This window comes from Hirundo rustica, chromosome 5 (genome assembly GCF_015227805.2).
Source record: "Hirundo rustica isolate bHirRus1 chromosome 5, bHirRus1.pri.v3, whole genome shotgun sequence".
Taxonomy (NCBI): Eukaryota; Metazoa; Chordata; class Aves; order Passeriformes; family Hirundinidae; genus Hirundo; species Hirundo rustica.
Window position 1 is genome coordinate 39,274,636 of NC_053454.1, and position 144,179 is coordinate 39,418,814.

The 144,179-nt window shown below is 41.1% G+C and overlaps 2 long non-coding RNA genes across 5 annotated transcripts; one reads left to right on the forward strand and one right to left on the reverse strand.

The window, feature by feature from the left end:
- Positions 1 to 307: 307 nt before the first annotated feature.
- LOC120752957 (uncharacterized) lies at positions 308 to 90,682 on the forward strand. 4 transcript variants are annotated; one of them, XR_005700894.1, is made up of 5 exons: positions 314 to 447; positions 89,064 to 89,154; positions 89,364 to 89,491; positions 89,752 to 89,803; positions 90,128 to 90,682. It is a non-coding gene; the product is annotated as an uncharacterized LOC120752957 (long non-coding RNA). The 4 variants fall into 4 exon arrangements; XR_005700896.2 differs by lacking the exon at positions 89,064 to 89,154 and having other exon boundaries at positions 308 to 447; positions 89,364 to 89,547; XR_009207863.1 differs by lacking the exon at positions 90,128 to 90,682 and having other exon boundaries at positions 89,364 to 89,547; positions 89,752 to 89,820.
- Positions 90,108 to 92,030, reverse strand: LOC131378560 (uncharacterized). The gene is made up of 3 exons (XR_009207864.1): positions 91,894 to 92,030; positions 91,171 to 91,290; positions 90,108 to 90,324 (listed from the first exon to the last, which is right to left on the reverse strand). It is a non-coding gene; the product is annotated as an uncharacterized LOC131378560 (long non-coding RNA).
- Positions 92,031 to 144,179: the final 52,149 nt, after the last annotated feature.

Below are 144,179 nucleotides of genomic sequence, written 5' to 3' on the forward strand. Positions count from 1 at the left end.
GTTTTAGTTAAGTAAAAAAGCGCCCCCTCCCCAAGGAGAAAATGCTATAGGTTTTTAGCTATTTAGCTAGGAAACATGAAAATCATAGTCTGAAGAAACATTTCTAGGTCTGAGATTTTTGACACTTGTCTCAAGTCATACCATAGTCAGTGAAAAAAAGTAAGCTTTGTGATTTTAAACTTGGGGCCAGTTTGAAACTTTAGGCTTTGGTGAGCTTTGGGTTCCCAGGTGTTTTGATGTTGGTAAGGACTATACAATCACCACCAGTATCAAACCTCTTGGGGTAATCAGATCTAGTGAGCTTCACCTGTGAAATGCAGACCTTGCTCACACAAGCAGAGGGTAGGAGCTGGGGAAAAGGCTTTGAAGACCTCCAAAAAAAGAATATTGGATAGGTGCTTTGGCTATAGAGGAATAACCTGGATGTTCCACTTTAAAGTAAAACAGGTATGTGCTTCTTGTGGTCGTCTACTACTTGCTGGCTGCATTAGGAAAGGAATTAAACCTTCTTTGTTACCATAGGTTAGTGGGAAAATTGTGTTTTGCTGTGTTTGATGTGAAATGGGGCAGCAGTAGCCTGTCTTGCCTTTGCTTCAGCCTTCAGTGGGGCATTTGGGGGTGGCTCTGCAAATAAGTCTGGAGCTGTGCTGTGGTGCCATGGCAGCTGCCCACGGCATGTGAGATATAGGGAATTGCTTAGTTGGGGTGGATGTGAAGAGACTGCAGATGTTTTGGGGAGTTATTTTCTCCTGTACCCACAGTCCCTGTGCAGGGTAGGTGTGGGACTGTACACCTCCTTATGCCCTGAACTCCACCTTTGTCTAGGAGGGCTATGTGGGTAGACCCCTCCTCTTTTTTGGCAGCATCCATGGGTTACTGTAGCTTTTGGCTTTACCCCAAAGTAAGCACAAAAAAATGCTCCAGCATCCCAAGCAAATCTGCAGCATATGACTGGCCTGAAACCTCATCAGAAAAACATTGTTTTCTTTGTGCCAGTCCAGTCTGGGCCACTCTAAGTATGCTGCTGTCTTTTATGGCCAAGTCCTCATACCTGACCTTTGGGAAGAAATGTGCCTGGCAAAAAACAACAACAACAACAACCAAACAAAAAACCCCTTAAGGAGTGCTTTTGAACAAGGTGAAGGGTATTTTTACTTTGTGCTGCTAGTGGTGATTTAAGCACAGATTAAAGGGGTGGGAAAAAGCTCCTTGTAGTCTTTAAATAAAGATACACACTGGGAGGTTTAGTAGGAAAATTTTTGCAGATGGTGATGGGGAGAATGGCAGCCAAACCATTACAGAGAGCTGCAGGTTTCCTCCAGGCTACCAGCACATGCAAGCATGAGTATTTCAGCTGCTAAAATATATTGCCTTTAATTCTTCTTTTCTATGAAAGTTTTAACTGAATGGGAAAGAATTATGTTCCTGTATCTATGTGATCAAACATCCTCTTATCTGAGCTACATCTACACCCGAAGTGCTTATGGGACAGGTGACTAGGATGTGCTTTCAAACTGACTGCCAGCAAGTCTTTTGTGCTAGACATCCAAACACCACTGAAGTGACAAAATGTTCCAGACGAGTCGTAATTATGTGCACATGTGCTACAAAGGATGCTAATATCAGAGCAGTTCAATCTGTGAAATATGTTGGCATGTGAATGCTTAGCATCTTTCTGAGAGACTCGTTTCTATAATGCTGTGTGTTGTACCATAAAGTTTTCATGCACTGGAAAGTTTTTTTTTTTTTTTAAAAAAAACAACCCGAGAATTAATTGCTTGGCTTGAAATATAGTGGAATAACTCAAGAGAACTAGGCTTTTAAAAGTGACATAAATCAATGGGAGCCCTAACTTGGGATTTTCTGCAAGCAAGAAGCAATCAATGTGCTTGGAAGGGTTCTTTACAAAAAGCACCTTACTTCAAATTCCTGTAACAGCATCCATGGCAAAACTAGTGGTTTCTTAAATTTTCTTTTCTTATTCCTTATACCACACTCTTCACTGAAGGTCTATAGTGCGGGCATCCCCAGAAGGATTACCTGATGATTATTCTGTTTTATGGGTTGTGGAGGGCAAGTTTAAAGCAGCAAATGCTTATCTAATTAACAGTGGCTTTCAGGGGAAAAAAAAACTGCACTGGATTGTTTTGTGCTTGCCAGTCTGGCAGCGTAAGGCATGGTTTCATTTCACATGAGTTGCTGGCTGGGAGTATGGTACTGGAGGCTTCTGCAACCAGAGTGCAAGGACTCCCTGGTCCCTGCCAACAGAAATGCTAGTTTGCACTACTTCAGCAGAGTCTAGATAGGGCATCAGGTGGCTTGGGGCAAAACTTCCCCAAATGGCTGCTGAACATTAACTGGCCTTTGTGACACCTACTAGTTCTGTTCCCCAAGCTGTGCAGCAGACACTGGCTTTTCTGCTTAGAAGTGGGGTGGGTTGAGTGACCTGAGCATGTTTGCCCCAAAATGGTGCAGAGTGGTTGTCTCTCTTGTGTGTGTCACGTAAGGAATGTTGAGGAATACAGTGACTTCATGGAGTGGCTTATAGAAGGAAGTACTTTGGAATGTGTCTGGATACAATTCTTTGGCAGCTTGAACCTCTTCTTGCATCTTGATGTCTGCTTAAAGAAGTCTCCAGTGATTGAAGCCCCCAAAGATGCTCAGTTCTGTGACAAATCTCACAGAGTGGCTACAAATTTTTTTTTTCTCCCTGCTGTTCTTTCTAATCGCAGGATGATAGTTTTTATCCTGAGTTGTGCTTTTATCCTACAAGGCATTTTGATGTTGTAATGGGGAGCATTGTGTGTAAGCAAGGCTGGTAAAACCCCAGTTTATGAGCCTATGAACAGAGGGGCTAAATGCTTTTTCTAGAAAATGAAACCCTCCAGTTCCAGGATGCTTTTCCCCTCTTCCCTTGATTTGTAAGTGCAGGGAGCACTGGCAATCTAAGCACACATTCTCAGCTTTGAGCAGCGCAGGCAAATCCTATATGGACAAGATAAAATTAAATGTGTGCTGTCATGGCTGGACAGTAAGAACAGCACATGCAGCACATCATCCCTCCTGCGCTGCCTGATGAAGTCTGTGTGCAGTCATTACCGGTACCAGGGAGCTGGGCTGCTCAGCATTGCTGCAATTTGTAAATGGCTTCATTTAGATGTCACCAATGAACTAATTTATGGAAGCTGTAATTAGTGGTGATGGGACTGCAGGTGGAAAACAGTAAGTGGTGACATTACTTAGTGACTTCATGAGGGATTTTCAATGTCCAGCAGTCGGCTGCTGCAAGTAAGGGAAGAATGACAACAAATGAGGGAAAACAAAACAGCAACAACCAAAAAATAAAAAAGGGCAAGCAACACCAAAACACACAAACAAATGGAAATACATCTGGGAGGATGGATGCAAAATTAAAATCACCTGAGTGATGAATAACCAGGTTTTAGGTGGTTACTTTCCAAGCAGAGAGGCACGTTGCAGCCATATACATTCTGTCACAAATGTACTGAGTCAAATAACTTCCTAGTGATGCTATGTTTGTTATTTCCTTGAGGATGCTGGTTAATCTCTGGGAAAGTGGGCTCTGTGGGAAGGTGTGTGTCTCCTAATCTAAAGCATTGCAGTGTAAATGGCCTGTCCTGAGCACCTCTAATGAAAGAAGTTATGTGTGTGAAGCAGGGGACACAGATTAGCTTGACTTTAAAAGCAGGGTTTAAAATGATTGTTTGCTCCACCAGGAGATACCTACCCTCTCCTACCTGCAACTTTTGAGTGCTGTGTTTCCTTGCTGTATGATGCTCCCTGGGAGATTATAGGAAAATTCTCAAGTATAGTGAAAAATGAGGAGGAGAAAGTTAATTGCTGTGCTATCTGATCCTCACTGGGGGTGTATTTGTAAGGGACATAATTACTTGTATGTGGGTGCCAAGTTAGATCCCTGCAGAAGACATTGTGTTGTGGTTGTTGCACCATTCCTGTTAGAAGCTATTGGATCTAGTCCTTGCTTGTGCTGCAGCATAAGGAGGGGAAAAGAAACCCCGAAAACAAAGGGGAAGAAAATAGAGCAGAATTGCTCCCAGTGGGGAGTTTTTCAGTTTTCTAAGGTTGTGTAAAATGAGTTTCTGCCTTGTGAATTGAGTTTCCTGTGACCCCCATAGAAATGTGAAAGAAATAGCTCTGTGTAGTGAGATAAGCAAGCTGTGAGGGCATGAGAGGGAAGCTGCCCAAAGGCAGCATTCTGGGCTGCTGGTGTGACTTGTCTCCTTATGCCTGCTGCAAGAGCAATGTGGTGAGCATCAATTCTGTGCACACAGCAGCAGTGGGAAGAGGCAGTCTATAAAAAGTGATTCTGTAGTTGCTGTGGGTTTTTTTCTGTGCTCTCTTGTGCTAGTGGCCTCTAACAAACTCTTGCAATATCCACAGTGTGGGGATGCATGAGAGATTGAGCAAATGAACACTAATAATGTGCTCTTTGCACTTAGTGAAATAAAAGGAGTGCTTGAAGCAGAGTAAGACAAGTACCTTGAGGGGTTTGAGGCAGAGGTGGTTTTTCACATGAAGGCCACCCACCGTGAAATTTCCATCGCAAGTAGCTCTTGGCCACTTTCATAAGCTCCTTTCCCTGTGTGAAAGGAGGGAATTGCAACTCAAGTCTGGTGGGAAACTCACATGGGGCAGGCTGGAAGGAGGGAGGGAAGGAACCAAGCACAACAAGTGTTCTTTTATCTGGGAGAATGGAACTACCTCAGATACAGAAGGTTTACTTTCTGGAGGTGCTTTCTGCTCTTTGGGCCTGCATTGTTTGGCAGTGCTAGTGACTTTTGCTTTGCCAGCTGGAGCCAGTATCTCTCTAGTGCTTGCTCCATTCGTTACCCCACTAGCAAGGTGATGCATCTATGGATTGGGCCGCGTTACATTGTTCTTCTGGCACTGAGGGGATGAAAAAGCAAAATGCACACCTTGAGGTACTTTCATTGTGACTCCAAAGCTTGAGAAGCACATCTGTAGCCTCCCTACTGCTGAGCTTGGATGAAGGAAGGTGATTTCTAAGTTGGCTCTGCAGTCTCAAGCTTGATAATTTCCCCCTTTCTTGCATGCTAAATCAGCAATTTTTTGTCATGATGCTCCATTCCCTGGACTTGTGATTGATACTGAAATTGCTTTCCGGTTCAATTAAAGAACTACCTTTTAAGTAAAAATGGTAGGAAGAAAGAAATGAAATAACTGTATCAGTCTTTTCTTGTTAATTAGGGGAACTTTCTGAGCTACCACCAAAGTTTAAAATGCTGTGAATAAAGGAAACTCTATTTCTGCATATCTTTTGCCCTAACTGCAGACTGAAAATAATTGAATACTTTTTAATTAAATATTGAAATGCAGCTTTCTGATTCTTTAAATCGAATTTCATACTTATTTTTCCTATGCAAATATGAATTGTCACATTTTTGATGAGTTAAAAATTAGATCACCATTCATCTAAAATGCTACTCTACCACAAAAACTAAACCAAGAAAACACATTTTGCTTCATATTTTCCCTAGTAAAAGCATTTTTACTTGTGTTTTGTAGAAATAATTAAATAACTGTAACAGAAGTCCTTAATGAGTTGTTGTTAGTCCCTTTGATTCAAGGCTGAACATTGGGCTTTTAACACAGTGAGGTTACCCAGAATGGGAAAATCAGACTTAACAAGGAGTTGATACAATTTAATCATGTACTAACTAATAATGAGTCAGTGTTTGTGCAGCCTAGGCAGTCTGAGAACTGCAAATTCTTCCAAATGAAAAATGAAGCTGGACTCGGGGGTAGCCAGAAAATGGAGCAAAGCAGGATGTGCTGACCAAAGGAGCGATGCTGATATCTCAAAAACCCTTGTCGACAGAGGAAAGGGAGCAGTATTGGTGGTTTGCAACCTGGCATTGCCATGCCAGTGCCCTGTCAGAGAGTGAGAGAGAGCCCAGCACAGGCATAATCAGTTTAGTATTCCCCTTGGGTTGTTATAAACAAAATCAATATGTACTAATGACTGCAGCAATAAATTTCATCATGCTTCATGTGGTAACATTCTGCACTTACCCAGTTGTTGGTTTGACAGAGAGCAATAGAGTTTACCCTTTTAAAGTTGTAAATTACTATAAAAATGCTGAGCTTCATGATAAAATACATTCATGGATGATTTTAAGCTTAGAAAATATTGTAATACTTTCACTAAGCATACTATTAATATAAATAAATAGTATTTATTGCATGGTTTCCTAGCTGCAGCTGAGTGAAGAAACATGGCATGCATGTTTATCATGCCACTTGTGGTTTCATAATGTTTATCTAAAATTGATTCTCAAAGAAGCTCTCTGAGAAGCTTATTTTTTCCTCATATTTGTCCAAAGAAAAATCTTCCCTTAACAGATTTCTAGCAAGTAAAATCTTATTTTTTTAAAGTGCTGTTTAGTTTAGGAGATGCTTTTCTATTTAGACTTTTCTTCTTGCCTGCATTTTTTTTTTTTTCTTTGCTTGCTGGCAAATAAGCACTTGGAAGTTGGATTAAATGTTTCAGCCCCAAATGAAACATTGCGGATTTTTGCTCATAATATATTCCAAGCTTCAACACTCAATGCTTTTTTCTGAATACAAATAGAGCACTGAAATTACAGGAGTGTTCCACAATGCAGAAATACAGATTTACTTTTGTCTACAGGCCTGCTACCATATCTTTTTCTCTCTTAAAATTTGGAGCTTGTAGGGCAATGGAAAATCCAGGTGCTTTGAATTATACACTTAAATCAGTCCACCGGAGAAATCCTGAGTGTCAATTTTGGATAGCCCTCAACTGATATGCAGTCACCTTCAGGAGCTCCACTAACTGTACACTCCGTTGGCCCTTGAAAGCAACTGCTACACCACAGGCCTCGATAATGTTTTCAGAAAGGATCTAGATGAAGCACGTGAGAAACAAAAGATAACACTTCATTATTTAAGCGTCGTCATCTGGTTGCACTTGTATATCCAGACAGGACTCTGAGATGTGTGGTGCTATCTGCGCCATCCTCAGGGAGGGGCAGATCCATCTGAGTGAACAGGATTAGCTTCTGCATTAGTTTAGGAAGTTTTCCTAAAACTCACCCACTGCGCTCCTAACACAACTCTCTCTGAGTTGTCTGCATGTGAATGATCTGAATAGTCCAGGCTTCCTGTCTCTGAGGGCAAATGACATCTACTCCCCAAGTCTGCTTTTCCACGATGATTTCTCATTGATCTGGAAATAAAGCAAGCTGCCAGAAGCCACAGTCTGAGTGTGTTATAGCTGAGAATAAATCAAACCTGCCATAGTATTGGCAAAGATCAAGCCTGCCCTGCTGACTTAGATTCTGTGCAGTATGGTTGCACAGCATTTGGTCAAAGAAAGCTGTAATAAGTGCAGATTAATTCTTTGGCAGCTGCACCTCTGTGCAGGGAAGGGAGGAAGTCTGGACTTGCTGCTGGGCTTCACAGCCAGCTGTTGCTAGAGTTTGGCTCCACAAAGCCAGACCTGCGCTACCCAAACACAGCGGTTTGCTGTAGTAGAGGAATCCTTTCTGTGTTTCCTCCCAATACCTGGTAAAAAGAAATACCAGTCTACAGCTGCACTGCCGGTGTCCCACACTGACAGAACCTCTAAGGGCTCAGCAGTGAACCTTTTGGATTTGAACCTCTCCATCCTGGAGAAGAGCAGTCATCAGGCTGCAGCAGAGCAGAGCCAGCAGCATCACATATAAGGAAGGGGCCGCTCAATGCAGACTCTGCAGACTGCTGAAGTCTGACACCTGTGTTACAGTACATTGCTCTGAGTTTTTTCAAGTTAAACTCACTGATATATGCAGAAGGCCAAGCATGTAGACACAAAAAAAGTCTGTTTTGTCTTATAGTGTCCTGGGTCTGAAATAATTAATAACTTGGGTGATATACCACAATCCAATGTCCCAGAAGAGTGGCAGTTCATCAGTACCACTCATCTTGCCCCCCTTCTCCTCCTTATTTCTTTTGGGTGCTCTACACAGGGTATGGCTTGAGAGATGCTGCTATCCCTGATCTATTTCCAGTGCTACCTAGTGGAATTCTAGGAAGATTGTAGGGCTTGCCCCATGAGTTCATTGCTGTATTGGACAGAGGTGGCAGATGTACATTCTCCAGGATGATCTCTGTATTTTTCACGTTCCCGCTTTTCTTTTGTAAAGTTACAATTATTGCAGTTGAAAGAGCTATGTATCTGTACAGAGGGAAAAAATGTTGAAAACATTGCTGTCCTGAAAGGACATATTACAGTGACCCTGCACCATACACTTAATGACAAATCCCTCCAGTGCTGCAGCTTCTGAGATTGGGAACATACAGGCAGAAAGGGTGCAATGAGTGTAACTGTATAAACATGAGATTTACATAAATCCAGGCTCTGCTCTAACCCTTTCTCCTTGTCTGGGGCTGCACTGCAGTGATGGACTTTCTTCTTTGTATTGGTCTGGGGTACCAGGGCAGAAAGGTGTTGGGGGTGCCTGTCCTTGCCATAGTTTCCCATGCCATCCTTTTCTGGGGGCATGAGCTCAGCCTCAAAGAAGGGAGGCAAATGAGCAGCATGAGTGCAGTTGCCTTTTTCTTAGAGGGCAAAGGCTGCTTCTTCCCAAAATACATACCCTGCTTTCATCACTGTACTCCTAAGCCCTGAGTGGCAAATGCTGTAAGGTGCTATTAATGATAGATGAATCTTCTTTGAGGTAGGGCTGGATGTCTGTCATTTCTCTTTTTGGGGGATGGAGGCATTGTCTGTCCTGTGATTTACACCAGACAATGTGCGCTGACATCTCAGCACTGCCCTTCAGCTGAGCTTTGCTGTTCCACACACAAACAGATCAGATGCAGCAAGATGCATATTTTTACTTTTTGCAGCTCTGTGGGCAAGCTGTCCATTTTCCATGTGACCTGAGGCTCAGGCAGATGAAGGGAGTCAAATACTGCCCAGTGTGGTGGCAGAGAAGCACCCTTTGCCTGAGCACAGCAGCTGTCTGGGTCAGACTGGTGCAGTCAGGGTTCTTGGATGGGCCATGAAGCTCCTCACCTTCTGCAGGTCTGCAGCTGAGGGATTTCCTAAGCCACAGCATAGCTGTCCTTCCTAACTTGAGAAAGGTTTTTCAGTTCATTAATTTCTCAGATTCCCAGAAAGGTTTTGGCAGTTATAGTATCCCATGGCTCAGCTGCACAGCTCAACCATACATCTTGTGAAAAAGTATCTCTTTTGGTCTGCTCTTGAGCTTAATGGGTTTTTTTTATTTCATTTGATAACCTTGAGGTTTTGCATCAGAAAATTATGAGCAGTCATTCCCTACACTCTGCCATGCTGTTTGTGACTTTTATAGGCTTTTACCATATTATATTTTCCATGCTGGAGTCCTATTCTTTTTACGTCCCTCTCTGCATAAAAGAAATTTCATTCCCTTAACTCCTTTTGCTTCCCTTCTTTATACCATGTCCAGATCTACTGTAATTTTTTGGCAGGTGAGGTGGGTTCTACTTGCAGTGTTCAAGGCACCCTGGGTTTATATGGTATTACCAGGATGTCTCCTGTTTCATTCTCTGGCACTGTCAAACTGGGAGGACTGTGGGATTAAATAAAATGGTGCTGCAGGGTGTTAATGAGCTGGCCCCAATCCCAGGCTGTTACTTTCAGTGTCCTCTGCTGCAAGGTATGTTTTCTTGTATCAGAGTCCTGCTATTTTGGAATACCCAACTGTGGGGCAGACCTGCCTGGGAGCTCAGCAGATTTCCTGGCATCATGTTTTGGAATGAGCAAAAAAAGGTTTCTCTACTTTTCACATGTAAAATTAGGATGAGCAGTGATTTCCTGCTATGCCAGGGGATTGAGTGGAGAAAAGAGCTGCTGTAAGTGCATAAAACAGAAACATGATCTGTCCTGCCACTTTGTCCCTGCTGTCAGGGCCTGAGCAGTATTTCCCTGGGAGGCAGGGAGCAGCTTGCATCTTTGCTCTTGCCCTCTACCTCCCAAACTCACCACCCAGCAGCTGCAGCAATTCCAAGCCAAATTGCCATCTTCCACCCTGCTTCTTCAGCTAAAAATGTCCTTTGCTGTGCAGTGTCAGCCCTGCTATATTTCATGTTGAAAAGCTACATTGGGAAGGGACGGGACGGGATCAGACAGCACATTACATTTCTAGTTTGTCAACTGTCTCAACGCTGTCTACAAAAATTAGTGTTATATCATAACTTGTCTGTGTAGCATGACATACCACAAAACAATAAATTGCATTTGAGTTAGGACATGAAGCTGCTATCAATGCCTATGTTAATTTTCCATGCTTTATTAAAAACATAATAACAATGCATGCTATTTATACAGGATGTATTCAGAGATTTATCTCCCTGGTTGCATATTGAGTTAGAACAGTAACATTAGAGACACACAGTAGAAATGCTAATACATTAATCTATCTTAGAGCCAGGATTATATCGCAAAAGGAATTACTTTTGTGATCTCTTCATAGATCCATTTTCAGGGCTATCCTTCACCAGCTCATTGACAATCACAGTCACCTACACAGATTTGTGTTTGTTTCACTTTTCTTGTTATTCTCTTTGCTATAAACAATGGGACACTGGAAATTTGAATGCTTAACAGAATCTGGGAAAATAGCTTGTTCTACTGATTTAATCCTTACTTTTGGGAGTTACTCAGCCAATAGTCCATGTTTCTTCCTCCTCTGTTACAATAATCCTGATGGCGACATCATAGGGCATTGCAAAGGCCACATTCCCCTGCTATGGCTGTCATTCACGGAATACATATGATAGAACAAAAACTTTTTGAACAGAGGTTGGAGTAATTGGCCTCTCATATTTGAATAGTTACATTATCTGCGATCTCAAAAAAGAAACTGAACTTCTTTTAAGGAGTGATGTTGTGAAATGACTTAGAGGAACTTCTGCTCTGTGCCTTTTGGGCTGGTTGTAAATAGGCTGCAGTGTAAGCACCTTAACACTGCCTCTTGTCTGTTATGTTGCTAGAAAATCAGGAGATGGTTCCCACTGTGCTACTCTTGATGTAGGGAGTAACATATTGACAAAGTGCTTTGGAGTGTGCTGCATGAGCCCTACTTCTGGGTTGCGGTTTTTGCACCGTAACCTAGGACTGCAAGTGAAATTTGGTTCTTTGATGAAAAACAGTGAGAGAAATCACCACGTGTTTTCCCCCTCCAGAGAACACAGCGTTCTCCGAAAATTAGTCTGAGATCAGGGAAATCTCTACAGCTGCTATTTGGTTACCATATGGGTAAAAAATTTTGTTTACTCTTCTTCCAAGACAGACTCAAATTGCTCATTTCCATCACTGAAGCACCAGTCCTCAGAAAATTGGCTTTTCTTTAGTACTGGCTGAAATCTGTGAAAGTGGCCTTCTCTTTGGTTCTACTTTGCCCCTGGGGAGATCTGAGCACGTGGACTGGACTGAGAGACAGAAAAATCTCCTAGGCTTTCCTGCATATATATTTACAGCCTTTCCTGTCATTTTCTGGATGCCTTAGCTGTCCTGAATATAAAAATGTTGAGACAATGACTGTTCTTCCTGATGTTTACCCACTGCTGATAGCAGTGGTGCTCAGCTGCTTTCCACTGAGCCCCCCATAGCAAAATTAATATGATTTTAAATGAGAACTTCTCTCTCTCTCTCTCTTTTTTTTTTTTTTTCCCCTACTTTACACAATTAAATGCTGGCAGTGTGAAAGAATCTGATAGAAGCAGGAGATGAATGATTTGACTTTGAAGCTCTGTGGCATTTTTTTGATTCAGTAATTTCAATGCAGTTTTGAATGTTAAGAGAAATGTATGATTTGATTAGACATCAGTAGTATTTTTCTTTCTCTATTTATTTTCCAGACTAACCTAATTAAACCAGAGTAATAGTATGGAATATTTCAGAATCTCCTCTTCAAAACAGAAATATTTACTAAGAAAATGTTCTTGATCATCTTGTGTATTCTGTCCTAAGTCACTTAATATTTCAGGCATATTTCACCTGCAAAAACTTTTGCTTTCAGTGAAATACAGTAGGAATGTAAAAATTTACTAAGTAATTAGCAAATACTGTGTGTGCTGGAAAGATTAGTATGTGCCGTAGATGTAAAGACAGTTGAAGCTCATCTTTTCTTTTAAGAAAGAGAATTACTTAAAAGGATTAATCCTCATTTGACATTCTTGAGATGCAAATGTATATGTTAGACATGATTCTAGTTAGATTCATGTGTGGGTGGGCTGGCCCTGGCTGGTTGCCAGATGCCAAACAAAGCTGCTCTATCACTCCTCTTGTCAGCTGGACAGGGACGAGAAAATATGTTGAAAAGTTCCTGGGTTGAGGTAAGATTGAGGAAGAGATGGCTCAGCAATTACCATCATGAGCAAAACAGGCTTGATGTGGGGAAAATTGATTAAATTTATAACCAATCAAATCAAAGTAGGATGCAGAGAAATAAAAATTAAACCTTAAAACACCTTCCTCCCACCCATCCCGTCTTCCCGGCCTCAATTTCACTCCTGGTTTTCTCTAGCTTCTCCTGCTCTGGCATGAGGGAACAGGAATGAAGTCTGTGATCAGATCATTACATGTTGTGATTCTAAAACAGCCTTCTAAAAAAACCTGAACAAATATTCTAACAGTTCACAAATTCCTGCAATTTTTCAGTCCTTCAGAGATGCCTGTCTCATTTCCATAGTAGTGCTGTTTAGGTGTTACAGAATAACACCGCACAGAGCAAGTCATGTTTTCACTGGTGCTGCTCTTACTCCTGGGTCTTGATGAAGCCGGTCCCTGCACCACTGACTGTGTCTGCTCTGCAAATGCACAGCCTTCTTTCTGGTGATGCTGTTGGGTGAGTTCAGGTACTCTGTTTGGTCAGTCAAGTGAGACATGTTTGTTGCTTGCACAGGGGCAGGCTGGAACTGAAGGATGGAAAAGCAGCTGCTGGTGCTGTCTTGTACAGTTTTGAGCTCCATTTACCTGAGCTCTTTGAGCTTGCAGTGCCCACAGAGGCTTTCAGCAAGGCTTGGGACTCAACTGTGTTGCAATTTCTTTTATGGTGTTATGGAGGAGTGGCAGTAGATGGGTACCAGCAGCACATGAAGAGATGGAGAAAAGGATATGAAGCCTTCAGAGTGCTTTCCCCAGGTAGTGGACCTCAATGAGGAAGGGTACACATCATTGCAGTTACTTCAGCAGTGCTGTGGTGTTATTTATCTAAGTGTTTGACATTGCAGGAGACTTCAAACTGAGAGCTGACTCCCTGTGGTCCTATGATTTTTAGATTTTGCTCTCTGCCTCAAGCTGATCCTTTGGAAAAGTTATAGGTTAAAATTATTCAACCCTTTCTAGAATCATGGCTGAGGAAAAAAGGAAGTCTATTTTCTTCCCCTTTGCTGGACCCAAATACATTATGGGAATTTTCATTTAAAAAAAGTAAATTCAGGGAGAAGCTTTGTCCTCTGTGTCTGTCATTTCATCTCTTCTTAGCCAGACAAGACAGCCTTAAGGTGAGAGTAAAAATTTCTCATAATCATTACCAGGTTTTCTTTTCATGTTATGCAGTGCCAGTCTCTGTACAAGAATTTTGGGCTCAGGGCTTGCATGAGAGGAGCTGAAAATGAGCACCTAGAAATGTGAAAGGGCCCTTCTGCATTAAATATCCTTAGTACAGCAAGGAGCAGTGGGCAGAGGTGTGTTTTTGAAGTGGGACAGCTTGGGGTAAGCACGTGGAGTAAGCCACGTTCTTCTCCCCACATATCGGTGTTTTGGGACCCAGTCACTGTTGTTTGACATCACTCGTGCTCATCTCCAAACTCTGTCACGTGTTTCTGAGCAGCAGCCACTCTTTAGGTGCCTTCTCCAGCCACACTAAGCGGTGGAGCTGCAGCTGGCCGTACATGCAAAGCCACCTGAGGCAAGCCTAGTACATTGTGACTGCAACGGCTCTTGGGCTTCCTCATGGGTTAATTCACGGCTTCACGTGTTTGTCTCTGTATTGACACAACTTGCAAGGCAGATGACTGCAGCTGACCTGCCAGCTTGAACGTGCAGGAGGCGGTGAGGCTGCATCCTGCCATCATCACAGCCTGGGACCGCACAAGCGCGCTGCCCAAGCTGCGCCTTGGGGTAGTCAGATGAGATGATGTCTGTAAGCCAAGCAGCACATGTTGATGATCCTTGGGGGATTTTCCCACTGTGATTTCTCTCTTTGTCTTGAAAAAAACATGGCTTCAGTCACATATGTCTCTAAGTGTTCAAGAATGATCAGAACATTCTTTTGGAAGACTTGTCAACCATGTATCTCCATAAATTACTGCTTGTCATCACTCATCTCTTCTGGCTAAACATCTCAGATTTTTCAAAGGTACATGCTTGACTAAAATCGGTTTGCACTTTAAATGGTCCTTATTTTAACTTAAATATCATCAGGCTGAGGTAGATTTCTTTAGTGTGCATGAAATAGTGATCAAGCTGTCAAGTAGCTCATCCCAGACACCCCAAAGAGATGGTGCTTCTGGCTGAGGGTTTATCTCACCTGTGTTGGTTCAAGTTAGTGTTTTATTTCTTTTGTGTCAGAGAAATTTGTTGATCAAAAATGCTGATTCATCTTTGTCTTTGTTTTTCCTCATGCTTCAGATGACTTCTCGTTCAATGCAAAGGGAATTTTTAGTTTAGCTGGAGAGAACCAGGGAAAATTACGGATTGATTTATCCCTGCATTGGACAGTACTGGTAGAATAAGGCTGAGTTTTCAGTGCTAACCCATTATTTTTGGATGACTGAATCAGCACATTAAGAGAGGCCTGATCCTTATCATAGGTCCCCCTAAACTTCGGAATTAGCATTCATATTTGAGGATGCTATAATTGCTAATCCGTGTATTGATCAGGAATCTGCTTCTGAAATTGGGTGTCAGCCAGACAATTTTTGTTACTTTGAGCAGATGAAAGATGCTGAAAATGTTGCTTGTAGACTGCGGGCCCTGTTAGTATTGGTGAATAAGTTAAATTGTAACACAGTTTAGAGAGAAATCTTTTGGATTTTTGCTTAACCAGAAGTAGATTGATCTCCTTTAAAGTTTTATATTTTTATTTATACCTCTTCAGGCAACAAAGGCCGAAGTGCAATGCCACGTAGTCTAAGGAAGCAAGAATGAGGCAGGGCAAGGAAGCAAGCAAATTGATTGACTCTGCTGTCTCTCCGTGTGATCTTCTGAAATGTTGTCTGTTTGAACCTTTGGATTGTGTAAGAGCATAAAAGCCTCAGGCTCAGAGTTTATTTAGGATGGGTTTCTGATACAGGCATAAGCAACCTGCAGATCACACAAATCAAGTACATGTATTTCTGAAGAGACTTAGGATGAGTCTAAATAATGTACGCAAGATGTGTGATTAAATCTGAAGACAAGATTGGTAAAACTTAGGTCTACAGTGGTATATCTGTGACAGCAATTAGAGGACTGTGTACTTGGCAGCCACAAGATAAATGGATAGTTTACCATACTTAAGGGACCTATGAGAATAATGTTTATTTTTTGAGGTTTCAGCAGTGCCTGATGCTCATCAGTAGGAAAACCTCATTGTTAAAATGAGGACACTGTTTGAGGCTACTTGTTCTGACCTTTTGAGTTGGCATGAATAAAAGCCAGGTTAATGAAATGTGTTGCTCTTGTAGCAAGTTAGGAAAAAAACCCCCTTGTCTGCTGCTCAGAAAGACAGTAAATGCCACAGATATTTATGCAGAGCTTTGGTGTAGCTCCATGGTCACGTGAGCTCTCTGTACGTAAGATACTGGGGAAAAGAAGTCACTGCTTGGATCTAGTGGAGCAAACAGCTCCTGATGTCTCAAGGTGACAGATAAAATTGTCATAATGATTGCGACTTGCTTGACACAATCTGTTTAGCATTCTTGCCCTTATTGCTCACCAGTTTCAAATCCACAATCCTGAAGAGCAATCAGGAAAACTGCATTTGACATGGCTTGTGGAAGAAAGGCATAAATCCCCCAGCACCAAGCACTTATGTGTGTGTTATGCTGACCACCAAGCACCCATTCACTGAGGAGCACCCAGAAAAATTGGCTGCCAATGAAAATCCTGGAGCTGGGACTGAACTGATAGGGCTGTTGGGTCCCTGTTTGTGTTTTCTGCGCTCATGCCTGTGTAACATAACAAACTCTTCCAAGCAGTAATTTTTGAGCTCAAAATATTAACGTAAAGTGGGTATAAAATTGGCTAGGGACTTCAGTGTCAGCACTTAACAAAGGAAACTATTTCTTGCTAAGAATGGCTGTTGTTTGTTGTATTACTTGCTCTGTGGTAGTGCTGAGGTGTTGGCTCTGCAGCTGTGCGAGCAGCTGGATGTCGTTGTGGAAGGCAGCGGGAGGTGCCTCCCTCAGAGCTCGCAGGCTGTGTCTGCGAGGCAGCGGGGTGCTGGGCAGCCCGTGTCTCGGTGTTGTGCCAATTGTGTGCAAACCATGGCCAGCGAGCCATTTATCACTGCTGTGCAAGCCAAAGTCTTCGCTGTTGCTGCAAGCACCGCCTGCTGCTATGGGACTTGGGGGAGGTTGCCTTGCTGCTACACCTCTTTGCTCCTCCTGTTGCTTGTAGGGATAAAATCCCTTTGGAGGAGCTAGAACTCCCAGCAGGGAGCAGGACAGCTAGGATGCAACACCGGCTGTCTTCAGGGTGACGTATTGGGATCCAGCTTTTAGTCCATAGCAAGAACTCCCTGTGCTTTAGGACGGGGTGGTTTCTGGATGGGAACTGGAATTGAAAAGATCTTCCTTGTCAGGCTCTCCAGCCCAGAAACTAAAACTGGCTTTGTCGTTAATAGATATACTGCTGTATGGGGTGGAAGGAAAATTATAGGGGAATTTCATACTTTGCTTGTGCTTCCCCACATCCCTCCTAAACACTGGGAACAGAAATGCTGTGGCAAGGCCCATTTTAAAAGCAAATCTGGTTGTTTCCTTTTTAGTCTCACTTTCCCTGGAGTAAAGTAAGATACATTTCTTTGGCTCAATGGTATTGTCCTGGGGCACCACTCCTGGCCTGCAGCTGCTGTCCAAAAAAGAAAGTTCCTCCATAGTTCCATTCTTGTCTCTGTTGGTCCCCACAGGAAAGTTTTGGCTCCACCACAGCATCTTGAATGACACTGGGTGCCCAGGCAGTGGCACAGAATCTATCCTTGTGTCTCTCTCCAGACTTAGCTGCTTGGAAGGATTGCGGAATGAATGAAAGCCTGTAGATAAAATTTCATAGTGGGTGACTTCTTTTCAGGGCCATTAGTGAGACTGAAAAATCAGACTTTATGATATAAAGCAATCTTTCACCTGAACTCAGGACAGCTACTCTAGTTCCACAATATGTTATTTAAAGCCTGTTTTATAATAGAATTTGGTATTGCAGTATGTATAATTTATAATATATTAAAATCCATTTCATAATATATTTTAATCTCTGATGATGAATAGCTGGGACAGTCTTGCAAGTTCTGTAATATCACTATGGCAACATCCTTTAAAAAAAGAAAAGTAGGACAATTGAGAGATACCAAGGACTGGTCAAGAAAAGAATAATGACACTTGTCAATTTGCATTTTTTCCTATAGTTTATTTTCTTCTTGGAAATGGCATCTATTCTGATTTTTTTTTGCATGTGTTTTCAGGAAATCTCTTGCAATGTTTCTGAAGTCTTGCATTTCCTTTAACCTTTGAGGGCTCAACTCTGCAAAGATTTGTTTTCTGTCTCAGTGCTAAATGACTTAGCCCATCTATGAAGAAGAGCAGAGCTCAGCAGCTATTGGTGGACTGGAAATATATCTTCCATCGGATTTCCAATGTTTCTCAAAAATCAAAATAGTACTTTGAGTCTAACCTAACATGCTTAATTTAGAAAAATGGGAGTTGTCTTCTGTACTAAATGGAAAAAAATCAGGGTGCTTGCTTTGAAGGCTTACATTTTAACTAAACCTCTAAATAGCAATTATTCTTTTCCTGAACAGTACTCAGCAAAGCATTCATTAGCAAAGCAAGAAGAAATCTCAATTTGCCTGCCTTTCCAAGCAGCAGTGGTGCATCTCTAAAAATGTCACTGCAGTGTCTCAAGTGATAGGGATCAAAAAGCCTGGAGATCTGTGGACAACTATTTGTTTATCAGGTGACACAGGGCTCATTCATGGAAGTCTGATTTTTGTCATTTACTCTAAATCAGGCAGTCTCTTCCTGAAGAGCAGACTTTTGAAAGTCCCACATCTGAGGGCCCAAACACCAGCAGTGCACTGCATAGCCTTTTGAGATGTTTCTGTTGCTGGGTGTTATTCTTAGTCTCATGCTTTCAAGCATGGGAAAGATACTTTTTGAGGATGAAAGTTTATTGCTATAGTGGTTTGTTTTCTGAGTGGCTCTCCTGTCAAATGCTCCAGGCATGAGCTCCCTGTCCATGGGGAACACATTAGTGGGAATTGAGCAATGTAGGAAGTCCCGTTCCCTTTGCATTTCCTACTTGGTTTTCTTAAATACCTCAGGCTGCTGCTATTTCAATCAATTCAACAAATAATTCTACTCCCTCCATCCTTTGTGATTCTCAGCACTGGTTTTCTTCAGCCTCCAAACTCTTCTTTTCCGGGTCTACCCCTTGCCATCAAAGGTTTTAAAACTCCCTTGCCCTTCTCCACTTTTTACAGAACACTCTGACTTGTCCTTCCCCTTCGTGACCTGAAGTTTCTCCAGCGCTTTTCTGCACCCAGCCATATTTTGAACTGGTGGCAGGTCATGCAAACCAAAGGCAGGTATTTAACAGCCCTAGTTATGTCAGCTGATATGAGGCTGAAGGTAAGAATACACCTAAAATGTCTGGGGACATCTGGGCCTTCATTTTTTCCCCTGTTCACCCCAAAGCAGAACACAGATGTTGACCTTTACCTTACTAATCCACCTGCTTACTCAGGCTTTTGCTCGAGGGGTGACAGCAAGTGAATTTCTGCCTATAGGGCAAATTCCAGGATGTATCCGTTACTGTGCCATTGACATTTGCCAGCTGATTCTTATGTTTTCAGAGTAATTTTGTTCATGTGCCCAGGGAAATTAGCAGTGAACTGTTACTGCAGTTTAAAAAGCATTTCTGGAATAAATTTCCTTTTAACTTTTCCTGTTTAAATCATTGCTTGCATAAAGCTACTGATTAGAGAAGAGCTGGAATCCTCATGAGAAATAGGAATAGTGAACTTGATGAGTTTTTACTCTGACTCTTTCTTATTGGTTCCGCAGTTACAGAAAGGCTTTTGCCATGGGCACCTCATCCGTGGCATGGATTGCAATCTACAAATAATGCTAGGATTTAATTTTTACATTATCACTGCTCTTGCAACATACCTTGTAAGTGTGCAGATCAAGTCCTCTAACTAGATAGCTAAACAGTGAAGGAAAAACTTCTATAATGATGAGAGTGGTGGCATAAAGATACAGCTTTACATTAGGTCTGGTGTTCACACTGCAGCTCTTGTCTGTTACCTAGAAGAAAATACAACTTATACAAATCATGAGAGTGTATGAAAATGGACACATTGAGTTTCTTAGCAAATAAGATGATAAGGCAGGAATCTTTCTGATTTGGATAACGCTGTTAGGGCTGATGGGCTTTCTTGGGGTTTCCTCTCTTCTAACACATATTGCATTTGAGAATGAAAACCAGGTGAGAGCAGTATCACATAAACCTATTTTCCTGTTCTTTATGGAAGATGAGTACTTTCTTATCCCAGAACCACTGGGCCCATTCATAACTGAAACCTTTAAAGTTTATGAACTGTGAAATTAGGTGGCTAATAGACAAGTGAATCATTAGGCTGGATGCATTCAGAGACCTCCTTGTTCCTGTTTCTTGTATCTCCCTGTAGACAAACACATTTACTTCAGAATAGAAGAAAAACAACATCAAAAACTACTCATGACACTGAGGGTCCTGCCTAATTGCAGGAGAATGGGATTTTTGCCAGGGCACAGTGAATGCCTACTGTGTCTGTCAATTTATTTTCTCAGGGTATCACGCCTTGTGCCACACTGGATCATTCACAGGCATGTAGGATTTTTTTTTACTGGCTTCTTGGTTTGATTGTTTTTTAGTTTTGGTGGGGGTTTTGTTTGCTTTTTTTTGGGGGGGGGAGGTTGGTTGTTGGGGTTTTTTTGAGGGGGTGGTTTTGGGTTTTTGTTTTTGGTTTTTTTTTTTTTAGGTGGTGGGGAAATTTGTTTGTTTCTTTGAGTGTTTCGTTTGCTTTGGGGGGTTGGGTTTTTTTTGCAATATGTAGGTGAAAACCTTTGTAGCCTCTGTCTGCTGGAGATCTTTTTATGTCTTTTGTTATACCAGTCTCTCCTGTGCGAAGAGGTCTAAACAAGTAAAGAGACAGGAGCAGATCAGGTACTTCTGCCACAGGAGTATTCTGATAATAAAATCCTCCCAGCTGTTTGGAGAAGCTCCAGCATTCCCTGTGAGTAAGAAATGTATGACACAGTTCCAGGAACAAAACTCAAACCAACCCAATCAATAGCATTTCATTTGTTTACTGCAGTGAAATCTCCACAAGTGATTTTGGAGTGGAGAGGGGACTTTACACTGGAGTTTTGCACATGTCCTGGCTTTTAGATTTTACATAGAATGTGATTCAGGAGCACTGAAGTGGTCCTCATCTTTATCAGAACTCCCCTCCAACTTAGTTTCACCAGTTATTTATTGTGACATGTGGAATAAGAGTTGTAGCCAGGCTGTATATGTTAGTTAATTAAAAGGAACATCTGCTTAATATAATGCATTATGTAAATGGTATTTCCTTTGTATACCAGGCTGCATGAAATAATCTATTGGCTACTGACCCAGCTTCCTGCATGCCTATCAGATAACCCACAAAAAACATAAGATCTGAGATCATGCTTGTCCCTCCAGGAAACATGTAGAATAAATACTGTAAGCTTACACAAAAGCCGGTGAGTCCAAAAGAGAAGAAGGGGATCTACATATTCCCGAAGTACAAACTTAAGTGGTAACAGATGAATCCAGAATGTGATTATAAACCCCAGAGCTGATTCGTAAACTTCTCAGGCTGCAATCTCTAGAGTCTGAGGGCAAAACTGTCTGCAATAGGCTTGTTCTCATGTCTCTATAGCAGGAATAAGTTCAGTTCCTTTTATACTTTGGGAATATGGATGAAGATACTGATGTTGTTGAGTGTTCTGAATGCTTAATAGCAGTGAAATCAAAATAACACTGTTGAAAGGTGAAACCATTAATGAATTAGATAATTTTTTCTGGTTTCATGCAGGTAGAGCAGTCTCATTCAACCTGCCACATTTTGTAGGCCTTGTTTGCATAAGAAGTATTTCAGTACTTGGTGGGTGGTGTTTGTTTTGTGGTTGTTTGTTTGGGGGGTTTTTTTGTTTGTTTTTTGTTTGTTTGTTTTTTTACAGATCTAAATTACATGTGGGACTTTGCATGAGGAAGAGATGGACCTACTGTCAGTAGTCCAGGGGGTTTTTGGCTGTTGATTTGCCTGTTCCTTGCTGGAAGTTTTTGCCAGAGGTCTTGTGTTGTTGGGTAAATGTTAGGGGCAGGAGGGGTGTTGGGTGCTTTCTGTTCTGCATTGGTACTTTGGTGCACAGGTTGCAAGCTGAGTAGAGGATGGTCTGCAGGGCTCTGGAACTTCAGTACTTGACTCATGTTGGTTATAAGTTGAAACATTGGTGGACCTCACTATACTGATTCCTAACCCACCTTCATCATGTCCCTTCCCAGGTTTTCCCTTTGCTTTAGCTGCCAAAATGGAGATGTGCTAGAGCTAGACATAGCTAGAGGCAAGCCATGCTGACATTGTGAGAGCTTTTGGAATGCATAAGAGAGGTCAAGACTACAGAGGAGTTTATTTGCAAGCCTCTCTGTCTAAATGGCTGATATAATTATTTTCTGTGTTTATCCCACTTTATTCAACACACAGCTCAGAAGAGAAGCCAAGCCATTTTAGATGGCTTTGTTGCCTCAGACATGGGAGCACAGGATGTTACCTCAGTAGGCTGGGCTGTGTTTGCTGTTCTGATGCTGGAAACACCATCTTTGTTCTCAGGACACAACATTTCCAACTGCCTGACTTTGGGATTCCACTTTAATCCTATGTGCTAATGTGCTGGTTTACTGTATTAATGCAGATTAGCTGAAAATAACTTGGCACATCAGGATTTTCTGTTCTCCTTACACTTCATAATCTCTTTGCTTTGGGTGATGCTTATTACATACTGAAATAATGGATTTAGTGCTTTCACGACCTCTGTGACATGTTCTTTTTGTGATTCCACTCAGAGCTGCTCTTGCTTAGCAAACCCTCCAGCCAGAAATCAGTCCAACAAAGTTACCCTGGGCACTCTGGCAGTCATTTTGAGGACTCTCTTGGGTTGAGTCCCACTGCAGATCTGCAAACAAAACAGGCATTTGAACTTATTAATTCTGGCTTATTAATTTCTTTCATTGCAGCTGCAATCAAGCAAGAGCCTAGTTCAGCCCTCTCACTGGGTTCCTTCTCATCTACCTTGTTTAGGATGCGGCATAAGATGTTTGGAGGCTCACCGGGCAAGGTTGATAGAGAGCCTTCTTGGCTGAAAGATCATTTAAGACTACCTTAGAGGGGCTGTCAGGGGGATTCTATAAGCAGAGAACATATGGGGAAGATGGCCTGTATTTATTTTTGTTGCTAACAGACTGCTTCTACTGCATCCATATGTGTTCATATTGAGCTTTGTGTATCTCAGTAATCTCTGTAATCTTCTGGCCAGATGTTTGATGGTATTGGGAGGCTGGAGGTGTTAAAACTTCAGAAGTCTACACAGACTCCACTTGCTTAAATGCTATGTGTTAACAGATTTCTGGGGCCTTTCTTATGGTCACCATCTGCACTCTTTCCAGCTCTTTGAGTCTGCTAATGCTGCTGCTTGCTCCCATCTTTTGTTTTCCTTCCCTTGACTCCCTCCTTTCTGTATCTTCCCAAGGATGTGTTTCTCACAGCCTCCATTATCTTTTCCCCTTCTGCAGAGGGGATCTGAAGTTTCTCACAGCCACAACAGACACTTTTGTTATTTTTGGCAGTTTTGACTGCCTTATGTTTTGGGTGGCAGAACCTCTGTGGGAGCCTTGAGTCCTGGTTTAGGGCAAATTTGGGAGGAAACCTCCAAACACGGTCCCTCTGGGAAGCAAACCCAAATGGCCCCTCCCCCAGTTGGTCCAGGAAAAAAAAAGAAATCTCCTTAGAGAAAAATAGAAAAAAACTATTTCTTTAACAAAGTGCCCACAAGCACAAAAAATTAATAATATGAAACAATAAAATCTCGTGTTGCTCTGAGGTGAGATGGTAAACTCAGAAAGTCCTTGTAGGTGTAGCTCAGTCTCTTATCAGCCCCTCTGGGAACTGGAAAATGCCGTCCTGTGCCCCAGTGGGCTGCTGCTGTGAGATCCCAGTGCTCTTCTCTGGGTTTTTTAATCCAGGACAGGTATAAACAGTCCCAAGAAAAAGGGGGAAAAAAACAGTCCAGGGAACTTCTCTGCTTTAGCTAGCTAAAACTGACTAAAAGCAAAGGAGATCTGTCCCACAGTCTGTCTGTGCTGCAGACAGCACAGTCCGGGAGCCAGAATGTGGAGGAGTGAGGGCAGTTTCTGAAAACAAACTGGGTACTACTTCTTCCCTCTCTTCACTCTTGGAACCAGTCTTAGAGGTGCTGAACTTAATATACAGGACAAACAGAACAGAGATTGGGGATATAAGCAACATAAAGTCACCCTAGGGCACCTTGCTGGGCAGTTGGGGACGGTAAGCGTTGCTGCTGTGCCCTGTGGTGTGCCTGGCTGGTGTCCAGGCCCCTTTTCCCTAAAGAGCTGCTGCTTGTGCTGGTTTAACTCGGAGCAATTCTCTCAGCTCTTTGCAAAAATTCCAGTCTTTCAGAATGGAAGCTGGACATGTGTTTTTAATACAGAGCAGGAACAAAGAGGAAGTAGTCAGCCTTACTAAGGGCAATTAATTTTGCTGCTGACAGTGAGCCCATGCTCCCTATTCTAACTTTCTCTTCTTTGAAGGTGACTTTTACAAATGGATGGAGATTGTCAAAGCCTGTAGCTTCAGGTACTATGCCACCTTTAATATTGAAGTGAAATGAGTCTCCACCATCTGTCATTGCCAGGAAAATGACAACATTACCATTGCTTCTGTCTTCATAGAATTAAAACATGACATCAGAGGCCATCTACGTTTTCTCTCTGATTTTTGTGTGAGGATTTTCCCCTCCTTTTTCAGTTTGCTCCTGTTTGGAATATAGTGAGGGCTACTGTCTTCCATGTGATTTTTTATCAGGGAACAGTGCTCTTCAGCAGACTCATTAAAATAATGCATGGCCTCAGATGATTAATTATCTCTGAAACTTTCTTGCTGTCCAGCAGAAGGGAAGCTTTCTTACATGGGGTATGGAAAAGAGGCGTAGTCTTATAATGATACTCCTTCTATGATAGCCTTTAAGACATCTGACAGAAAAATAGTATGTTCATACCATCAAACCCAGATAAAATTATTTGTGTCATTTAGGTTTGTGGCATGATCAGTTTGACAATTGTGAGTGGATGGATTTTGGATTGGGAGGACAACAATAATTTATCAGGTGGATGGGAGTTGCAGTGGAGTTTGGGAGGCACGTTTTAAAGGTGAATGAGAGAATTAGAATGACATCTCTTCTGGAGACCATCAAGATTGAGGGGGAAAGAACTTAGGTTCACCAAGCCCTCTAAGCTGTCAAAGAATTGCATGTCCTGTTTAATCCATCTCTTTTGATGACAGGTTGCATATGGAGAACTGATTGCAATGTGCTTCCTTTGTCCAGATTCTCATTCCTTAAAAGCTAGCTTCAAACAGTATTTGTAATAGCAAAGAGTTCCACTTTTGCAAAAATCAAAAAGTGCAAGTCTATGAAGTAAATCTATTTTGCTTAAGGGAGTTTGTCTTGCCTTATATAATCTGGGTCAGAATTCTAGATACATTTGGTGGTCCTGGCAGCATCTGGCCATTTGGGAGCTCAGGTCTCATTTAGACACAGATATTAGTGCTTCACACTTCTGGTTCTTTGGACTTGTCTGGGGTTAGTGCTACTGTTGAGCAGTTGTAAAAGCTCAGCTGTTTTGTTACCTAACAAAATGAGTATTCAGTCAGGAACTATACGGGGGCTGGTGCTCAGGTATGTTGTGTGATACCCAGAGTAATTAAAATCAGGACTTGTCTTCAAATAGCCATTAGTATTAGAGAATCACATTCAGATGGCACAGCAGGATGTCTGTATACCAAGTACTTTGGGAAATCCTAGGCTGAATTTCAGGGGTTTTTTTGCCTTTTAGTTTGCTTGACTATTTTGTTGGAGATGAGGTCCTTTGAACTTGTTTAGGGTAAATCTGTGACATATGAGATGAAGTCCATTTTGCTGTGGAAACTGAAGGAAAAAAAGAACAAATCCCTGTAGGTCACAGCTCTTGAAAATCCATTTTTTTGTATGTGTACAGGTGCCTTAGTAGAGGTGATCCCCAATCTCTACCTGATGTCTGTATGTGCTGTTTTAATTCAAATAACAACAGGTGCCTGTTTATAGGTTGCATTATAAGTACCTGGAATTACTCACCTGGATAACGTTAGAGATCTAAGCCATAAGGAAGTGTATGTAAGACCAGGGACCTAAGGTTTGATGGGTGCTTATGAACTGTAAGGAACATCTGCTCTGAGTGGGCAGCAATTGCTTTTCTATATTGAATATTGAAGTGGGTTATCACACCGTGGAATAGGTTTCTTTCTTCCTTTCATCTCCATGGTATTTTTTTCTTCATGTTGTGATTTCATAAAGCTTGAATAGTCACGATGAAAGAACAGTAGGTAAATGCATACAGAAACAATTTAGCTTTCTATGGTGTCAGATGCTGTTATAAGAAATAAAGTTTTACAGGTTTCTACTTAAAATCATAACCAACCAAAGAACTCTGGCCTGACAAATGAGCAGCTGCATAAGGTTCTCTGTCAGAAATGTCATTCAGCTGTCCTCTCGGATAAACATGGCCTGCTTGACATGCTGATGTGGCCAGCATGAAGAATTCAGACTTTTTCAGATAGTAACTTCTAATGCTAATTTATTCTTAAGAACAGTAAGTTCCTGGGCATCATGATGGCAAGGAATGCTTTTAAGATGTGGCCCAAGAATAAAGGATGTCCCTCAAAGCAAGTTTCCTCCTCTGACCCTTGGAAGAGTCAGAGTTGGTGATTATAACTTACACTTTATTTTAAAAATCCTGAAACTTTTAAAAACCACCTCTGGAGGCTCCAGAGCTAGGGAGGGGGAAGTGCAGGATCCAGTACAGGACTGGGAAGAAAGACATTTCACTTGACAGTTTACAATTCTTCTCTTGATGGCCAGGAGCCATATGCAGGTCCACAGTGTCAATACCCACCTTGTGTGCCCTGCCACCTTTATTGGAGGTCAGTCAAACACAATAGGTTCAAACTCGTCTTCTGGATGGTCTGCCTCCATTGGTCCCTTGCCACCTTTCCCATGACAACTGACACATTTAGGCTCTGTGGCCCACCCTCTGATGTTTGAGAACACCTGGTGCACTGATCCTGCTTGTCCTTCCCTGCACGAAGTCTGCTCCAGGTCTTCTCGGCACCCCAGGACCAAGAGAGTGAGTTGTAGGGCAGCCTGAAATAAGCTTGCAGGAGAGTGAGACAGAAAACATTTCTCTGGATCAGGGGTGACAAGTTTCTGTGTTTCTGGAAGAATTTGGTGAGAAATACCCAACTGTTCTTCCAGAAGAGAGGGTGTATGGGGAACTGACTAAAGCAAGGAGAATGAAGCACTTAGCTTGACAACTGCATTTAGTTCCCATTCTGCATAGTCCCAAGAGCAAAGATAAAAAACCATTGTTTTTTCAAGACACTGCTGACAGCTCTTGCCAGGAAGGACTGGATTGACTTTTTACTGGCACCTTAGCATTTTTGATCAATAGCTTCACAAATGGGAGGGAATTAATACTCTGCCAACTAAGCCTTCTTCTTTGCTTTTTTTTTTTTTTTTAAATGCTGTATTTTTAACCTTTTTTTTCTTATTAAGAAAAAGAGTAGTATAAATGATCAAGGATTAAAGAAACTTTCTCAGTCCAAAAATGTGGATTTGTCAGTTCAAAACCGGTTTCCTTTGAGAACATAAACTCTGGATTAAAGCTTCACCCCAGACATAATTAAAAGCCTAAATCCCATATATAGCATTAGAGGTACAATGGAACTGGAAGAGGATTGCTTATTACAGCCCGTAGGGATTTCAATTATGGCATTGGAGACTGATAGCCATCCCATTTTGCCATGATCCCTCTTAGGGCAGACACCAAACCACAAAGCATTGTGTTACAGCTCTTTGTTGTCAGGGTTTTACGCAGATACCAACTTGCACAGAGCATCTGTGAATTCACGTTTTGACCCTGCCAGACAGATGCTCATGAGGATGCACCTGCAATAAAGCCCAAAAGACATCCCCATCTGCCACAGAGCCATTACTCCTGTCTGTAGATCAGGTCCAGTGCATGCATTTAGAGGAGGAAAACCACACCAGGCTCATGACAGCCGCTCGAGTGGGGTCAAATTACTCCTCATTTCCCAGAACAGGCCAGCAAGGAAACCTAATTCCCAATGAGGTGTTGCTGGTGGCTAGTGCCTTGAAGTCAAGGAAAAACTGCTTCCTTTCTGTTTGCTTTCTTAAAGACCTTGGGAGTTCACTGGGTGTGATTTGTGAGGACAGGTCTCCTGTGATTTGCAGTTATGTGTACCAGAGACACAGCTACCTCCAGATTATAGTATTCATATTAAAACAATAGACGCTTTAGCTATGTATTGTGCATGGCTGTATATTGATAAAGGTCCACCAGCAGCCACTCCTGTATCACACAGGGTCCAGTTTTAGGGCAAAAATAGAAATGGACCCCAAGAACTGGGATCCACTAGTATATTTACTACCTAAAGTGGCAAGACACCTTTTGTATAAACGGAAAAAAAAAAACCCAAAAAACAAAAAAACACACCCCCCCAAAAAACAAACAAAAAAAAAACCAACTGCAACCAAAAAAACCACCAGCAAAACAGAAAAACCTGGTGAAAACGGCAAGCCCTTGGTAAATGCTTTCCCCTGCTTTATCATTGTCTCTTTGAGAAGTTATTTTTACCTATTCCCTTCTGAGTGGACTCAGGCCCTGACCCCTCCTACCTTTGTCCTGCTGCAGTAATTACAGCTATTCTGCAATTGCCTTCCTGGGCTAATTATCAGTGAAAGCCAGGTGGCATCCCCTCTAAGGGCAACAGGCAGGCTTTGACCAACTTGATTTTTATTTACTAGACATGGAAATAGATAATTGCACAAAATACAGAAGCATGTCATTCACTGATACCAAGCAATTTTTAAAAAAATCAAACGTGTGTTTTGTGTCATGTTGATAGCACACATCACTGTAGTGTGTGAACATGGGTGTTCTAAAATGGATTTTTCTGGTTTAAGTCTGGTTTTGTTAACTGCATTGTTCAGAATTTTATGGTTTTGTGTGTCTGTAGGTATTGGATTTTCAGGGCAGCTTGACTTCAATGATTATACTTGACCACATTATCAAGGAACTTATATTCTCTATTTTACAGCAAGTAAATTTACCTCGTTGGAAAAGCTGATTTGGGTACAATAGAAATAGTCATTTGAGAAAATTTTAGCATTTTTCTTTTTTTATATGTTGCTTAAAGCAATCAGATGCCCAGACATTTCTGGAAGAACTTTAGTCCCTTTGAAGCCGGATTTTATCTACATGAAAACTGCTCTGCATCAGCTTGAACTGATTCAGAAGAGACTCTGCTTTGCTAAAAGAGACAGGGCACTAGTCCAGCAAGGCTGGGACAGAATGGCTGACAGGATGGCACTCTGTGCCAGTATATCTGAAATACATCTGTGCCCATGCAGTTATCTGGAGCTACTGCTGCCTTCTGCTTTCTGTGATTTTAATATGGCCAATCAGGGGGCTTGAAATAAAAGCTGAATATGTGTGCACTCAAACTGTGTTCTCAAACATAGAAATCAATCATATTAAAAAAGGGCCCTGTCCTCTCTCTGTTTCTGTTATTTATTGCTTCTTGTGCCCTTAGTTCCCTGAAATACTGAAAGTATACACCAAACCCATAGCCTTTCATGAACTAACAGAAATGGAAACACATTGTGTAGCAAGCAAGTACATTACTACAGCAGGTGAGGGCACACTTAAGGAATGGCATTTTGGGCCACTGTTGCATTATTATACTGAGATTTTCACTAATTTGAGATTTTCATGGAGAAAATTGCTGAAATTTCGAAGTCATAATAGTGATATAAAGAGTCTGAAATATTTGGAACCATCAAAACTGCTTTTCTCCTGAAGAATTACAGCTGAAAGCTCTAGTTACTAGTGTCTGGCAACTGTTGTGCAAAGTGGACCCCATAGGCACTAGGTCTGTGTTTCAGCACTCGTGTTACAAGGCAGAAGAGCTTCCTTTGGACTGGCTCTGTCTCACCGTCACTCAAGCACTGTGTATCAGTGGCAGCCCTGCATCCCGCTTGGCTCTTGGACACAAAGTGACTTTTCAGTGCTGGCCATCTTGGGTCTATAAATGTCCTTGGGAACCTGCCATTTCAAATGATTGTAGGAAAAGGTCAGACTGACCAAATCATCTGACTCTTCATCTCATCTTTCTTCTGTGTTTATCGAGTCATTTGAAGCTATCTATCTACTTAGCTGTCACTACATTGACTGTTTGCTATTAAGGATCATTAATACTGTAGGGGCCATGCACTGTCTGTGTAGCCCAGCAAACTATAAAAGACAAAACAGGTTCCTCACAAGTCATGCACTCTGGAGGGAAAAAACCAAAAGGCTCCTGTTGAAGCTGTAATTTAAAGTCAAGGACTGGAAGCTGCAGTACCAAAGCACTTGTGTGGCTGTTGCGGGCACAATCTAAGTCACACTCAAAAAGGACTTTCAAGTCAAAAGTGTAAATTCTGCAGAGCCAGATTTGACTATGATTTCTGTAAAATTTTTGGAAATATAGATAGACCTGAAAGTGGGATTGCAGTTTTATAGTCCTTTTTCTGCTCCCTTAGAAATAAGAAATACTGCAGCCCATTGAATCTGGTGGACTTGCTGGACTCCAGCTACTGCATACTGCTGCTGGATAGGTATCCTGAGCCCAATGGGCTACTCTGATGCTCTCATAGATGAAGAAACCTTACTGTCCCAAAAAAGGGTGGCAGAAGTCACCACTGTCCCTCTGGCTTCCAAGAAGGCAGCTCTGTCCTTCAGGCAGGAAGTCAAGGACTGCGGGAAGTGTTGACTGTTTGGGCTGTAATTAAAAGAAAGGTACTTACAAGAACCTATTCATAACCTTTATGATCTCCCCCAGGATCATTTAACTGACTAATTTGGACAGCCTAGACAACAAATGAGGATTGGTCTCCTCTCTTTCTACGACTCTGTAAACATAATCCTTGATTGATTGGCCTCTAATACATCAGACCTAAATGAAAAATTAATTAGATTGGCTGCAACCCTGAAGTGAGCACTTTACCACTTTGTTGTTTTGTACATTTGATCCTTTCTTCTTTGATTTATGGGCAAAGGAGAAAGGGGAGAGAAAAAAGAGGAGGAAAAAGAGTTCTTGCTGTCCCTTTAAGTCAGATGGGTTTATTGAAAACTGAGATTTGCTTGGCCAAGAAGCAAAATGAGCAGCAGTTCCCTACTGGCACATACCATACAGGTAGGAAGGTCCAAAGGGAGCTGCTTCTCTCCCAAAAAGTATGCTTTTAATGAAAACCCCCACACTGGTTTTGGCAACCTAGATTTTCCCTGTCTGTGTCCATGATTCTAGCATCCTAGTTTGCACGGCCCTTCCCTGCAGTGAATTTTTTTCTCCCTACAATAATGGGGCCATAATTTGGATCTACCTTTGGAAAGGCCAATAAAAATATGTTTTGTTGGAGACAGTAAGGATGGCCATTGCTGATTTTCACAAGAAGTGCCGGAGGCTTGTGAGAGCCAGCCAATGTGATATTGGTTTGTCTTGGGAAAATCTTCCGACTTTGTGGAATACTGCCACATCAAAACACTAGCTAAACACATGACAGTTGCTGTGTTTCACAATCTCAAAGGGTGAAGCATACCTCACGGTGAAAAATAAACCAAATGCTTTCTAGGTTTATAAAGTATTGTAGCATTCAGAGCAGAGTTAGATGATGCAAAATAAATTTTAGAAAAACCCAACAACACAGTGAAGACTGGAAACAAAAAATCTGAGCTTAACACATCCAGGGGTGAACAGCAAGGGCAAGTGAAGAGCACGTTGTTAATCACAGCCGAATTTTTGCCAAAGCCTGAGGCCCAGAAAGGCAGCTGAAAAGTAGCAGTATATTAAACACAAACCAGTCTCATGGCCAGGAGGAAATAATGTGACTCTAAAGTGACGCACAGTTGAAATAAGAAACTTTTATGTTATTTAAAGAGTTATTAAAGTGAGAGCAGAAATTAAACTGAATTCCAGAGGGCAGTTATATGGGCAGATAGATAGAAAATTTTCCTTAGTGTGGCTTCATCCTGAAAAGGAAAACATTTTGGCCAGGTTTGAAATATATATATATATATATATAAAAAAAAAATAACAGAAAGAAAACTCCAATTTAAAAGAAAATATTTTTATATAAACAGTGGCCAATTGCAATAAAGCTTTTATAAAAGCAGTAAAAGCAAAATTAAGAAAAAAAAAATTAAAGTATCAAGTGCACATGGTGTTTCAAGGCTTTGATGCTTCCAGAGAGTGCTTCATCAGCTGTCCAGACACAAGAGATCAATAAATAGGACACCTGTGCTGGAGTCTTGACCTCCTGCTCAGAAAATGCTTTCTTTACAAGCCATCTTTTCTGCTTTCTTTGTCCCTCTTTCCTTTCTTGATTTGACCAGATCCAGCCCCAAAGCACTACCTTGAAAACTAGTCTGTGTGGTTTTGAGGTAGAAACTGCGTTGTGTGTCTGTGTGCATGTTTTGCTATGCAACGTTTTTAGAATATAATTTTAAAAAGGCTTGGTTATTCTGTTTTCACCTGATTGGAGAGGGAAGCAACAGAATTCAGATTTTTTTTCATTTCCAGGTCAAAACCTCTAGGATTAAGTCAGGCAGAGGGAGGACTTCTGCCAGGATTCCAACAGTCCAACACTGATTAATTAGAAGACTAGTGCCAGCTCGAGGGGCTCTACCTCACATCTTGTAATGAAACCTTTCAAAGGAGCTCTATATTTTTAACTGCCACAAAAGCAAATTTACAGCCATGGTGCTTTTTCACTAAATGAATGCTCAAGTTTATCTCCAGCTGGTGCAGGGTGCAAGCCAGGCTTGCTTTCAAGACAAGCTGGAAAAAGCTCAGACTTCAAGCCGTGGTGACGTGCGTGGGGCAGATCTGCAACTGCAGGAAGAGAGGCTGCTTTAGCATGCCCAGTTTGAGGGAGCGTGCATCCAGTAATTTGGGAAGTGTTCATGTGGTGGCTTGGATGATAAAGCCTGAGATTCCTAGTCCTAAAAGGAATTTTCCTGTGGGTGCAGACACATGGTGCTGTGTTTCACGTGTAACGTATATCCTTGCCAAGTGTCAACTAGTTTGGTCATCTCTGAAAAGGATTTCTGCTCCTGTTACCCTAGTGAGATTCTTCCTTCCACTCTGGTGAGAAAAACCAAAATGTGGCACAATCAGACTCCTGTCCCAACTCCAGTGGGACAGGAGTTCACCTGGGAACTTTTTTTGCCCTACAATGCTCTGGTGAGTTTCTTGGGACCATTTACAGGTTTTCTATGGGCTTCTCCACTTTATTATCCTAACTGTGATCTTAGACAGTTGTGAATGAGACCAAACTGGGAAAAGGTGGCTGTGTTGCCCAAAGCTGTTTTTGTGCTTGACAAAGATGATACTTTACCTAAAATGGTAAAATATGAATATGCTCCATGTGACCATAAGACCAAAAAAAGCACAGGCATGGACATTACTGTGTATTTTCTCACTACAGATTTCAGATTCATATCTCCTTGACTTTTATAAAAAAATCTAATATTTCCAAGGAAACAGTATCTCTGAGAGATTAATTATAGCAGGTTCTGTTCTGGACAAGAAAGGCCTGCCTGTGGTAAGAATATCAAATCCACAGCCTGACTGGATCAGGAAAGCAAAACCTTCACAGCACTTTGGGCACTAGAGGTTTGGTGGCTGTGGACCTGCGCTTATGGCTGCTGCTTTGTTGGGTGAGATTTTTCCGAGGAACTTATGAGCCATGTGTCTGTCTATGGCATCTGGCCACTGAACACCATTATTAAATTGTGCCGAAAAGCCCTTTGTGTTCTCTGTGGCTGCAGTAATGATTCTGAAATTTGGCCGTATCACAAGCAAGCAAAGGTAATAGCAGACCTCCTTCTTCTTATCAGGGCAATGAGGCTGGTGAGGGGCTCGGAGCACAAGCCATATGAAGATCGACTGAGGGAACTGGGGTTGTTTAGCCTGGAGAAAAGGAGACTCAGAGGTGACCTTATCGCTCTCTACAACTTCCTGAAGGGTGGCTGTGGTCAGCTGGGGGTTGGTCTCTTTCTTCAGGCAACAATGGACAGAACTAGAGGACACAGTCTCAAGCTGCGACAACGGAGATACAGGCTGGATATTAGGAAAAAATTTTTCACTGAAAGAGTGATAAAGTACTGGAATGGCTTACCTGGGGAAGTGGTGGAGTCACTATCCCTAGAAATGTTTAAAAAAAGACTGGATGTGGCACTTGGTGTCATGGTCTAGTTGAGGTGTTAGAGATGGGTTGGACTCGATGATCTTGAAGGTCTCTTCCAACCTAAAAATTCTGTGATTCTGTGATATGTAAACCATTATGCATCTCTGGTCAGCTTTTCTCCTAAGATCTTCATCACTTTCTGACCCAACCTTTCAGACTTCCTTTTACATTAAATTAGTGATATCTCAGTTGTTTGGAGCATGATGTTTATAACGTGGAAGTCATGGGTTTGGTCCCCACATGGGTTACTCATTTAGATTTTGACTCTATGATCCTTGTGGGTCCCTTCCAACTCAAAATATTCTCTGATGTAATTTTGGTGATTTTTTTTTTTTTTTTTCCTATGAAAATTCTATGAAATGGGAGATATTTATTGGAGCAGAACAGAGAGCCTAACTAACGTTATCCTTGACTCCTGCCCCCCTGTTGCAGATTTTGACTGCTGCGGTGCTGTCTGAGACAGGAAGACCTGCTGCTAAAAAACTCACTGAGTGAATAGCTTTAAACTTTCAGTGAAAACCACTGACATTTTAATTTTCTGCAGATGCTTATTTTCTTTAAGCTTTCATTTTCTGCAGAATGTTTTGGGGGAAAATGTTTTACATAATCTCTTTTTCTGCTTTTGGATGCTTGACCCTGTCTCTGGAGCAAATACAGGTAGGGAGAAGAAATTGTGGTGCAACTTTTAAATACATACATTTAAGAATCTACCACCAAGTCTTCTTTTAAAAGTTTTGGATACTGTAAATGAAGCCATTAGTTTTTGAAAAGGATTAAAATGAAAAATCTTTGAAGTCAGAAAATTGTCCTGGTGAGTTAGCTCTGTGAGAAAGGAATGCATTGGATTTTTTTGTTTTTTCTTTTTTTTCCCTCTCCTTACAAATAGGAAAATGATATGTTGTAACTTTATCCTGATCAGATCAGTGTCTGAAAACTCAGGGTGAAATATTATCCCTCTTAAAGTCAGTGTCAAAGTCCCTGCTGATTTCAGTAGACTTATGATAAATCCTTGCGGAAAATGACAGGTCGCATTACGAGATTCTCAACTTTTTTTTTTCCCCTAAGTAATATATCTCATGAGCCATACACCTGGTGCTTTCTGTCTTCTCAAAAAACACACCTTTCCATGAGGAAACCAGATATGGTGATCCTTTATGACTTGTACTTGAAAATACTTCTATAATTTTTAGTGTAACTGTTACACAGTATGAGGTGTGGGAACAATTTCCTCACTTCCATCTCAGAAATATGTTGGCATCAGGAATGTTTGTTCAAGTAATAATAATCAAAGGGCTGGTTATTCTGCAGGTATTCCTGTTGATGTTATTAATTCCATTTCTGAGCTGGTGTTTTATTTCTTGCTGGATAGAGCAGATGAAGTTGCTGCTTCAGACTTAGAAAGGTCAGATGGAACAGTCCATAGATTCGGGTTAGAGGCACAAATGAGACAGGGTCACGTTAGTGGTGACAGCCTTCAAGAGGAACTTTATTCTTACCTATTAGCTCCAACACAAGCAAATTATGACTGCCTCTCTGCCTTCTGTGCAGGGTGATATGGTACCCCAAAGACAGAGGGGAAAATACTAGTAGACTGCCATTTCAGAGGGTCTTCAGAGGAGCTCAGCATCAGTCAGTCACCAACGTAAGGACCAGTACTAAGATGCGTAAGCTTCAAAATGGGGACTGAGTTCATTTAGGAACCCTTCTCTGATTCTTGTTTTGACCTGGTTTAGAAATCTGTCCCTTTAACTGCAAATTTTTTTTGACTTGCACATTGATCTGATTATTTCAAGCCTGTAAATAGCTTCTGTGATGCAGCTCAGTTACATTACTTGTTCCAGGTTTCCATTTTGCTTCTATCTGAGTTTATTTTATTATGGGGAATTATATAGCCCAGAGGATTTTTCTTCATATCAAAGTTGCCAGCATGTTCCTTGTAAAACATCGTCTGTATGTGATGGAAGTAGGCTCAGCCTGTAAGGGAAATATTCTGAAGCAATATCAGCATTACAAATCTCTCATTGGTCTGGAATTCTGTAGGACCCAATGGTGAAAACATCCTCATGAATAGTTTACACTGAATTTACCAAATTCTCAATATCAATGAAGCTGCTGTAATGTAATATGCCTAAGAGTTTGCTGGATGGGATTTTAGGCTTTTATTTGGCATAGCCCTTGAGCATGTGCTTAAAATTAGGAAGAGGTTTGTGTTGAAGGTGAAGCACGTACTTTTTGTTGCCAAACCAGGATGCTTTTCAGTGGCTTTCCTGTTTCAGAGGCCTCTTTCCCTATTAAGGCCAGGTAGCTGGGCTTTTCTGCCTGGTGGAGCCTGCCTAAATTTAATAAGGCTCCTGGCAATTGGGACTTGAACCTCAAGTTGTAAAAATGTTAATCGCAGCTTGGAATTTGCAAATAACAACTGATGACAGTTATGGGAATGGAGTAAATAACCAGTGAGTTACTACTGGCTCATTTCATCAGTTTCAGGTCACTTTGTGCAGTGCTAATGGCTGACTTCGACAAGCTGTTTCTGGTCAGTGCCCCATATGCTGCTTAAAAATGGATTTTGGGTTTCCATCCTGATTTTCCTCAACCTGTTAGTGGATTTGGGCTATTTGGGACCTTATTGTTAAAGATAATTTCTTTAAAATTCAAGAACTGGAAGAGTTTAATTAGCAGCCTGACCCGCCAGTCAGATACCCCATGCTTTTTGCAGACTATTCATGTATATGCACCCTTAACTTTCTTGCTTTTACTTGAAAATAAGGAGCTGGGGGTGCCAGTCTTGTAAAATGAAGTAATTTTGCTTCTAAAGAAGCCAATAATGAGGGGAGGGAAAGTAATCACTGAGGGACTGCGAAGGCTTAACCTACAAAACATCCTGCTTCATTTTGATATCTTACCTGTTTTTAAAATGCTTAAATAATATCCCAAGTAATTTTCAGACAGGAATTTTCAAGTTGTAAAAAGTCAATTGCCTTGACCTACTGTTGCTCTTGTTCATTACCAACAATTCTTAGAGGAACCTCGCTTAGATTATTTTTTAAATTGTTGCCAAAATGCCAAGAAATGAATATCTTGCTGAGTTATTTCATACCCTGATCACTCGCCCTGTTCTGATAACTTCTGTTCTGGTTCAGAGCAACTATCCTGTGTTACATGTGAAGAAATTTGATTTTTATTTCTGGAAGTGGAAGACATCTTGGGTTATACAACCCTTTGAGGGAAGTGCACAGAAATGGAGAGCAGTTCCCTTGAGGGATGGCTAGCCGATGGTTTCTCTCCAGCAGGCCTCTTTGTGGACCATCTGCTGGAATAAGATGCCATCAGTAAACCAGCCCTGTTTTGTCACCTGTTTTTATTCGAGAGGTTGCAGCCTTCCATCAGATAGTGCTCGGTGTATCCCACATTCTTGATCCCACTTTTTTAAGACTGGATTTTTTTTTAAAGTAGTTCAGCCATTTTGCTGGACGTGGCATCTGACTCTTGTCCCATGTGACAGCCAGAGGAGATCTGACACACCCAGGAGAGGAAATGGAAGCGCTGGGCTGGCCCTGTGCCTTGGTTTGGTGAGCTTTTCTATGGGTCTGCTGTGTTGAGCGCATGGCAGCTTGCACAGATTCAGTGCAGCACCAGTGCCAGGAGTTTGGGGAACCCAAAATATGGGTGAGGAGAAGGCAGCCAGTGCAAGCTGGGTACCAGCCCACTGACTTACCTAGAAGTACTAACAGATGAAAATAAATGCAAATCCTGATTGTAATCACTGACCTGATATGTCATGTTTACTTAGTGGATAAGAAGAGGAGAATATAGCACTAAGGACAACAGCAATACAGTCATTGAGTACTTCAGCTTGAGAGATTTTTCCAGTGGTAATTAACATATTTAACTTATTTCTAAAGATTTACAAACATTAAATGCCACTAAGCATTCCATGCCGTGAATGTCAAAGAAGCTGATGTAACTTTGGGAGCATATATTTCATCCATCATAGCACTCCTGTCACTTAAATGGCACTCAATCCACTTAAAATTGCAGTGATTATGGAAGAACATCAAGTTTCATCAGCAGTGATTATGCTGTGATTATCACACACATACTTCTCAGGGCTTCTTCTGCTTTTATGCAGCTGCCAGTTTGCAAATACATATTGGGGAAGAGTCTTTGGGGTTCTGTAGGTAAACCTGGTGTTTCCATTCCATCAGTCAGTCTTTTCAGCATGTTAATTTGCACTTTGGGCAGAGAAATTTAACTCTAAAGACTGATTTGGAACAGGAAAGAAGTTAAAGTTTCAGTGAAGACCTTCTCCACCTACAGAGGACTATACTGGTTAAACTAAACATAGGGAGATTTTGATCAGCCACTTTTGCCTGACTTCCTCTCATCAATGTACTGAGACCCTTTAGAGGTAGTGAACCACCTTTTCCAGTCAAGAAGAGGGAGACCTAATTAATCTTCTCTTTGTAAAAAAGTAGAGGGGAATCTCTTCATCCCCTTGTTTACAACTCATATGCCTGAGTTAAACAAAAATTTTAGTCTGTGTATTTCCTCAGGAATAAAGTAGCAGAGACAGATGAAAATGGAAAGCCCAATCCAGACCTAAGTTGCTGTCAGTGGAAAAAATTCTGCTGGTGCCACAGATTTTTAAACATTACGAGAAAGCATAGGAACTGGGGGAGAGGACAGGAAAAACTGTTCAATGTTACTAAAATGTATTTCCCATTAAGTTGGTAATAAAGCTAAAGCACAGGAGAAAATATGTTGGTGGGGGTTTTTTTTGTTTGTTTGTTTGCTTGTTTTTTAATATTGCTGTAGCTTTAGGAGCCAAATTTCCAAAAGGACTTAGCTTCTTGCAGTGCCTTCTGAGAAGTGAAGCTCTTCTGAAAGTATGAATTTCATACAACATTTGTGTCTGACATACTCCCTTCCATCTGCCTCTGTCTTTTTGTGTTTGCCTTCTACACAGTAGCAAACACTTTGAGTAGCAGGAATTCTCTCTCAAAGAGTGGGAAGTACGGAAAAGCAACTCCACATTTGCAAAAGGAAACCATTCGCTTTTAATCCCACCACTGCACACAGAGCCTAGGAATCAGGTACACAATATTTTGTCTGCTTGCTTACTAAGCTCTCCCTAGTTTTTTTCCCATTATATTTGAGGAGCACGGGTCAGTTCTGTGATTTGCAACCTAGTTGCTTGAAGGATTCCATTGGCACCAGTCTGGGTTTTCTGAGCGGACTTTGCCACTTGGTCCAGCCCTGTAGGGGACAAGAGTCCGTGTCAGCTGTCAAATAAGTGAATTTATGAGGTGGCAATCCACGTGTGATGAGCACTGGCTGATCTGCCTTGCTTTGATTATTTTTGCTATCCAATATCTCCAGGTGCTCGCAAACAACCTGTGCACCCCAACCGAACCAATAAAGCCTTTCAAAATTTAAATCTCTCTATATACCCGCATGTTTACTTAAGTACAGCAGGCTAACTTTTCTAGAAAAGATATTTTCTGAGAAAGTATTTATTTGAACTGACACTTGATATATTGAGGGAAGACAAAAATAGGGGTTTATTCTCTAGTATGCTGATTCTACTGATCCTGAAAATACCACTGTTGTATTCATTGCTGTTTATGTTTACATGAGGTTGTAGATATTAATAGCTGTTGTTCACATATGTTCATATTTAGACCATATCCTTGAAAGAAATGCATTTCCTTTCTTTAATGGAAAGAAGAAAAAGTCTGCTCAGGGAGGCAGATTTTCCAATACATTCTTGGACTGCTGGAGATGTATGCACTGAGGCAGGTAGTAAATCCCTCTTAGTATTGATCCTGGGTTTAACTGGTGAGTGGCTGAGCGGTTTTGACCTTGAGAAATGGCAAACATGGAAATGATGTGTCACAAAATCCTAACTTACACCGTGGAGAAAAGCAGATTTCTCCTAGCCATCCCTGGGACTCAGCACTCCTAGGTAGCTCTGCTCTCTATACAACAATGTAGTACCTATATGAACCTTTGTGCTGGTCACAGTATTTCAAACAAAGCCAGGAAATGGGGACTGTGTTGTAGCTTAACATCCACATCTACTGCTGTACTCTTAGATGAATATTATTGAAATGCATATGAGTGTATGTGCAGAAATGGAAAGACCTGAGCCTTCCCTCTCACCAGACATCCTGTGCTATCTTCTGCCTCCTTGCATTTTAGAGTTAGTCCCCCTCTGCTCTTTTCTCTGTGCTATTATTGAAATGAATAAGTACTCCTAGGTATTTTTTGTTTTGCTGCTTACCTTTTATCATGCCTTTTCAATACTTGGGAAATGGACAGTGTTATAAGAATTAAGTAATCCTGTGGCTTAATAGTTTTTAATGGTGGAAATTTCAGAACATTGCAAGTTACTGCAACTAATTTTCCTCTTTTAAGCTTGAAAACACAAAGGTGAGAGAGTGAAAACCTGTGCTTCCCCTTCTCCTCTTGGCATTCCTGATTCTATCCAGATTCAATTCTATGAAAAGGAAACAACCCCAAATTTCTGATGTTGATAGTATGTTTTTTTTCATTAGTAATCAGAAAATCTGACCATCCTGTCAAAAGTGACATTTTCTTGGATAGCAATGGATTTACTTATTTTGAAAGTCAATTTTTCATGAAGAAGGTTTGTTGAGTTGGACCATTTCTTTACAGTTTCTCTAAAGACTTGGTCATGAGGAAACTGACAAAATGTCTGGGGGAAATTTCATAAATAACAAGAAATGAAGCAACTCCTCTGCAATGAAGCAGGAAATGAATGCTGGCATCCAAAGTTTCTGCTGTGCTAGATATCCTAGGAGGATTATTACTGGTTTATCCCCCATAAGTTGGAAAGCAAAACAAACCTCTCCCAAGAGATCAAGTTCAAAACACTAGGTTTAAGTTTTGTTGTTAGCTGTCTGTCTTGTTTTGGGTTTATTTTAAATTCTGTTTAGGCAGACAGTGCTAGAGGACTTGTTGTGCTCTGCAATGGAAAGAAGCAATTTTTGCTGTGAAAGCCTACCCAAACTACCATAAAAATGGTGATTAGAACTTCAAAACTTCTCCATTGAGTAGTTGTGCATTCTATTGAGAAATGAGGAAACTCCAATCATATTCTCCATCTTTGGCAGGATGACCTTATGAGTTTTTCAATTTGCTTATCCTAAGAGATTACCTTTTTCAGCCTGAAAGTCTTGTTGGCCATCCTTTCTGATGGTCAGAGGGTGCTGGCAGCAGAAGTGTCATCTTTTGTTAAACCAGCAAATATAGTTGAAAAATAATGTTATGTTTCAGGTAACAGCTCTTTGCACAGTTAGAGGAAAGGATTTCTGAAAGCTGAAAGGATTTTCTGGAAGTCCACTTAGATGTGTACAAGTTAAAGTATGTTTGAAAGATAATATTACACAATAGACTGGTGTCTACAGTAAAGCAGGAACATTAGCAAAGTGATAGACAGGTGTCTTTATCTTCTGGAGAAAAGCAAGAAGTCCTTTATTTCCTTGTGAAACAAAAGAATGTTCGAAATGGCAGAGATGATACTGTTTTATAAGATTAATATTGTATTGAGTTTTCCAGTTCCTGGTACAGCTCTCAGTCTTGTTCTTATGCTTGCTCTTGGATGGCATTTTGCATGACTCCCAGGTGGCCCAGAATTGGCAGAGCAGCAATGGGGTGATGTTTTTGCGTGCCTTCCCCCATTAGCAGTGTGTTCCTTATCTTTGAATGGTTATGTAATCCATTTCTAGTGCAGGTTGCCTCAGCCATAATTATATCAAGATGGTTATAGTAGCATGAGGGAGTGCCTTCTTACTGATACTTTCCATTTCTTGGCTTAAATATCCAAGTTTATATACACGAGAAAGTATTTCTCTGTCTTGAGGAGCATTAGTTTTAAACTGGCAATCATTACTGGTTTTAAAAAAGTTTGGAGAAAATCATGTTACAATTTCACTGTATTTCAGTAATCTGAAGCAGTGCTGATGGTTCCAATATTTTAAAGAAAATGAGGTGCTGCAATAGCAAAAAGAAGATGTATTTCTTGCTTTCCCAAGCTGCATATATTCACTCCCCATTTACTCCTACTGCAAGGGTCCGCTTCCTCTCCAGTTCGCAACTATCATGCTTTCAGACTAAATTTATTTACAGTGGAGACAGATCTAGACATGCTTATGTTAACACTGGTTTAAGTTGCCCCCTTTGGACATTTCTGAGGAAGGAGGAGAAGCTGTGTGCCCTCTCAGCCTTTTTTTTTTTTTTTTTTTGGCTATGCAAAATGTGGCAAGTTATTTTGGTTTCTTGTCTTAAATTGGGCTGACCACTAGCCTTATTTAAGTAGCTCTAGTCCATATGTTATTCTGTCTTGGCCACAAGAGATTGCAGTGGTACTTGAGCTTCATCCTTCTTCCTAGACTGTGCCCATCTCATGGGTGTCCTGTCCATCATTCACTGTCACCTCCACAGGTTTGACTTTCTAACAGCACCCTCAGACAGGTGATTCAAGATCATTTTATGATCTGCCTGTCCTCCCAAGGCTTTTTCTGCCATCGTTTCACACAGTGAAATCACTGAAGATGATTCAGTCACCAGTGATCCCAAATTACTGCCCAGAAACCTGCTCAGCTCCATCCCCTGGGCCTTTTCACAGCTAATTTTGGCTGCAAGATGTGCCAGCTTAGCCATAGGATGGCTGCTCATTCCAGCATCATATCATCAGCAAATCACATTGGTACAGTCCAGAAGTCATGTAGGGACTATTAATTTAAATAATAAAGAAAATTATTCCCCTGGCCAATTTTTACCTTCCAGACTGGTTCACCCTTCCCCAGTGCAATCTGTTACCTCTTAGTTGGTTTCATAACTGCTTTTAGTCCTTCTGATAATCCAAATTTTCTCAATTTTGAGTATTTCCCCTGTGATATTATAACCAATGCTTTATTTGAAGTTTGAATAGTCTCCAATCTCGTGTGCCCTTTATCTAGAAAATGAGTTATCTTTTTAGAGGAAGGTACCAGCTAAGTCTCGTATGATCTCTTTGGTAATCTCATGCTACAACTTTTTCCTCTTTATGTGTTTGTCTGCCTTATATTGTTCTTTCCTTCAAAAGTTGTGCCTTTGCTGTCAAATTAATGTTTTGTAATTGCCTTCAACTCACACTTTTCCTCACTTCCATGCTCAGTAGATTGGTATTTTTTCACTCTGTGACACTACTGTGTGTTGCCAGATTTAATAAAAATCCTTTCTATCAGCTTAGTGCTCTCATGAGAATTGTTAAAAAAAAATAAAAAGGCAGTGAAGGTAGAGGGCAGGCTCATAGTGGAACAGGAGATAGAGCCAAAAGAGGTCAAGGAAGTGGATTTACACTCCCTGAGCTTAGAAAAAACCCAATCCCTCCTTTCTGTATCTACTACCATTTGAGGATATCTTCCTTGCTCTTTCAAAGTCCTTAGGTGAAGACCAGTTGATTCAGAATGTTCTCATTTTTGAGACCAAAAGGGCATAGATTCACTAGGAATGGATATGAAGTGTGTCCATTTCTGGGGGAGAAAAAACAGTACCTGTCCTGCCAAAAACCAAGGTGTCTTTGCACCGTGGTGGATCCTATTGCACATTTGGGCAAGAACACCCTCAGGAGTGCAGCCAGGCTGTCCCCAGGCCGGCCCTGTCTTGCAGCTGGCCAAGTGTTGTGTTTCACACTGGGCAAGTGTGAAACTCCTTGCAGCCAGGTTGGCAAGGTTTGGAGGGACACAGCCTTCTACACCCCAAATATTTCCTGCCCTTAAGGAGTACTTTGTACTGGAAATTACACTTTTGGGAACAGTCCTGTGATCTTTTCCTTTTTTGTTTGTTGATGATCTGGGGAGGAGCTGCTGGGCACTTCCTTAGTTTTTTGCCACGGTTTGGCTGTTGTCTTGAGAGGGCAGGGCTCTGTTGTACTCAGTACTGTATAAATACATCAAGGCAATTCCTGCTCTGAGGAATTTCTAGTCTAAGGGGTGATATTGGGAGAAAGGATTTATGGATAGGGCTCAGAAATGGAGTGTAGAAAGTATTTTGCAATGGTGACCTGCATGGGGCAGAAGTGAAAACATAGCTCAGTAACCATTACTTCCAGTTCTGTATCTCGGTTTATCTATAGCAAAGCTTGTACTTTAATTTTGTATCCCTTTACCCCTTTTCTTTTTCAGACTGATGGTTTAAAATCTACATAAATTAGCATACATCAGTAAAAGTTAATGTGACTTGATTATCTTCCCTGCTTTTGCAAATTGGGTTTGGCCTCTGTGACCATCTTTAAGCGATCACTGCCTTTCTGATTTGTTCTGTGAGGAGCCAGAGTCCAGTGGTGCTAAGACACATCCAAAAAAGATAACGGGCTTCTAATGTGGAGAAGGTTCTGAAAATCCATCCCACAGAAAATAACTAGCTGGGAAGCAGCAAAACTCAAGTGTCTTGGTTAATGGCCTGCCTATTCCACAATGGGCAGGAAAAAGAAGAAAACATCTGAAGGTGAATTTGAGATATAGGGGAAAAGGTTATAATTGGAAAACTATGTTGCAACTCCTCCATCAGCTGATCAACCGTGCCTCTGAGACAGCCCTAGAATCAGTATTATTTTGCCAGTAAATAATTTTAGGATTTTTTTTTTTTAATTTTCTGCTCTCAAAAATAGTAGAATACTTTTACTTCGGCAAGTGTGGCTTTTGTGCTAATATCCATAAAGGCATTTTGTTGCCAGGCTTGGTTAACAAAAAAAAAAGGCAAAACAAAACTTTTTTTTATCAGCTAGCTCTTGCTATCCATGCTTAGATAAGAACTCCTTGGGAAACTTTTCAGAATGGCTGTATTTTTCCTTTTCAAAGTAGTGATTTGTTAAAACAACTTTTTTACTGTAATGTACTGGTCTGATAGAATGTTCTGTGCAAAGATACTGCCTAGATGTCAGACGAGATGAAATTGAGTGACCCTCATTACATCCTAGAGCAATCACCAGCCCTACTGCAAGGGTCTGCTGGAGGCACACAGCATTTGGGCTGCCTGGTTACTTGTGCTAAAACCCAGGCTGTCCTATCTGGCCTGCCTCCTCTCCTCACTACACTACCATGCTTTTTTTCTCTCTGTTTTATCCCTTCCCCAGACCATGTCTCCCATAGCTCATTGTGGCCCAGGACATTGGCCCAGATTCATCTCCAAATGATATGTTATCTATTGAATGGAAGCAAGACTCTGGAATAGGCCATCTTTCCTAGCGGAAAAAGAGGGGGCTGGCATTCAGTCATTTTTACTGAAAAGTCTGATTCTTTGCGAAAGTCAGTGGGGCTCTGGGAGGGCTGGGAATTTAAACCAGTAAGAGGAATATAAAAGGCAGCATGATACTGTGCTGTATCTACTTTATATACACTTCGCTAAAGGGAAAGCTACCCCATAGGAGAAGTTTTTGATAGCCAGGAACCATATAACAAGAGCCAGGAGCTAGAAGCTGTAACTGGAGAAATCCATCCGCAAAGCAAGAAATGCATTTAAAAAAAAAAAAAAAACCAGCAACTTCTTTTCCCCCACCCCCCACAAAGTAAACCAAGACATTAATCATCATGACAGTTTCCCAGAAGATGTAGTATGGACTTTATGGACTTCAAATTTGAGACAACTTGTTACTTTGAAAATAATTGGTCTAGGTCTGTACAAGCTTTAGAGGAAGATGAGAGGACTGCTGTGTGACATCTTCAGCCCGTGATAGAGAAAATTAGGAGTTCATTCCTGAGTGCCACTTTATCCCTAAACTTTCAGTTACTCGATCTCCTGTTAGTGTTTAAGTACTGATAATGAAGTTTTATTGATGCCTTTTAGAGTTTATCAAGTGCATATTTATTCTGTGTGCTGTGCTGAAGAGTCTGGGCTCTCCATATCTGCAAAACCTGCAAAATGCAGGCCTGAAAATAAATGTGTTTTGCATGGTCAGTTTGCCTTAATTTGTTCGTTTGTTTTTTTTTTTTTTTTTTCCTTTGCTTTTGTTTTGCTTGCATCTGATTTAAATGCCCAATGCTTCAATATAATTGAAGCATTTTGTTCTCAAGCTTAGATAGTCATATGCTTTAACACAGTCTCTACTGCTCCCTGTACCTCCTTGCTCACATAGATGCTGCTTTCTTGTGTCGTGTCATGCAAGGCAGAGCGCACCTTGTGCTGTCACTATGGGGATGGAGCATAGAAGGGACTCCTCTCCACACACCAGGGGAAACAGGTGTCCCTGTCCTTGGGAAACACTGACTTCCACCACAGCACCAGTGCCCAGACAAAAACCATAGAGCTGGCTGTGAGCAGGTGGGACAGGAGCCAGGGGTGCACATGTGTTCTTCCCTTGCTAGTCACAAAGCTGTAACTTGGCACAACGACGCCACTAATGCAGCCCCTGCAACCAGATGCCAGGTGGGCTTGAAAGATTGAGCTAAGCAGTAATAAACTGTATAATTGTTGAAGATTTCTGCATAGAGGGGATAATGGTTTACAAAGAGAGGTGTTGCAATGATCTTCTTCACGTGGCAGTTTTAGCAGTCGAAGAAAAGAACCTACAGATCTGTTTTGTCTGGGTCCTCTTCGTATTTAGCATGGAGCCACCCCCACCACAATTTAGGAGGGAAAAAATCCCAGCCTTAAAAGATTGAACTAGAAGTTGCATCTGAGTATGGGGAAAGCAAATTTGTGTTGCATATGAAGTTAGCACAGTGGTGCAACAAACTTTGTAGAGGACTTGGAAAGTCCTCCCCCTCTACCTCCAGGGTTTGAAAAATACTTTTTTTTTCTGTCTGAGGCATACAGGTAGAATAGGTTCACCCACAACCTATGTCATTGTAGCCAGTGACATATGAGAGCCCTGGCTTTCCTGCTGACTTTGAGCTTTGTGCCTCATTCATTTGTTATATGCCTCCTCCTCACTTGAGGCAACACCGTCACCCAGGATAATGAGGTTCTTGGCCTGTTTGTGGGTTGTACATTTCAGAAGGAGAGACAATTTGAGTGAACCTTGGAGCTTTTACAAAGGCTGGCTGTGAATACACTTTCAAAAGACAATAAGCACTCTTGCTTTGTGGCATCAGTTCAGCCTCCCTTTCCATCTCCCTCTTGTTCTTCTCACCTTGACCTGAATCCAAATATCCCAAACTGCTCTTCAAACTGCCTTATGAGTGTCAGCTCCCATGACTATCCAACAGGAGGGATTTGCAGGGAACCGGCTTTCCTGGGAAGCTTCAGACACAACACTGCCTCATAGCCAGGTTGCTTCCCACCTAGCAGCCATACAAGAAATAGGAGACAGCAGCAGGCTCAGCACAAGTCTGGATTTAGTATTAAGTGTACTGTGTGAGAAGACGTGGGAGAGCAGTTTGCTGCTCCCTTGATGCTTTGGAAACCTTTCCCAACACAGCAACAGAGTCCAATTTCTGTAGTGGTAGACAGAGAATTGGAGCATTAAGAAGAAAGGAATTTACATATCTAAAGTAGGAGGATTGGTGAAGACTGTGAAATAATTTCTGCATTACATGTTTTCATAAAGCTAAAATTCTGAGTTTCCGAAAAGGTAGACTCTTTGGAAAAAGAGTTTTGACTAATTATTTCAAGACAATTAAAGCCGCCAATGGTACCATCTCCCTTCTGCACAGAGAAAATGTCAGGTATTGTGTAGTTTCTAATTTAAAAACAGAGTTATCCAAAACTAACTTTAACACTCTAAGGGCTGCTGCTAAATTCAGTGAGAGTAAGATGATAATCTGCACTTTTGAATGTTAAATCAAACCACTGGGACAAGAGAAATTGGAAATTAGATGCATGCTATCAGCAAACTTGACTTTGAAGAGTTTGTCCTGTCTGCATGATATACAGTTTGTTGTTTGTTTTAATCAAGAAATTTGTAAGAATTTGTTACATGATGGTGCGGTATGACTTGATACCTACCACAGTTCAGATTAAGTGTTCAGCTGAGTTATGTTAAATATGGAAGATATGGTAGAAACAAGATTTTCCCTAGTACATTTTTATTAATAGCTTCTGATGGAAGGATAAGTTCAGGCAAAGACTAAAAGGGGGAAGGAAAAAGTAATACAGTATTGTTTGCACAAGCTATTGCAGTGGAAAGCCAGGATAGTGAGAAGTCCAGTGGTAGACTGCAAGGAGCTTTTCTCCACTGTGCTGAGCTTATATTCCTTTGCTTTTACTTCTACGTGTGTTTCAAGTCTTTATGAGTTTAATATGAAAAGAAATTAAATTTTATATTTTTCCTATTGCTTGAACTAATTGCTTTGGTATTGTTTTTGATGCTATTGACAGTGTGATGCTTTGAATAGGGTTAATACTTCTATTTATGTTTTAATATGATCTAAATTACCCCACATTCTGAAGATGAGGCAGCTTGTAATGATGCAAGGAAATCAGACTGCAGACTTAGCATTTGTGCCATTTCTGTGCTTTGTGTTTTTGCCATGTATCCACTTGGGTCTCAGCCAGTGGATATGGGTCTGTGCTCAGCTCTACTGAAGCCAAGCTTCACTTCAGCCTGTCTGTTCAGTATTGGCTTTCTTGAATTTTGTATAGAACGTTGTACAGAAAAGACTAAGTGTTTAGGTAAAAGAACTCTTGGGGGCTGCTGCATAGCCAGAAACATGAACTGGTGGAGGAGATAGTTTTGGTTAAAAACAGAGGAATTTTCACAAGGTTATGATATGTTCCCATTCTGATATTTATCCTGTTCTTAGTGTTTTCTATGTATTTACTCAGGGTCTCTAGTGGAGACAGGTTGCAGGGTCAGATGGAGCCTTGGACTATTTCCTTGTTCCTACAGTACTCTCCTCCTTTGAGCATGGGAGGGTGCAAGTCTGTGTAGGGCTGTGCAATAGGTTTGTCTGGGCTCCACAGGTCATGGCAATCTGCTCCAGAGCGGTAACGCTGAGCTGAGTGAACTGGACCCGAGGAGGTTGCTGGGTGCCACCATAAAATGACCTTTCCTCCCTGCCTGAGCATGGCTCAGTTCAGCCCTGCCACGCACACCAGCTCTGAAAGGGGCTTGTGCAGTGCAGGTGATACATGGGAAACAGATGGGTGACCCCTGACCGTGGGGGATATCACCCTCGAGGATCCTGGGATGGCTCAGTTTGGTGGGTTGGAATGAAATGGGATTCAAGAGAGCAGACATCAGTTTATAGACACTGATGACTGGGAACGCTGTTTTAATGAGCATCTCTTGGTTTCTGCTCAAAACATTTTGGTCTGAGATTTTATTTTCTTGCATATATTGAAAAATAGGGATATATGAACATTCAGATGACTTGATTTACTGTATAAGGCAGTTGGCAAGTGAACTTGCCAAACAACATTTGGATTTGATTTTTATTTTAAAATGTCTGTTAAGTCACCACTATTGTACAAAAAAGAGGACAGATTTTACTAACTCTAAACCCTTCCTATATTGTCTATGCCCAGAGAAGGAGGAGCTGGGACTATTTTCTCCAAAAATTCTGAATTTAGACTATGCATTTGTCACTTCTGTGCTACTGGATGTTAGTAGATTATTGCATTTTTTCCAATTATCTGAGCAGCCCTTGGGTTATTTAAAATAAATAAGATGTCAGGCTTTGCTGACTCCATCAGGAAAGTTTGTCCATTTTTAGTTTTAACTATAAAATATGCACCTTAATCTTAAATATCGTGTAAGTTGCCATTACTATCTCGGAGTCAATAGCACCATTAAAGTTTTCTCATCTTTCCAATGAGAAAATAGCTTAATTTTTCTCCTTGCTGTTTTGGTCTATATGGGAGTCATGCAAGGCTGAGAAAATGTCCCTTGTTGAGCAATGTGTTCAATGTGCAGTAGAGCTAGAGGGCTGGACTGTTATGGGAGCTCAGCTCCCACTAACCACACTTCATCTCATTAAACACCTCGATGTGGTACGAAACACTGTGCCATTTGATAAGACAGCTGTTTAAATACCTGGAATCAAAAGAAATTATCTGCCATGTCAGTCTCTATGGTATTGCCTTCTTTTGGTATTTGTACACTGCATGTCTGGTTTGCACGCAGCTACCCAAGTAACTTCTGCACAATCTCCCTCTGAGCTAAACCTGAAATCTTCCCAGTTAGAGCTATCTTCTTCCTTTCTTCTGAAATGGACTTAGTTTTTCAGTCTGCCTTTTCTTGTTATGTAAAAGCTGACATGTTGTGAGGAGGTTTTAAATCAGGACTAGCCAATCCTAATTTTATTAGGAAAGAGGAAAGAAATTAAATCAGACTGCCTTTCATGAAGAAGCCCTGCATAGAAATGGCCTTGGCACTTTTGCTTTAGTAGAATCACTGTGGTGCTATAAGCTCCAAAATCAGCTGCACTTTTTCATGGTGAAACATCGCACATCTTTTCTTGTGCCTTTATAATATCATGATTACTTTACTCACTATAAATCTTAGAGAGACTTTTGGATGTTGAAAGAGAGAGATATTTTCAAAAGGTATCTGATTTCTTCTGATTGTGTGAGGCAAATGTCATACCATAAATTATTCTGCCTGATATATCAATGGCAAACATTGATTCCAACTGCAAGGGCATGTGCTGCTTATCCAAATGTCTGACACTGGATGCAAGCCACCTTTTTACCATGTTAATTGAAGATGGATAGTGAGGACCTGAGATCAACAAATGGGCCTGTTTATCATGTTGTTAAAACTCAATCTGTCTGACACTGAAATGTTTTTCAGCTCCTTAAAATGAAAGGGAAACTGTCAGCCTGAAAATCACATGTCTAACAGAGCTGTCATCTTTTCCTTTTCACAATACTCCTTTAATAAGAGCTCAAACACTGTAGCTGGAAAAAAAATTAAAAGGCTAGAAAATACAAATTTGCCTTTTATGGAGATGTGGAAAATATTGTCCAGGTTGGATTGTGGTGGAACATGAATCTGTTCCACTATTCCTATGCCAGCCACAGCAGTGCCTTTGGGAAGGGCAAAGGTTGGGTTTTGGGGAGGCTTGGGACAAGAGAGACAAGTGTGCACAGAGTTGTGAGCATTATCCCTCCAGAAGTCCCAGAAAAGTGCCTCAGTTTTCATTAGTGTTGGTGGCACAGTGTCATTTCTTGTGGATCTTTTGTTAGCAATGGTCCCAGGTGTACTGCTGCTTCCCAATCTGAAAATTTATTGTTAGATGCTACACAAATGTCTGTGAACTGTGAATAGCTCCCTTCCTCCACAGGAGCAATGCTGCATTCCCTGCTGTATTAAGATGTGGCATCTAAGTTGTTGGACTCTTGTTTGTCTGCTACCACAAGTAGCCCATTTATTTGTGTCACTATGAATGTTAAAAAGTCATCCCTGAGGTGGTTCTCCTTGCGATACTATGTTGGAAACTTTAGTTTTCAATTTATAAAGGCTTATGAATGAACTAAAAAATCTCTACAGTGAGTAGTCCAAAGGGATGCAAGCTAATTGTTCACTAGCAGCTGATGGTGAGCTAGGTGAAATGCAATTATTTGGAAAATAATTTGTAAAACAATGACTTTTGCTCCCCCCCGCCCCCATCTCCATGGGTGTTCAAGGGGAAAAAAATCCCTCATGCTTTAAGTGCTGAGGAATGGATTTCTGCCCAGTGTTTGTCTTCTCTTGACTACTTCTGCTTGGCATTGTCTTCCATGAGAGGGTATATGAGCCCTTCACAGGCATGAGTGTGTGTGCTCTGTGAGCTTCATTTTTATCTAGACATGCAAAAATAGGATTACTTTTCTTAAGCTGATTTATCCCCCTAAAGCATAGTGTTTCTTTAAATCAAGTGAGCACGTTTAGGAATATCTTAAACTGTGAGATTTTAACGTATGTGTTCATTAATTTTAATGCCCTTCGGTTGAAGTCTGAGATGTTTCCAATTCATGCTGGTGCTTCCCTCTTGCTGCATTAAACTGAGATATGAAGTTCTGGAAAAGATTCCAAGGGATGTGTACGAACGTGAATAAGTTGCTGTAGGTCTGGTAATTTGAGAAGCTGTCTGATTTACGCTGGTCACAGGTCTGCCTTCACTTCCCATTTACATTAATGGGCATCTGGCTCCCCCATTACACCATGAGGAAAATTGGTCGTACAAAGATTAACACTAGGGTGATCATAATATCCACTGGTTGTTACAATAAATCTGTTTATCAATAGATTCTAGACACATTCAATATTGGTGTGTTTCATAACAAATTACTGTAAGTTGCTGTTCTGTTTTATTCCCTTATTGCATTTTCACAGCACATTATAGTAGTGATAAAATTCCGTGAGCCATAACTCCTAATGGCAGTGATGATCAGTCTGACTTCCAATTTGGGAAAAAAAAGCCATACACAGTATACACTCTGCCCTAGTGCAGAATAACACTTCTACTTGTCTTTCTGGCAATATTGGGGCAATAGCAGTAATGATTAGCAGAAATAGCTTTTAACAATAATTTATTTCTATGTGTGGAAATGTATTTGATTCATTGGTTTTGGAACTAATACCAACAATAATATACAAGCATGTGAGAATATGCGTATTTGAATACATCTATAATTCACAGCATCTTTGACATCTTTTTAAGGCATGGGAAGTTTTGCACCAATAGATGAATTTTTGCCCACAGTTTGTTCTGCCAGTGCCAGGTAACCCATGACAATCTGTGTGATGGGTAGCTGCACATCTCCCGCAGAAAGAAAAATAATGCCTTAATGTGATCGGGATACGCAAAGCAATCACACGGAGACGAGAGATTTCGCAGGGCAGAGATGTTCCTCTGAGAGAGCCCAAGGCCGAGCCAAGGCCGAGAGCCCCTCTGTCTGTTTATTTCTTACTTTTTATACATTTGTGGGTCTGGCTGTGGATTGGCTCCTGGAGTTATCACCTCCCAGCCGAATGGCCAGACCAACTGTCAGTTACAATTGTTTTCAGGTTAGAAATATGCAAACAAAGGACAGAGAATGAAAAACAAAGGATTTGTTTATGTTACATGTGTGAGAAAGGCAGAAACTGCTCCTAATATTGCTCCTAAAAAGTCTGACTCCATTTTATGAACAATCAAAACACTTTAAAAAACTCAGAAAAACCAGGGTGACACCCTAATTTCAAAGCTGAGCTTGCACTGCTCACAGCACCATCATAGTTCTGAATTTTTCTTTTTTTATTCTTAAAAGGAATAAAAAGGGGATTTTTCTTCTTTTTTATTCTTAAAATTTTCACTGGGAAGTTGTTTGAAGGCTGATGGGCCACTACTGAGCTGGAAGCTCTCTGGAGCAAAGGTTAGGAGGGTTTGGATGTTTTCCTTTTTGTCGACTAGGCAAAGCAAAAACTACACTGAAGCTTTCCAGTTACTCCTCCATAGCACTAAAAAGTGCACCTCCTATTTGCAATCTATTGTCTATTCAAATCTATTTAATTTACAATTAACAAGACACCTCTTACTCTTTCAACTTAATTAAAGAGCTACTGACTCTTAGAAGGATTGAAATGCAATAAAGAAGATAACCTAGTTAGGGTATAATTAAGGAAATTTACGTAAGTAATAAACATGGTATTGCTGCCTTCTAAAAAAAAAATTACGCTGAACTTGTGTTAATTTCTAGAAAAGCTTATCTTAAAATAAGTGTTCAGACATTTAATTAGAATAAGGCAAGGTAGCTATTGCGAATTAATTATATGTAATTTCCTTTAAGTAACCATTGAAAGCATGGCATACCAAATGGCCTCTGTGTGATCTGTCAGCAAGCCAGGGTTTTAACCTCCGTGTCTTGGATTAACCCCTTCTGCACAGCTGCTGCTTTTAACTAAATCCTACAGGTGCCTACTTCATACTCTCCAAAGAGGAAAATTGAAAAGTGATTGGAAGTATGAAATAAAAATGATCTCCTCATTTAAACACTCACTTGACCTTGGGTTAAAAACAAAGAGTTCATTTTTCAGGACTCTGACTGGAGCAGGAAATAAGGGACAAAACGTTGTTGCTGCGCACTGGTGGCCAGTACTTATTTTGTCCTGAGTGTTATAAGCCCAGTAAGCACAGCTGCATGGGCTTATACTAAACCAGAAAATATTCTTATTAAGGGCAAGGATTTTGTTGCCAGTCCTAGCAGGGGTATTTGCCATGAGTTTCAAGATGTAACCCCGCTTTGCTTCGAAAATTGTTTGGCTTTTTGAGCAGGAGAGAGAGTCCCAGCACTGGTAAATGAATACGGGGTGCGGAGGTGAGCCTGCAATGTGCTCACTAGTGCTGCAGGAGAGTGTGGTGGCTCCTTACGGACCACCGTGCTTACAGCTCATGTGGAACAAATCCCTGAAGTACCGCCATTGGGCTCCTTGTAGCTCAGCTTCTCTTTGACCCAGTGAGTTTGCAGCTGTCTGCTTGGCCAGTGGAGTGTGAAAGTAGGGTCCTGGAGCTGCTTCACCACCGCCAATTGCCTCGATCCCACGTGTGCCTTGCTGGAGGCAGGGTACGCGCCGTTCATTGTGCACAGGGTCTACAGAGAGAAAGACTCCTTTTTTTTTTGTTCCCATGCCATTAGGCTGGGGATGAAGGTAGCACAGCTACACATTTAAATGTTGTGACTGTGGCAGCTAGAACTATTAGTGCTGGTGATAGAATGGCAGATGCTTTCTGATGGAAAACCAAAAAAAAATCTCCCCCACAAATTACATTGTGACCTTTTTTGCATTTTGAAAGGCAATATGTGCTTTTACACCTGCCATAACTGTCAGCTGGCATGTGCTGACTCTAACCAAGCTGACTTTTACAAATTCATGATCTGGGCTGGTGCTCCCACATACAGCCATGCTTTTCCCTGCTCCAAAAACCTCTTGCCTTTGCTGGTTGTGCTGCATGCAGGTCCAGTCTGAGGGGGAAATTAGGACCTTACCAGGAAGCTTCATGCGTTTTGTCTGATTTTAGGGACTTCAGAGATGCCGGCTTTTAATTCTGGAGTGTTTTCATTTTTATTAAAGGGGCTGTTATAGCTACCTATATTTGAGTGTGTAATGTTTCTATTTCCACCAAAAACCATGGTCAGAGTGTAATTCATCTATTTCTGTTCATTGTCACCTAAAAATCTCCTGAAGAACAAATGCTTCATTGCTGCATTTGAACTAATTTTGTCTGGAAATCCCATTTTGATTGGTGGCTGAAGTGCCTGTAATCAAAACAGATATTTGGAGACCATCAGGCCAAGTCTTCTGTCAGTGCAGTGACATTGTTCTGTTAGATGTGGGACTCAGAATATATTTATGTGCCCGGTAGCAATGTAACGAAAGATGACAGATTAATTACTGTTGGAGCTGGGCCAAGCAGAGGACATGGTACTCTAGCAGGCGCCCCATTCCTTGTGTGATAGATCATGTTAGTTCAAGCACTCAGAAATTCATTAGGTTCAACCTGAGTTATTTGGTAGAAACTGTTATCTAGGTAATTGCTGCTGCATGGTTTGGGTGAGCTTGTGTTCGCAAGACATTTGCGGGAGGGGTATTGGGGTCTGGTGGGCTGTGGGGCTGAAAAAGTTGTTCAGTTGAAGGGGATTAATCCAACTGGAAGTGGAAGAGTTACAAAACCCACTTGGAGGTAGAAGAATTACAAAACCCCCTTGGCTTGAGTTTCTCTAAAGAGCCTTTTGGTTTCTTTACTGTTACAAACTTCCAAAGGGGAAAAGTTGCAGGAGTAATTTATTTAGGTTCAAGTCTTTTAGAGAAAGGAAAAAAAGAAAACCAAAAACAGATAAAGCAAGAACTTTCCTTGTTCCAGTGCCTTTGAAACAGAAGAAGCAGCCTGAGTGGGAATGTGTTGGTATGGCATTTGGTCTGGAGCTGCCTTTTCACAAAGAGACAGGAGCATTTTTCCTCCGTGCTGTGGCATGGTGGACAAAGGCTGGGGCTATTTTTAGTGGTATAAAAGGATAGGAGGTGCTGCTGGGACCACCTTTCCCATCTGCTATGCTCTTAGGGGATTTCAATATTTCTTACTCAGGGACACACTCTTGTTCTGCTCTTTTACCTGCTTCACCTTTGTTGTGGTGCCTGCCCACTGCAGTGGAAATTGTCACAGGTAGGAAATGTTTATGGGAAGGAGCAGGGAAAAAAAAAAAAAAAAAAAAAAAAAAAGAGAACATTGTTCCTCCAGTCAGATGTTTATTTAGTGTTTATTTAGTGGCTGCATATCAATTATCTGTTTGAACAGGTTTCATTACAGAAAGTGCAAAACCCCTGAGCACATTTTAAAATATGCTAATCCTTACTTAGGCAGGAAATGGAAAAGGATCATTTACAGTTTAATTTCTAATCCATGTGGGTTGCCATGTTGTATTCTGGGACATAAATAGAAAAGTTGGAGAGGACAGCTCACTCACAATAAACAGGTGCTGTTGATTTGCTTTTCTGCTTACTCACTCTAGTCATGTGTCATAGCACAAGCCGCAAAATGTTGGGCACAAACTCTGCCAAAACCATTCTATTCTGTGTTTTTCCTTTTGAGGGATAGCATATGGGCACGAGCTTGTAAATCAACCCTGATGAGGAGGGAATGAACAGGTTCCTGTCTGATGTGGCAAGGACCCTCACAAAGAGCTGCTACAGCCCTTTCCTTTGGTTGTCCATATCAATAGAACAGGATCAGCACACAGCCCCACAGAACACCCCAAAAAAGCAAAACCATTATTTCCCACTCAAGTTCCTGCTCCTGCTGCAAAATTGCTGGGACAAAGAGAGTTCTTTCTCTTTTTTCTTGGTTTTCTTTCTCTAAAAAAGTTGTTCTGTACTAATAAGCTCCCCTTCCAACTTTTCCCCTTTAGTAGTTTATAACATTAATGAAACCAACTAATCCCTGTGATGAAATATTTGTTCAGGCCAGGCTACCAATTTTGCTCCCAGGCCTCCCATATCAGTGTTTAATCAGTTGCCTGATGCTGTTGTTTTCCGGATGATACAAATATTATCCCCTACCATTTCAGACCCAGGCTGTAGGCTCCTCCCCTTTGAGATTTCTGGAAAGAAGACAGAATTGGCAAACTTTCAAGTGCAAATTTTTCTTGAAATACCCGTCTCTGTAGTTATTTGAAAATCAAGAGGCATGTTAGGAGCCTGGGAGGGAAAATCCAGCTGTGGCAGGAGATACAGTGGCAGTTCTGGACCCAAGTGGTGAACCAAAAAGGGACATCCTTTTTTAAGGACTGCTGATAACACAGCCTTGGCAGGGCAGTGACAGATATTTGAAGTGATGGGACACAGGGTATATTTGATATAGAGCAGCAGAGTTTAATTATGGACAAGAATCAAATTGATATTCATAGGGTGATAAATAAATAATGTGTATGCACTCACACAGAAGGACAAGAACATTTTTCTTAAGCGAAAGAAATGAATTCAGCAAAACAGGAATTAAAAATGGATCTATTTAGCAGAGCTTCTGGTTATGTGATTAATGCATCAGTTGGTGGGCTCGATCCTTCTGTTTCTCAAGGAGTCCCTCACATCTTGGCCAAAGGCTATGAAATGGTCTGGGGTCGCATATTCTCTGATCTCTGCTCTTAGACTTGCAGCTAGCATTTTTTTCTCCTCAGCGGGTGAATTGAGCCTCAGGAGGCTTAGCGGCAGTGGAGAGCTAAAAGGACAAGAGGGAAAACTGGAGGAGTTGATTTGATGGTGATGGAGAGAGAAAGGAAAGTGGAACAGTATGCTCCCTGGCTGGCTGAGCCGGGGGTACAAGCCAGCACACACCTATTCAGCAGGAGACTCTTTAATATGGGTTAGCTTTTACTTCTACCTTTTTGAAAAGAGCTAGGCAGTTCACATAGGAGGATCAATTTATCAGTGTTACAGCTGTTGCTTTATTTTCCTAATTTCAGGAAATGTTTCTTAAGCAGTTGCTGCTTCTGACAAACACACGTTTCTTCAAGATAAGGTCTCAACTTTCACATATAACATGATGTTTCTTGTACTTGCAGCTGCAGACATAAGCTTAAACATAGGAAAGAAATTATCTGACATGGAAACACGAGTGAGAAAATGAGCACGTTATACTTTCAACAAAATTATTTAAGTTTTACTCCTTGGGGAGTGAATTTAAGGCCTCACCTCATGATTACAATATGTGGTGCTATCAATATCATGTTAAAAAAATGAGGGAACTAACAAAGACTGACAGAAAATGGCAGCTTGGATGCATCAGGGATTTGGGTGACTTTCATTTGTCCACTGAGCACCTTTGCCTGTTTCAAAAGGACTTATTCCTGGCTATGCCTGAGTTGGGGCTTTGCTAAGGACCAAGCACCATTTATTTCTAGAGACAAAACAGGAGAAAGATCACACTAAAATGAGAGTGTGTGTATATATCTGTATGTATGTATAAGCTTAAAAAAAGATATAAAGAGGGCCCTAGGTCAATGTTTCTTGTAGCTGTAGCTCTATGGGGCAAGGCAGCTTCTCGATGTTCCTTCACTTCCCTTATCCCCTGCACTCAGCAGCCTTCTGCCCCAGCATCTGGGGGGAAACCTCAGAAATGCTGCCTTGGCAGAGGAGAGCTTGACAAGCATGGAAAAATTCATTTTTAAATAGTTTTCTTGTTCAAAGGAGACATAGAGAATGTAGCATAGAAGAACAAGATCTGAAACAAATTTCTAACTGTAGTAATAATAATTTTTGTCTTGGTTATAAGTTTGGGTTTTTTTAACCTTGGCTGATGGACCTACACAAAAGTCTTGTAGCAAGGATTGAAAGACCAGGCAAAGGTGTGATAGAGGCATTGCTTTATTTTCAAGTGACCTAGGAGGTTTTTCAAAGTTTTCCAGGAGGTGTCAGCAGTACTTTAAACCTTTCATTTTCCATGATGGAGAGTTCTGACAAAGTTCTTTTTCTAAATTAAATAAAAGGAAGAATCTCATACTAAGGAAATAGTAAATATCATCATCCAGACCCACCCTTGAAGAGATAGATCCTTGCTGCTGGCTCAGGCTAGGTTTGCAAGATTCTGGGCACTGCATGTTTTGGCAGAGCTTCTTACCATCAGATTCTTGGCTAGTGGGCTGTGTTGGCATTGTTTCCCTTCCTGTGTTAGTAAGCATCAGCCCTGCAGCTGGCTCTGGAGATCTTCTTGTTAAGTCACGGGTCTTGGCAACTTCCAAGTCCTGCAGAACCTGAGCTTTCATGACTATAAAGCAAATTTTTGCCCAGGTCCTGTGAGAAAAATCTTGAAAAATATAGCCCTGTGTGCATACATCAAAGATAATTAAAATAATTTTAAATACTTGATTTTTCTTTATGAAAGAAACAATCGGTCCTGGTTTGGGGATTGGAAGTACTGCTTTTTGGATGAGGGGAGAAACAGCTCTATTTATATTTCTTTCATTGTCCATAGCTGGCTTTCGTAGGAGCTGTTAGGATGATCTGGTCCAGGTTCTCAGCTGGTGTAAGCTGGCAGAGCTCAGCAGGTTTCACAGAGGCTGAGCCAAGTTTTACTGCTTTAGAAACCAGGAAAATAATCATAAACGACAGACAGAACACTTTCCACCTGAGGATCAGAAAGGAGACCGGAAAGCCCGTGGATCCTGCGAGGGAGAGCATTACTGGAAGTGGCACTCAGTTCAGCATTGCGCATCTTTTTGTGATAATAAAAATAATAAAGGAGGGAGGACATGCAGCCGTAATCTGTTACAACTGGGAACAAAAAATGTTGTGCCTTAAATCCTGCTCTTGGTCGATGCAGTAATTAATGTTAGTGAGAGACATAGGTGACTTTGCCAGTCTCAGTGTTTTCAATTTGTTTTTACATGGCTAATTAGTAAAGAAAAAGGGGAATCAGTGGAATAAAAACTCAACAACATTTCATTTCAGGGCTTGCTGTGAGAAGGCCTTTAAAAAAAGCATAGGTATTGCAGGGAGATAAGGCTTTTCTATTTCAAAATCCAGCAGAGTCCAATAAAATCAGGCAGATTGACAGGCACAAAGAATTACAGTCAATTTACTTTTGAAAATGAGTACCATTGGGTGGATAGTGGGTAGATTCACTCACTAAGGTCTGCTTTGGGACTATTTGATCCAACTCTTCTATGTGATCATAGATATCATCTTAAAGTGTCATCATACTGATGCATGATTTTTCACATTGCAATAATTAAGTGCTGGGATGCTCAATAAATGTGGGGGAGAGCTTGGGCTGATCACAGCAAGTACTGAGCTAAGAAAGCCACACTGCTGTGACATATGTTTTCTTAACCTCTTCTGTGTGGTTCTGGCAGGATATTTTATGAAATGATCTTTTAAAATAGGTCAGTTGTGTAAACATAATCAAGACATTTGCCCATGAGTTAGAGTGGCTTATTAAAAAAAGCACTGCACAGTTCAAACCATTAGTGGCCAGCAGAGTTAGACATGAAAAGAAGATAAATCTGTTGCAAAGGATTGTGTGAGATGGAAGGTCCTCTGCAGAGTGTTTGTGTGAGTCTTACCCCACGCTAGCAGGTTTGGAAAAGCAAGTTGCATCAGTCCAGAGCTAGTGGAGCTCTCCAAGTCCAGCTCGCTCTCATGTGGGTTTTGTTGTGCGTAATACACTTGCGCTTGGTAGAGACACCGATAAGGTCCTCCTTACACCAGCTTGCAAGAAACTTGTGGGAAGCACAAAACAGAAAAGGCAAACCAAAACTGGGTAGTGGGCTCATACATGATCACTGCACACACAGAAACTTTGTTTCCCCAGGAACTCAAATTCTTTAGGTGTCAACCTCTCAGCTGAGCTGTCTGAAAGGAGGAAGAGGAAACGACAGTGAAGGATAAAGCCCAGTGTTAAGATGTACATTACCAGGTTCATAAGCGCAAACGCAGTAACTGTGTTAGAGCAGAAGTGCAAGTGGAGGTATCTGGGGAGATTGCAAGAATCCGGTCTCTTTGCATCACCCCTGTCTGGCCTTTAATCCTGCTTGACAATTGCGCTCTGCCATGCTTGGCCTGGGGTATTAGAGAAGAGGTGATCTTTTTTTCCAATTTTTTTCTTTTTATTTTTGCTTTCTTCCCCCCTCCCCCCATGCCAGATAACCTTTCTGGAGCATCTCCTCTCTGCCTGCCTCAGCCCCGCTTGGCAGCATTGCGCCTGCGTGCTGCAATGCCCTGAGCCGTGCTTAACGTGTCCCCAGGAAACCTGGCACCACATCCACTGGGACCAAATTTCAAGGCATATCCCTATTAGCTTATTTTGATGTTTTTATCTTTCCGTGATCGGGAACCATTCTCTGCAGCCAAAACAGACACTTTCCCGATGGCATCAAGTGAATTTTTAGCTCTCCTCTGAGGAGAGGCCTTCAATAAAAGATGAGCCGCTTGCCCCGCTGACTGGCTGGAGCTCTGTGGCGTCTCCGGCGGTTCCTGCCTTTTGCTGTCAGTTTACACTTGTATGAACATCGGCTCGGCTGCCCCGTGTTGCTGTAAGTGCAGGTTTGCACGCAAACATGGCCTCCACAAGAGCCGCCTCGGGCGAAAGCACTTCCCAATGCAGTGCTACCCGGGGTCTCTGGAGGGTAATTCTGCCAGTGGTTTGGCACCGGGGCACGTTTTAGTCATGAGGGACGGGGGTCCCTTCCCTCCCACCTCCCCTGATGGGGGAGCGTGGCAGGTTTGCTCAAGGGCAGCTGAGAGCAGACTGCCAGTGATTTCTGAGGAGGGGCACGTCACCGCAAGGAAGTTTGACTCAGCTGTGGGAGTGTTTGTTGAAGGTTTGATATGCACAAACCTTGTGCTCTGAAGAAACACCGTGGAAGCCACGTCCCCCTCCTTTAATTCCTGAGCTGCCACCTTCAGCTCCTTCGGCAAATAAACCCACCAGATTTCTTCTGCAGTCTGGGAGGTGAAGAAGGTTTGTGGGTCATTCAACTTCCTCTTCTACTGAAGCTGAAATGACTGAAAATCCATGGGAAATTCCAAAGTGGGGGGGCACACACACACACACACACAATCAGGGTAAATTTTTCACCTGCTGAAACCTCCTGGGTTTCTTTTCTTCATGCAGCTAATGCTTCTGTCTTGCTACCCCTAATTGCAGGTTGGGAAGCTCCTTGCTGCTTCAGGGCTACCCCTGCACTGTGGCACAGATTAAGTGCTGGAAATGTCCCTGGCGTGTAGCAGTTCCCACCAGCATATGGCTTTTTGCCCAGAGTCTGTAAAATACAGGTGGAAAGATGGGGATCCTGCATAGCATAAACCCCACAACTTTTGGTCTTGCCTAGGTTGCATATTTAATGGCAAGTGTGCGCAGAGGTGAGGAGGACCAAGTGAGGAGGCTGCACAGGAGGCTTGGGGCATGTTTGAAGGAGGCATGGAGAAGAGAAAAACCACTGTCCTGGCAGAGTTCTGTGAAGTTTCTATTTCAGTACTGTTGTACCCAAAATGTAATTAGATCTGTGGCCCGTTATTGGTTCTTATGAGTTTCTATAACTCCTTTATGGGAATTTCAAAAGCAGGCTGAGACTGTCCTACATCCCGGGTGGAAAGAGCTTGGCTGGATAATAATTTCCATGGGCTGTCCTGCTTGTTTCTCTGTGCTGTACAGCCATCTTCATCAAAGTCCTGGGGGAGGCATATTTGAAGGTAATGCTGAACCAGGTTACTAAAGAAGAAATGATGGAAGTTTTCAGGAGATTAGGTGTTTTTGGAGGCTGCAGGGCAGGGGAGCCACTGGAGGGGAGAAGGATACTCGCAACAAAGACACTGAAGCTACTTAGCTAAAGGGGAGATGATTTGCTTTGCAATATATTTTTAGGACTGACTTTTTTGCCAAATATTTATTTTTTCTTTAGCAGCTTATCCTTCCACAGCTGTCAGCACTGCAGCAAAGCATGTGGGAAAACACTGCTGCTGAAAACGGGAGTTGATAAGGGGAAACTTTTCACAAGCAGGTGGTTCCTTGTGGTCCCAGGACACACTGAGTTTCAGTCAAGTTTATTCAGTTACTCAGGAGCTTTTGAAAAATTACTGAAAGTCTCTCCCCTCTCATTATTGAGGGCTCCCCAGCAGGTAGCTCAGACTTCTATAATCCTTAAATCAAATATGACAGCTTCTCTCCTGTATTGGTTTTCATTTTCACACCAACTTCAGGATGGATATTTCTCTTACTCCTTGTTGCCAGTAGACTGATGTTAACCATTTTAAAAGAAGCAACAAATATTATCTGTTTTTGTATTCAGGTGTGCCAGTTAATGCCAATTGCTGCAGCTTTGGGTGATCCTGGAGATTAAAAAGGCAGTGATCTAAAAGGAAAGCCAGGTCCTTGCTAAATGCAGTAGTATTATTTATGACTGTGTTTGCTTTCTGTTTCCCAAAATCTCCTCCATAAAGTCAACACTTGGCATTAAAATCTATCTTAAGATATCAGGCTGAAGTGTGTAAGGAAAAAAACAATAACTTCCAGCAGCAGATTTTCATTACCTTGGAACTAAAAAAAAAAGCCCACTAAGAAATAGTGGAATGTTTCCTTGAAGCTTTTTTTTCACCTTTCCATACATATTTTCTCAAGCAGTTTAATCAGGCAAAAGCTTACTTTATCATTTGAAGTTTATTTCATTTTTTAAATTTTTTTTTTTTATTATTCCTACAGTTGTTCCTGACCTTTTGGGAAATTGTTTATTTAAAAATTGCTTATTGTTGCAAAGAAAGTGCTGTCAGTTATTTATCAGGTTTTATGTCATGATTTGGGAAAAGCAACCTTGATTTACTTGTGCCATTAGAGACTGCATGAAAGGAATAAACTAATATTTTCAATAGCATTGCTAAGTAAAACCAGCAAAGTCTGGCAGTCACTCTTTCCAGGCTGTGTACTTGAAAAAGTAGGCAAAAATATTAATTGGCTTCTTGATTATATTGATAGATCCAAAGTGACTTTAAATGCCTTGACCTGATCAGTGAATATTTCCTCACTAAGACCAGTATTTAAAATTCTTTCCTATATAGTCCAAACTGCATAACCAGGAATGGGAAGGGAGAGGTGCTCAGAGCCTGGTTCTGTGGGAAGAGGTACAGTGGGGGATTGAAATGAAAAGGCAATTATTTCGTTTTTAAACTGCTCTTTAAATAAATGCGCAGCTCTGCAGGATGCAGTGAGAATCACCTTTTGGGGTCTGGGAGGGCAAGCACTGGCACCAAACATTTCTTTGGACGGTTAATCCCTTTGGGAATTCTCATGTGCTTAAAATGAGGTGCCTGCTTGAGTACCTTCCCTAGTCTGAGCTGTAGCCAAGGAATAACAATGATGTCAATAGCAAATGCAGCAGGAAATAAGCTGAAGATCAGGAGTGTTCAGCACCCTGTGGCTACCGTGCATTTGCACATAATTTTTAAGACTTCCTCCTGTTCACCACACTCTCTTTCCACACAAAAGCTTTGGGCAGAATTCTGCTTTCCTTTCCCCTAAATAATTGTTCCAGCAAATGTGGTGAATTTTTAAAGTAGGAAAAAGCCCCCTGTAAATACATCTAGCATCCACTTCTCCGTTGCTCCATCCATTCCTCATTGATTAGGAACTGGAGAGGCTCAAGAGGTGCTCACAAAGGACTGATTACAAAGTCAAGGAAAATGAGACATTCTCCAAAAGGGGTTCTCATCTGCTGCTGCTGCCGTGCTATTCCTGCAACTCTGTACCCTGCCTATAATAGCTTTGCACCTTTTTTTTTTTTTTTTTTTTTTTCCCCTGAAGAACTCACTGAACAGGATGCTTATTCTGGGAAGCTCCTTTGAGAGGCTGGAGGTATTTTTTAAGTCATTCCCTGCGTGTTTAACATGAGCAAATATTACAGAGCTCCACTTTGACAGTTTTAGGTAAATATAACTCTGATTTCTCTGCACAGAAAGAATCTGGATGTTTCACCCATAGAATAAAAGAAGTAGTTTTCTTCGAGGCATTTAAACCCCCTATCCTCTGTAAGCAAAGCCTCTGCATTTTGTATTTTAAAAAGAGTTTACAGAAAGCGTTTACAAATTGCATTGTGTGCAGTCCGTGGTAGAATGTAGGCTGGCTGCATTTTATGGGCGTGATAAATACAGCTTTTGATGAGAGTCTCAGCTGTAGATGTTAAGTGAAGCAGAACAATAACAGCAAAAACTTCAAATTTGTGTACTTTCACCTCCTTTCCAGATCCTCACTTGAGAATGAAAAATTAGCAGGAAGGGCAGACAACTGGACTGTGTTTTGCAACAGCAAAAGATAATGCAGAATCTTCTCATTCGGACAAAAACAGGTTAAAAGATACCAGATTGTGGCATAATTACCAAATTATGACATCTAATTTGTAGGTTTAACTTGCTAATTATGTGTGATACATGGGTTGTGAAGGAAGAATACCAAGCACTAGAAGCTTTTATTTTGCCTTTGGGAATTCGTTTTGGTTAGGGGGAGGAAAAGGAAAAAAACCCTGTCTTTAACACATTTAACATGTAGTCTCTTGTGCCAGGTGGAATAAAAAGTAACTATACAGAGCGGTGGGTGGTGTGTTCATTTTAAGAGAAATAGAGGGTGTGATAGGCATTTTGCGGGGTTTAGATCCCTCTAATCTATGTACATATGCCTTTGTGAAGAAGAAAATCTTAGAGTGAAGACTAGCAGCCTGAAGTTTTTATTGCCAGAGTGTGTTTCCAATGGTTGTCAGGAGTGCAGGTGTTGATATTTAAGATGAATTTGTGTGTGAGTGCAAGCCCTGTCTGCACAGACAGTTGCTCCACAATTTTTTTGTTTTTTCCTCTGCTTTGTAAGTAACTGTCAGCATTTGCTAGCAAATATGAAGCTGGACTATTTACCTTGTCAAAAATGCATGCTTTTAAATTAATTCTGAAGTGGGGAATATACCGTTCTGCCCTGCAGTTGATAGACAGGGTTAATACGCTCGCAGCTGAAATCTGGGGACTGGAGCAAAATGCAAATGGCCACAGAGGAGGCTTGAGAAAACGGCTGTCTGTGGACTTGACAGTGAGGGAAGCAAGAAGGAACAAAATGACCTTCATTTGCTGGGATGAACCTGGTTGTTAATGAAAGAGAAGGGCATCCGGGTATTTGTACTTCTATGTGTGTACATTCATAATGCTCACACTTGCAGTAAACCTGCAATCTGTCTTGAAATCATTCTGAGGCATTAAATAGCTCTCTACACAGAAAATGCATTTCAGCTGAATCTTCTAGGACTGCAGCAGCTGACTTGAAAAACTCAGTCAATATTGGCAAAAATTGAAGCACTGCCTTTTTTGCTCATAGATGTGTAAACATTTTAGTTGTTAAAGGGGGTGCTTCTCTGCAGCTTTTAGCTTGTTTTAGTTAAAAAACAATCCAAAACAAAATCCCAACCTAATCCTGGCAACTTGTTTCCTCTGTATTTCAATTTTAAGAACTTGCACCCCTTTGGAGAAGGAAGGGGGAATGTTGTAGCACACACTGATTAGCCATCAGGAATAACACAATGGGCTCAAATGAAACCCTCTTCAAATCAATAGTAATCCTAATGCATGACAGATTTAAATTCACCTGAGAACTATATTTTACCTTGGAGATAAGGGACGTGGTTGCACTGAGCTTAGTTGCATTAATAATGATAATTACATATCAAATTAAATACATTCTGCCCCACATACCGCACATTTCAGCAGCAAAAACTTCATTAATAAGAGATGCAGGAATGTATTGTATGGAAGAAGGAAAACTGAACAGGGATTACAAAGTCACTGTTTTGTTTGTACGTTACCCTGACTCTGGTGTTATTTTTTTCCTCCCATAAATTCAAACTCTTGAAGAAAACTGATTATGACAATATTTATTGTTATTGGAAACAAGAGTTACAGACAGTATTGTTGTACCTTGGAAATCTAACCAGCTCAGGGTTTAGAGCACATGTGGGAGGACCAGTAGAGTAATTAAGGGACATCTCAATCATTCACAGCAATCTTTATTTCATGGAACTGTATCCATGTTCAAAAGCCTAAGAAATAAATATGTATAGTTTTAGAAAATAGGTGGCAAATGTGCATTTTGAAACAGTGGAAAGGCTGAAATTGAAATGTCATAACCAGACAGGCAGATGCAGTTTCCAGCGTGCTCTCGTAATTGCAGATGCGTTCTTGTGATAGCAGATCCACTTTCTCAGTCTTGCTTATTTTCTTTTTGGTCTGGTGTTTGGAGTCAGAAATACCTCAGGTCAGTAATATTCTTACTGTCAGAAGAGCCCTGCAGGTGACTGCAGCTTGAAGGGGGTGTCCTTAACAACATGGGGACATTGAACAAATATTTAAGGAAAAGGGGGAACAGAGAGCCTGGAGAAGCTATGCTGCAGGCAAATAATCTGCTGCTGTCTAAGGGAGCAAGTGAGGCATCCTGGGCCATTCCTGCTTTTCTCAGTTTCTTTACAGGCTGTTGATTTAGGGGTACAAATCTCCCTGGCTAAATTCTTTTGTTTGTTCATTTATATGCAATATTCTCACAGTAGAGATGGCATAATATGAGAGGCTTTCTAGTGTTTGAGTTGCACATGTAGATACCCTCATAGCTCTGTTTTCTCTGGTTAATATTGATTTCCCCATGCAAGCCATGTTTGCACAAGGAGGGTACAACTTTCAGGGACACCCCTCATGTCCTCCACAGAGAAAGGAGAACCACCTCCTGGACATTGTTGCTTTAATATAGGGAAAACTTACCTTCCAGCACATGTCAAAATTTATTTGGTTTTTTCTACCTTGCGTGGCTCAGCATGAGTGGAATATGTTTGATTTAATCCTAATTATTTTTTTAATATATCTTAAATCTCAGATGTGGAGACAATTTACATTAATTAAACTTCAGTTGGCTCTGAAATTGTCATGTATCAATTTTAGCAGCATTTATAGAGAACAAGATAGAGGATTTAAATTACACACCATATGGGGCAATGCTAGGGACATTTGCTATTGTGTTAATTGCTTAGAGCTACATTTTCTATCCTCCTTCTGAGCGAGACATTTGCTCTCATCCTTGCTGAATTAGGTGAAGAGTTTCTTGCTTAAATGGAGTAAGCACAGATTTCTCCCCCTCCTGCTGTCTTTTGCTCAGCTGCAAGGATCAGCTTTTTGGAAGGGCTCTGCTGCTGTTAGCATCAGCCTCACCTCTGCCTGTGCTAGGAGCCAGAGGCAAAGGTGTCTGGGGGGGTCCCTGGCTGACACACCACGATCCCACAAATCCTCCTGGGGATAAAGAGCCTGCTCACTATGAAAAGAGCCATCTTCGCTGCCAAGGGGGAGATGGGCATGCCTTGTTGGATCCTGAAATGAGCCTGAATTTTTCAGACGCATTTCTGAGAGCTGCCATCACAGTTGTGTCTCGGCTTTGTTGGCACAACAGGGGCAAGCCCAACAAGTGATCCCCAGCCTGCTTCTGCTTCAGGGGAATTAACACTTGCAAGGTGCAGGTACCAGTTTGCAGGTCTGTGTTGAGTGTTGGCGAAGCGGTGCCAGACATGCTGCTGGGAAAGGGGCTTGAGTCAAAACCAGCGGGCTCCTATGCGTGAATTTGTACACATAGGAGTTATGGATGCCACAACTGGCCTGGGAGGAAAGGGCTTTCCAGGGGGAGCTGCAAGGCAACATCACCCCTTTCCTAAGTTTGCAAGTGACGTTTTGAGCAAGCCTACTGAATCAGAGTGTTTTCGTTTGGGGGAAATCAAATTTAAATGCCTTAACAGCTTGAAGAATATAAACTAGTGACTAGCATCCTCTTGAGAACTTTGGGATTAGGCATCCACTCCTTGGTGAAACATCGCATTTTTCCTTGTCTCTTTAAAAAGGTCCATATCCTTCTTAAGTAAGATACATAGAAGGGGTCAGATGGTTAGAGGAAAATTATTCAGTATGCTCAGCAAAGCTTTCCTTCTTGGAGACCTCTCCAGATGAGCCCTCAAAACCTGAACAGGATGAAACCAGAGGTCTTAGTCCTCATCTGAATCCCTGCCAGACAGAAACTTTTGCAAAAAAACCCCTTCCAAATAAGAGTACAAATCAATTTTTGCCTTGCAAGAGCAGAAAGCACTTGAAAGTTTCCCCATAGCTGGCTTCAAAGAAGCGGTGAAATAAAACACAGAAAGATGTTAGGGAAGGTGTTATGTGCATCTGTATATACCAGTTTGCAGAACCTTTCTGCTTCTGTCTGGTGCTTCCTGCTTGGCAATATTGTAATGGGATTCTCCCATATTAATATTTTAAATGAATAAATAAATATCTGATGAGATACTGTGGATCTCTGCAATCTTTTCATAAATTCTGTGGAAGGCAAAAAGAGAATTAAAGATGAGATTAAAACAGCCTGGATGATGTATTTCTCTGGGGTGTGGTAAAGTCTCTAGGTATTTATGCTGTGCTGTTGATGTTACAAGTTACATCTATATTAAAAAGCATGTGGGTCTCTCTCTCTTTCTCTCTCTAAAGGCCATGCAGGCTGTCTGTCCCCAAAGAGGGTCCCAATTTCTGCTAGACCAGTTGTGATAATAATGATAGCCCATGGCAGCATACTATTTTTAAAGCATCAGTGGTTCATATATTCTCACTTAATTTTGGTCTGCATCTGTACTAGCAAATAAGTCAGCTGTATGAGGACCTTATCTTCCTGATTTTGGGGAAATGTAAAGCATTTTTTTCCTTTCTGTCTCTGCATTGCAGAGTCTGGTTCTGGTATGAAAGGATGCTGATCCTTTATTCACAGTTAGTGAGAAGCACAGGGTGAGGAAAAAGATGATGGAAAGAGACCACCCTATCTTCATTAATAGAAGTGGAATCTCTAAAAGCTTGTCAGAAATGCTGCTGTAGTCCAGGATAAATACTAATATTAATCCCAACATTATAACTGCATAATTTAGCTGTTAACATAGATCACACCTGCTAGACTGAATTTATTCATAAAGTGAAGTCCCTGGTTTCTGCAGGACTGTGCAGGAGCTTCAGGAGTGCCTTGCATTGGCCTGACTGCTCCTAAATCAGGAGACCTCACACAGACCTTGCTAAGGCCAGGCATTCAGACTGCTCCTTCCCCTTCCTTCCAGATGTGCTGGAGATTAAAGGTTTCTGGTTAAATTCTGCTCTATCTCAGATTTGAACATTTCTGGAGGTCCAGGACCCTATTTTAAGTTCACTTTAGTGCTAGTGTGAAAAGGATTAGTTATTACAGGTAGAACCATTGCACCTTGAGACATTCTCCAAATGAAGTCAGGTGTGAACTAAAAATCCTTTCTTCATCTAGGAATGAAATGCATGTTTTTTCTATTTTTTTCTGCCTGAGAAAATACATTTATCTTTCTCTGCTGTACAGTACTGTATGAATTTGTAGGGGATGGGGGGAAAAGGATGGGTAAACCCCCAAAACTCGTTATTTATATCTATTATCTATCTCTGTCATGTCAGCTGTGACACAACATGACCAAGATTTCTCTGAGTAAATTTCATATTTAGGTCCGTTATTTGTTTCCTCTATCTAACATGGAGTTTTGTTCGATACTTCTAAATGGCAAACATTTTTCTTGATGCAAAATGTACAATTGACAAACTGCCGTTGGGAAAAGCAGCGTTATTTTCACCAGGAAAACTCTTAATAAGAATAAACTATGACATTTAGTCATTTTTCAAAGCGTTTCTCACTGAAACTTTAATAACCTCCTGCTACATATTCTAAGCCATTGCTCAGCACCTACTGTGAGCCTTCCTACCAGGCAGCTACGTTTTGCAGGAAAAGTCTCATCACATTTTGGCCAGGTTCTGCCTTTGACCTTCAGCGGCATATGAGCAGAAAGCTCCCAGCTCAATGCTGGAGCCCTGTGGTCTCCAGAGTCATCAGCTCCCCCGCAGCTGGAGCGAGGAGCCATGGAAGGGGATAATTGCTGTGCAGTTTCCAAAACATTTTTCTGCTATCTGCTTCCATGTTTGTGCACCACATTTCTAGCTACCTGTATTCATCAAATTCACGCTTGGAATAGGCTATTGGCTGCACGCTAATAACCCCTTGTTCTTTAATGTTCTCTTCCTAGTTAATTAATCTATTTATGATAATAGTATGTCTCATTTTGTGCTTTCACTCTAGAGGGTGTGTTTGTATTATCCTGTTGTATAGTGTTGACTGCTCCTATTATCATTTATCATTAAAAGCAGCAGCAACACTCTGGCCTGGCCTGCCAATAGTTTTTCAATTAATTGCTTAGTGGTTGCTTTTTTCTTCCCTTTTGGTTTTTGCCAGTGAGTACAAGGTCTTTAAGCTTTCCATCAGATTTTTCTTTTTTTCAACTTTGCAGCTTTTCACAAGCTTTTTTTATGCTGAGGTATCTGAAGCCTGTGATGTTTGAAAAGGACACAGGAGGGCAGGCAGGCAGAGTGGGCTGTGGGGGCAGCATCGGGGAGGGCAGATGCGCAGGGCTGTGAGCCAGCAGTGCTCTGGGTGATTATACTCCCAGATTTACCCCTTATGGGAACTGGAGCCCCCAAAGGGCACTCCAGCAAGTTGACAGCACCACACCACTGTCTGGCAGGTGGCACACTCAGGCCTGGGGCTAGGATAAATCATGAAATTTCGAGGGATGGCTGCAGCGTTGGACATTGCTATGGAGTGGCTGAGAATAGAGTTGCAAGTTCCTGGGTTTTGCTTATAGGCGATCCCCTGTGGAACAGGGCGGCAGCAACAAGCTGCAGCAATAGGTTTGTATGTTCGAAGGTTTGCTTTAACCTAGCTATGGTCTGTCCCCCTTGCCATGGGGGAGCTGTTTGCATGTGGAGTTCCCATTAGCATTGGACCCAGAGCAGCCATTTCTAGTGTCTGCACCCACCCTGGATAATTGTGGAATGTTAAACAGGGCCTCACCCTTGGTATCAGCAGCAGATTGCTCCCAACTTCCACTCTGCCACCGTGGCACACCCACTGCAAAGGACCACAGCCACCACCTAATGCATCTGTGCCTTGGCTGGCCAGGCTGCTGGATTAATTCTTGCATTTGTCTACATTTCAGCCCTCTGGAGCCATCTCAGAAAGGAAGACAGCACATGGGTTTAGAAAACAGGATAGCTGCAAGCCACTAAGTACATCTAATGAGGGGGTGTTAGTGAAATAATTAGAGCTGATGATTAGTAGAAATGTTTGGATTTTCTTTGTTTACAAGTACTTCATTATAGGCTTGACCTGCTTACCTTAAATTAATTTTGTTTCCAGCCACATGGCTACTTGTTTCCTTCCATTCTCCCAAGTGTTTTATTTTTAAGCAGATTCTCCTCTGGACTGTGTTCATGCCAAGTTTTGTCTTATGTTCTTTATCAGTACAACAATATGAAATATTTAAAAAGAAGTTATCACTGTGCCAATATGAATGATTAAATAGGTTTGTCAGCCTCGGTTCCTGGAGGAGGAAACCTGGTAGGCAGAAAGAATCAGAAGAAACAGCATCAAATATACAGATGTAGAGTTGGATTAAAACATGGGAAGCTCTGCTTCATGTTCAACAGCTTCCCCCTTTGTCATGTCAAGCACAGGGGGAGGGAACAGATCTATATTTGAATCTAAATTTGCTGTTTGAAACTCAATTGGCCTTCCCCTGCAGAAGAGGGGGCAGCGTAGCAAGCCCTTGTGCACAGAAGCACTGCAAACACATTGTCACCTTATTGGCACCTCTATGCTTTTATCCTGGTTCCTGTGTTATCCTCAGCCTTTATTTCTGCTTGGGAAATCAGCTGGCTTTTACCCACGCTCCCCTGAGACACTGCATAAGTCATTTAAGCCTCCTGATTTTTATTTTATTTTTTTCCTCCTGTTATGCCAAAATTCCCTCCTCCCAAAAGGTGCTGTCAGTGTGTGTATGGCAGCTTCCCGACATGTCTGGTAGAGGCCCCTTGGGGGATTGATGGGCAGGAGATGGCTCAGGCAGCTTTGCACAGGCAAAATAATGGTATGTCTAGACAGGAGAAATGCTGAAGCAACATTCCCGGCAACGGCGGTGATGCCAGATAGCAGAGCATGCCCAACCCTGCCGGCTATCAAAGGCTCTTTCTGTGAGTCGCTTACTTTGGTGCGGGCATTTGCCTTTCCCAGCAGTTTGTTTCGGCCCGGAAGGAGCCTCTGTGTTGGCTGCCCCACTGAGGGAAGCTCTTTTTTCCCAACACGGCTTGTGCCGATGAGCTTGGTGTGTGCTGGCAGCAGTGCACGTTTCCTGCACGTGAAGGTTAGGAAGGGAGTGGCTGCTAAGAAACTGCAATGGTTTCAGTACTGTGTGGGCCTGATACTTCTGTGTCTAAGAGATTTTAGCCTGCTAGTAGCTGCTAACTTTTTTCCAAGGGAAAATTTCTCAAGAAAACTTCTCAAAACAATCTTGGCAAACAGCTATCCTTTCTCAAAACTATTGGTGGTGGTTTGCGGTTTCTCTAGTTTAACAAATGGAATTAGAGAGGTGCCGTTCCCATTCACAATCATGTTAAGTCTGTATTGGACCACCTTATAAAAGGTAGTAAGAATTAAACAATAAAGCTTTTTCTATACTCTTTGTCTTCTGAAATATTTGAAGTCGCTCATCTTTCTTTCATGTCCTACAATGACAGTACTGTGTAGCTATAATGATGTTTTAATTCTTGTAAAATAATGTACATGACGGAGGTGGCCTCAGAGAGGACTGACAATGCCTGCAGTGTGATAAGGCATGTGTTGGGGGCTTTTTCCTATTTTGCTATCCATATGACTCATAGAAAGACTGTAAAAACCATATCTAAATTTTCACATACTTCAGTGTATGGCTTTTACTGTCAGTACCCTTTGATCATCCACATAACTATCACATTCTTGTTAGCATCTTTATGTTTTTTCTTTACATATCAACAAACAAAAGCTGAAGTCTACTGATTGCATCACTACGTTTTAAAAAGCATTGAACAAGTAAATGCTATAAAGCTATGATAATTTAAAATTGCTATTGTGCAAGTTGACTTTGTATGTGCATTACACTAAAGTGCATTTATTTTATATAGGTCAGCCCTGTCATTGTTGAAATGCATCCATGTCAGATTGCTGAGGCATCTCCCAGAACACAGAGTGCCCTGTATATAAAATGTGTATGGAGCATGTAGAGAGCCTAAGTATTCAATGCTGGGCATGCAGGTTTAACCCTCATCTTCTGTAAGCTAATCCAGCCAGTATTTGGAAAAAAGCAGCCATGTCTTTGGGCATGAAAGGTTTCCTTTCTTGTAGTCTGCAGCAGGAGTAGTAAATTCTAAAGGAAAATGTAAGGTGAGCGGGAGCACCCCACTGATGAGCTCTGAAAGTAATTAAACATCACTGCAGTAACAGGTAGCTGGTACCAACACTGTGGAGGGCACACATGGCAAGGCAATGCCATGACAAAGAAGCTGTCTTCTAAGGAGACAGGGACTGTTCCTGGTTGGGAAATGCAGTAAACAAGCAGCCTTCTGCATTTGACAGTGGCTAAAAGCAGATTGGTAGAAACAGAGGCAGCTCAAACACACACCTTTGTTACTTCCCTCCCCTGTTCTGTTCAGTAGGGAGGCACACAGCTTTTGCCTGGTTTTCAGAGGTAGGAGATCCCTTTTTGTCAATTCTAGGCTTGAGCAGGCAGTGCTGCAGTTGTTAGTAAGAAATACTAACTGAGGAGCAGCCGTGCTACCAAGGACTGATGAGAAGCAAAATTATTTGTAAATAGGAAGAATGATAGTTGCCACCTATTCTTTCTAGTTTTATCTGCAGTTGTGCTTTCTCTCAGCCTATCAGCCTAGAGATGGAGCAGGAGAAAATGAAAGTTGTGTACTCACTACTCAAAGGCTTAAAATGTAAAGGTTATGGAGGAAGCATTGCTGCTGACATGGCTTTCTGTAATGAGAAACTGAGGCCACGGTAAGAGAACAGTGGTCATGCCCAAATGCTTGTGTGGTGGTGGTGCTGGTGAAGCACTCAGTGCAGGGAACATTAAATGGTGTAGGAAGATCATGCTGCCACAGGACCTCTGGCTAAGACATCCGGTCAGTTCCCATCTAGACTGTTTCACTCCTGTGAGGAATCAGGGTGTATCACATCTGGAAGCTGCAGGGGTGTGGTTTGCTGTGGATCTGGTCTGGGCAGTAATGTGCCATGGTCACATGTCACCTAGTGTCAGAGGCCATCTGCTTCCTTGAGTACCAGCCCTTGGGGGCGATTGCTCCCTGCCTAGCTGCATTGTTTCTTCCTATGAAGAACCCAGGGGAAGAGAAGTAAGGAATAGACACTGGTTTGTTTTAAAGAGATTAAGTTTCTATTTTGAATGAAAATTTTCATATTTTTGAAAAAACCCAAACCTCATTCCTCTTCCCCTTTTCAAATCACCACCAGATTCTACTGCTTTAGAGGAAATTTGCATTTATAAGAATTCCATACTTTGAAATTAACTTTATATTTAAATAACCCCTTCCTCACTCAGAAAATCTTGAAGTTTTGAAAACTAAAGAGAACTCAAGGGTGTTGACAAGTGCATGTCTTCAAAACAGTCCCAATGGTGCAGATTTGGAAGCATTCATGAGTTGTTTTGATAATCCTTCTGTTGAGCTACTTTATAACTTCAGGTTTCAAAATACTTCCCTGACTCTGTCCCAAAAATGAAATTTACGTGCTTAAGTAAAAAAATCATTAGCAGAAAAAAATCACACTGGTAATGTGTAAGCCCTTTTGAGAGTATGACTCCACATCTTTGGCAGCAAGTCCATAGAACTCACATGTCAGACAACAAAGCAGCTTTTGCTAACAAGAAAATCCCCTCAACTTTGAGAATTAAACTGCCGTGACACCCTACAAGTTATGTGCTCTTTGCAGCAGCTTGTCATCAAAGCTCAACATCTTATTCAGGTCTCACACTGATTGTCTACACAAACCAGGAGCTGCTCCTGCACTCCTCCAGAAAGAGCGAAGTGTGACGAATTTCTTCTGTGTCCCACCTCATGCAACAAAATCAAGGAAGTGTTTTAAAGTGGTACTCAGAAACAAGCAAAAATAATTGGTGTAGCAAAGTTAGATGACTTACCTAATTACCCAGTAAACATGTAATGCCTTTGTACATACACAGGGGAGGGGAGTTAAATACAGATCCTGACCTGGATTCTTCAACAGGAGAGCGTGGCTCTGGTTGGTTGGTTTCTGCAGGAGAAGGGGAAAACCACAGAGCCAGGCAACTGCAAACGTGTCAAGTTGTAACTCAGTGTGCCCTGCGCTAAGCCTGCATCTAGAAATAGTTTAGATGTTCGTTTTGCCTAGAACTGGATCTCAGCTGCTGCAGGGCTGGCAGACAGAAGTGCGAACTGCAGGAGACGTTGTTCTGGAGAGGCAGCCCAGTGCTTGGCTGTCCCTTACAGAACAGGGGAGAGATTTCTACCCTCTGTCTGCAGCCTGCCTAAAGGTGATTTGGAACACCTCACCACATCACTGACTACAACTTTTACACAGAGTATTATGATAATGTCCTTTTACCTGTGCATCCCTGCCTACTTTCCTATGTGCCACGTGGTGGATGCATCCTGTTCAGCTTCCTTTTCTAGTAGTCCAGGAGCTTCTTTTACTTTCACACTTACCTTAGGAATGAGGAAAAAAAAAAAAAAAAAGGCATCAATGATCTGGTATTTCTTCTGTATTTGTAGTATGTGCTTGGCCTGGGGGCTGCTTCTTTTTGCAAACTTGGTGCTGAGTGGATGACATACATATATGTAATCTAAAGCACATAGTTACTGATTGAGGTATGAGTTGGTTATTGAGCATTGATATTTACAGTGGATTCCCATTAAAGAGTCCCTGAAACAGTTTGCCCCACAGAGCAGCCTTAAAGAGAGTGTTTCAAACTCTTATCTGTTCATCAGTTATGTTATTCACACTTTTTCTGTCATGGATTTTGCTGATCAAAACCACTGGTAATACTTTGTTTCAGGCAGCTTTGTAGCCTTTACATCCCCTCATCTCCTGTCATTTGCTTGTTCCTGGTGCACAGTATTAGATTTTTAACAGTAATAGAATCATAGATTATTTTGTGTTCTAAAAGACTTTTAAAGATCATCTAGTCCACCCTCCCTGCAGCCATTAGGGACATCTTCAAATAGATCAGGTTGCTCAGAGCCCTATCCAACATGACCTTGAATGCTTCCAGGGTGGGACACCTACCACCTCTCTAGGCAACTTGTGCTGGTATTCCACTACCATTATTGTAAAAAATGTCTAGTCTGGATCTTTCTAAGGTATTGAAGGGTCACAACAAGTCTTCTTCGAGCCTTTTCCTCTCCAGGCTGAGCAAACCCAACTCTCTCAGCTGTTCCTCGCAAGAGAGGTGTTCTAGCCCCTTGATCATTTCTGTGGCCTCCTCTAGACTCCCTTGTCACCAGTTGAGGGGCAGAATCACCTCCCTTGACCTGATGGCCATATTTCTTCTGATGCAACCCAGACCACATGTGGCTTTTTGGCACATTTGGCTTTTTGAGCTGCAAGCATGCATTGTTGCCTCATGTCCAGCCTCTTATCTACCACTGACACATCCCTTTCTAAGTTCAGCTCCAGCTGTGCTTTGCCCTTCCTGACCCAATCCCTACACAATCAGGCTGTGACCCTATATACTTCCCAGGATACCTGCCTCTGCTTCCAGTGCCTGTGCATTTCCTTCTTGTCCTTCAGTTTGACTAGCAGGTCTCAACCAATCCATTTGGGTCTATTGCCATCCTTTCTTGATTTTTTTACACCTGAGCATTACTAACTCTTGCACTCTGTGCTGCTCCCTGAGGCCAAGGGGACAGGCCTGCACAGGGTGACTGCCAGGATGCTGCCTGATCCTGCCCCATTCCTGCCACATTCATGGGGCAGGGGGAGTTCAGTTCCTGCTCTCTGCATCACCAGGGGGACTCTTGGGATGGTTGTAAATAAATTGTTGTGATCACTTGATTACAAGTATCACAGTTTAACATTGATTATATGTTGAATAATCAACTTACAAGCATACAAATAATAATGAAATACTAGTTTACAAATATTGGCTGATTATTAGAAACTTAATTATTAGTTAATAAACAGAGAAAGTATTATTCAAGTGTAACATGTGAAATTGAAGATGCTTTTTGGCCATTTTCTCACTGGAAAGTGCCTTCATTCTCAGGGAGAGAAGAACCAGTTCAGTCCTGGGTTCATCTGCAGAGAGTGAGGGCAACGAAGCCAGTGGTGCTACCGCACAGATTGCTGAGCAGGAGCCATGCATGGGCTGGGGCACATCACTCCTGCCCTTGAAAGGATATGGGCAGAGATCTGCCCAGCGTTCACTTAATCTGTGAGGAAGTAGCCACGCTGTCTGTGCTGAGGATGAAGCTGCTGCCTACCCTGCTCCTGGCTGGGGACAGCCCTGCCCATCCTTAAACTAAATTACAGCTTCTGCTCATTACAGCAGCAGGGGCTTTGACAAGATCGTAAGTCAATCACTGTTCTAAGAATACGAACTGTCACAGTTGTACATTGTTGAAATATGGACTAATGATTTAATGGCTGTTTCAGCTGTCATGCACACCTTGACTAAAGAGTTGGGCCCATGAACAGTGTGAAAAGGCCAGGCTCAAAGGGTCTCTGACCAATCTGAGCTAGTGGAAGGAAGTGGAGCCCAGTGGAGGGGCAGCGTGATCCAGCTGGGATGATGCAGTTTCCAGAGGGTTGGTTTGTCATTGTTTTTTGCTGTTTTGGGCAGGGGACAGGAAACATTAGCCATGGGAGCCTCCTCTGCCATCTCACCTTTGTTGCCAGTGGCCACGGGATGCGGTGTGCAGGAACAGTCACCATCTGATCCTTGTCTGGAGAAGCCGCATGGACACAACCTATGACAGGAGTCCACCATCTTGTTTTTGATCCTGGTGGCGAACATCTTTTTGTATGCAGAACACCCTCTGTTCTTGTATACTCTTGTTCTTAATATTGCGGTTGTTATTGTTCACTTCTTATTCCATTGCTTTGTGATCTCAGGAAATTGTTATCTCAATGCCTTAGGTTTTGCTTTTCTCCCTCCCTTACCTAAAGGGGTGAAGTAAGAGGAGTGGCTTTTTTGGAGTTAAATTTCCTGCTGGTATTACATCACTACAGTGAGCAGAAGCTGAAGGATCAGGAGTAACATCAGTAACTAGAAAAACAGTGAGTTTCAGATAGAGAAACATTTTTCATTATTTCCAGATCTCTCATTCTGCTGCTCCTTCTGGGCTGTGGCAATAAGGAACAGTTTCATTTTTGGTATTCACAGTCAGGGAGCATTTGCGCAGGAAGGAGCACAAAACATTTTTTGCAATGAGTACATATAGACACACAGGTTCAGAAATTGCTTTCACCATTTGCTCACTCAGCAGGCTGCTGTGCCTCTTGGACCTGGTGGACCTTTTCAGCCCCACAACCATACTCCTATGTAGTTGTTTGTGCTTAGTACAGAGCTGCTTTCTAACAGGCCTGCTTTTCTTAGCTGTTTTCCTGAAATAAAGGTGGTTTGGGATTTTTCTGCCTTTCTTTAGCACACACAGCTGCAGCATTTAGTGTTTATATGGGCTATGTAGGCTGCAATCATGCCATGAAGTCCCACTCTAGACCCAGACCCTGGGCATCCACTAATCCTCTTACCAAAGTTAATATCCCCTGTGTTTCCATGATAAGCAAGAGTGAATAGAAATTCTCAGTCTGCTTTATATCTTGAAGTTCAGGAGAGAAATTAACATACATGGATAACGAGTTATACTTATATAATAACAATATTGTTTTTTAACTAGAAAAATGTTTGTGCCATTTTTCTCCTATAATGGTATCTCCATTTAATTCTGCTTTCAACTTTCCATGGAGGCAGACATCCTTTGATGCTAATTCATGAATGCTCAGTGAATTCCCGTCACTCCTAATCCCTCAGCCTCTCATTCTTTATAAAATGTCTTAATGCCTTCAACAAGGCCCATTAGCACTGGAAACATGGGTTTTCTTGGCCCCCGGCTGTATTAAAAGGAAGCAGAAGTGAGGGCCTGTTTATAGGATAATCTTGTCCGCCATCTAATCCTCTTTCATTTGGATTTCTTTCCTGTTGGGTTTTTTTACCTCTTAAATAATTGCATTCTGGCACCAGCCATTCAGAGTACATTTCTCTGACTCAGCCTGACACCTGTAATGCCACCCCCTGGCACAGTGCAGACTTTTTAATCAGTACCCACCACTACTGCTGGTCCTCGTGCTGGCAGGTAGAAGCAGCACACTTTCCCTCTTACTGTTATAGGAGGGAAAGCTGTTCATCTGCCAAGCTGGGTTACTTCCAACACAAAATGCAGTCCCTCTTCCCATTTCTTCCTGTACTTTGTCTTTGGTTTAGGCTTGTACAAGGGATTTTTAATTGCTGAAGGTTCATGTTACGTAAAGTTTATGAGCAGCTCTTCTGTTCCAAGTATGAATAAAATGATGCAGTGTTAACTTTTTTTCAGTTGAACAAGGGAAAATTCAGCTATGGTGCCAACTTTTATGCTACCAGTTAGAAATAAGTGGTTTCAAATGAACTTTAAAAGTCAGAGCTGGCATGTAAAAATCAGCCTCTCCTTCTAGATATAAAGCAAACAGAACCAAGCCAGACTTTCAGACTTTGTGTACTAAGTTTGTGGTTCTTATTCTGTAAAACATCATTATGCTCAGTCAAGACAGGAATTTATAAGTGCTTACAGTTGCAGTTGTGGACCCTCTTAAATGTCTAGTCTGGTGCTGATTAATCAGCACTGATTGCTCTTACTTTTAAGGAAAATACCCCAACAACCTCTCTCCTTGGCTGAGAGTTCTGATAACTCATTGATTTCAAGGGCAGAATGGACAACTGACTTGCTTATCCTAGTCTATTAATCAAGGACCATTGTATTTTGCTAATTTCCTATTTTTGTCATGGGTTTGTTGAGTAGTTCATTATCCTTAGTTAAAAAAACCAAACCAAAACAACCCCCCCCCCCCACAAAAACAACAAAAATCAACAAACCAAATAAACCCACAAACAGACAAAACATAAACAGATATTTTTATAATAAGTGTTATAATATTATATAATAGATATTATCTATTTGGCATCAAGATGTTTTTTCCTATTACACCTTTTTTTACTGGTATCCAGTCCTCTTGGTGAAGATTCGTATGAGCCCATTCCCATTCTGTCAGGAGAGTGTACAGCAGCCGTTGTTCCATAGCAGTCATTGTACGAGTGGGATAATGTCATTTTGATTGCGTTTGTCCTTTGTTATAAAACCTTTGTTTTAGCACAGGATGGTCAGATATAGGTTCTCTGTGCTGCAAAACAGAATTACGTATCTCCACAGTGGATTATCCAGCACTAGAGTTACACTTGCTGAGGTAGAAGTCTCCCTCTATGCTCTTCAACAAAAACCTTGTCTTCTAAAGCTGATGGAAGAAATCCTGGTCCCTCCTAAGGCTGTGTCTCCTAGGCAGAGGAAATCCAAATAGATTTTTAATCTATGCACCAAATTATCACGAAGTTTGAAGGTTGTCAGGCTTGCTGATGCAGTAGTAATGCTCAGTTTTGATGTGTCTGAATGGGATGCAGAGAGCTTTGGGCTTTGAAATTCTTCCTAAATTTCAATGGGTTTGTGTACTGAATTTTCTGATGGTCATTTGGAATGTAACAACTTATTACAAATTAATATCCACACATCATATGCGTATTTCAGTGAGGGAATTAGCAATTGCTGTGGTTGGAGTGTTTAAACATCTGATAAATCAAGTGGGTTTCCAACTTCAAAACAGCACTTTTCTAGATTGACACTCATTAGCAAATATACACTGCCAATGGTTAGCACTTAATCACTATCAGTCATTATCACTACTTATTCAAACAATTAGTCTTTAACAATTTTATTCTAAATTAGCCACGTGTGTGAATGGGCTGTGTAGCTATCACTGATGCAGCTCTTGGTGCTTTCCATGGCTGAAATTCTTGAGATCAGATTCAAGAGCTCTTCCAAATGGGAAGCTGGATGAGAAGTTCATTACGTTCTTCTTCCCTGTTTTGTGTTATTGCCCCTTCACTTTTTTATGCTTCTTAGCTCTCTCCAAAAACTGAAGGGATGAGAAGCTCACCTTCCAGCATTATTTATCCTATTTTTAGGGTCCAAGTCTCCTTCTTTCCCCATTGCAGTTCCATGCAATTTAGACATTTCTGCTCGGCTGTATTATAAAGTCTCACCATGCTGTTGGTTTTACTGGTGGTACTGTGGCAGGAAACACTTGCACACCATGGAGATCAGGCCAGTTAAGTGCGTTTATGTTTGCGTTGAAGGCAAACAAATACTGATTTTATTTTTCTTTGAATACTTGTAATTTACACTTCAAACAGGCCCTGTCTTTCCTATAAGCTCTTTTGGTGGAATTTGGATGGTCAAGTTTTAGTTATTTAATATATGAGTGCACACTGGAATAGAAACTTCTCCCTCAATAACCTAAGATGGAACTCGACATCTCCAGAAGGTGGGAAAAATTATTCCATTCATGTAAAAACATAGATTAGGGAAAGATGTGTCTTGCACTAAACTCCTCTGGGAGTCTGGAGATCCTGTTGATGTAGTGGTTTCACGTGAATACAGCTCAGAACGATTGGGACTCTGCATAGATTTTTCCCAAGCTCATGCTGCCTGAAGGCTGAAATGAAGCTGTCACTGAAGGAGCCCACCAGGTGCAGTGACTGCATATCCTCTCTCCTGAAGTATGACACGATTTAAAATCGAAGCTGATACTTTTGAAGGGCCCAGGATTTTGCCGGCTCTGTGTCAGGCTGCAAACAGCTAACATTTTCACCTTTGTCACACTAGATTTAATGTATCTGGGAAAACAGGCAATCTGATAATGTATTGCTACTATTGACTTAAAGGAAGGTGCAGGAGGCGTGCTCTCCTCACAGAGATCTCCTGGGGAACTCAATATTTGACTACAAAAGCTGTGAGTTCTTTTATCCAGGCACACTTGATTTTAGAGGTGAAATGCAGAGCACCAGCCTTGCTGTACATCTTGCTCTCAGTGAGTTTTACAAGTCTGCTGTTCCATGCTTTACTTGCCCAAATGGGACTGTTCCTTGCCTGAAGTAAGGCACCAGTAGCTGAGGACTAAATTGCACAAATGCCAAATTTCTCTCCTGTCCACCAAGTGTCCCCTTTGCAGCACTACAAAATTGCACGTGTTCCTGTTTGGGCTTTGGGCCAACAGCTCTGTGGCTTCCTCTAGCTTCCTCGGTGTTACAGCCTTAGGTACCAAGTGGATAACAACCTCTCTTGCCTCTGTAGGTCAAAAGAAGAATCTTTTAATTTTGTTTTTTACTGGGATAATATGTCTTTTTTTTATATGGTGATAGGTTTTTGTACAACAAAGGGATGAGCAGTAGTTGGGTTTGTGTTTTTGTTTGTTTGTTTTAGATTCAAAAGATTCAAACAATAATGGCCCGACATGAAACTTAATGACAAAAAGTATTAGTGTAAAACTGAAGTGATCTGAGCCTGCAAGCAACTTCTGGGTATTTTTTTAAAATGGAATACAATGCTGTTGTTCCCAGTCATGAAGCCATAACATCAGGCAAGGGCTGTCAGTGCCTTTGTGTTTCCCAGAGAGCTGTTATCTGAGGAAAAATTCTGAGACAGTGTGAATAAATAATGTGCTGATAAGTTGGTTCAGCAATACCCACTCTACATTGAAGAAACCTTAGGTGAACAGCTGGAAACCAGTGGCCTTTCAAGAGTGTGTTGATGCCTAGAGCAGAGTCATAATTGTTTCTTCCACTGCACTACTGTAAGTACGCTATGCTAAAACCGCCAATAGTAAATGAGAATGACATAGACAGCATGAAAGTGTCAGACAAAGTAAAACCTCCTGTATTGTAGTGCTGCTCCAATGAAAAGCACCAGCGGAGAGGTGAGTCTAGACAGAAGGGAGTGAGCTCTCCTGACACTAATGGCAGCCAGTGCAGAGCTGTGACCTGTAACACATCCTCTGGGTGGCAAAGTTGAATTTCTTTCCTAAAGTATGCTAGTGAGTTTTGAAACAGCCTTCGTCCCTTTGTGGCACATGGGCGTTTTTAGGGAAAGTTCTGACAACCTTGATGCTAGCATCTCTACCAGCTAAGGGGAAATAGAGAAAGAAAAAGGTGTTGTGGGGTTTTTAAGAAATGTCATTAGCATGTGCATTAGCTAGTGACAGGCCAGTTCTCTGGTTGGGGGCACTCTGGCAGCCAAGGGCTATTACTCCCTTTGCCACTGACTAGTGATGAGGGCTGAGCAAGTTGGGTCCCTTCTGTGTTCTTGCTTCTTGAGCTTTATATCCACAAAGTCATTTCAGACCTCTTCTGTGCTGACTCCCAGGAGTCAGCAGTCACTGTGTGTTTATGTCTTGTATAATGAGAGGCTGCAGTTGCTTGGACCTTTAGGCTCATAGCAAAGCTATTAATAAAATCCAAGTTCATCAGACTACTTTGGACTTCAGCTTTGTCACTATCATTTCTGAAATAGCAGTCAGGGGATCCCACTGACTGTTTCTTCCAAATTACTTGCTAATGCAATGCAGTAGTTGAGCACATTTCCAATTAAATGCAACTACTTTATAAAACAATATTTAAGTTGTGGCCTAAATTACTCCTTAATTAGGTCATTTTTTCCTAATTGATTAAAAATAGGATTTCAAATTAAAACAGAGAAATTGAGTAACATCACACAAATTATGTTATTCAAATCTGAAAGGAAAAAAAATAATGAAAAAGAAAAGAACCATTATATTGAATTGCAGATCAGCTGTAGCTAGGACTTTTGGGATTGTTCTCTAGAAAATCTATTATTTTCTGTCTTTGAAATTAGGGCAAGGATGCAATCAAATAAAAAAGTTTAAAGCCCAGAAGAAAAAAAGTCATTTCAAGGCAGCTGATCAAATATGAAATGATTATTATATAACATTTGTAGTATGATAGTACCTAGAGACCAGGACTAAAGCCCCAGAGAATTTGAATTCAAGTCAACAAGACAGAGGATGAGGTAAAAAAAACAGAGATCAAAAGTTTAGCTTCCAAAACCTGTGAGAAAAATTGGAGGTAGCTCAAGAAATAGGGCCTTGTATCTCTAAAAGGCCACAAGCTTTGTGCTGTTGTGTGTACCAAAGAATGATGCAGCACAGAAATCTGGTGATGGAAAGACTCCAAAATACTCACCCTAAACTATGCTCCATACTCTAAAATAAAACACTACAGCCTAGTCTCTAGTAACTTTAATTCTTGTCAGTGTCATAAAAAAATGAAGCTACAAAGAAAACTCAAATGTCTGATGAGGCTTTTCAGAGACAGTTTCCAGTGTGGTGATTCAATGGTTTTTTTGGTGAAAGGAAAAAACCACAGACTGTTTGACTGGGATAGATAAAATTTAATACATCTACACTGATTTCTGTAACACTAGGCAATTCTGGTATATCAGTGTTAAAGTGTATTGACTTGGGTGAAGAGCTGTCAGATAGTTGCTTCCCTCTTTTTGCTACTATCGCCCTGATTTATTTGAGATGAGAAACTAGTCCCTCATTTAAGCTCAGTTCTAGCAGTTTAGCTCATGTTCCACAGCATCATTTCCTTAGCAGAGCAGAAATGCAGACTATGTGCTCATGATTTTCTTCTCTTCCAAAAAGTTCTCTCCTGGCTGTGTCTTCAGTTAGTATCCAGTAGAAGTTATGGAGGCTGGTTGCTTTCATGGCCAGATTAACTCACCATCTCTGCTGTACTTATGATTTGGCTTCAGCCTTAGTCTTGTGTGTCAAAAATAAGTTTCCATCTCTTTCTGTCCCCTTAAACTTATTATCGTCTACTCTTACGATCTTATGGATTTTCATTTTTTCAGCCTCTGTGGTGAATATAGCTCAAGGCAATTTTCTGCCATCGTTTTTACCTGGTCATGCTACGCCCATGAATGCAGAGTAATGCTCCAAGAGCTGTAGTGTGGAGAAGGTCTTGGGCTTAGCTTGAGTAAACACACCCAAATGCCTCATCTGCCAAGGTAATAGCTTTTTGGGGTCAAACCAGAGCTCCCTTTCACACAAGTAGGGAACACCAAGGCAAAGAGATTAAGTGTAGAGCAATATCCTTGCAGCTTCTAGTGATCCACATCTTGCAGGTCTCTTGAGTTAGCTGTGACATTTTCCTTTCATAGGCTTGAGCTGTTGTCCTGTATGAGTTTGTGCTATTACACTTTGCACCCATGTGAATCGATGGTGTACTGGGGGAACATGCTGAGCTTTTTCAACAGTGTGTGGCAAGTAGTTCTTGGGTTCAAATATGCAGTATATGTAAAAACATCAGTCTGTTTATTTCTAATCTGAATGCTGAACACGAAATGTAGTAGCCTCTGGTTCTTGTATTCTGAGAAACACCGAACAGTAACAATTTTATTCCCCTACTCTGCCGGCTGAGATATTTTTCCTCATAAACCCATCAGTCATCTCTTTACTATAGTACCAAAGCCTAATTTGTCATCACTCCTGGACAGGAAGTTGTCCAATTCCTTTGATTAGTCTTATAATCCATCTCCAGACTTTTTCCAGTTATTCTTCGATCCTTGCTGAGACCAGGACCAGAACTGCAGCTCATATTTAGAGTACAGGCACATATTAAGAGTTATGCAACAGCATTGTTATGCAACAGTGTTGTCTCCTTTTAATTTTTTTTGTCTTTTCTCTAATTTATTGACTTCTTAGACCAACATTGATGTGTCTCTTTCTTAAGTGATTTAGAGATACCATTTCAGATACCACTGAGCATGCATGGCTACTACTTTTTTTTCTTCATGCTATAGTTTGCATTTATTGAACCTAACCCTCATCTGTGATTTTTATCTGCCAGTTCCTGATACATTTTTCTGCAAGTACTTAGAGTTAATTCCTTGTTTTAAAACTTTGAAGTATTTAGGAATACAAGCAGATTTGTTTTGCACAACCTCTTACCAATCAGCTGAAACAGTTCACCCCAAATAACTCTGAAGGAAATCTAGCACTAAGCTGTCTCTATTAATTCCTACCTCTTTTGTTACTTTAATCAGTGATCTATGAGAAGACCTTTTGTTTACTACAACCAAACATGGATCAGAAAGAGAAGGTATGAATGTCCTTGAGGCTGTTTAAGTTGTTCCGTAGTCTTTAAACAATGTTAACATTAGAGATGTTTGATTATTGTGTGTCTGTCAATTTAGATATTCTTGTGGCTTGAACTCTGGGCACTTACTCAGTGAAGCTCAAATGCCTGTGCAGAAGGCTGACAATTTCTTGTGCAGAAATTTGCTAAGATTATAATTCAGAGAGTGTGGATATCTGGGAAGCAGAAAAGCACACCTCTTAGGCTGCAGAAGACAAAATCTCTCACCTGCTGAACATTTTTGCCAGCTTTAAGAGTTTACAGCGCTATCTTGCAAGTGTTTGCTGTAGAGCTGTTAGGATAGTGCACTCTTCATAGCCATGAATTTACTTAACTCATGTTCTCATACCAGCAGAATCTCCTCTATGTATCTGTTGCTGTCCAGACTGTTCTTTCACTGATACCTTTTATTTACAGCCCCCATCTTATCACAAATATGTATCACTGCCTTCTCTAGCCCATATGAGCGTTCTGTTTTGGTAGGCAGCTGTCATACACGACAGCTTCAACTGTTTCCCCAGCAAGATCTTTCTGCTATCTGCCCCCACCTGGCTAATCCCACAATAGAATGGAAAAATCTGAGCACACTTGTTGGAATTGATCTTGCCTGCCTTTTTTCAGAGGTAAGATTAATTCCACAGAACATGTCGAATGGCCAAAAAGTCATAGGATAGTGTTCAAATAAGTCTGTCTGTCATGATTTAATTTTACAAGCCAGCTCAAAAATAATTGGTTAATAGCTACATAATTATTTTCATCACTAAGGATTTAATGTGCTTTCCAGAAAGATGTGTCTATTCCAGTCACCACTGAAATGCAACCTCTGCTTAACATTGATACTAGTTTACAGTATGAGGAAGAGAAAAAAGACAATCTTATCTAAAATACAGCAATTTTCATTCAAAATTATGCCTTTTAGAGGAAAAAAAAAAAACCCACATTAAAATCTGCATGATTTTTGTGCATAAAATTGGGCCAATTATATGATATTTAAGGAGATAGTACCATTTCTCATCCCAAGAGCTAAAAATACCTTTTCAGTATTTTGTGTGGCATCTTTAATTCATCCTCACATCCTGAAATTTCTGTCATCTGAAACACACTGTAGTTATTGTAGGTATTCAGTAAGTTCTACAGTGACTTTTAAGGAAACTTGCTGGTTTATTGCCGAAGTCAGGGCTGAGGGTAAACGTGCACTTTGCAGTACGCTTAGGCTTTGTCACATTCTGTGTGCTGAATGTGATACTTGTGTGATCCACCTCTGTATCCTTTAAAGAAACAGCTGAGTTTCAGTAGTAGGTGAAGTATTCCTAACTGTATGTCTTCCTTTTTTTTTTGGATGTGGGTCAGAAATATTATTATTAGTCATTGTTAGAATTTTTTTTAATAGGCTTTTATGTACATTTATGCTAAAAGTAAACTCAATACACATAACCTTTGGTGCCAGTGGGAAATACTGACATGAGCTCGTTTATGACAGTAACTCCAAGGGTGGTGACTTACACAATGTTCTCATCTCTACTTTAACAATCTGATGGGATGGCAAACTGAATGACACGTTTGCTTTTATTTAGTTCTGGCTGTCCCTCCAAATCTTCTCCTGCCTTCTTGAAAATTGGATTTAAATGATTTTTAATTACATTGTCTGAGGCTTTGTTAATATCAGCCCATAAGTATTTGTACTATATTTTTGGGTGCCCACTTAAGATTCCATGAGGTGAGCAGGGCTGAAGGGCAAACTCCAGAAAGCTGCATCACTGCAGTCTCAGAGTCATTAATTTTGTGCAATGATAACTTTGTACTCAGAGAGCAATATTCATTATAAGCAGGAGGGGAAGCATGCAAGTCCTTAATTAACAGTAGGATATCATCAGCATAAAGTAATAGTTTAATGTTCTACAGAATCAGTGTTATAGCCTTTTAGACTGTTGGGTTTTCCATTTTAGACAATACCAACGTCGGACTGTAATTGACTGGATGCCATTACCTGGGTCTCATTATTATTCTCCAAGCACTACCCACAGCACCCCATTTCCTGTAAGTGACCCACAGCTTCTGTTTAATGACCCAGATAAATGTTCTGGTTTCCAAGAGACCCCTGTTTCCATTGTGCACGTGAACAGCACCTGACTTTTTCCCAAAATCCAACTCAATCTGCTGTATTGTCTCTTTTGTCACAGAGTGGGCAGATTTCTGCACCAATGGACAGATTTGCAAAATGAACATGGGGTTTATTTTATTTGTAGGTCATACTACATCAAAGGAGAGCCACCTTCTATTCCCTGCCTGGATGAGGAGCTGGATTTCCATCACCTTACCAACATCACCCTGAAAACAGCTGAAAGAGTAACTTCCAGGGAGCAGCAACTGCTCAGTGAGTTAGTTACAGCAACAGTGTACTTGTACCAACGAGCACTCTCTACAGCCTAAGTGAGTCTCCAAGAGTGTGAGACACTGCCTTTAAGAGCAGCATGAGGGAGGAGGCACTGGGCAGGCCTAGCACTGTTAGGCTGTGACATCTGTGGGGACAAAAAAACCCTGTGGATTTTTTGCCCCCGTGCAATTAATCTCACATCTATATTTATAGTCTCTTGCATCCTTTTTCTTTGATTTTTTTTTTTTTTTCCCCCACAGACCAGAACTGAAGCATCTAGAAATCTTCACATGGCTGATGCTGCACAAAGAAGTGAGTGTTCCACTGGCACAGGTTTGTGAAGAAAGAAAATAAGTAATAAACTTTCACTATTAAAAAAAAAGAAAATGTAATTAATACCTTGCACAAGAGGGATAGTTTGAACCTGGTATTATTTCTCAGAGGAGACTGACCACTCTGTTTCTGTGCGTCCAGGACTGTGCAGCAGTGAAACTCAGTGGAATTTCTCTGTGGAAGCAGACTACATTAACACTACGGCCTCACATATGAGGACTAGGGCTCCTAGACTTATTTTCAGTGAGGCTTAGGAGAGACAGAAAGGTGTTTCAAGGTTAATATATTTGTTGCACATTTCAGGGAGTGAGGGAAGAAATTAATTCCCAGAAGACTAATTCTGCGTGAAGGGGAGCGCTAATTTTGGAAATGCCATACCTCTGCTCTGTGGGTTCTTCACAGAGCAACACACTGTGCTTCAGCAGAGAACTGACATTGAACACGTATCTTTCCCTTCCCTCTTGAAAATGTAGTACTTTCAAATGCAGCCTTCATTGTTCCTGTGAACAAAAATTATCAGTATTAAATTGCATGCTTTCAGTCATGTTTTGGGAATATTTGGAATCAGTGTGTGTCAGACATGGCTACATGTGACTTTTCTGCTTCTATGCATGCCTTTTCAAGGTAAATTGACACCTTTTTTTTTTCCAGACTGAAAGATCTCTTAAGGAACCCATACCTATTTATTTGGCCGTCAGGTAGAATTTAGTTGTTATTAGAAGCACAATTAAAGCACAACTTGCTCTGTCAGTGTATTCTCTTTACATGTCATGTAGTGGACTGGGCCATAGGCAGTTTCTTAAAATGGAGGATTTGTTCCTTTTTAAATCAAGGTAGTCTCCTGTTGATCCAGTTCATACACACTTTTGTGAATGCTTTATTTCAACTATTTTTTTTTTCTTTCCTGAGTTCTCTGTCTTAACTACATCCCACTTGTTCTTTTTTCCTGAAATAAAGCATGTTTAAAATAATGCAGTATTATTTTCAGTCCTTCATGACCTCTACACATAGAGAAGGCATATGATTATTAGAATGTGTATTTGTACTTAATTCTGGCCCAATAGTTTTCCTTATAGTTACTGTGTAATTGGAAGAGGAGAGAAAAAGCTAAACATTTGAGCTAGAATTAAAATACTGTGGAGTATTTATCCTAGCTCTTAAAAAGGACTGAAATGCTTCAAATATACTGACATTTAAACATACAAATGCTGAGGTCACCTGTAGTGACTTACAATTGATATCCTTGACTGAAAACAGGTTTACCCTCATGAGGATGGCTGCTTTGAAAACTTAGCTACCTGAGTACAGAACCAAGTATGAACAGAAAGCAGAACTGCATCATTTACCTGTGTCCAGTGGCCTGGAGATCCATGGGTGTACTGGATTTAGTCCCAGTGACAAACATTCAACACCCAGCAGACAACTGTAATTAATTTTCTCTTTAGAGATGTGCTCCAGGCCAATGACTTTGTCATGCAAGAAAAAAGGTAAGAGCTAATTTGATCAGAAAAGACATAATCCAGAAGATAACTGAAATGGATAAATAATTTTTAATTTTCTACAGTAGAGTTTGGCTAGGTCTGGGATGAACTCATGCCTCACATGGAGCTCACACTGCAGGGCTTTGTCCAAGACTTCGCTGGACCACTTCTGCCAGTATGGCTTCTGGTTTGTTTTTTTTTTTTTTTTTTTTTGGTTTTTTTGTTGTTGTTGTTGTTGTTGTTGTTGTTGTTTTTATTAGAAAAACAACCAACAACCCAGACTAGAAGTTTTATGACGCATTGACTGTAGTACTTCTTTTCTTCCATCAGCTGGTTCTAAATCTCATTCTGATTTTTGGATTTGTTTTCAGGTTTTTTTTCCCAAACGTTTTGTTCATTTGGTTGATGTAGCTGGTCAGCACTTCACCACAATTAACTCAACTTAGTTGCACCTGAGGAATTTATGAAAATTAATTGACTTGGTATTTAAACTGTACTCACTGAAGTAGCGTGCTGACACAGAAAATAGTGAAAATATCTCTGAATTCTGCCTTGACTTTAAAAAAATTAATTCCTATTTAAACCTACCTTACAACAGCCCAAACTGTAGAGAAGCTTCATTGGAAAAAAAACCAAAAAACCCTGTGTTTTTTCATAAGCCAGACACTAAATGAATACACCTGGTTTTTTAGAATTCATATATTGGCAGAGATGGGAGCTGAATTTCCATCTGCAAAAGAGAAACAGTTTCAGGAAACATTTATACTTCTTTGTGTGATTCTTGCTATGCACCCAAACCCACAACACTTACTGAACAATACCAACATCCAAGTGTAAATTGAATGACTTCCACTGCCTCCCTTTATGAAAAGAAAGTAATTTTCTCTATATGAAATGGAGTTTTCTGTCATTCTTGATTTATAATAGTAGAACATATTCTGACATTAAAATATTTACATACACAGCTTAACAGGTCTTTCAGATACCTGTATTGCTTTAATGGATACACCCACTTGCTGACCTGGCTGTCTGTGGGCTCCAGTGCAGGCCAGAAGATGAAAATTAAAAACACTGCTGAAGAAAAGCAATAGAGGCAGCAGAAGCTGCAGCACTGGACAACTACAGTCCCAAGCAGGGAATCTGACCATTCGTAGAAAGAATGCTCAGGCTGAGTCACTTGAGAGATGACAGGCCACTTCTGCCATCCCAGTTACTTTGTCAGCCTAGAGGAACAGTCATTCTTCTAAAAATTCGTCAGGAAACAAAGAGACACAGATTAGCGACTCCGTCCTACAAACAGATCTGGATGACAGCAGCATCCCTACAGTCGCCAAAGTATGTATTCAAACATGTCACCTCATCTGTGTGCCAGGCCAGTGCTCAGCCCTTGCCACAAAACCAGGGTGAACACGTACAAATTTATTCTGCAAAGGACTGTGGCTCACAGGTGTCCAGCTTCTGCTGGCACAATCACTAGCACAAGATCTTCATGTTGCAAGGACACTATGATAAATGAACCAAAATGTATTCTTAGGAAAATCAGGAAGTGCAGTTGCACAGCCAATTCGAACTTGGTCAATACAGTAATGCCTCTAAAACAAGAGAGAGAGAGACTTTCCTGTTGATGGTCTCATTTTGTTCATGAAGCAGCAGTATCTCAGGCATTCTGTGAATATTCTTCCAACCATCATGATTAGTAGGTATTGCTGGATGCTGGTGAGGCACTAGACCTGAAATCAGGAGAAATGGCCTCTTTCCTGATTTCCTCTAACAAGGTTCAGCAACACATCTGTGATTTTCTGGAATAAATAATTTAGATTAGCCATCATGAAAACTATTCCCCGATCCTGAGTTCTGAAAGGAATAGAGAACAGCTCTCTATGAGACTGAGACACCAAACCAACAAGTAACCCGAAACACCAGCCAGATTTAGCATACTTTCTTTTTACCAGCTTGCATCCTTATTCCTGAATTTAACAATGCTTCCTTGTAAAACACTCCAAGTCTGAAACACAGAAGCAGCTATTAAAGCTATTACTATTTTTGTTTTGATTGTCATTTTCTATTTCTGCTGCTCTGATATTTGATTACATTTGAGACATGGGAATATAGAAAAGAATGCCATTATAGCTGTTCATTCTTCACAAGGTTACTCTCAGGCGTGCTCGCTCACACATGCAGCCACTCTCCCATTACTGGTAAAATTCCTAAGGCAAGGAGAAGTTCTGGTTTATGGACCATCTGTCAGGCAGCACCAGGGTCCTGTATATTGATGCCATGTTTGTTGCTAGCCCTTATTTGAAACAAAGTTCAGTTCAAAGCACTTCCAAGTATAGAGAGGAGAGGAAAAAAGATGTAAATGTGTTTAGATTACATTAAAGTTTTAAGATTAACTAAAATAAAAGGAAAAAACCGTCTGCTAACGGGTAGAGCTTGGTGAAGAGCATTATTATATTACTTCTAATGCACATAAAGCATCTCCTATTAAAAAGGGATGGCAGTTTTACATCCTATTAAATATATCAAAGCTGTTCTTCAATTACAAATCCTTTTATATGCATGTTTTAACAAATATGTCTTTGATAATGGAGTGCAGCTGTAGTTTTTTATATGCTAAACAAGATCCCTACAATACAGCACAATGACAGAAAAGGAAAAGTACCAGAAGAAGGTAGGTCTGTTTGGCACGGCAGGGAGGGACTTATTTCAATATTTTCATTCCCTTTGTAGCTCACAAAACAGAGTTTTCACATCATTGCAATGTACATATTAAGACACTGATAAAATAGCACAACCTGCAAATGGTACGCTGAAGGAGTTTGGCAAGATGCTATTGTTTTTCCACATTGTTATCTTTGAAAGCAAGCTGTGTGCTAATAATGCTAGGAACAACAGAAATAAAAGCACGTCGTGCTTGGCTGCAGCCTGCTTTGGAAAACGAAACATTTCATCCAGGCCTGAAGAAAACATCTTCCCCAAAGAAAGCAGAAGGCAATGACGCGTGACAGTGCACATGGTGTTGGCCCTATGGACTTACCCACAAACATCACTTCTACAAGCCACCAAAGTCCTGATGCTGCCCTGGGAAGCTCAGCATGTGAAATTGTGCAGTGGCCAGTCTGGCACTGTCTGACCCGGGGGCAACAATAGCATTAGAATGATCAAAGACAACCAGAGAGGGACACAGTGAGATCCTCAATTAAGTCATTAAGCCCCTCCTGCCTCTTCAAACAGTTGCTAGGGCTGGGCAGTGCACTGCAAATTTTTCTGAGCCCTCTGTGCAAAAAACCAGCCTCTTGCATTGCCTTCTTATATAAAGGGCCTTGGGAATGGAATACTGGCATTTCAGACTTCAGCCCCAGACACACAGAGTTGAGATCCCTGTCTCTCACCATTCCCACCCCTGGCTTTACAGTTATGCAAAATCCAAACTCTATTCCTACTTAGGAAAACTGGACTCACAACATTAATTAGATAGGGCAGCAGGCTGCCATAAACCCAGCACCATTTGCACAGATCAGGTATTATTGACGTCTGGCACAGGAATGGGCCCATGCCTATGAAAATATATGAACGCACAATTAGCTCTTTCAGGCTTCTGATGAATTAATTGAATGGAAGTTCATTAATCTTAAAAAGAAGACAAAAGATATGATAATAATAAAGAGCAATAATAAATTCTGCTTAGCCTTTTGTCCCTCTGGTTTCTTGGTTATGGAGATACGGAAAGCTGGAGAGATTTAGTGACATGAAATCACTTAGCTAGAAAATAAAGATGAGCAACAGCACTGTAGTATCATAACTCTCATGCCCACAGACTGAGCACCAGAGCTGTCACAGCACTCACAGAACAAGGTCTTGCCTTGCCTGTCCTCTGCTGCTGTTTATGCCTACATGTTGTACTTGGTCCTGCTGGGCTTCTCTGTACAATACGTGAGGTCTAATGCCCAGTCCATCTCCTCAGCAAGGTGAAAGGAAAAAAGGGAAAGCTAGAGCCAGGTTAAGCCTCCTCCCTTCCCCAAAAATAATGCTCTCTATATGCGTGCGTGTGTGTGTGTGTGTATATATATATATACACACACACACACAACATATATATGCTATATATACAGTAGCAAAGACGCCTACAGAAATCTGCACAAAGGGAGTCAGTACAATCAGAGAATTGGTCCCAGAATTGCTCTAAGATGGCACCAGCTGTGAAGTAGAAGGATAGAACCAGAAAAAATTGTCTCTTGTCCCTGATTGCCATCCCCTGTCTAAGAAAGATCCACAGAATGATAAAAACTCTGTGGTACTCCATGAGTAATACACACCACTTGTAGGACAACCAGGTTGTGCAAGACAGATGCTGTCTGCCTTGGCTTGCAAAAAGATGTCACCCAAAGGAAACACTACCTCCCTTTGTCTCTGGGCCAAATCCTCTGTGTGATACAGATCAGCATCACACCATTGAAGTCAATGTTACAGACTCCAGCTGGTTATATTGGCTTCAATCCACCCGGTCAATGAATCAGATGCTCAGCAGGTGATATACAGTGTTTGACTTGCCTAAGCAATCATTACATCCAGAGACTCGGAGATATAGCCTGGAGTCTAAGCAAACAAGACAAAATGTGTTCCTCTTTTGGCCTCATATATATCATTTCACATTAAAAAGATTTCTTGGGTTGGAGGCATCAGCATTACTTCCAGCAGATTCTGGTGCTATAAACTGACTTATGGCTGTGATTATTTGTGCTGATTTTTTTCCTCTTTCCAGCTGCCTCTGTTAGCAAAATGGCTAAATGCAAATTGAAATCACTGTGGTGATTAGCTGCAAACACTGCTTTTTGCAGTAGGTTTGGTGTTGCAAGCAAACAAAGGACCCTTCTCCAGTGCGCTGCAGACAGTATGACTGTGTACTTCACAGATGTCATCGTGCAGTCACGTTTTCATTACTGGCCTAAACATAACTTTTGATAGAGCTGAGAGAAAAGAGTGGCCTGCAATGGGAAACAACGGTTCTCTTACTGGGACACAGTATTTCTTCCCCTGCAGACATATTGATTACTGAATGGCTGCTGAATGAATGGGGTGCTACTCAGCATGAGCATGTCTGGAACAAGCCCTGTATAATTAAAGAAAGGAAAAAATGACCTGTCCAAAAACTTACAGTGACTATCCCACAGCATTGTAATTCATAGCCAGGTGCACTTGTTTCACTTTTTCTCTGCTGTAGGTGAAAAAAAAACCAAAAACCAAACCACCATAAGGGTAGCAAATATACAAAAAAGGAAGTTGTTTCTAGAGCTAGAGGATATTGGGGAAAAAACCCCAACACCTGCTGTCTCCTCAACCAGGAGCTAAGACACCTTTTTTCAAATATGTGAAACCTGCCTTTAAGATCCTTAAAGCTGGGCTGTAATGCTACACAAGCTCCTCAAGAACAGTATGAGTTCCGCAGAAATGGTAGAGCTGACCAAAAATCTTGCAGGTTGCAAAAGGCAGAAATGAAAAGCAGAGTCTGTTCTCTCCATGCACAGTGAGCAGATCACGTAGTCATGGCTGAGGGAGGTTTAGATTAGACGTTCTGAATGTCAGAAAATAATTGCTATGCTTCTACTATGGTTCATTTTTCAAGACAAACATGGACAAGAAAAAGGTAGAACTGTTCTTACTTTGAAGAACACTAAGACACTGGATGATCTCTTAAAGTACATTATTATTATTATTATTATTATTATTATTATTATTATTATTATTATTTAGTTGATTATTATAATATTATAATGATTATTATTGCATTGATAGGGTCTTAGCCCCTGAAAATCACAAAATTCCCTTCCAGAGAGAACAGGAATCCCTGTGTTGAGAAGGAAGCAGTGGATGCGCATCTGTGCTACTGCTCAGTTGGCTTCCTCATGAAGAAAGAATTTTGTACAAATAGGAATAAAGGAGCATTGAGCAAGCTCTCAGAATGTATTTAATCAGATCAGTTAAAATCTGTGATGCTTCATCACATCCTTATGTGCCTTGCTGGGATGGAGATGTGTTTTTTAAGGCCTGAAGATGGAATAGTGGAAGAAAAAAGGCAGCCCTGCATAGCGAAGAGGAACATTGCAGGATGTCAAGACAATCCAATATGAATGAGTAAATTAAAGGTAAGTAAGTATTTTTAAAAGCCAATACAACAGTAAGGAGATTTTAAAATTTATAGTCCCGGACTGTGACACTGTAGGAGAGGAAATAAGGCTGAAGATAAATTTCTGTTCCCACATGCCATTGTTCTGGTAAGTCAGCTTTTTTTTTTTCAGCAAGGGGTGATGAGTAGACGGGATAATGTGGTAGACATGAAAAGAGATATGGCAAGACAATCACACCCAGCCACACAACAGCATGTGCCACTATAACTGTAACCGAAATACATGGAAGCAGGAAAGATAAAAAATGTTTCAAAGGGATTCCCAACTGTTCCCAAGACAAGGATTTGGACCAGGTCTCTAAGATAAATGACTGAGAAAAATACAGTCTATTCCTGATTTTCTCAGAAGCCTTCAGCATGGCAGTGCAAATCATTTTTGCCTCAGTTTCTCCACTACTAGATTATATTCACTCCTTACAGAACTTCATGAGCAAATCAATAAATTAATGATCTGAACTGAGAGTGCACAGTACAGGAAAGCAGACCATCCTCTGCCTGAGACTTTCTCCAGAGAAGTGCTGTGAAGGTCCCGCCCTTAATAAAATCTCTTAGTGTTGATAAAATTCTGACAACAGAAGTGGGGCTTCTCTATCAGAGAGAAAACTGTGGCTATAGTAAAGATCTTCTCAAGGCTTGAAGGTTTAAGTAGTCTCCTAAACAATTTTTTTTTTTTTTTTTTTTTAATCTCTTGCCTTGTAGCCTGGAACAGTGAGAAAGAAAAAAAGGAAATGATGTGATCAATAATTAAAGGGCTGGAAATGAACAAATGGAATTAATTGTTCCAAGAAGGGTGAGGAAAGGAACCTGAGAAATATCATCTATCTGTATCTCTCAGTCTGGCAGGAAAATTTACAAAGCATCTTTAGAAAGAGAGAGTCTGAGGTTATATATTCCCTGGTTCAGATTTCTGAGTGATACAAATTTAAAGGTTTTTTTTCAGGTCGGGTTTTTATATTTCTTTTTACATTATGCTTTCTCATTTTATGACACTTCTCAGACTTGAATCATTCACAGCAGATGGCTCCATGAATACTGGATATTTCCATAAATAATGACAGATTTCCCTCCAGTCTCCCCACCCTCCTCCACTCCACATGCCCAAATCTTTTGTGTGTTATCTGCAAACACGCATTCAAATTCTGGTCAGCAAACAAGCCTATGTACTACAATTGTCACTCCTGCAAACCCAGTAGAATCAGTAAAACAATGAACTCATCATCCCATCTGATTCAAGAGCATTTTTTTTCCCAAGAAATTCAGAGAAAGAAAGGAAAATCTGCTAGACACTTAATGGAATTTAACACCTCCATGGGTAACAGTAGAGCAGCGCTGCAGAAAGCATCCTGATAGTCCACAGCACTGTTGAGACAGATTTCCTGCACATTGACTTAGTTCAGGAGTGGACAGGAAATGTGCTCAGGTCCTCTGAACACCCTGGCCACCAAAGAAGCTCCAAGCATTATAGCAAGTGTGAAATTGGCCCTGACTTTAGCTATGGAAACTATTTGCACAGGTAGAATTTCTAAGGGGGAAAAAAAAAAAAAAAAAAGCCTCGAGAGCCAAAAGCAGCATTGAAATCCTTGATGTTGGGGCATAGTATTTTTAATTGATATACATACGACAAATCATATGTGATGATACAGTCCTAGTTTAAAAAAAAAAAAAAAAAACAAAAAGCAAGGTAGCTTTTAGTTTGGGACATTAAGAGGAAAATATGAAAAGATTTGTATCAGAGCAAAAAATTATAGTTAACTTGCTGCTTCAAGTGCTCATAATCTGCCATCTATATACATTTCTATCAAATGACCCTCTAAATAATTAATAGATCTAATTCTGCTAGTGTTGCCAGGGCAGGTTTCCCTGTAGAAGGTTAATGCTATGATTTAATTATTTATTTATGTTATTAGCAGCCTCAATCAGGCTGTTTTAATGAGGTCACAGGCAGCAGATTATCACAACCTACTGGCTTAGCAGGATCCTTCAGCACTCCGAGCGGTTCCACTGCACAGTCCAGATTCCCACAGGAATGCTGCTAACAGGTATCAGGAAGCAGAGCCAGGTCCCTAGCCAGGCACCAAATACTATTCAACCCTTTCCAGAGAGTAGTGCCAAACCACAGTTGTCCAGATAAAACACAGAAACACAGGAATTGCTAAAGTTCGTCAGCTCCAGAGTTTCTCTGTGTAATTCTCCTGTTTCATAATGCCCAGAAAAGCACAGACAAGAACATCACTATAAGATGCAGGATAATTTGTTATTACAGCAATGCTCATCTGTAATAGTTAACATTTAGGCTCATCTGTAATAGTTAGCATTTGGATTCAATCCCAGTGATGATGCTCCCCATGTCAAAAGGGGTGCCTGCCAGTTATGAGATTCTTCACACTCAACACTAAGGAAGGAGCTGATAGAAGTCCAGCATTTTAAGAGCTCATATATCTGCATTTCTATGTACTCAAAAGATTTAAGCACACAAAGAAAGGAGAACCAGTGTGCCTTTTTTTTATTGCCTTGCTCTTTTTTTTCCCATTTTCCCCCCAGCATGCTCCAGCTCTCTAGAGCTCTCTCCAGGCTGCTTAAGGTATTAATGGCCAAATGCCAATATTCATTTTCATAAGGACACTGGAGACCAGAGCATGCACCTTGCACTCTAACCTCTCACCTAGCTGGTGTCCTCACTCCTCGGGAGAAGGGCTATCCAGGGACACTCCGCTCTCAGCCATTCTGGTTTCAATGGGTTGACAGTAATAAGGGAGCCCTGGAGAAGCACGGCCTGCCTGGATAGGAAATGGTGAGATCTCTGTACTTCGTTATTCAGGCTGGTTGAGAAGGGCAGGAGGCACAGCTCAGATGTGTCTTTTCCCTTTTCTACTTTCTCCTTTTCTCTGTCAGCAAAGGTGTTTTTCTACCTCTTTTACTGACCAGCCTTTTTGTTCTGTTTTGTTTTCTGCGGGGTTGGTTTTTGTTGTTAGGTTTTTCTTTTTTTAATTATTGAATGTTGTTTCCCCAGCCAAACTGCCTTCAGCTCCCGTTCTGTTTATTATACTTGGCACAGAAAGGGATGAAAAGGAATGAATCTTGGAAGAGAAACCAAAGCCTGCAATAAGCTGTATTCTGAATTACCCTGTAGCATGCTGACTGGGAACAAGAAGACTTGCCATGCTGATACATACAGCTGAAAATTGGGTTTGCCATGTACGGTGGTGTTAAATGAAAGCCTTTCACTGGATCCTTCACAGACTGCCACTGTGCTGTGCCCTTCATGAACACTCCACTGCTTATTGGCACAGGTATAAAAATGTTCTTTGGATGACAGGCAGCTCAGGTAAGCTCTAGAGAAATCAAAACAGGAAAGCAGTTAAAAGGCTAGCGATATTTCTATCACTAACTCATGGATAGGTTTTTTTTCCTCTCTAACAATTTCTACCTCAGAAAGCTCCAGGTCACTAAATCAACACCCAGAACAATGAACAGAAGTTATTGAAAAAGATCACATAAAATTCAGAGTTCTCACAGAAATGTAGAAGGTCCTACTATTTCCATATGATAGCTAACCCCAGGTTTCCATCAGGTTGAGAACTTTTCTGCCTCACTCACACACTGCCTCAGGTTTCTGTGCAAGATCCCACTGAAAAGAATGGAAACTCATTCCAAGAGTTAAGATAAATTGCATTAATTTTATCAACAAATGGGACCATCCCTGATCAGAGTCCCAGGAGGCTACAGACCAAAGATTCTCACTTGGGAATTTCTGTGCTATGCACAGGGACAAAGGCCTGGTCTCCTGTGGTCAGTCAGAGACTTGACATCACAATCCCTGGGGGTTTAAGTTACCATTAAGGCTGCAAGTCCAGTAGCTGAGACACCACCAACCAAATCCCTCTACACAAATCCCGGCAGAGGCACAGGGATGACAGCACAGTCACACAGTACTTAAACTGTCCCAGCAGAAGTGGGACAGCATAAGGGTCACTGCCAAATGGTCTGGCTGCTGACCTGGCAATATTCCCACCAGGAATCTTCTGCAGGGCACAGTCCAGTGACGTAATTTGGGTTTGGTATAACTAAGCAGGAGCAAGTGATGTAAAGCTGACAGGGAATGTCGGCCCCTTTTTTCAATGCACAACTGCTTTCCATTATTTTAAAATAAACCCTAGAAGTAGTGGCAATATTTTCCCTCAACAGGCAAATAAAAGAGAGGAAAATGCTGAGCCCACCAGCACTGTCTACTCAGGCTGCAGATTATTGCAGGACTCAGGAGAATAGCTGCAGAGAGCTTTCCTAAAGACCCAGCTGAGGCGGTGTCACATCCAGAGCAGCGTCCTCGTTATTCTCATGCAGCCACAAACAGCTGCCGAGGCCCAGGGGACTGGGAGAGAGGGAGCAGAGCATCCAGGCTGCCTCTCACACATCCTCACCCGCAGCAGCTCCGGCAGCAGGCAGCGAGCCAGCCTGCACCAGCGGAGGGAAGGCAAGTGCTGCCCTTCCCATTTGTGCTTTCTGGGGTTTGGATTACATTCCTTTTTAAAAGAAGCGTTTAGCTTCTGCTAGTTTTCTGCCCATTTTCTTTACAAACAAAACCTGTGCTTAAGATCTATTACTCCCACAGATGTCCTTTGGTTTTCAGCTAAGGGAAGAATGAATCCTAAAAGCAGAGACTAATGAGAATTCCTTTTCCTCTTTCTAGCACTAATTCAGAAGGCACGTTCCCCTTGATCCCTTATGTCTTTAAAAGCATTGTTTCCAAAATGCTGTTTTCTCTGATAATGTATCTTTTAACATCTGGTTTTATCCCCTGAAGTTACCCCACTTCTATTTCCCATCCTGGTTCTCTTAAATAAAAGACATTCTAATCTCCAGGCAGCTCCCAATGATGGTTATTTACAGTTCTGGGTCTATTTTTTTAGTAAGGTACTCACTTCTGTGCCTGTCTTCAGATAGGGAGATACATCAATGCACTGCAGGACAGTTTGGAGATCAAAGCAAGCCCAACTCCTGGATCTGTGCCCAGGCTAGCGTGAGGAAAGGGGTAGGAGTGCTGCCCTGCCCACACATTCACTCCCCAGTGCTACCCAACTGATTAGCAAATCATGACTTTTAATATCAAAACCCTGTCTGGCTTTTTGCCACTATGATATTTACTGATGCTCCCATTCATTCTGTTATTATTCTGTTATTATTTGAGTTTCTATCAATGTATTTGTTATCGGGTGCTCTCAGGAAACAGTTAAAAAAAACCCCAAAAAACTGTGTTACACTGGTCCTTATCCTCTGGTACCAGAACTCAAGCTAGGGGATGATACAGTTACCACATGAACTATTTCATCCCTGACTTCTGATAGGAGAGGAATGCTTCTGTAGGAATTTCTCCATGTTCCTCCACAGTAAATCACAAAAGTTTTAATTTTTCTGAACACTCTTTTTGCATGTTTATTGTTTCCTGACCCTAAAGACTTCAGCAAGCTTCCTGCTTCACGTTTGACACAGGACTTTAGGGATTTCTTTTGTGATTTCTGTAAGCTTCTCCAACTCTTCTGACTTTTCTCATTGCATTTTCCCCTATAAAATGCCTAGGTTTATGAGCCTATCTACTTTTCTCCTTTGTCAAGCTCTAGCTACTTGAAAAATGCCTTCTTGCTTCTAGTATGTTTTACCTGCCATTCAGCCATTTCCGTTTCTTTGCACTTTTTTTTTGGTTGGTGGGTTTGGTTTTTTTTGTTTGTTTTCTCAAATCAATGGATAATTTAGTCCTAACGTAGCATTTTTCCTATGGAAGCCTAAAACTTATATCTGAGGTGCTGACTTGGCTACTTTAGGGATCTGATTTAGTTCCAAGCCTTCATGAACACAAAGCACCATTCCTCCACCAGTACCTGTCTTTCCTTACACTGTGCTCCTTGGCCCTCCCTCCTCCCCCTCTGAGGTTTGCAAGGCAGGTGTGTCAATACCCTGGCTTGAAGCTATTTCTTGGGCACCTACATAGAGCCACATGATCTACTGCTCCTGCCTCCTACTCGTCTTCAAATGACTTCAATGACTCACTTAGCACTACCTGTAGATTCCCATTCCTGATAATCTCTCAGATCTCTGCCGATTTCTGTCCTGACCTTTATTTTAAAGACATGGATTTCACCTCTCAGAGAATGTACTGTCTCAGAGCACATTTGGTTTCTGGAAGGAATTGGTTTAGACTTAAATCCATAGACATCCTTAGATGTTTCTCTGTGTCCTTTAGTCTTAGTCCACTTTTACAAAGTTTGTGTCATAGTCCTTACGGACAATGGTGATAACTTCATCTTTTCCCGCATGCATTGCTTGTACAAATCACATCTATAAAATCTTCCCTCATATCTTCTTTAAATGAGAAAGGGGCAAAGAGCAGAGATCTTACCAGACTGCTTAGTTCTTATCAAACACCACTACATAAGCTTATATTCTCATGCACTCACTATTAATAAACTTGTATCACACAGACAGATCTAAAAGAACACTATGAAGTGACATTTAGGCTGTGAAGCCTTAATGTAGGCACCACAATTATTAGAGTGTTTTAATATCATAATAACTGATAAATAGACTATGTGTCAGACATTTCATTCCCTTTTAATCAAAAGTCCTAGTCTGCTAAATTAATCACCCCCTTGGGGTACAGTAGCAGATTTCCAATTTAGTCATAGAGCATCATTAATAATGAAAAGTTCTGGAGGCAAATTCTGCTATTCATGTTTCTTTGTATGATCCTGCAGGTTTAAAGAGACAAGACAGAGAAGGTAGAAAGCATCAACACCTTGCAACAATCCAATACACAAACATCATTTTGAACATCAATCTTCTAATGATTCTCCTCCTTGAATATTAAGGATATCACAAAAAAAAAAAAAAAAAAAAACCCAAAACAAAAAAAAAAAAAAAAAAAAAAAAAAAAACAAACAAAAAAAAAAAAAAAAAACACCAAAAAAAACAAAAAAACCAACCCAAAACAAACAACCAAAACAGAAAGCGGTCAGAAGAGTTTTAATCTTACCCAAAAGGTGTTACCAATATCAAAGCTAAAATGAATGAGAAAATGGAGAGCGATGCTGCATTTTGAACAGCTCTTCTATTGCGGTGTTGTATATTTGGTCTCTTTAATTGGCTAGTTTCAGAATAAAGCTATTTCTGAACAACTGTTCTTTATCCGGTATGTCCTGATCTTTATCGCTTAAAAAAAAAAAAATAAAAATAAAAATAAAAATCATTAAAGGCCTATTTTCTTCTCTTTTGCCTAATTATAAACAAATACTTGCACAGAGAATAAACTTCTGCCCCATCCACGAATAGATACGCTTCATTTTCTGTTCAAGTGTTGTCTAACTGCATTTAAAAATTTGTGACATATTTGATGATAGCAGTATCTGGGGAGAATGAGTAGCAGTTATTATGCCGAGCTAACGGCAACAATAATTTTGTTGGGTTTTAGGGAAGCATTTTCCCTTGCCATACATACTTGCATCTTCTGATTCATGCAGAATTTCAGGCTGACTCTGAGCCTTTTCAGGACATAGGTAAGGCTAGGTTTTAAAGTGTCCATTAATTTCTTCCTATCTCCTATGTTACATGCACCAGTGGCACAAGAACTTGGGAGTAAGTTCATGTAGCCATCCTTTGCCATTCCCACAGTGACAGGCCTTTTTCTTTCAGCACTTCCAACAGAATAAACATAGTGAGAGCAGAGCTTTAGGCAGCCACCAGCTAGTCTAAATTTACAAGCTGGTGGCTTGTAAATCTCCAAACACTGTTGCTTGCAGCATATATTGGGCTATCACATTTAGTACGAAAAAACCCCAAACCATAGTGCATATTCACACCTTGCTTGTGCTTGGATGTCAATCAAAGTAAACACATTACTGATTCAGAAATGACTACAACTGTTATCCCTGAAAGTATCTCTGTACACCTATATCTGTATCTCAGCTGTCTGTGGTGACACATCATTTAATCCTGAGGCACTGCTTGACTTTTTGCCCCACAAGGAGCAGGCAGGCCAGTGCCCAGTAAGCGGGAGAGCTCTACCTGCAGGAACAAATTGCTGATTAGAAGACTTCTTTCTGTTCCTGGGGCTTGGGGGAGTTTCTCCAGGTGCATGAAACTTTCCAATAAAACCCTCCTGCAAATCACTCTGGTGTGCTGACAGTGATACCACTCCTGTCCCTCCTCCACTGGGAGACCCATAAAAGTCCAAGGCCAGAGACTGCTGCTGAACCAACAAGCAGGAAGGATTTACAGCCGACATCTGACCTCATCAAACTCCACTCTGGGCAATTTATCACTTCTCCGTAGGAAAGCAAAAGCATTAGGCTTGAGAAGGGATCAGGGGAGACAGAAAGAAGGGGGAGCAAATCACAGTCACTTTAGCTCCACCAAAAGTTATAGAAAAACCACCAGCAATACAGACAAGTGCTTAAATGCCCTTGAAAACTGGTGTCTTGGGAAAAAACCAAACCCCTAGGCATTAAGTGAAATGGGATTAAAACAAATGCTGAAATTTATCAAGTAGCTGAGCAACCCCTTGTCTCTAAAGCTACACAGCTCAGAAGAAGGATGCTTACAACAAGAAGTGAGAACATGTGCCATAGCAGGCAAGAGCATGTGAAAGTGACTGCCAAAAAGCCTTTCTGTTGAGTGTCTGTCACAGAGAAGTTGACCAATGTGCCTTTGTCCTGGGGGACAGAGCAGGCAGAGCCTTGCATGTGAAGTAAGTACAGGAAAACCTGTCTGCACACTGTCTCAGTCTCATTGCCGTGGTGGTGGTGAGGACCCAGCAGAGACCCCAGCGAGGAGCTATCTTGAACTACCGTAACACTGCTGTTACGGTACCTGCTGGCACGTAACACGTTCAGACAGCATACATGCAGCCAGGAAGACTGGCTCTGGGTGGGCAGGAAAAAACTGAGTGCCTGTGCTGGACAGACCACAGACTGGTGAAAGAAGTAAATTGCAAGGGAAAACCAGTGGGACAGCTGGATTGTGTCCTGCAAGAGGCATAGAACAGAGAGATCTTAAAGGTTTGGAGGAAGTCAATCAGGCTGATCACCTGAGCCTTTTACGCAAATAAATGTTTTCCCAGAGGAACATATCTTGACTTTTGCCCCATCTGAGATGGCCACACCTTGGCTGCTTTTCCTCTGCTGTGTATTCTTGAAAAGCATACACAAAGACAGCTAATGAAAGGTTCCTTAAGGGTAAGAGCAGAAAACCTCTGTGTACAGGGAGCAATAAACGGAGAGCAAAGACTTAATTAAAAAAACAGTCACAATTTTTTTTCCTTCAGTCTCTCCTTCCAAATTCCAAGCCCTCCTCTCACTGATGCATTTAGAGAGGTGCTTAAGAAGAAAGGTGCTCCAATCCCCTACTGGTTTCTAAAAATCTCAGGTTTGTGTTTTATCAGAACAATATGAAGCTGAGATACACTGTCATTTTGCCTGAAGGTAACTGCTGAGAAGAGGATCGTGGGAGCACTTGCCAGCCCTCTGAACCACACGTATCAGCTTAATTAAGGCAGCTGGGACTCCAGTGGCCATTTATACTATCAGAAAAGAGAGCTGTTCTGCATCATAGCCACCCTCTTCTCATCACAGCATCAATTTCTGACAAACCACTGTTGAATGTTAAGGTACAAACCCCCTGACATTAACAGTGAAATCACAAGTTCTCAAAGAATCCCGAGGGCTGAGGATGGACAAAATTTCTATTTCACAGCTGATTCACTCAGTAATACATAAATAAAAGATACTGACATAACACAGTAAATGCGTGTGTGGCAGTAATAGGCTGGGAAGATGTAAAGATTATGATTTGAGAGAGACAGCATGGAAATGAAAACCCATGCAAAAGAAAAGCAAATATAAACAATCAAGAACAAAGATAATTCCCCCCAGAAAAAACATTCACAGAAAGTTATTGGTTAGGAGAGAAACATATGTTTTGTAACCACAATAAATAGTTCTCAAAGAGAATCTCAACATCTGCAGATGGAAATCCTAACACAAGCTCAAGGATGAAGAATTGCACTCAAGCTACCAAATACCTCTTTTATTGTCTGAAATTTTACATCACTAGCAGATGTGCTTTAAAATCTTATTTTATCATAATCAGGTATAATTTATATGGGGTAGTGAGGCAATGGAGCTCTTTCTGTTGACGTTCTGCATAGCAAACCTAACACTCTTCTTGCAACCCCAGTACCTTCTCTGTCTGTTATTTCTCAGTAACATAAAAAAGAAGCTGACTTAAGTTTTGGCTACTCATAGTCACCAAACTACTACTTACTTTATCTCTTCTGTCACTGGCCTAAGATACCCTATGTTTTCCAGCATTTTTTTTTTTTTCAAATAAAAGATCATTTATGAATGAAAAATTGTTTTATTTTAAACTTTGGGAAAAGTTTATTAAGGGTATGCAAAGCAAATTTATTCTTAGAAAAATTGTCCCTAAACCTGAAAATTGTCTATTTAGAAACAGTAGTTTGAGAGGCACAGTTTGAGTTTCTCACGTACTGATTCTCCGCCATGAATCTGGTGAGCTCTGTCTCTGAGGAAGAAAAACCCATTGCAATGCAACATCTGAGGATGGTGCAGTACAGTAAACACAGCCTGGCTTCTTGAGACCGATTTAGATTACAAAGAATGAGACTCAGACTTCAGAGCTGCAGCTACCAGAAAGCACCATCATTAAAAAAGGCACGCACACCCCCCAAAACAAAAAACCCCAACAAACGCAACTGTCAACAAAACCCAAAACCACAACATCCCTCATCCCAAGATTTCTGAAAAAAAAACCCAAAAAAACCAAAAAAACCCCAACTCTTTCCCTAAAGTACGTTATTTATTTAAAGAAGGGAAATAAAAAAGAAAGAGAGAGGGGAAAAAATGGTATTTACTGTCAAAAGTCAGCACTGGCTGAATTTTCAGTAATCCTAGCACCAGACAAACTACAACATTCCTCACTACAGCTTTCCAACCCAGTAATCCTACAAAGAGCTGTGCAATCAGAATTTTAAATGCCCTGGGAACTGAGTTAATACCAGATGGTATCCAGCTATATTCATCACTATAATTTCCTAATATTATATTAACATTTACTAGTTTAGCACTTGAATCATGGAGCACGACACTGCTAAAATATATGTCCTGAACTCAATATCATGTAGAACAGTTTTCCCTCTCTCTCCTTGGCTGTCATTTCTTCAAGTTTTTAATAATATTTTTTAAAACATTTTATGGCCTTATGAAAATGCAGACTTACACATATAATACCATTTTTTCTTTTCAATTACAATAACAGTATTAGATCAATCTATAGGTGCTTCTGCCATTTCAAGACATCCCACATTTTTAATACTATCAAGATGAAAGTGTTGCTTTCTTTCAGACAACATAAAATAGGATGTATGAGTCAAGTATGCATTTTCTGCATGGGGGAATTAACAGAGCTGTGAATTTCCTTATGTTGTTCTTCCCAATACTGCATTAGGAAACTGTTGGAAATCTCCAATTGCATGACTCTTTCTTCTCCACGTGCAAGTTTATGGCACTTAAGGTAAATAACTTCTTATCTGAACTTCACATCCAGGCTAATTCACTAAGTTATACTTGTCTGAAAGGCATTACAGTGATAAACTCTTTTTACAGAGGAATTTGGTTTTTTCCTAATCAGGTAACATACTTCCAAACTTCTTTGGTGAACATTTTCCTTAGAACAGGTCTACACTTTTTTAGCATGCGGCATTGTTTGGAGAGGAAAAGCGTATTTGTCTCCTACCCTTCCCACCTTGTGCCTCTGGTGTGTGCATATAATATATTCAAAGCTTGAAGAGTTGACTTAATCCCTGCTCTTCCAAGAAATGAACCCTTTCCAAAGTAGAAAAAGAATCAGCTCACCAAGCAGAATTTTCTTGCTTTTAAATCACTAGCATAGTATTTCGAGCAGTTAAACCATTTCCTTTTCATTGTGCTATAAAAGAGCTTGAGAATAAACACTATCTAAGGCACATGTTCACTTAAGCTGTAGTGCAAGGCATACCCATATCCCTGTACATACACGGGAAATCTTCTGTATAGTCTCTTCCAAAAGTATCTATTCATTGTCACTAGCAAAGCAGCAATACTGAGCGTTTCCTACTTGAAACTGTGCCCTTTAGGAGCAGTCCCTGTGAACACACAGTACTTGGTGCCCCTCTTTGCCCTCCCATTTTATTTACTCCAGGCACGCTACTCTTGCACAGCATGGCCAGGCAGTGGAATTGTATTGAATGTGCATCATGTTAAGCCTTTTTCATGCGTTTCCTCATTTTTCTGCATACAAAGACTATCCAAATCTACCATCAACATCAGAAAACACTTTGAAAAAATTACGCAGTGTTGTGCTCCAGGACATAAATTGTTCAATTACAGCTCAGCAGAAGACTTACTGTAGATGATCATGGGAATACATGATAATCATTGTTATCTGTTTACAGCACAGGTCTTAACCCTTCCACTGGTATTTCTGATTCTGCCCACTGCTGGAAACCAGCTGGGCTTTGTGTTTGATCCAATGTGGCAATTCCTGGGAGTCTGTGTATTTGGATAAATGGTGACCCAGGCCAGTTAGAGCATAACAAGAGGTACATAAGTGATACCACTGTGCACAAAACTGGCACGTCAAGCAAATGTAGTCTCTGCCAGCCTGATAACCCACTGGTCAGCTCCTCTGCTGGGCTACGCTGCTGCGCAGCTCAGGATGGCAATTTACTTGGGGGATGAATGTGACTCCGTAACGCTATCTCTGAAAGAAGATGCATAATTTAACCCCACAAGGATGATTTCAGGGCTGGATGAGACTCCTGTGATCACTCAGTCTGATGTCTTACAGATCATTTCACTTTGTGACTCTTAGATCATGGAGAAACAATGCACAAAAGATAGCTTTGAAACCATGCAGCAGTTTCTAAAACATAATTCTGAAATCCATCATTAATTAAAAACAAAATTGACAAAAGAGCATGACATCAATTTTTTCTCTGAAGTGGTGTTATCAATAATGCATTATTTGTTTTAAGAGAATGGATGCAAAAGTACACAGGTAAATGGCTACAGTAATTTACTGTGCTTCCTTATTGCAAAGCAGGCTAAAACTGCTTTTTTTAAGATTTTTTTTTTTCCTGCAAGCACGCATCTTTGCTATTGTGCCTACTATGCATTAACTTGGGGAGTTTAGCTCAATCTCCCATGACATAAGGAAGTGAGTAACCTGCAGTATCCACACCTGCATTTTAAGGAGAATTTTGCCAGTTCTGTGCTAACATCATGACATATCAATGGCAGCATTTTCAGCATGTCCATGCAGCTTAGGAGACTAACTACTGCTTTTGGAAGTGAATTTGGTGGATAGGTTCTTCAAGATTGAAATAATTAAATTGCAAGAGTGACATCTTAGCTCAACTGCCACTTGAAAGTACAGTGAGAGGAGGACAATCAGTAAACTCCACAAGAACCTGGAGTCTTAGATTTCCCCAAGATGCATCCAAGTAAGATGTTTGTGAGGATCTAATCCGGGGACAGCTCTAAAAATGGCACATTTAACATCCAGAATTTTGTAACAATTCCAGAAAAAGTTTGTCCTCGAAAACACTGCACTTCAGACACTTCAGTCTGGAGCCTCATTGGCATGGATAGCATTGGCAATAGCTGGGATATGATGTCATAGCCATATTTTATTGCCCTTTTGCATGCAATATATTTCTGGTCTGGTAAAATGAACAAAGAATTTGTCAGAGCAAAAAGCATCCTTGTGAAAGCAGACCATGTATATTAAGAGCGTACCAGGTTTGCATAGTCAATGTCTTCGGCATCCTCAATTTCACCTCCAAAAGACTTCTGAGATTCTCTGCCTCTGAATCAGACATCCTTTGTATCACAGGGGGAGATGACCACCTTCTCTCATTTAAATTCTATCAGGTACTCCCTGGAACATCATTTAGCACTGCTCACCATTATTCTGGATCCCGAAATTCTAACTGAGCAATAAAATATTAGAGGTAGTTAAGAATTAGCGGAAAAGAAAACTTGGTGGAAGCTGGTAACAGACTTGCCCTGAAAAAGGTAACAAATTCTGAATCAAGTTCTTGCATCAGGAGTCTGTCTGAAGAGTGGCAGGCACCTCCTTCAACAGAGCAAGTTTTCTTTTCTATTTCTCTTGCTGTCTTTCACTAGCATTAAAAAAAACACCCACCCCAGGCACTAATTTGGCTGGAGGACAACAGAAGAAGCAGCTGGATAACCTACTCTTGATGACATTTGCTGATACACAAGACCAAGGTTTCAGTCCCTATTCTCCTGCACATCTGGTGAGTAACTTGAAGAGATCAGATAAGAGTAGAGGGGTTAATTAAGAAATAGCAATTTGTATTATATACCAGCATGATCCACAGCCCACTAAAATCAATGGAAAGGATACCTGTAGTTAATTCAAATTAATTAACCCAACTCTGACTCTCGAGTGCAGTAAGCAGCAAACTGGAAACAATTATATTTTGCACCACTTAATGTGAGAGGTTAAAAAGCCTGCATGGTCAGTACATATGAAATAGTATTTTCTACATGTTCCTAGAGTCATGTGTCCCTTTGCATGCTAAATTTCAGCTGTAATCCCCCAAGCAATTAATAAAAGCTGCTGTCTTTTGCCAATCAATTAAAAATATACATGCCTCTTTTCTTTTAGAGATGAACACTTCACTGAAAAAGATTCTCATTAAATAATGTCTGCAGTAACGGGAATGGGAATGCAGAACTTAAACTTGCCACTTTGAAAAATATATTCTTTGAATGTGCAATTTCAAACTAGCGCAGCAGTATCTCAACATAAAGCAGCCACAAGCATGAATAGTGTGGCTCAAAATGTGCTTTTCCTGCTAACCAAAGGATCCTGATCTGTATGCCAAATTGTTGGAATGATGCTTATAATTCATACTCAAGTGACGAGAACTAATAGCATCATGCTGAATCTTGCTCTCAGCAAGGGCTCTCAGTCTGCTCTCCTTCCACAGCAGAGTTGCTTCTGATCACAGTTACTCCTACTGCCCATTCTTTCCCCTTAAAACCTCTGAGTCCTTCCACCCTAAGTGATCAAAACTTTATTCTCCACCAAAAAAACCTGCTAGTGAAGAGGATACAAACTGTGTTGTTACATCCTATGGAATGATGCATGAAACCAAAACTTCTAGTTTAGAACTGCTGAGACAACTCCCTTAAGAGTGGTCACAGTTTGGATTTATCCACCAGATTTCTCAGCCTGACAAAGACATGATGTGTACCAGACTGGAGACAAGCCATGCACACCCTGACTGTCAAAGCCAGCAGTCCTGCATCCCCCTTTTAACTAGATGTTTATATTTATGAATTGGTAAATAGATCTTCCCAAGTATTGAGCAACAAACAACTTAAGGATGTTTATCTTTAAACATCCAGAGCTTGCAGCTGAAATTAACTCTCAAGCAAAAGACAGACACAATAAAAAGGATCTGGATATTTGCTAAAACCAAAGTGATTGGTTGAAAAGACAGTTTTCATTAACTCACCCGAGAAAACAAACTTCCTCCAAATCTGTCTCAGCACCCTGGTTTTTGTCAGTCTGACTATACAGAAACCAGAATTTTCTGTGTATGCAGGTTTTGAGGGCCCCTCTCCCACGACCAGAAAATTCTAATTTGCTGGGAGTTTTTAGAGGTCTGTGCAGTTAATAAACCTACTACATCTCTATAAACCCTACATCTATGTCTTTTAAAGGAGATTGTGGAAGCAAGGTTTGGTTTTGTATATTTTTTTCCTTTAACAAACACCACACATTGGGAAAAACACTATGGAGGCTTTACATCCAAATCAATGAGCAGTTATTACCTCCCCAAGGTCGTTCTGACAGTTTTATTATCAGTGACACAGGAGCAAATGTTGCAAAAGCAATGTGGCAAAATCACCTACGTATTATGCTTCTGTGCATGGTTTGAAGCTAAATTACTTTGGATATTGTGCCAGTGATAGTTCTGATAATACATTTTAAGACCAGACATGGGTCATGTCACATCCACGGATTATGTATGGAACTGTCAAAATTTCCAGAAAACCTTCTGCTGCTTTGTGTGCTCATCTGTGTGCTGGTAGCCAAGCCTGCAATATTATTTATAATTATAAAGTGCCAACAAGTATAAACATGGGAAAACATTTAGGATTTAGTCTTGCACATATTGAATAACAACATACATTGAGTTCTAGCTGATCATGACAGACCTTAAAAATACGTACACTTGACATCTTGAAAAGCATAAGAAAGGGAAAGCAAAACCAAGATGGAGCGTGTATAATCCAGTACATACAGAGACAATGCAAGGTTCTTCCTAACAGTGTATTTCCAATGAAAAGCACCATGACATCTTGACAAAATTTTCTTGCTGCAGATCACAAAATGCTGTAGGAGTTGGATTTCCAGCCCTAGCCCAGCAATTCCTCCTGTGGATGAGGTGGTCAGTTCTTCTGCTTGTATATATACACACACAGACAGTGCTTGGGCTTGCAAACACACCAGCCCCAAGCTTTACAGAGGTTTCTTTTAAGAGGCATGCCCAAAGCAGATGGAAATATATCCAAGAGCACTACAAGCAGTTTTATGGGGAAATATGTTGCTGGAGTTGAGTGAGGTTGATCTCTGATGTTAAACGTCATAGGGGTTGTTTTGCTCCTTTCAGCAAGTAGCAGGGATGTCTGATAGAGGGATGATCCTGTCCTGGGATAAACTGAAAAACACTGGGATTTTCCCTCAGCTCTTGCCTCCATACAACTTCCTCTGCATACCACTTTCTCCAAAGAACTTTGTTATATTTGTCCAGCTGTGCTCTAGTGCCTAAAAGGCAGGAAACAACTAGAAAGGTGTTTTTAGCACACAGAAAAACATAAGCTTTGACAACTCCTGTCTTGAAAAACAATAGCTCCCTTCCTTTGCAAATTAATTTTAATAACTGTGGCTAGTTTGCTGTGAGTTGAGTAGTTTTGCATGAACACACACAATTAAATTAATATGCAAATGCTCCCATTCCTCTGAGAATACCGAAGCATTCTTTACAGTGTGTGAGACGAGGAGACGGAAAAGGAAAAAAATAGCAGGCCCCAAAAGAGTCTTGTTTAGGAGGATGGGATGTCTTTTCTTTAGCTAAGCCACTGAAAGGGAATTCAAGCCTGACTGAAACAATGCTTGTTGATGAAGCAGAAATAAAGAAGGAAGAGGAGCCTATAGAGATAAAGGAAAAAGGAAAAGACTGGAGCATCCCAAGTTGTTAAAAACTGACCTCAGCAAGTCTAAATCTTCACAAAAGTAGCATTTACTCTGCTGGGCCTCACAAAGGTTCCCATTCTTCCCTTGCCTGTTGGGACCCCCTCCTTCTCCAGCCACGTTTGAGCAAGGGCCTCAGACAATTAGCACAGACCCTGGCCCTTCACCCTTTGGCTGTCAATCACCTTGCCAAGCAGATGGCAGCAGAACAAGGAAAGATGGTTTCCAAGCGGCTTTGCCCTTCGGCTCATCTCCATGCGCCGGGCCCCTGGGAATGGCGGCCTGGCGGGGAGACACCGCTGCTCCCCGGGACACCGCTGCATCCAGGCATGGCTCTTTGTACAGCTGGAGCATGAGAGTGGGAGCAAGGACAGGCTTCCCAGGAGCCTCCGTCCTCTGCCACAAAAGACCCTCTGGAAGCTGAGGGGCCAGAACAACTCAAGAGTCACTAAGAGTTATTATGGAAAAAGCCACCCTTTCACTCGAGCTTGCTGGCTTTGTAGGCTCAGACAAAAACAACTGCTGTCCAGACAGCAGCTACATCATAGCAGAGTGCATTTGTGACAGAGAGATAGATTAGATTAGATGGAGGCAAATAGATATAGATGTGGAACAGTGGGGAAGGAAGGGAAAGAGATGGGACACAAAGGTGGCCCTGTGCTGCTGCTGCTCTCAGCACAGAGCCTGTCTCCAGCCCCTTGTACCAGATTTTAGAGAGTGAAGACCGCTGGGCACACTGCACTGGCACCAGGTGTGAAGCAAGGCCAGGGGACCAGGAAGGAGGACACAACTCCCACTTCCTCTCCCACAGGCCTATCCCAGCCTGGGAACAGAACAGAGGGAATGACTGTGAGATGTGTAAAAATGTGTATGAGCAGCAGGGCAAATGGTAGGCAGGGAAGCACTTAACCCTTATGCGAACAGCAATGGAAAAGCAAGTGGAGAAGGAAGAAAAGCCTGTTTTGAGATAGGATGAGCCAGTATAAGTCCGAGATCAACTGGGAATAGCATGACTCTGATCTGAAACCCTTTACAACTGGCTGTTCAGCAGGTCCCAAAGGATAAATAGGGTAATTCTGCTCACCCTTCTTGGCTGTGAAGGGAAACAAAGCGGGTGGAAAGCCCCCATATTCAATGGCTTGGCGTTTTCTTCTTACAATCTTAACTTGCACAAGATTTGGAATATCAGTGGTCTGAAAAAAGCACAGACGTGTGACAAGAAAGGAGACACACTCTTTACCCATCTAGCATGGCTCGGGCCACATGACACAACGAGGGTGATATGCAGGGGTAATCACCACTCACGAGGAGCCATGACATTTAGCACATTGTCACTTTCTCTATTTACTCTTCACACTGTCCTTTCAGACATGAGAGTGCTGTGAAGGAAGGGAACTCAAATTCATCCAGAAGAATCTGACAGTCTAGGTCAGCAGTTGCAGAAACAAGTGTTTTGCTAGGAACTGTACCCATTTCTTAAAACCTCACAAGCATAAATGCAGGGAGAGGATGCAATTTATAAATGTATAAATGTCCTCTTCTTCTGTTGATGTGAACCTGCTGTCCGTCATTCTGAGGAGTCCGACTCATCTGAGAATGAATGTAGGAAGCTTCTCTCTCCCCCTAAAATTCTACAGCTGATTAAAACCTACTTGAGATTTTAATAAGAAGCATCCAATTTGGTTTTTATTTACTTTCTGGTTTTAAGTCTTTAGAAACAAATTGGTATGCAGCTTTGCCAGCAAAAAAATTAAATCGTTACATAAATTAATCAACAAATAAGTGAACAAAAATAAACAAATCCCTTAAAAAAAATAAAAAATCCTGACACTTCCAAAATCCCCTGCTCCCAAGAGCTGGCATAGTAAGGACTGCACCAGACTCTGCCACGCTCTGAGAAACAATAGCAAAATGTATTAAGACTTTCATGTATGTTGTTGCCTTTTTGCTGTTATTACTGAGTCCATTCTACTTTTCTTCTTCCTTACTGTGCACACACTGTCTACTAGAGTACCAGGTAAACAGGAGAAGGGTATCATTATTTGTAGGCACAGACTAAGGCTGCAGCACACACAAATTAAAAAGATAATGACAGTCAATGTACTAGTAGGATCAGATATCAAAGAATAGGTGGGTAAGGAAACCTGCAGAAACAGTGAACCCATTCCTTGGCCTCAAAGGTTCTAGGTTTTGATGGCAGAGGTGATGCCCTTAATTTTAATCTCTTTGAGGAACACAAAGGGAAGAAGGATTTACGACATAAATAAAGGAATTATTATGAATAAAATGTCTTTTTGACCTACAGTGAAAAACGCCCGGCCCAGAGTTTTATCGTGTTTTTGTTTAACCTCCTCACACAAGGCAATAGGAAGGAACAGAGGAAGTCTCAGCCAACACCTCCATACCAGCAGCAGCCGTCAAACACAGGCTACAGGCATGAGCTCAGCTCTTATTTTGAGTAGCCTCTGGAGTCCCAAAGGGATTTGGAGGCACAGACACACATTTTTTAATATGGATGTGCAGTGCTAACAATATTACTTCATGGGCACTGAGGTCCCAGATGCCCAAGACCAAATATTCCACCAAACCACTGAGGCTGAGTAAATTGCTGGGAAATACACTATTTTTTTCCTCTTCTCAAAGCCTACTTTCTGGGGAACTTTGGGCCAAGAGCTGAAAACCAAGACTCTAATTTAAGTAGAACATCCTTTGTTGAGGAGGAACTGCCTGGAGATGAAACAAAGGTGCAGCTCTTACGGGTGCTCTATCTTCTTGCACAAATACGTGAAACACAAGCTATGGTGCAGACTCTGCTCCCCAGTTGCATATCATAGTAATTCACTACTTCATGTGTTTACAGTTAGCCACAAGCTTAAGTGCTCAATCAACTAAGGCAAGAGCTCCTATTACTATTTAAATAACTTTAAATATATTTCAGCCTGCTTACACTCTTTTATGATCACTGACTGTTTTTCACTGTATACCCTCTAATCTTATATGGCTGTATCTGTACATCAATCACCTGCTGAGGAGCAGTTAGTCAGTTTGAGAAGCTTTAGACCTTTGTAATTCAGCCTGTTACTGAGCAGCATTTATCTTTCTGCTCTGAAAATGTGAATATCTTAGAAATTAAAAGCTGTGACCTGAGTGTGGTGACTTCACAGAAAAATAAGAGCTGCAATAACAGACAAACTGAGATATTCCTAGAATGGCTTTCTAAAAGCAAATGCATCCTGTGAGGGCACTGGTAACAATCTGTAGTGGATAAAAGCACATTACTATTACACAAAGCTACTTATGACAAATCTCAAAGAGCAGGGGAGGATCAAGTCAACTGATTCAGAGCTGTTTGCATCCATGCAACCTCCAGGTACTGGCATCTTGACTTCCCACTGGTCTGGGGAAGCTGCTCATTCATCTTTATGAGTGAAATAAGCAGCAAGGCTTATACAGTGAAAAAGGACAGATGAGTACAGGATAACCACGGCTGTGTGGCACAGCAAAGAATGTAATAGAAGTACTACACAGGGAATAATCAAGGCAGGTTAATTCAGTAAAATGGGGGATTTAGACTTGAATTTTCAGAATCCTGGATGATTTAAACACAAATCTTCTGCTGTGTCTGAAGGGGAAGTGGAATCTGCTTGACAGCTCAGTCTGCTGTATTTCTTACAAAATGTCCTTTTACAACAGGTAGAGGCAACAAAAAGACAGTTAAATTACAGGTATGTCAGGATCTCTTTGTACTCATTGTCTGACATTCAGAAAATGGAAAATGCCGAAAAACTCATAATACTTGAGCCATAACACTTGTGAGAAGAGATGGAGTCACTGTGTTTGTGAGCTTGCATGGAAAAGGGTACAAATAAAAAATTACAGAAATGGCATTGTGTGGTCTTGGTTAATGTGCGCAGAGCTGGAGAAAGGAAGAAAAATTTGCTCTTCCTTTTCCTTGCCAATGCTGGCCTTAGCCATACCAAATCAGGTGTCAGCCAGCTTCCAGGCCCCTCACACCCAGTCCAGTGGCTCAGCCAGGCCTTTGTCTGCAAGGCTTCTTCCCCAAAAAGCGGGGATGTCCGGGCAGAGAGAGCAGAGACCAGGGAAAGGCAAGAAAGCAGCTGGGAGGAGGATCCAGCTGTAACAAACCTGGCTCAGTGTCTGTTCCTCAAGAGGCAACATCAAGGATGGTGATGCTGGAGACTTGCTGTGCCACAGCTCCACCTCTCTCATTTAGATGAAGAGGCAGATCCCCATACAAGCCCCAAGATACACATTATCGTCTGTAATCACCACTGAAGTTTCAAGGCTGAGGCAACATTGCCTGCATTAGCTCTCTTGCCTTGCACATCTTACTTCATTTGTCTTTTCCAAAACCCTCTATCTCCAGCAGTCGTTCCTAAATTAAACTGAACCTAGAGACTTCCTGAGGTGAGGACACATTATGTAGGTCCTGAACACACAGTCCTGAGCAACCTTATTTCATGCCAGGAGGAAAGACAGAAGGCAGTCGCAGTTTGCACCCACGATGACCAACTACGAACAGATCTATGACAAAGAATTTCAACCCTATTTGAAGAGCAATGTTGGTTTAATGCATGAAAGAAGGTCAGCATAGGGAAGATGAGAGCAGTGACATCACCATGACTCAGCTAGGAGAGACATATTTGGATTTTTATAGCAAGGGTATGTTCTTGTCTTAACCAGCAAACAAGGACAGCCAACAAAAATATTAACATTTCGGCATGGGTTTTTTCCCTCACAATATATAAAACTAAAAATACTTGTTAAAATTAAAATCATTCAATGACAACTCTGTAGAAATCACGCAAATCTTTTATGAGCAGCAGGGACCAAAACCATGATAAACCACACAAAGTCCTCTTTGAATAGGCATTTTGGCATTTTATGAAACAAAGACAACTCAGCTCTTTTACAGTACAGACTATTTCTTTTACAGAAAGACTTCAATTTTTCAAGGCAATTTTGAACTTCCCATCTCAGATGCATGAAAAACAAGACAGCTTGAGATGCACCTTAAAATATCTGTCTGACTGCAACTCCAGCCAGTGTTGTCTACAGCAATATAATCATGTCCCCAAAAAACACACATTTTACTAATGTGCTCAGAAATACCCAGAGCAGGCTCTGCTTTCTAGCCTCTTCCTGAGGGATCCATAAATGTCCAGCTGTGCTATCACATGCTTCCAGGGCTGCACTCTTAATGAGAAATCTAGGTCCTGTCATTTTGTACATCCCTCAACTCCAGCCGCATCCATGAGGAGAGGCCAGCAAGGACTGCCCTGCTGCCTACGCACCCACACTACCTTGAACTCTTCCAAGCAAAAGCTAACCCAGTCTGGTCCAGCTGAGAACACGACAGGGAGACACAAGGCAGAAACCCTGCGTTGTTCAAGATGGAGCAAGTCCCAGATGAGATTCTCATGAGACGTATTCTTCCCACAAAACCTTTGGTCATCTTTGTCCAACTTCAATGCCCTTGGACTGCTCTCTCAAACTTCAAGAGTGACTCAAGGAGAAACTCTCAGCTTCTCTGATAAGCCTGAGCCCAGCTGAATCCCCCCGCCATACTCTCCCAGTATATCCAATCAGGGCTACGGCATCTGATTGTTGCCAGAGAAGCACAGATGCTGTAAAAGGCAGGAAACTCTGATGTGAGATTATGTTGTGGATGTGTTATTAGCATAATATATCACACTTATCAGAGTAAGACAGAAGACAAGCCAAAAGGAAGAAGACTAATTTATAATCTAAGCAAAAAAACCTGCTTGTTTTCACCAACTCAATACTCCCAAAGGTCTCATGGTGGAAGTTAGAGAATATCCATATCAGGAAAACGCTGGGTTGCTGCTCAACCAGGTGGAGCTGCGCAGCAAATAAACCAGATCTCTTGATAGCAACATGAGCCCCAGGTAATCACAAGAAATCTTTTTGATTGCCTATTCTCCTTCATTTGGGGACAAAATGGAATCTTTAATCCAACAGTAAGACCTGGCAGAGCAGAAACCCTTAAAGCAGAAAATGCAACCCCTTCTCCCCTGAGTGGGGATCCATAGCAATGTTTGAAGGGAACACACCCTCACTCCTGCCTGGGGAATGCCCAGCACAGTCTTAAGCTCTCTCTGTATCAGGCAGTCCAGCTGCTACATGCACCAGGCTCCATTTCAACACAAGAACAGCTCTTCTGGAAATGACAGATTGCCTTGATTTAAACACCGCTGTTCCCAGGTGCAATAAGCTTTATGTTGAAAGCATTCTATGCTAGAACTACAGTAAATATGCAGGGCACTGCTGTGAATTATGGCAAAATAATATCTGATACATCACAAAAATAAATCCATGAGTGCATGCTTTCCTTCTAATTTTTTAATTAGTTAAGGATTTTGTGCACTTAAAATATTAAATATATAATCTATGTGCATATAGCTAAACGATGCCTTTATGTATGTGGTGTATAAAGACATGCTAGGCTATAGATTTACTTATGTTAATGTATAAGATGTGGCATTTACATCTGCATGGAATTTCTGCCTATTTTTCAGCTGAATTCACACACCTAGTCCTGTTGCTCTGTATTTGTACAGAAGCAAATGGAAAAAAACAGGCAGGAATAGTAGCTGCAAATAAAGACTCTCTGTATGGTAAAGGGATTGCATTGCTGAAACTGGAACAGGTGCCTTTTTAAAAAATATAAAGAGGGTAGGTCTTAGAAAAATTGTTGATATTACAGCAAAATAATGTTTTCCAAAGCAGATTTCAATTCCAAGTGCCCCTTATTAGATTTGATTGGCTGATACATAAGAAATCACCATGATCAATCTTCTAGTTAATCTCCATCGTCCTTCAAGCATCACAGTGACATGACTGGGACATGCCAGCAGTCGCAGATGCTTCATTAAGTAGCTAATCGGCAATGGCTGTAGGGGTAATTCAACATTTTCCAAAGAGTTCATATAGCACTTTAGGGTAAAACATGCCCCTCCACTGATATCTTTCTGGGTTGTGATTAAGCGTAATTAGGTTCACCATCCCTCTTCCAAATAACAATCATAATAATACATTGGAGGCTTCTGAATGCCAGTGGGTACCGGCACATCAAACCCATGTGTTAACAGTAGATGTATGGGATTTACAGCCTGGACCAGTGGAATTTAGCAAGAGTGGTCTGTCATGTATTAGGGAGAATTTTCTGTACTGAAAGCCCCCCAGTGAATACTCTCTGTGTAAATAGTTCACAGGTAGTATGTAAAAGCAAACACAGATTTACGGAGCAAACTAAAAGTAGCCGTGCTATAGTGTGCTTGGCTCAGATCAAATGCTTGTCTAGGGGACAATCGCTTTATTAACAACAACGTAGACCTTTAGCGCCTAGAGAGCACCCGGACTGTTAGGCTCGCAAAAAGCACCACTAACACCTACCAGAGACCGGGCACTCTTCCAGCCAGCCACATACACAATTGTCTGAGTGGCACCAACATTTCCACCAGCCACACTGTTCTCTCCTCTTGCTCAAGCTGTCAGTGAAGTCGGTCAACCACTTATCGCACCATGAAACGGCACACAGTTTGCAAAACAACTCTGATTTCTCAGAAAATACTCGTCCAGGTACCAGCCTGTATTTCAGAAATAAGTTTCAAACCATGATGTGTATTGTCACTACTCGCTGTGCACTAGACACAGTCACTGGAGAACTTAATGACATAACTAATATTCAAAGAATGGTGTCTAAGAACACTGGTCTTGGACCCCCTGTGATCAATGCACAGAGGGATGACCTCAGAAGGTATTGGTGTCACGCGCTGGTTTCCAAACCTCATGTAGATTTCCATAATTTCCCTCAGAGAAGGGAACCCTGAGTTTCTTCAAGTATCTTTAGTGGGAAGGGTGGAACAGATACTTCGTGCTCTAAATCAAAGCAGCTTTTGGCCTTGCCGAGTTTGTTTATTAAATTGGTACTTATCTGACTCTCAGAACATTTGAAAATGAGAGCTCTCTGAAGAGACACTGAAAAGATTTCAGTGTTTCTATTTGTCAAAGCCTTCAGTCAAAATTAATTGCATGCCAAAGATGTCATGCTGGCCAAGCAGAGTAGCACTCAAGAGCTGCCACGGATACAAGCTCTGGTGTAAGCATCAGCAGCCATGCAGAAAGAGGACACGTTCAGCCCTCTTGCAACATGCAGCTAGTGGAAAATACCGTGCTGGTCACTCACTCCTTCCTTTCCTGCTAAATCAGCCTGCTGCCATCAGAACCCGTGCTCTCTTTGCCCCTTTCCTTCCAGAGAAAGAGTAGTCTGATACATGGATTCGTTGAATAAATAAAAAATGCTGCTCAGGGCACTGGGGTGCATTGCTGAGAAGAGGAGGAGGAGGAGGAGGAAGAGTTCATTCACCCTAACATACTGATCAACGAAGCTGGTGAGAGAAACCAGCATGTGCAATGAAATACTTATTACCAAAGCATAAAGGAAAATAGGATCTCATGCTGTAAATCCTTCAACACAGTAAACAGTAAAGAAAAAAATAAAAAAAGCTATAAAAGTGAAACTTTTGGATTTGACAAATATGCTTGTCAAAGTGATAATACACTTCATGGAATTTAATGATTCCTATGGTCAGGTTCACAATACACACCAGGATTCTCTTTCAAGTGCATATTGTGCAAGTGCACTGCAAAAAAAAAATAAAAAAAAAAGGAAAAAAAGGAAAAAAAAGGGGAAGAAAGGTCTCAGCTCTTAATATTCAGATCTATTAGGGTTTCACAGCTGATATAGGATTGAGCCATACATATAAATGTATGTGGGGACTATGCAGTCATTTGAAAGTATACCTTCTAAACAATAAATAAAACTTATCAGTGACTTAAAAAATAAACCAAACCAACAACCAAGCAAACAAAGAAACAGACTTAACAGAAGAGAACAAAACAGTTCAGAAGATGGCCCAGTTTTACTGAAAAACTTTAGGAGAACTTGCACCACTTTCACAGAGGGCTGCAGAAGGACATGTCCCACCCTCAGCCTTTTTCTAAGGTGGCTCTTTCAGCCAATTTACAAGACAGTGGGAGACAATAATACAAAGATTGCTCCCAGAAAAGCTGACATCTGCTTGTTTATATTGCTTCATCCTCTTTGGAAGTATAGATCATCATTTTCAGTTGGACTTTGTGGATGCTCACAACTAAGTATATGCTTAAGGGTTTGGATATTCACATCCTTAGCATGCAACTGTCTGCTTGCTATGCGTAAAAGGAACATAAATCCACTACTGGAAGACTGAAAAACTTGGTGTACTGTTTTTAGAGTACAAGTCTGTCTTTCCTTCAAGTTATTTGACAGGCCTTTAATTTGAGCACTGAACTCTTAATTAAAGCTTGAAGGATTTTCTATTGTCCAAATACTGGATTGTGAGTTTTCATTTTTTCACTTTGCTTGCAATTTAAGCAGTTGTTGAAGCTTTCCATATATTTTTAAAGCACAGATGCTCTCCCTTTTGACAGAATTATGGAGAATATATTTTTCCTCATCTTCTTTTACTACTTTCTCCCCTCCTACTATTTTGAGAATATATTCCATCCTTGCTGATGTATAAGTCTCATTTCACTTCATATGAACATTATATTTTACACACACAACTTTATTTACAGTGAAATAATACAGGAATCAATTAAATTAAGACTAGATGGAAAGTGCAGTGAATTGATCCTGTCCATTCAAAGCATAGCAATGGTACAGGGGTGCAATGTAGATGCAGTTTTATTCTTGTGTTTTACTGACAAAGTGTATTCCCAACTTGAGCAATTAACAGTTTGCACTGATTAAACGGTACTCAGCTTTTGTTTCACTCTCCCAGCCTTTGATTTTGTCCCTGACACTCTGTCTTGCCCACACAAAGCCCATGCTGAGAGAAAGACAATACTGACGATTCGAAGGGGACTGATGAATAGAACGTGTTGCCTCTAAGGGGAGGCTTTGAAAACAAGCTTACTACTGAAGCTTGGACAGAAAAGCATAAAACTTGATGCAATAATCACAGGGTAAAATTCAATAGTCTGTACTACTCAAGAGGTCAGGCCCAATGATCTCAGTGCCTTATAAGTATGAAAATTGAGAGATGCTTTAAGATCCATGGACAGGTCAATAAAACTTACACTGTTTATGAAGTGCTCCTGGAAGACATAAAATTAAGTCTCTGCAGCTCCTTGCATGTTTCTGCCCCTTAAAATTTCTTTTCCAATCCACAATCCTTCTGCTGGTGGGTTTGTTGCCATGTCTGCTGATGACGCTCCCAGCTGTGCTCAAGATGTCCTTCACCCTGCTCCGCTCCCTTACCCATTTGTTTAATCCCCCATCACCCTATGTAACAGCAGACATGAATCTTGCTCTGCCACTCAGGTCTTCCATACATGCACTCTCCCTGCATTTCATCACTGTCATCACCTCTTTATTTTTGCCTCAAGGGAGACACGTCTGAGCAAAAACCTCTGGGGGACTGGCAGGCAGGGGTAGACAAGGACTCTGTCATACAGCCACTGGATGCCAACACATTGAAAACTTGGGTTAAATAGCTTCTATGTCCTTGCTCTCATGATTGATCACTAGGCTTTTTGCTAGGTTAACATCTGGACTTGATCATACTAAAGGTCTTTTCCAACAATTCTGATTCTGAAATTAATTTGACACAGAAGGTTTGATATGTTGGCAATTTTGAAAGGAACCCCAAATTTTGGGACCACTGAACTGGAGGGACTTCCAAGATCATCAAACTGTCATCCCATGAGTGGAAGAAACTAAAAAAAATTTGCTAAATCTGAAATGCTCCATGCCAGCTTTGACACATGATACTCACCACAAAACACTGCTAACACAGAGCAAACCAAACACAGCACGGGAGACCGAAATCTGCAGCACTATAAACAAAATGAAACTAGAGCACAGTGCTATAACTTCTTACTCCAGCCGAGGAGTGCATCAGGTGAAAATTTGTCACACAGATTGTCCTCAGGCATATGGTTATTGAGTATGGAAAAAACAGTCTTATTTCCATGACCAGAGGGTTCAGAGATGTGTTTCACAGCCACATGGAGTGGTCAGTTTTCCTACTGTCTCACAAACCCACAAAGAAGAAGCAATCCATGAGGAACAAACTGAAGGGAGCATAGTTCAGAGCCTTCAAATGGAAAAAGTCAGGATTGCACAGGATCTGGCCGTACAAAGGACCACCTTGCCAAGCTACTCTGCTGAGTGAGGATCATCTAAGTAAAGAGGAGTTTGGTTTCAGGGGGGATCATATCAGCTCCCAGGCTCCCATTTGCCATGCCTGTGAACTGGAAACTCCACTGTACCCTTTGACACTGAAAATTTCCCCCAGTGTGTTTTAGCTCAGAGAGAACCTGAACAGTAACTGGAGCATGCCCATGGATCACTGATCAATCCTGAGTGACAGACTGTAGTTGGAAGCCACCACTTATTTATTTAATTTTAACAGTTTGTTTGTGATAAGATTTTTCAAGATTACAGATAGAAACTGTGTCAAATTACCATATAATTTAGTGTTTCAAATACTTTTTCCATGGTTACATATGCCTGTCCCACTCCTCCAGTAAGTATTGAATTGAGAGAATTAGTTCTCAGCTTAAAAACTGTAACATTTGTCTTCTACAGAAACCTATTCCCCTTTCTCTGGTTCCCCTCCCCTCATTTTAAGGGAAATGTCAAATGTTTGATTTGTCAAAATAGTTCACTCAGTTGAAAATAGAACCTTCTCCTCTATGGAAAAATGTGCTTTTTCCCTTGAAAAGTTAGAAATGAACTGAAGAGAAATGTCATTCAGATAAGAGAACATGAAATATTTCAAGGTTTTCCAAAATTCTTATCAACCTTATCCTCCTTTGGCTGAAATTATTTGACCTAATTCATAAATGCTTTTGGCTAACATGAACAAGGTATCACTGTCGGGGAAAAAAAAAAAAAAAAAAAAAAAAAAAAAAAAAAAAAAAAAAAAAAAAAAAAAAAAGACATAAAGAAAAGAAGTTTCGTTTGAATGTTTCCATATTTCTAGCCAGAGGCAAAACTGTCACCGTGTTCACTGGAAGGAAAGCTGGCTTCCTGTGTCCTCTAATTCTCCTCCATGGTTAGCAAATTACCATTCACTTTTCCTTTTACACTGAGGAATAAAGTGCTAAATTTCACTGGGGGTTTTTCATTGGTATGTTTTTCTCCCCTATTGTTAATTGCAGTGCTGAACGGTTTAAAAGATACCTGCTTAAAATCCATGAAAATCTTTCCTAATGTAAATACGTTGGGTAGGGATGCTGGTAATTCAGAAACTAGCAAACAGATAAATATATGGACAGGACCCATTTCCACATATTGTGTTAGGGCTAAGAAAAGAGCTACAGAAAGAAAGGAAGGGAATAAACCTGCTGTAAGTAGAATTTGCATGTATGACATTTAGAAAGTAAGCTGCTGTAAGCAGTATCAGAGTGCTCAAAACAACAAAGACATTACAAGAAGGTGGTAAAAATAGATAAGAAGCTTCAACATTTCACTTGGAAAAAGCAAGTAATTGCTTTCTTTTGGATCTGATTTTTTATTTTGGTAGCACTGCTTTGTGAAACTTGAACACAGAAAGACAGAGACCTAAATCACAGATATAAATTTCTGGAGAAAAATATAAATGGAGTATAAGAAAGTCCAACCTTAAAGCAGCAATCAAATTCCAACTGATCAGGGCAACTACTTTACCTTTGTGTTCAACAGGCAGAGGAGAGCCAGAAAGGAGGGGTTTTTTTTTTCATCTGGGTATTAATTCTGGCTAGAAAGGACTGGTAAGCTCCTGCAAACTAGTTGATTTGGGAGTTGCTGGAAGGTTGTATCAGCTGCTAAAATGGATGTGCATCCAAACATACATGTCCAGGTTGCTCTGAGAGCCATTCGCCTCTAATAAGAATTTAAGGGTTGCACTTTTTCACTGCATGAAACTGCTATGTGTTCTGTGACTACACATCCTAAAGTGATTAAAATTTCCTGTGGGAAATTACAAATGCCTTTCATTTAGGGAAATTCACAACTTTTGTTTAGAAATTATCATTTTGATTTGTACCTTTAATAGAAGGGAATACTGTAAAAGGATTTACATATTAGATTATAATTATGAAGGTAAAATTAATTACATTTAATGCTGTCTGGGTAGGAACTTAATGAAGGAAGTAGAAATTCAAATTTGTCACTTGGAACTCAGTACTTTTTTTTTTTTTTTTCAATATGAGCTGTACCTGGAAGTGTTGAGTTGGGTGCAACTGCATTTTGATCATCTGGCTCATTGATTTCTGTGCCATTGCCTTCAGTTTCTGATGGATGGCATTTTGGAAAGTTCAGGGATTCTAACTATGCCACAACCATCTTCCTCCTCTATTTAGCTGCCACTCACTCTATGTAACTACCAGATTTTTCTGTGCCCAAAAAACTAGTCCTAATAACCTTACACACATAATACTTTATACATTTCTGACAAAAGGATCTTCACAGTACAAAGAACTTTGAAATCTATTTTCAGCTGAAGAAGGAATGGGGGCTCAATCCATTAACAATCCAGCCATATAAATCTTGGCTAGTGCACGTACTGGATTTCGCTTTTGTTTCATTATTGTAACTGAAAAACTGAAATACAATTCCCTGTGGGATGTTAAAAAATGGGTAGGATAGGTCCTTCAGAAAATTCAAATGCCTAATTCTCACCCAGAAGCAAACTTTTATGACAGTTTTTAAAGCTTCTGAAAAACAGTTAGTTGCAGTGATTGGAGCTGAAGTGAGATTCACATCCATTTTCTAATGCCTTAAAAATAACAACAGGAATAATGGCCCTTACACAATAGAGTTGTTAAAATTAGAGGTTTCACCAAAAGAGTTATTTAGATGAGAAAATTATAGCTGCACGTTTGCACATCTGCACCTTGACAATCATATCCATGAGAATGTTGTAATTGCCATGAATTATGCAAAATGCTAATTAAGAACTCTAATTCACTAATCATCTCACAGGGTCATAACTAGAGCTGAATTTTATTAAGGACATACAATTCTGTGAAATGAATTTCTACACTATACGTCTCTTTCCAAAGGAAAGGAGGGCAGACGTGCAGTCTTTGTGATTCATTTGGAAGGGAGGAATTCAAGAGGAAGCTGTGTGGACAGCCCAGACCCTGACATCCTTTATGTCTTCTGATGAACATTTTTGATCCTCAGTTTCCTCTGTAAAAGATAGGAGACTATCCTCCTACTCTCCCCAGGAATGTGTAAGGCTTAGTCTGCTCATGTTCATGATGTCACCTATGTAATATTGCATCTCTTCAAAACGCTACTTGAGTTTGCTGACATCTCTGCTAAAAACAATACAATAAAGAATTTTCTGCTAATATGTGATTGGTATCTCTTACAAAAGTCTGAGGCAGAGAAAAAGAAATGGCAGCAACAATCCTGCAGCAAGAAAGAAGAAGCACGCTGTAGCTCAGGTTACTATTTTGCTGATGAACAGGGATGATCACATGGAAAGATTACTCTAATTTGATATGGTATATTTGCAAAACGTTACTGACCCAGAGATGACAGAGCTAACCTTCAGAGATTCTCCTGAGGCAATATTTAACAATATAAAACTATAAGACTGCATGAGCTGAAGGAAATCGCACCCATGTGAATGAACACAGTGAGGCGAATCTTCAGAGGAAAATGCAACAATTCTCAGAAAACAAAACAAAACAAAACGCCCCCAAAAAATGAAAAAAAAAAAAAAAAAAACCACAAAAAAAACCCCAAACAACTCATTCCCATTAAAGTGGCTGGAGGTTGAAGCATTTGGATCCATTAGCTAGTGCTAAAGGTCTCAGTTACAGAGGTTGGATATCGCATCTTGGAAATACAGGAGGTAGGCAGGCAGATGATAGATAGACACAGAAAATGAAACCAGCTATCCTTTCCTGTCCTTGTGCTATCGAGTTTCTCAGCTATCCTGTAGTTACACATCGAGCACACGTGCTGAGAAGTATGAGACTGCTAATACAATTATATCAATGTCTGTCTGTGCCAATCTTTCTCGCAGAGACAAATCTTTCTCTGCAGCACTGATCAAGGCTTCCAAAAATATATTTAACCTAACAAGAAATTCACACCAAAATGTTCTGGCAGACTACAGAAATACAATTCAGATTAAAGATGGCATAAAGTATTCGCTGTAAAGGAAGTTTTATATGTCATCCATCCAGGGGATAAAGCAGATGTGGAGATCTGCATTTGCTGAGAGAACACATCAGGCCTGTTAGGGCAATAACAGGAACTGACACCAGCCTCACAGCTACGGGGTGGGGGGGGGGGGGGTCCCAAATTGGTGACAGTCAAACATTCATTTCACTGTTTTTGAGGGCTGTCTGCTTCCATACGTTGCATTCTAAAATTTACACCCACAGTGCAGCAGGAAGAAGAACTCTCAGGACTGGTCACAATTTTATCATCCAAGAGTATGTTGGCACCCAGGGAGATCCAGCTGGATGGAGTACCTCTCATACTGGAGCTAGGCAGGGTCTCAGGACACAGGAATGTAAGTGCAGCACATAAGGCTGCCTGCCACCTGCTCAGCATCCTCTTTCCACTGACCAGGGGGACACAGGAGACAAGTAAATCTCAGGAAGGAAAATGAGGATACCAGGAGAAAATGTAAATCATATAGGGCACCCTTGTCATTTTTTATGTGCAGCCAGAAGCACAAACAGGAAGCTGGAAGACAGGTTGAGGTGACACTAGGCTTTCCTGTCACACATCCCACTGGAGCACCGCAACCCTGCCCACAGAGTGCTGGCTGGGGAAGACCAGGCAAAAGCCAGAAGTGCCTGCAGGGAAGCGTTTCCTCCCCAAGACGGAGCTACCAGTGCTTGGCAAATCTTTCCTGAGAATCAGAGACTCACAGAAACACGCTACTCTTTGCTAACACATAGTTACAGACCAAATCCTGAGCAAAGCAAGCTCACCTAACAAACGGGATCAAGATTGGTATTTTCTGGGATAAGCATATCTACTTTTCAGCAATGGGCAAAGAGAAAGGAAATACATTAATTAACCACAAAAATAAATCTAATTAGAAAAAAAGAGGTAACTTTTAATTTCAATATTTTCTAATTTATATCTCTTATTTAAGTAAATTAAATTCAACTAAACTCATTTAAAAATATAATCAAATTCCAAGAACTGTCTTGCAGCATCTACCAACCAAACAGACAGAGGATTCTACAGAAAAGAGAACAAGCAATTTTTGACTGCTCTGGTATCACTATCATTTAACAGAAAGACATCCAGGGAACTCAGTTCTGGCAGCACTGCAAATGCAGCCTAGAAGATGTGATTCTGTTGGCTTGGCTGAAATTGTTAGTCTTCATTCTGACTCCTAGGCTGACGGGGGTGAACAGGTGAGCTTGTGGGTCATAGTATGGGGCTGAACTGAAAAAAATAGATTCATTATATGAATCTGCAATGGATCTGCTGTGGGAGCCAAGGCAAGGTCATTTAATCAGGCTGTGAATCCAGAATATCACCTGTGATTTTTTCCACCTCTGTGCTCTAGTTTGTTGAGCTATGAGCGGTGTGACTGACAAGCTCCCACTGTGAGTCTGGATTCCACCTAATTCAATGAGCCTTCAACCCAGAAAAAAGCCTCTAGGACAGCAGGAGCCCCTCAAATGATAAAAACTCATTAACTTCTTGGTTTTACCTCAAAAAAGATGAGCATTTGCCATTTCTTGGAAAGGTTTTGTGACTGTCAGTTGTTACATACTTCCACCGTGTGTTCTGTTTAACATTATGGTTAGTGTCAGCCATAGAAGGAGTGTGCATTTATGATAATACATATGAGAGAGAAACTGCACAGATGCTAACTGGAAAATGAGCAGCTCAGTTCAGAGAAAGGGAATGACCTAAAAAGCTGTTGAAGACGTGTGGCCAGTGTTGGTATGGCAAAAGCAGAAAATGGCTCTCCAGCTGCTGGAAGATGGGGCTGGATTACACGTTTTGCTTAAAGCAAATACCCACTCAGCCTCTCCTCCCCCCAGCCCAGTGTGCTGCACACACCAGTAATTCAGTGATGAGAGGGTTGAACACAAAATCTACCAGGAGAAGCACAGGGATTCTCCTTGTCCTAATCAGAGCAAGGTGGAACATCTTAATTTTTTAAAAGTGATGAACAAAAAGAAAAAAAAAAACGGGCTGGGAAAAGGGGCTCTCTGTATGGAGGGGACATGTCTGCTGACTCTTAGGGTGACCACAAATATCTTCAAGTGCACATCAGCTTGAGAAACTGTACCCTGATCTTACAAGCATAGGAAGGTCACTGCTAAGCCAAGTCTTTCCCTGGTGGGGAAATGCAACATTAAAAGCGTTCCAGTCCTGCACCATTTGCAGTGGATCTGAGTGAAGGAAGCAATCAGTTTGTTCTTTAGGAGGAATAATCACCAAGCAGCAAATGGCTAGAAGTCAATATTTATTAAACTGCAAGCCAGTTGTATTTTACAAGTGCCAAAAGTGAGAACATTATTATAAGATCTGATAAATCAAAGTGCTGAGAGTAAACACACTGTGTAAGCTACAATTATATGCCTCTGCAAGATCAATAATTCAAGAGGTTTCATCCACATTATGCATGATGGCCTATGGGAAGTTGGCCTCTGGAGAGTGCTTGCTTGGACTGAGAGCAGATATAGAGGCTTTTGAAGAATTTCTGTCTCCAAATTTCAAGCAGTTGACTATCCCACTTTCAGAGATGCAGAAGCAATAAAATTATCTGTAGTGGGTGGGAGGGCAGCCATTTCTCTAGTGCTAATACCTAGTGCAGAAATCTCTTCAGGGATGGTTCGCACAGTCACAAGATTTTCACGGAGCGCTTACCTCCTCAGGGAATGCTGTGCAGTCAGGAACTGCCTGGTACCAATTAAGAACCAACAGGTATGTGAAGGACCACCCTTTTGGTGGTGCTACTGAAGTATCCTCCTCAGCAAAAGGAGCTTAGCAGAAGTGCTCCCCTCACTCTTGCCACAGACTACTGATCAATGCAAACTTTAAGCAAACCATCATGCTGGTTTCTCTCTCACTCAATATGTGCAGACTCAGTGTATCCCGTGGAGCAGAGGGGGAAGGGGAAGAACCTCCCCTCTTCTGGGTAACACCATCTGCAGAGGCTGCATCTAACCAGCCAGCCCTGGAGAGAAACATGGGGAGCGGTAGGAGAGAACTGGTATTGTGAAGAATCATCAGAGAGACTGCTCCTCGGTTCTCCCACTGTGCTATGAAACTCTCACTTCTCATGTCAGCAGCAAAACTTGCCAGCATTTTGTTTTAGACAGGTTATTCTGGTGTCTATCTGTTGATGTAAATACCACTATGAAGCCCTACAAGTTGCACTCTTGCATTGTGCATAATCAATATCATTCCTTCTTGCCCTCCCTGGGAGAGCAGCTGTATTTTTCTGAAGAATGCTTTCAAACACAGAGACTGTTTGACCTTTACCATCTATCCAAAGCCTGTTTATTTCTGAGCCTTCTTGTTTTGGAGGGTACCTGCCTTGCTGTGACTCACTTACAGTCTGCTGGAGTTGCCTCCATGCTGAGTCTACTGATTAGCCAAAGATTCATTTATCAGCAGATGAGGTTATGAGGTTGTCTTAGCTACACTCCCCAGCAACCTGCTTGATACTGATTTCATTTGCAGTAATAGTACCATAAAGTAAACGGCCTTGCCTTTGTTATTTGCTTTAAAGTAATCAATGCAGTGTGCAACTCATTCACTCTGAGGCTTAATCAAATTAACTATATTTGTTCCTCACTTATTGCTATGGATTTCAGTCCTAATTAAGCTCCTAATCCATGAAGCTGTTTTCTTTCTGGGATACTATGGGAAAGGCTGTTCCCACCTCCTCCCCTCTCTCTCATACAGGGTTATGTCACTTGGAAAGCTGTTTCCTTGAAGAAGATGCAGTTACTGCTGCTATCAAGTTGCCAAATCTCAATGCCATCAAGATTCTAATTAAAAATCTAAATAATTTGGAAAGGGCTAAAATAAATAACTCCAGAAGGGTAGTCAGTTAGTTGAGCTCATCAGAAATATGTTGGCATATGCCAACACAGAATCTCGTTTTCTAAGGATGGCTTAGTTTTTAGGGAAACTTCAGCAACGTGTTTATAAAACCAGATTGCTTCAAGAGGAAGTAATTCTCTCTGGTTGCGAATACTGTGCTTTCTCATAGAAACTGGAGGCTTGCTCTCTGTGTTTTGGTCTAGTAATCCTCCATCAAAACTTCCAAACTTTTTATTCTACTTAATTACATTTGACAGAAAGATGGACACTTCAAAAAATACTGTTTTCACGCAGTTGTTGGAAACAGCTGGACAGGGAGGTGAGAGACTCAACTTAGTGCTCAAAGAGCAAGAAGATCCATATGTATATGAGTTTAACCACGTCCTTAGTAAACAACACAAAAGCTGCAGGGTACAGGGTTGTAAAGAGTTAGAAGGACCCACCACCTCTGCCATACTCATTGCTGTTACCAGCACATAATCTGCTTCCTGCAGACCCCTCCAAATCTATTCTCACAATGGCACTACCCGCAACCTCAGCCCTACAAGGAACTGGACTCCAGTGCCAAGGATTGAAAACTTTCAAAACGCAGTATTTTGTTTCTGTGGTTTTGCTGGATCAAATTATTTTGGAGTCACCATGATTTAATGGGTAATTTTGGTCCTCTGATATAAGCTTGTTTAATGCAGGAAGGGCTTTCTCTGAATGAAATTTTCTGTGCTAGGTAAGTTTAAGCTTGTGCTTAAGAGCAATAATTAATGTTTGAAGCAATGATTACTCCTATTAATACAGTCATGAAACAATCCAGAAAGATAAACAGTGTCTATGATTTGTTTTGAGAAACCATTTTTCTGCTTCTTTTGAGAAATCCTAGACATCAACACCTCACAAAATCACATCATTTCAAACCTGCCCAAGGAAAAGCAAATATCCCCATTTTTCAGGTTAATTTCTCAGGACTGATCAGTTAAGCATAACTACTATCAACCATGTCTTGGCATTTTGCTTAAGAAAAGTATATTAAAATGGCTTAAATGAAATACTGCAAAATTAAGATGAATAGAACTCGGGGATTATTAGGGTTTTTTTTTGTTTTTTTTTTTTTTTTTAATCAGAAGGGGTTTTTTCCCCTGGTTTTTGCTAGCCATGTTTCTGAAAGGCAGGGGAACAGCACAGCAGGGACATTATTCAATGTCGCTTGTGAAAATTCTTCTTGAAAATATTTCGATATTATGCCTCCTAATCAGGAAGTCCCACTTAATTTATGCTATGCATTTCTATATTAGTCAAAATCTTATGTACCTGTGCCAGCCAGGGTAAATGCTACATAAAGAGCTCTGAGTACACCTGCAGTCACCGAGGCATCAAAAGTGCAAATAAGAACTTGGGCAGTGACGCTGCTTGGAGGCTTTTCTGCTCACAGTTAAAGTAGGATTAAAATAGAACGGACTGCTACTCTCAAAACTCAAGCATACAAGTACATATCTACATGCTTTCACTTTTATGAGAACTGAACTGATGGAAGGAACTCTAATATGCCCTCACTGAAAATGTCTGGTTAAGCACACATCTAAAAGCTTTCCCATACAGTGATCACAATGCATAAACCTGGCCAAGCGGAGAATATTAGGATGAGGGATTTTTGATTCAACAACCTCATTTGCCATAAGTATAACTGCAGTTGTAATTCCCCAGAGGCAGCAGCATTTCAGAGAGGCGTCCCTGATTTTGGCACACGGCGCACTTGTCAAAGGCAGAAGCGCGTCGCTGTCATAGCTCAGTTATCATTATTGCTTCCCATGGTGATTATGGGCAAGCACCATCTGCAGCGTGCACACACACGGACAGCGCTGCCTTCCAGCCAGCACCCACCGTCCTGCCTGGGAGCAAAGGCACGGATCCTGATCGATTTTAGGCACTTCTAAGCGTTCATACGAAACATGACTACCTCGAGCCTAACGTTTTAAAACTTGGATGCTTTAAATTAAGCTATTAAATCCATACTTACTCAGTGCATAAGTGTCCTGAATTCCTGAACAGCTCTCTAAATCAAATCTTTCCCGGATCAAATCAATCATTTTAAAGGGGTTTTTTAAGTCTCAGCAGGTGACTTTCCAGGGAAACCTGTGGAGCCCCTGAGTTTGAATTGCCATTAGAAGACCTGTTTTGCCCTCAAAAGCTGCCAAGTTTAAGAGCAATCCTACCTCAGTGAGAGTTTGTGGTAAACAGGACTCAAGTCCCTATTGCAGACCCACTCTCCACCAGACAGCAGAGTACTCCGCACATACTCCATGCCACTTTCATTCCTGGCAGATACAGAATCTCTGCTACTTTTCAATGAACTTCCTAGAGAAAGAGAGAGTTATGATGTTTTCCTCTTCTTTGCCCTAATCATTACACGCAGCCTGACAGTATTTCACGGTGGTGCAAGAATGAAATGGAGCATATTCCTGTGTGCTCCATTAAGCAACAGCAGAAAATTAAAAGGTATCACAAAGTGATCAGAAGTTACTCACTGCCTCCTCTTGGCTAGGAAAAAAAAAAAAAAAAAAGGTTTTGAGGGAAAAGGAGGAGAGGAATCATGAAGTAGGTACAATAATTGCGAAACTTGCCAGAGGAGAAATGGCAAGGGATTCTTCAGACTTCATACAAAACCAGGAAATGGGATTGCAAATCACGTTAGAAAAGTCAAGAAATAGGTTTTTTGCATGTTGAAGTAAAAAATCTGAACTCCTCACTCATTTTGTACCAATCTGTGTTTATCTCCCCGAAGGCCTGAGTTCAGCCTCTTGCACCTTGCTACCTCTGTTCTCCTTGAGAGAGAGAGGGAGGTGACACTTTAATCCCAGTGAAGGCATCTCCAGTTAACAGAGACAACCACACTCCCCACTGCAAACATCCATGATTACACCCCCTCTGACAAAGGCATCCAGAGGGTTACTGAAAGAACAGGGCTGGCATCAGTCAGATTTCCACTGAGAAATGGACAGCTCTGGAAATACTACACATGCTACAAATGAAAAGGCATGTTAACACACTGAATAACATCAGAATTTAAAAAAAAAAAAAAAATTAAAAAAAAAAAAAATCGTCCCCAAACCACTGCAGACCTTCCCGAATCTGAGCAAGGTAAGTATGGCTCAGGAGCTATTTCCCATGCCAAGGGGAGAAAGAGAGAGAGAGAGAGAGAGAGAGAAATTTACTCTGTAAAACCAAGCCAGAAAAGAACTTTCAGACACAAGTGACCCACAAAGCCAGCCCTCCTCTTCTACACTGCAGCTGATGCTGAACTACTCAGCCCCAGCACCGCTGTGCAGACACCACACCAGCACACGGACTGAGCACAGCCATCACTAAAGGGGCAACCAGATCATCTGCAAGGCACAACCAAAGCACCTGGTCTTGGTCACCTTTGCCCAAAACACTCTGCATAAAGCTTTGATAGCACCTATCTGAGAGCTATACATCCCTAGCCAGGAAATCTACTTGGTAACACCAGATCAGTGCACTTTTTAGGCACTGCAGAATAAATATAAGAAGTTGCATTTTTATGCTGTTCCAAGGACTCACAGACAGCACTGTGAGAACATAGCACCATAGCTTTCCTGCACAGGACTTTGAGCTCCTTTCTGCAGCAAGATCAGAGAATGGTTTGGGTTGAGAGGGACCTTTAAAGATTATCTAACCCAATCCCCTTGCAATGACCAGGAATACTTTCAACTAAATCAGTTTGCTCAGAACCTCTTCCAGGTGGCCTTGAACAATTCCAGGGATGGGGCATCCACCACCTCTTTTGGCAACATATTCCTGTGCCTTACATCCTCTCATTGTAAAAAATTTCTTTTGATTTCCAGGCTGAATCTACCCTCTTTCAGTTTAAAGCTGTTACACCTTCTCCTATCACTGCACAACTTTGTAAAAAGTTTGACAGCTTTCTTGTACGCTCCTTGTAGGTACTGGAAGGCTGCTCTAAGGTCTTCCTGGAACATTCTCTTTTTCAGACTGAATAACCCCAACCCTTTCAGCCTTTCCTCACAGGAGAGGTGCTCCAGCTCTATGGTCCTTTATGTGGTTCTCCTCTGGACTCAATCTGTAAGTGTCCATGTCATTCTAGTGTTGGGGACCCCAGAGCCAGATGGGGGACCCCAGTGGGGTCTCACCAAAGCAAAGGGGCAGAATCCCCTCCCTCACCCTGCTGGCCACACTGCTTTTGGTGAATCCTAGGATATAATTGGCTTTCAGGGATAGAAGTGCACACTGTCAGATCATGGCCAGGTTTTCATCCTTCAGCACCTCCAAGTCCTTTTCAGCAGTGCAGCTCTCAAGCTGTTCATTCCCCAGCCCACTTGCTGCACCCTGCACTTGGCCCTGTTCAACCCCATGAGGTGCACATGGGCCCATTTCTTGAGCTTGTTCAGGTCCCTCTGGATGGCATCCCAATGTGTAAAGATCCATAAAGCCACTCTGTTAGCCTGTTCCAACAAGGTTTGTGGGGCCATCTCCTGCCTACCGCAATGTGCCTGCAACCATTAAAGGCATGATGGCCTCTGTCAGCTCCTGAAGTTCACCCTCTCATGGTTGTTACAGCATCAGAGGGAATGAGGATCAAGAGCACGACAGGGATGCTCTGAATTGAAATTCCTGCTATCCCTGCTGAGCATCTGTACATGCACAGTTGCACGGACTCCCTGCCTTCCTGCACCTTTTTCTTCCTTTTTAATGTCTGTCAGCTAAACCAAAGATCTAAATGTGAACTGGAGCACTTGGGAAAATTATGTGGGCTTGTGGTATTCCCTGGAGGGCTCTGGGTCTGTGAAGCAATGAATGGATTATAATGAGTCATAAATATAGTACTTTCATCAGTGACAGGATCCTATTCTGCTATTCATATAATGTAAAGGCAAACTGCCCATTTTCTCCAGATCAGTAATCTGAAATCTCAAGGAGGGAAAGAAAAATAAAGTATTTCTAGGTACAAATTAAGCAGACAAATATGCAAGACAACATATTTAGCAGTAGGTTTTTGAACTTTGAATAAGAAAAACAGGTGTGATTGTCTTTTAATTATTTTGAAACATAATACCAGAACTGCTAGATCAGAACAGAAGCACCATATTCAGGAGAGGAAATGAAGATGCAGCTGTACTGACGATCACTCTTCATTTTTGTGACCCTTTTGGATCACTTTTGCTGTAAGGCACATCCTCAAATGCTACTGCAGGTTTTACAAATTTAGAGCTATCTACAAAAAAATTACTGTCCATCCAGAAGAGGTGAGCCTTTCTTCTCCATGTGAGTCACCTCACATTACAAATAGCTGAGCTCTGGCTTACCTGCTCAACCACAACATTCCCACTGCCTATTTGCCCGCTTCTGCTAATATCAGCTTCCATTACTTTGACAGCATGCTTAATACAGAGATCTTTTGTATCCAAGCTGGTAAGTAACTGGCTTCCAGCCTGTCCACTGCACTCTGTGCCTGGAAAAAACTGTCAGTCATCCTCCTTTAAAGCAGCATTTGCATAAACCAGATGGACCATTCCTTCTCTGAAATCACACCCACGGATTTTATCCATTGCACATGGCAAGTTTACATGGGTTAAATTGAATGACAGGAGACAGATTGCTGATTTCCAGTAATTACGTGGACCATCTTCCTGGGCTTTTCTGCATAAAAGAGGAACACACTCTGTACATCAGGCTGGGAAAAGTCCTGCCATGGCTGTCCTCACTGCAGCCTGATTCTAGTGATAAACCCCCCTCGATGTCCCTGCACCACAGTGATGTCAAGAGTAAATAAAGAACAGGGTATCACACGCCGGCAAATTCAAACCGCTGTTTGCAGCAGTTCCCAAAAAAGGCCAAAGGATTTCTTCACTGCACAGACTGCACAGAGGTATCAGGCATTTGAAATATTAAGCACAAAGACATTCTGAATCAGTTCAATTCCTTTATAAGGGGGATGCAGCAGAGGGATTTGGGGGCATTGAGGGAAGAGGGTATAAATAAAGACATGCAAGATGACAGCAAGGACTAACTTTCCTGAGCTTTGGATTAGTAGTGTAGCATGCACCTGTGGAGATTTTTGGATTAAATATGAACAAAGAATTTGGGACAATCATATATATTGAATCAGTGGAGTTTTTCTGCAGTCTAAGAGCGCTAATAAGCACACAACTCCAGCAGAGCACTGAGCAGAGATGTGAATGTCAACACGTTTCCACGGCTGAGAAAGAAAGATTCCTTCTTGATGTTCTTCCCAGCTGTTACTAAGAAGTTTTGCTGGTTTTTTGTGTTGGTGGGGTGTTTTTTTTGTTTTTTTGTTTTGTTTTTTTTTTCTTTCTGTATTTGCCAAGAGACCTTTCTAGCAAATTTGCATATGGATATTATCCACTTAATGATCACTTGGAAGAGAAGGAAGAGAAACCATGGCTCAAGTGAGAGGATTCTCTGGTATAAACATAACTAAAAGAAAGCAAGTGGCATCAATGAAAAGCAGTGGCTGAGGTTTTTTCTCCAAAGTAGGTGGCTACAGTCGCTTGTTTTCTTTTTAATGAAGACTGCTTAAAGCAGTGTCAAAAATCAGGTTGCTTATTTTGGCATTTCAGTCCATCCAAACAGGAATTGAAGACAGACTCTACTAAGCAAAAGAGAATCATGAATATTCCCATGTGCTTCTTACTTTGGAATTTCCCCCCCAACCTGCTGTGTCCATTTTCATATAAATTGTTTATACTCACATTAGAAAAGCAAACCCAGAATTTCTTTTCTACAGACACAAGTTTTGTGAATTTTCACTTTCATTTCCAGTAAAGTTTCCATTTCCAAAATAACTTAAGATTTTCCTCCCTTCCTTCTACTTTTTTTTTTTTTTTTTAATGTGCTTGTTTATAATTTTAGACTGCAGTTCCAACAGCAACCCCCTGCTTCTTTGCAAGGACTTTCAAAAACCTTGAAAGAATTATGCATCCAACTCCCAGGCATATAACTTGTTAAAGCATCACTGAAAGTCCCAGCCCATATGGAAAGCAAAAACAGTTTTCCAGAAGCAGACTTATGATCCGTCAGAAGGCCAGTTTTCCACGATTTGCAGCCATCAGTGGCTCCCCGTTCTGTAACTAGCTCCACATGTGGGCATTCCCATCGGCTCCAGGAGAACTGCTCAGAGCTTGAAGTTAACAACAATTATGCAAATCTTACAGAGCATCTCCTCTATTTCCATCTCTGAGAGATATTATTAAGGTCAGTAGTTTTATTCCTGTGGTACAGGTGAGGAAATGGAGGTGATATGACTGGGCCAACCTGAATGGCAAAGCCAGGATAAATACCATTACAAGGAAAGGGTACTGGCTATTTTCCTGCTTGTAAAGTGTTTAATTACCAAAGCCTCATAAGAAAATACGGATAAAGAATCCATTTCTCTGTTCTCCCTCTTTCCCAAGTACTGATTCCAGCTAATCATCATTCATCCTTCGTGCCATCGCGTGAAAGTTAACTACATAGAGAATAAAAGGAGTATTTATACAGCTAAAGAAGGATTTACATAGCTGGTTCCTTAGGAGCTTTTAATACGTACTGGATCAAAAATCAATTTTTAAAAAATTGTCTAAATAAATACATATTTGCCTTATAGACTGTAATAGCTCATTGAGAGCCCTGATGGTGCAGTGAGTAACAAACTTTACTCTTGGATTATTACTACAGGAAATCCTGACTCATCCACAGGTTAGCAGGACCACTCACCTCAACCACCACTACTCTGGAGTTTTCGCTGCAGAGGCTTTGCTTCTTGTACCAGATGGACCATGGCAGGAGGAGGTGCCAGGTCTTGTGACAATCTCAGACCCATCCAGAATACCCTGCTGTTTGCTGTGCCTTTCCCAGCCCTTGGCAAGCCAAAAATCACATCTTGGTTTTCACTTTAAGTAACAGGTGTGCATTGCATCTGTAGCACTGGAATGCAGAGGGCTTGCTCCCTACATTATTTGTTCCTATTTGGGACAACTAGGCACCTGAACCACCAGAAATACACTAAGGGTCAGTCTTTGTATCAAAAGCAAAGGCTTCTTGCTGCTGCCCTACAAGTTTGATAATTAGAATCCAACCTTCTGTAGCAGAAGGGCTATAATATATATCCTAGATCTAGCTCATCTTCCACTTCCACATGGCAAGAGTTAGTTTAATGTTAAAAATGATGTTGTTTCAGGCCTTCATGCTTCTGGGCACAGAGAACAGAGTAGGCAGAGCTGTGAATATGAAATGTTGGCATGATTTTTGCTTTCCATTTCCTTTACTGGCCACTAGTGGGATATTACAACAAATATATTTCTGGCAGAACCAATTCTGCAAGAGATTTTGATCTCCTTCTGCTTAATTATTTTTTGGCTTGGGCTTTTTGCTGATTATATTTAAATTAATTGTGAGATGAGGGGAAGATTTCTCTGAGTCTTTTGGTCTCAAAATTTTTGGAAATTCTTTTTAAAATTCTGTCTAGTGCAGGCATATACAGAGTGCCCATGAGACAATTTATGAAAGTTAACCAAAAATTTCCCAGGTTTTTGATGCCTTGTAAATCTCATCATCATTCTCCTATTATTTCCATGCCAGAGTCAAGAATTTTGTTACTTTAAACTAAGCACTGTCTTTCTTTTAAAGCCCATATCAGGTGTATATCCCAGACCAGAGAGACAATGACCTGTGTTCACCTTCTGCTGGTTTAGGTACCAACGCAGCATTCAGTGCTCTGCACTAATACTGGACAGCGTTATTAATTCATGCAACACTGGTTTGGGGTTTTAACTAAATTACTCACAATCCTGGGCTGCTTCATACAGCAGTTCCTCCCTGATTTTAACTCAAAAACAAACAAACAAACAAAAGGAGTGTCTTCTAGCCATTTTCTTGCCCGGGGCAGCAAGAGTGTTCCCTGCTGTTGGTTCGTTTTGTTCAATAGCTTTTTCCATGGACAACTTCCTCATACCTGATAGCCCCCAAAGCTCCAAAACTACCTATCACTAAATACTGCTGGCAGAGAAGCTGGCACCTAATTTTATGCACCTGTGAAATGTGTGTGTAAAAAAACGACAACAAAAATTGATTTAGCTATTACAACAGCCAGATCATTGCCTCTGCTCTTTCTGTATTCTGTTGACTACAGATGGAGCTGGAAAACCCAAATGAACGGCTCGTGCAATCTGAAACAGGAGGCATGTATTTAACATTTACAGCAAGAAATGCAAACACCAAATGCAAATAAATAGGATTTCCCACAGGCCCCTTCTCTTTTGCTGCCCAGTGAGTACTTTCTAACTAAAATGTTGTTTTTAGTATTGTATCTGTGTGATACAATAAGCCTTACACAAACTGCTGCAGAAAGTCTATGGAAATGCACATTTAGATTATATGCAGTTACAAAACTGGTGTTTGGGGAACCATCTCATAAAAATGTAGTTTGCACCCTTGGGGCTTAGTTTATGGGGAGATCTAAGCAGCATTTTATCTGATTAGAATCAGGTTTCTGCCATGATTTTTAAGCTTACTATGTTGGCTTTGATATCTCTGACTAGAAATTTTTCAATTCCTGAACATGCAATGTTTAGAAAGGCACCTCTCTATGAACTACTTGAAATAGCTTGAAAAGACATAGCAAACAATTCGATTACAACATTTTATAAACACTAGCAATCCCTTATACAGGAAGGGGGTGATATGGAAAAAAAGTATTTTAAAAAATCCTAAAAAATTATTTCATAAGAACATGCTTTCATGTTTTACCATACATTTTACCAAACTTATGACTAATTTCACTTAACAGATATTATCTTTCTCCCTCAAGAATCACTTTCCTTTTCAGCTTTTTTCCCCAAAGGCATAACATGTCATAAATTATCTTCTGTGAAATGTGATGATTTTAGATAACAATATTCCTCTCTTACAGGGGCCTCAATGCTTCTGAATAAAAACATGTTAGAGAAGCCTCTAACTCATCATTCTGCTGGAATTTAGGGAAAGATTAAGAGTCTCAGTGCACAGGCATGGAGTCTGGTCTGGCTACGAGGATGGGCAGAGTCATTTGGCCAGACACAAGCCACAGCTTCAGCCTCCATGGGACTTCTAACAGGCAAAGCACAGGAGGGACTTTGATACCAGCCAGTCACAATCCAAAATTCAAGAGGAAATTTCAAGAGCAACATTGGATGCCTTATTTAGAGCAGTTTATTCTCT